This window comes from Triturus cristatus, chromosome 1_2 (genome assembly GCF_964204655.1).
Source record: "Triturus cristatus chromosome 1_2, aTriCri1.1, whole genome shotgun sequence".
Lineage (NCBI taxonomy): Eukaryota > Metazoa > Chordata > Amphibia > Caudata > Salamandridae > Triturus > Triturus cristatus.
The window spans coordinates 42087538-42231716 of NC_140580.1; the positions used below are offsets into that span (position 1 = coordinate 42087538).

Consider the following 144179-nt stretch of genomic DNA (forward strand, 5'->3'; position numbering starts at 1 on the left):
AGATCTCATTGGGGATAGAGTCGGGGCCAGCAGCCTTTCCTTTTTTTTAGGGAGTTTATTACTTGGATTATCTCTCCTATTTCTACTGGGGCATTGAGAAATTCTTTATCTTCTTGTCGAAGCAGTGGGAAGTCTAGGCCCCTCAAGTATTCCTCCATGCCTCCCATATCCAGGTTTTCCTCCCCCAGATATAGACTTTCATAAAAATGGAAAGGAATCCTCAATTTCTGATTCCTCTGTGACTATGAGCCCATTTTTGTGGGAACGTATATCTTTTATCATATTTCTCGTCTGGTCCGTTTTTGTTTTCCAGGCGAGAAGCTTGCCACACCCTTCCCCATATTCATGATGAGCCAATTTACTGGCCTCCCATTTCTTTTTTAATATAACTTCTAAATGATTATTCAATTTATACTTGACTGATTTTATGCTATTTACGATGTTCTCATTATCTTCGTCCATTTCAAGGATTTCATACAGTTTCTGTAGCTCCATTTCTAACTTTCCTGTTTCCTCTTTTTGCTTCTTAGATTGATTACAATTTATGCTTTATAATATCCCCCTCAAAAAAGCTTTGTATGTGGTCCCATACTGATTGAATTGCTGCAGAATCTAAGTTATTTTCAAAAAATTCTTTAGTATCTATTTTTAGTTTTCGAATAATAGATTGTTCCAACAATAATGTTCTATTTATAGTACACCTTCGGGATGATTGAGTCTTGCATATGGCTTCTTTTATAATAACTTCAGAATGATCTGACATATGTTGGGGGGCATGAGCTACTAAGACCGTATTTTGAAAAAAAGTCGTACTTACTAAAAAAAAATCAATCCTTGATCTATGGCCGCACTTTTTGTTATGAAAAGTGAACTTGCTGCCTTTCGTTTTAGATTTAACCAGCATCTCACTCCATATATCTATTAGATTTATATCCACTATTAACTGTCTTAAGGCTCTTCTCATTTTTACTGTGGTAGATACAGCTCTGGAAGAGGTCGAGTCTCTACCTGGATTTAAGACCAAGTTGAAGTCCCCTCCTAAAATTATATCATTATCGACTTCTAATAAATGGGGTATCAATGTGTATAGGGGGTTCGGATCATCCCAATTGGGGCCATAATAGCTTGCAAGCGACATTCCATAACCATTTATTTTTATTTTTGCCATCGCCCATCTACCTGCAGGATCCACAATACTTTCTTTCAGCACTGCCAATGCTGATTTTTTGATTAATATTGCGGAGCCTTTAGAAGTGTAAGGTTGGTTTGTGCATATACAATGTTCGATCCACCTATGGTGCTTTATAATTAGCTCCCATTCTTCCCTCAGTAGATGAGATTCTTGTATAAGAAAGACCTTACACTCGGACAATCTTAAAAATTCCAATATCTTATTTCTCCTTCTGGGTACCCTCAAACCGTTTACATTCCACGTCATTATTTCTAAATCAAATTTCCTCATCCTCGACATCACTCTATATTGAGTTTTTCAGTGTTATGATTAGGATAGAGATAAACTAAATGTTTTTTGGAGATTGCCACTTCAGCTGAGGACATTTTTTGTTTTCTTTCCCATATGCTCCCCACCCTGTGCAAATTAAAAATAAACAACATTTCCAGTTTATAGATGGGCTCCATCCCCCCACCCCACCCCATAGTGAAACCTCCCTTTTACCTACAAGAGGGATTCCTCTATTTTCAGGCTCAGCCTCGGCTCAAGACATACAATTATTTATTTTATTTCGCTGAGGAACTCTTAATTCGATTTATGAAGGCATTTGCTTCTTCGGGATCTTTGAAAATGTACTTCTTATTTTCCCACATAACCTTCAGAGATGCTGGGAACCGTAAAGCCGCTGTAACACCCATAGTTTTCAATTCCTGTAATGATTTCCCCAGCTCCCATTGTTTTTCCTGAGTAAAATGGGATATATCCGATCTGATTCGGAGGGACCAATCAGATCTCTTATAGTCTCCTGCTTTCAGACCTCCTGTCAGGATCTTCTCCTTTAAGGTATATGATTTGAAATTAACCAGGATCTTTCTGGGGTTTTTCTTCCCGATTTTTTTAAAGTAAGGGTCTCTATGGACTCTTTGTATATCTCCCTCCAAGATATTTTTATCTAAATCGGGATGAATATCGCATAAGATGTTAATAACAAATGATTTTATATCGCTACCTTCTACATCTTCCGGGACATTTAAGAGGCGAATGTTGTTCCTTCTTGCGGCATTTTCTAAAACTTCTAGTTTGTCTTTTAGAGCTCTATCTTCTCCTCTTAATGCTTGTATCTCATGGGTGTTTTTCTCGACTTGTTTCGTTAAATTTTCCACTACTCCCTCCACAGCTCCCACCCTATCAGAGATTGCGTTCAGTTTAATTTCAAAATTCTCACAAACTGCTTGTATTTTAAGTTGATTGTTTTCTGAAACCGCAAATTTTTCTCTGATTTCCGTGAATAAAGTTGTTAATAGCCCTTCTGTGAGGGAGGGCACCCCTCCAACATTTGCTGCATCTGTACCATTTATCGAATTTAAATCGTCCGGGGGGGTACTCACTTCCCCCGCAGGGTTGAGGAGGTCCTGTTTGGGCGGCATGGACGGTGGCACGTCAACAGTAGTGCTATTCTCCAGCTCTAAAAGCTCATATCTGTTTTCAAGTGCCAATGGCTCCATTCTTTCCTTATTATTTTTGTTATTTTTTTGGGGGATCTGTATGGTGGAGCCTTCAGCTGTAGGTAGTTTAGCTTCTCCTTTTTTTAAAGCTATATCAGTCTCTGGTTGATCTGTTTTGCCCCCGACAACGAGTTGCGCAGTCTGAGCTTTAAAGAAGGATCTTAGAGAGGGTGTAACTCTATTAGCTTTTGCTTTCCCAGAATTTTTCCTTTCTTTCTTGTCAGCCGTGCTGGAAGTTGGGGTTATTACTTTCTTAGAAGTTCTATCTATTTTAGCGCTTTGCTTTTTATCTATTGTTGCCGTGTTCATGGGAGCTGCGGGGTCTGGTTCAGGGGAAGCTCTCCTCCTCCCCCAAATCTCTCTACTTCTGAGGGTATACCTGTTAGGTTTAATGTTGTTACTATCTAGCTGTGGGCTCTGATTTACTTGGACCCCCGTTTCCCTATCAAAATGGAGTTTGGGCCCCCAGTATCTCCCCCTTCTCCTTACCGGAGTCATTGAAGTTCGCCATATGTCGGATTCAGCCTCCTCCTGTCCTTTTTTTCCCCCCGGCGTGATTGTATCTGGGAAATCCTGCAAGTGATCAAGTCTAGCGTTGCTCCCCCGATGCGAGGGGCTAGTGGGCTCCAAAAACAGCCTCGCCGATCTAATCCCAACTTTTGCTGCGACCCCTCTCCTCACCGCGAGCCCGGTGGCGGCTTCAAACCATCGCCGTCCACGCCCTCCACGAGCCTCCAGCTCCCCCCCCCCCCCACTGCCGCTGCCTTGTATCAGGCGCTAAGCGCCGAGCATTAGACCGAGGGAAAGAAAGACGCCAGCCAGTTGCGTCGAGGTTATTTTTTTTTTCCGCCTCCTAGACACCCTTGCTCCTGAGCGCCGTAGTACTGCAACTCCCAAATCCAAACGACCTCACTTGCTCATCGAGCCCCTAAAGGTTACTAGAGTGGAAAAAGATGCCCGTTTTGAAAAATACTTGCTGCCTTCCCGTTTTTAGCCGTTCTGTCCTCCTTCAGCGATTTAGCGATTTAGCATGTTGACGAGAGACGTGAGCCTGCGACTGCCTCTAACCAGCTGCCGCCATTTTCCCCCGTGTTGTTTTCAAGAGTATATTGTTACCTCCAATGTCTTTATTGCCCACCCTCTCAATATCTGACTCCACTTTGAGTTTTACTTCAGTTCTATTTTCTGTCTTGCAAATTCTCCCTTTTTTCTGCTGTGCTTTTCTTTGTCACTCACACTCATTTTCATCCATCCCTTGAACTCCAAAGTATCCTGTACAATACCTAATGTTATATTCTGTTGTGTTCTATTTATTGGAATGTTGCAGTCAGTACCTACCTACTTTAGCAAACCTCAACATTTGCAGAAAACCACCATTCTCAAAAGAAATTCAATGGATTTTGGTCTTTGTAAGTACTTTTTAATGGTGATTTGGGGTGATTCGGGGACGTGGAGGGACCTTGGGTTAGCTCTGGTAGTGGATATGCCCTTAGGCTTATTTCAAGTTTGGACGGTAATGGAAAAGTCACCTATTTCTGTAGAGGAGAATTGACTTGTGTTTCCATTACTGTACTATGTTTGTTTAAGGAAACACCATTTGTGGGTTCCACTGTAGATTCAGCACTTCCTACAATGCACACCAACTTTTAAATCAAGCAATAGACTACTGAACCGTCAGAGAACTAAGGAGATTATGAGGCACTAATCCACCTCTTCCTTATTCTCACTGATCAGGAAATGTCTAATATCCTCTTCTTCATCCACACTTTCTTTCATCATTTGCTAGTCACTCTTCTTCCCTTTGCCATCTCCTTTCTCTCCACTTTTATTTCCCATCCTTCACTCTCTCTCTATCCCAATCTAACATTCAGCCTTTATTTCCACCTAGTCTTTCCTCTCCCCCTCTGTCTGTTCCTCCTTCCCTCTCCCTGCCTCTCGTTTCCTTTTATCTCTCCTTCCCTTTCCCTTTCCCTTCCTTTTTCCTCTTTCCTCTCCCTTTACACCCCAGGATGAAGGGTGAATGAGTTGTTTTGTTTTTCAAGCGACACTGATGAAAAAGGTGATTTATTCTTATCCTTTTGTATTCAGATTTTTTTTTAAATTGCAAAGTTATTTAAAACTTTGGTGGTTCTTTGTGTTTTTTCTCTCATTCCATTGCACAATATTTGAATGACACGCCTAACCTCAATTGTAGAAAACTGGCAGCAGGTACCCGCGGCTTGTCTGTTTGATCGTTATGACCAGTTGTGGGGGACAAAAGCCTTCTCCCCACACCAAAGACTTGTTAATTGTGCTGCTTAAAAGGTGCATCTCCCACAAAGGCTCACTGGCACCTTCCAAGGCATTGGACGGAAAGAGGTGCACCACATTGCTCTATTGTTACTCTACAAATAACAATTAATGGGCCTAATATGTGGCTTGCCCAGACTACCTCTCACCTGAAGCTGCAGCTCCATTGGAAAAAAATCAGCCCAGGTATATGGAGTTGATGAAAAGAAATCGTCCCACAAGATGGCCTCTGCCACACGCCCCTCGGGCACTGGCCAATTGCCCGCCCTGCCAATCCAACCCTGGCTGGAGTGGAGCTCCCAGACCCTCTGTCGAAGCGTGCGAGGCGGACATACTCTGGGCCTTTTGACCGGCTAAACTGTTGACTCAGGAAACGTGGTCCTGAGAGCTGCAGCGAGCTGCAGCAAGCTGCAACCCTGGGAGGCATGAACCAAAGGACTGTCTGGAGGCTGATGTGCCAGAAGTGACGTGCTCTGTATTGGGCGGCAGGAGGTTCAGCAGTTGGCAGTTCAGACGCAGTGGTGAATGTGGCCCACTGCTCTTGCCCCCTGCCTGTATTATCTGTCGCTGGTGCTGGGTCTCCTCGTTTATTCTTGGATCTTATAATCCAATCCAGGAGACAACTCACTCGGGGGGGGGGGGTTGTGTCCTTGCTAGGTGGGGGATGGGGGGGATTGGAAACTGCACCTGCTCATGGTTTTTATTTGTACAGTAGTCCAGGTCGCCACCAGTGTGCGGATCCATCTTGCATCCCAGCCTTGACCCCCAATGGTTGGCTATAAATCTTGAAGTTGTTCTGGGGCTAGTGACGGTCCTTTACTGGAATGGGAATGATATCCTTGGATACATTAAGTGAGACGGGGAAATTCTGAAAGTGGCAAAATTCCAGAACCTAGGCATACTTTTTCTACAAGACATCCACCTTGTGGGCAACAAGTGCCAATTTTTGGCAAGAATGGACTTCCCGCAAGTCTACCATGCTGGGTTCACCAGCAAATCCCGAGGAGTGGCCATTCTCCTTCACTTCACATTGGCTTGCCTCTCGAGGCTTACCAGGTGTGGCATGACTCGCTTGGTAGATATATAACATAATAGTCATAATAGGTCTCAACCACAGAGTGCTGCTTTCAGAACTTTGCATATATGTCCTCCACCCCTGATGGTGACTTTTCTTGAAATTATAGGGACACTCTTGGAATGATTCTGGATCCCTTGGAAAGAGAATCTCTGGAGGGACTCATTACAGCAGATGAGCTCTTAGAGACCATCAGCCAGCTCATTGATGGGAAGGCCCGTGCCCAACGGGATCCTTTGAGTTACCCGCATTTGAACTGTTTACACCCATGACTTCAATACTGATGGAGACGGTGGAGCAGGGAGTACTGCCCACAGACATCTGTTTAGCCGAGATCATGGTCATACATCAACATGGACGGCCAATGGGGCGGTGCTTGTCCTATTGTCCGATTTCACTGTTGAATGTGAAGGTGAAGGTTCATGCTAAGGCACTGGTGAAGCACCTGACATCAATCATTGGCGAATTGGTGGCAAGAGATCAATCAGGCTTTATGCTGAAATGGGTAACCACACTCAACATTAGTTGGGTCTCAAACATACTCGTACTGGGGGACAAGCTTCATGCCCATCTGCGATCTTTCTGGCAGATTTTGGAAAAGCTTCTGACTCAGTGGGATGGGTTTACCTCAGCCTCCTACTGGAGCGGCTCAACTTTGGGTCATGGTTTTGCCACTGCGTAAGGCTTCTGTACACCGATTTAAAGAAACAGGTTAGGATTTGGAGGCCTATGTAGGTGATTTTCCAGAGTTGAGGGGCACCAGACAGAGGAGTCTGCTTTGTCCATTTCTCTTCATACTAGTGACAGAGACTCTGGCAGACTAGAACAGGGTTGCTACCCTGATTAGAGGGTTTGAGTGGGTGCTAGGTGCTGACAAAACCACATTATATGCTGACGATGTTCTTGTGTTTCTGAGTAACCTGCAATGGTCTGGTCTCAGCCTGATGCAGAGTTTTCAGCACGTTTTTCCATCCTGCATCTAAATGAGACTAAGTCGCCCTTGTTGCTCCTCAGTGACCAACCTTCAGAGATGACGTGAGCTCATAGCACCCAGCTGTCAGGGGGTTCACTACCTGCGTGCCCTCACTTCACACAAGACCCCAAAGAGCATGGCAGCACAATATCCACCCTCTAATTCGATTGCTGGCGATCAGTATGTTCTGGTACTTCCCCTTTCTCTCCTGGGCAGCTCAGCGATTTTTAAGATGGTCTCTCTACTCAGAGTGCTCTAGGACCTACAGAATTATCTTTACATACTCCCTAAGAGTCTCTTCATTAAAATCATCAGAGCCCTGAGGGGCTTTCTTTGGCAGGAGGGAGTAGTCAGATTTGCTTTACACAAATTCTGCAAATCCACTTATAACGGGGGCATAGCAACAGCCGATATAGGTTCTTATTGCAAAGTTGCCTACCTAGTGATTCTTAACAAATGGTGGATAACCAACCCTACCTTCACTCCAAATCGGGGGGCGATGCAGAGAGTTCAATTATTACACCTCCTCCATGGGGGGGTGACTATGTTTACTCTTCCCCCGGCCATGAAGGTGGTAATAAAGGCTTGGCATAATACGATGAAGTTGCTGGGTTTGTGGGAGAGACTTTCGGGGATGACTGCTCTACTTCTACTGACTCAACTCAAGGGACACCGACAATGGAATATGAGCAGGATAACCAAGCTAGGGGTTGTCAGGCAGGGAGCGATCTTGAAGTCCTTTGCCATGTTGCAGGTGGAGTTTGACCTCTACCATAGTTCATTTTTATGTACCCCCATTAGCTTCATGCCCTGATGCCTTCTGTGGGGGACTTTTCGGGCTGCTAGATTTCAATCAACTGAAGGCTAAAATACTGGTGGATGATCTCTGAGAGCATAAAATCTCTCAAATTATTAGGTCACTGGTGATTAACACACCTAATTATTTCCCCTAGGTATGGGATGCATGGGAGGATTACCTGGGGCCTCTAACAGATCATGACTGAAGAGAGTTAGGGGTGGCAGAACAATTCCAACTTATTCAGTTGCACTATCTTCACTGCACATGCTATATGAGATACAGTTATGGCGAGAGGGGTTGTGGCCTCTTCATGCTGCCTGCATTGTTTTGAGGACTGAAGGGTCCTGCTACCTATCGTGTCGATTAGTAGGGTCTGGGCCCCCTCCTGGGAGTGGGTTCTTTCAACAATAAGTGACGTCTTGGGCTGACGGCATATTCGGCAGGACCCAAGGATGGCCATTTTACACACACAGGTGAGTCTAGATCAGGGGTATTCACAAACTTTCTCTTGGGGGCCAAATTTACAGTGTGGTTTGTGGCCGAGGGCCGCACCTTGGGGGCGGAGTCATTGGGGGAGGGGGCAGGGCTAAAGCAACAAAAAATAAAACTGTGACCATGAGGTGGAACACAGGTCCCTGCAGCGGACGCCTTTGTCCACTGAGCCACCGGACCCGGCATACACATATCTCTCTCTCTCCCTCTCTCTATCTCCCTCCCTCCCTCCTCCATCTCCCTCCCTACTCCGTCTATCTCTATCTGTCTCTGTCTGTTTCTGTCTCTCCCTACTTCCCTCTGTCACCCTCTGGCCCCTTAGCCGACTCTCACACCCTGCTGTTCTCTTGTCATTCTTTGTCACCTCTCCCCCCCGCCCCCCCCTCCCTCCGCTTGTGTGGCAGCTGAGGCAGCTTCCCTTCTAGGGCACACACACAGCCCCACCCTAGTATTTCACAGGTCTTTAAGAGACCATTTGCATGATAACGAGGCTTTGTTGTATTTCACATCTTAGCGCCCCAGCAGCTCCACTCGGACTCTCGCTTGAATCCCCGGGCCCCCACAGAGCAGAGTCTGTGTTTGCTGACACTGTTGAAAAAAAAAAAAAACACTGGTACGATGTCTGAAAGGTCAGCGGGCCGCCAAGAAAGGCTTGCCGGGCCGCTGGCGGCCCGCGGGCCGTACTATGAGTACCCCTGGTCCAGATGGTAGCTCTCGTGGCTGCAAACAAGGATATTTCTCAAAATTAGAAATGTAAATCACACTCCTCGCTGGAGGGTTGGAGGAAGGGTATGGGTCACTGCATGAGGATGGAGTGCCCAATATATACAGCAAAGGGTTGCCCACACACATATTTGAGGATATGGATAGACTAGGCCTGATTTAGAGGGATTCTGAATGAACCCTGCCGGCACTCACCATGGAATTTGGACAAGGAAATGCAATCTTTTTCGGCCAACAGTGAATGGGTATCATGTATGTAACAAATGCAGAGGGGTGGGAAAGACACGGGAAAAGTGTTGACAGATGTGTGGCCGCAGATTGCATACTGATTGGGATGAGAACTATGTTTTGTCTATGTTTTAAGTCCTGGGGGAAACTCAATAAAATTTATTTATAAAAAAAAGGTCAAAAACATTCCACATATGATTAAATAAAGATTTTAATTGACTACATTTAATGAAACTGTTCAGTTACATCGCATGTCGAACATAGAGGTCTATGGGTGTAATGAAAAAAGAGAAGGAGAGCTCTTGCCAGAGCGGAAGAGACTGACTAAGAGGGGAATAGCAAGTGAGCTGGGTGAAAGTGAAAGATGGACTGCTTTACAGTTTATCAATTTTATTTTGTTAAATTTGCCCGCTACAACTTGATTTTCTCTCCTCTGCCAAAGCAATAGTGGTATATCTACCACATTTTGAGCTTTTCCACTTGGCAACAAACATTTCTTCACCAAAGTGCCTGCTTTTGCCATGGGAGAAGCCACTTAATGGAGAGATCATCTAGGTGACAATTAACCAATGATGGTTGCTGCTTGCAGAAGTTCCACCACCAAATGCTAGTCCTGAAATTGATCCTCAAAACATGGGTTCATTACTCACATGTCTGGTCTTCCTAACATGCTTGGGTGGGTGCTAGTGGCTCATGGACACCATGCTTACTTCCCCTAGCAGTCTTTCTACACCAGACTTGGTGGTGGACTACAGGTCCTAAATTAGCCATTTAAGTTGACTTAAACCTTTGTGGAGCCAGAGCCACCTCTTGTGGCGGATTTTTCTCAACTGTGAAACATTAAGCAGGGTTGTCCGACCTGAGGAGATCAGTATTAGTACTCCTGACACTCCCTTTTAAACCTGAAGTCTGAACTGATTATTAAGGCAGTGACAGGAAAGGAAGATAAAAGGGATTCAGATGAACCCTATTTACTTTCTGTATTCACCATTTGCATGTCTTTCCACTAGTCTCTCAGCAATAAACAGGAAGTTATTGTGGGAGTAATTGTGGTAGAATGGTAATCTTGATTTTAATAGTGGTCAAATAGTGTGTGATGTCACATTCTCCACCCCTGGCGTTTTGGTAAATCAAAGACTATGGTAAAGAAAAATAGGTGTAAAAAGGAGAGAGGAAAAAAGTGAGCTTCTATGTGAAAAACAGTCTTTCATAGTGCATAGGCAAAGAAATAGGGAGAGGATAAGGAACAGCAGTGACACAGTGGGCGAGACTACACAATAGTAGAAGATGCTCAATTAAAGAGATGATCAGGAGAGGGCAGTGATCCATTTTGTGCCTGAAGCAGATCTGCCGCGGTTGAGCTGGTGAGCGCTCTTCTGCTTTACAGTTTGCATCTCAGGATCATCTGGTCCTTGGTGAGTACCCACAACAAGCCCAGGTCCTGTGACAGGTGTTGGAACTTATGGCTCTTGTACTGAAGCTGTATCCAAGATGTTCCAATCGGGTTGCTTGCACTTATCCCATTCCTAAAAAATATTTGAGAGGAATTTTATTGCGGATTTACAGCTGACACAGATTCTGATTTAAAAACATTGAAAGCTGCGAGATAGCATCTTTATTATTTTACTTTTTGTAGAGGGTTGTTACCCATCAGTAAAATTGCTGCTTTAGTCCAGTGAAGAGAACTGACACACTAAATAACATTTTCATGGTACACCGTGAGTGCTGAAATATCTTAAGGCACTTGGACTTCAGTGCCCTTAAAATGCAGTGGAAGGTGGGTGCTGTCAGATACAAGCATCCTCTTGGTTGTGCAGGTTATCACACATTACAATTCATCCCATACTGCCATGTGAGCCAAAATACTGAGGGTTTGTCCTATCCCTGAATCACAAATTAATTTCTGTGAAGACTTAGAAAGTGTTCTTTTTAATTTTTCTTTTTTAATTGATGTTCAATTCCATAGGAGGAATAAAAGAAACAAACAGTCTAAAACATAACTGTTGTCGCACATAGTAATATGCGCCCCCCCCCCAACTCCCTATGGTCCTTGGAGTGTATACAAGCTTAATATTCTGTACAGCATATCTGCAGTATCTCAGTATTATCTCATCCATGTCCCATACCTACGGTTTTATTTTTTCATTATTTTATCATTGTTTTAGGTATCACATCACCCCTGAGCCGATAGTGTGGTTATATCTATCCTGCCCCCTAGGTGTATATAGTCTGTGTGTCTTTATCCAGTAGGTCGAGCCCATAATATTTCCTCCAGCTGTCCTATATCCTGTCGAACCTTCTTGGGCAGCCTCTACCCTTGTATGTGACCCTTTCTGCAGCCATGTATATGCCCATTCCTGCCTTCCAATCGTGTATTGTCAGTGGCTCGGGTACCCAAATGCCTTGCTATATCTCTTTTCGCTACCACCATTCCTAATGTGCTGAGTATGACCTTCAGTCTGTCAATGTCCACATCGCTAGGAATCCCTAACAGTATAAGTTTCGAATCCATAGTAATGGTTGCCTGTATTACTTTTCCGAGTTTTCCTACTGTCTCACACCAGTAGATCTGTATGACTGGGCAGTCCCATATTGTGTGGTAATAGTTTCCCCGATCTTGTCCCCATCTAAGGCAGTTCAGGTTGTTAGCCCTCCCAATCCTGTTTGGTCTGACCCGGTCGTAGTAGGCTCTGTGAAGAATTTTATATTGGATAAGGCGTAGTTGTGTTTTGATTGCCACCTCCCTAGGGTGTATCAAAGAGTCTCCCAATCCAAATATGCCATGTCCCCCAGATCCCCATGTGTTCCTAATTTTGCCTAGATTGTCCTGCATGTTGTTATTTAGGGTTTTGGATGCAACTGAGACTGCTTTAAGTATGACTTGTTCTTGTAGTAGCCTTCCCTCTAGTGGTGAACATTCCCGTAGGTTTGCCCCATTTATACCCTCCACTAGCCATGCGTGGGAATATTTGAGGAATTGGGGTGTTTGAAGTGTGAATTTGTTGCATAGAGAGGGGAAGGTTTTAAGGGTATCTTGGTCTATAATATCCCCTAATGTTGAGATCCCTATGTTGTCCCATTCCCTGAATCCCATTATTTTACCCATCTCCTTTAGCCAGTTTCCTTTCCCTAGTGGCGTTGCCTTAGTACGTTTGTGAGCCCATCCCATTGTTTTGGATGATCTCCCCCATGCCTTCAGAGTGGTTTTTGTGGCTGCGAGCAGCCCCCTGACTCCCTTCCCTCCATAAAAATAGTGGAGGAATGTGTGTGGGGTCATTGTTCCTCGTTCCAACCTACATGTTGGGTGATCGCCTGCTGTATCTATTCAATCATTAATAGGAGTGGGATGCTCAGCCCAGTAGTAGGCTTCCACATCTGGTAATGCCAGTCCTCCATTGTATTGGTTGCGCTGCAGTGTTCGTAGTGCAATCTGTGGGTGTTTCCCCAGCCACAAAAACAAGCGCAGTTCAGCATCTATCTCTCAAAATATTGTGCGTGGGATCGGGTGGCAGACGTTCTGTAGTGTGTAGAGGAATTGTGGTAGGGTTTTCATTTTAAACATCATCGCCTGGCCCATTATCATGAGCGGCAGGTTCTTCCATCTCTGGGCATCTTCGTTGAATATTGCATTGACGACATATGCTGCTCTCAGTGGTGAGAAATGTGCCCAGATATGTGAACCCAGTGGTCGCTACCTGTAGATCTCTCGGAAGCGGTGGCTATTCTCTCATTGGGCGTGGGCTATATATCTGTGATTTGTGCCAATTGACCTTATATCCCGCGTGTTGTTCATATGTGTCTATTGTCTAGAAGAGGGTGGAAATCATGGTGTCTGGACGTGTTATGAATAAGAGAACATTGTCCACATAGAGGGAGATTTTCTCTTCTACGGTATCACCCGGGCTCCCCCTAAATCCCTGCATCTCCAAGCATTGTCTGATCCGGCAGGCCAGGATCTCCATTATCAGTGCAAATAGTAGCGGGGATGGGGGCAGCCCTGCCTTGTCCCATGTGCAATGGGAAAATCTTGTGAAGTCATCCTGGGGGAGTTATATAATAGATACACCCATTTCCTCAACTTTGGTCCCAGCCCAAACTTGGTCAAAGCAGCCTCTAGAAAGGGTGAGTGCACAGCGTCAAACGCTTTCTCTGCATCTAGGGACAGAAGTATATGAAGTGTGTCTCGATCCCTGGCTGCCATCATCCATTTATGGGTTCTACGGATGTTCCATCTAGTCGCTTGGCCGGGCACAAATCCTGATTGATCACAGTGGACTAATGTTGTTATAACCCGGCATAGTCTTGTGGAAAGAATGTTCGCAGGTATTTTCACCTCAATATTGAGGAGGGAGATCGGGAGATAGGATTTGCATCTGTCTTTTGGTTTACCTGTGCTTAACCCTCTGGTAGCTTGGTACAAAAGCAGTCATGCTTAACTTAGAGTCAAAATATTTATGCAGCACTTAAAGAGTAACAAAGTGTAAACGCAACTCAAGAAAAATCACACTCTAATTTAGAGGAATAGAGTTAATTTTAATAAATCATTTACACCAAAACAAAAACAATCTAATCAGTAGAAACAGAGTTATGCATTTTTAAAGTTTAAAGTGAAAAATAGCACTTAAAAGATCAAAGTGCGAACCCCAGACATCTAATCTCTCAAGACCAGGGCAAAGTCAAAATTTATGGTCGACCGTAATGGTGAGCTGTTCGGCTACACGACATGGACTGGGCTCTGGGCTCTGTCTCTTCTTACGTTAGGACTTTCAAGAAAAATGTCTGAGAAGGGTAAGTTCAGCGGGACAAGGCATCAGGGGCTGTCTGAGAAGGGGGCACCATTGTTGGGAAGCTGCTGGATGAAGTTACAGTGAAGATTTTTACGTTTGGACTTAGCTACTTTTATAGAAGTGGAAAATCTCCAGCGGATTGAAGCTGCAAGCGCTCTACGTGGCTGGATACCTATTTTGTGAGAAGCGCTGAACAGGATTTTCTGCTGAGGAGAAGAATGTAGCAGGAGCTAATTCAGGCCAACCAGAAATGCACTTTGGGCGGATCTGCGAGCGAGTAGTCCTTTTCTTCTCTCAGTTGTCAGTGTATGTTTTGGCAGAAACTCCTAGGTTTCGGATGTGGGCTATCTGGGCACCTTCAGCACCACTTCCAAGGGTCCAGGACTGGAGGGAGCACCACTTGGAGTGACATGACTCACTTAGGCCTTGTCCAGGTGTGAGCTTAAGATCTTTGGAGCCTTTTCTGTCCCTGAGGCTTTGAAGAGGAGGCCAGCCAACTAGACCTTGGAGTCACTATGAAAGTCTTGAGTTCAAGCAGGAAAGCACATCTCAAGCCATCCTCTAAGCACACAGAGCATGCTTCAGGTGGCAGGGCAGCCCTCGTGGTGCAGCAGGGTAGCCCTCTGAAGTACACAGCAGGCCACAGGCAGCAGGACAGTCCTCTGAGGGTCCTTCCGCAGGTCCAGAAGTGAACTGAAGAGTGGGTCTGAGGGTCCTATTTTTATATTTATTGGTAGCTTTGAAGTGGAAGAAACATCTGGAGTTTTCCCCCTACTCAAGTGTCTGGAATTTTCTGCCTCCCTGACCTAGTCCAAGTGTGTCTGCAGTAACAGTAGGCTAATGTGAAATTATTTGTGTGTGAGCTGAGTGTCTTTAAAGTGCAAGTAGGGCTGTGACCAGCTCAGCCCCCCATCCTGCATTCGGTGGCCTATTCTGCCAACACCCCGTCCTTCTATTGCATGACTGTTTGAAAGGAATACACAAGGGCCAACTACACCGAAGGTAGGACAAGAGAATGCCAACTTCCTAAAAATGGCATTTTCAGAATTGTGACTTAAAATCTGACTTTACCATTAACATGATTTTAAATAACAACTTTCTAGGTACAACACATGACATTTCTACCTGCTCCCAAATAAAAGTTATCACTATTTAAGTGTGATACGGTAACCCAACATTATCCTATGGGAGAGGTAGGCCTCAAAGTAGTGAAAAATTAATTTGGGAGTTTTCTCCTACTAGGACATGTGAACCGTAAAAGTACATGTCCAGCTTTTTAATTACAATTCACCCTGGCCTTGTGGCTCTCTAGAGCTCACTTAGGAGTGACTTAAATATAATAAAAAGGGAGGCTTAGGCTTGGCAATGGGTTACTTTTGCCAAGTCGAATTAGAAGTTAAAAACTGCACATGTGCTGCAATGGCAGGCCTGAGACATGTTTTAAGAGGCTACTTAAGTAGGTGGCACAATGAGTGCTACAGGACCACTAGTAGCATTTACTTTACCAGCCCTCGGTATATGGTATATCACTTTACTAGGGACTAATTTGCCAATAAGTGTAAGCCAATTTTATCATGTTTTAGGGAAGAGCACTTTAGCACTGGTTAGCAGTGGTAACGTGCACAGAGTCCTAGGGTCACAAAAACAGATTCACGAAAAAAATAGGAGGGGAATAGGCAAAATGTTAGAGGGAAGACCACCCTAAGGCTGACATATCAAACACCCTGCTTTAGGGTAAGGCAACATCTTCAGCGACTAGGCTTGGGACTTGTTGGCTGCATGTGAAACCATGACCCAGTCTATAAATGCATGGCAACAAATATCACTGCCCAGCCATATAAGAACATCTACAGCAGGATTTGGTATCTTCAGAGTATTAACATTCCACATTCTCTGGAAGAATGTAAAATGTGGAGTGTTGGGGAACGTTTGTATGATGCCAACGAGATTGAAACTAGGCATGCTCTTAATGCCATCCAGAAATCTAAGGAAGGCTGAAGAGGCTGAACAAAACATTTAAACATTTAGTGTAGTGGGAAAAGTTGGAAAGTGGAAGGTATGAAATTGATTGAAGGTCACACCTCATAGTACCATGGATCGAGGAACACTAACTCCATGCTTTGTTCTGCATCAACTAATATTAGTAAGAATGTGGAAAATGGGAGTGAGAGTGAAGAGTGGGAGTAGTGGAAAAGTTGAAAGTGAGTAATGAATAATATGTGGATCATAAGAAAGCTGTTGGAAAATCAAATGCAGGTGTGGGACATTTAGTGAGAGTCAAAGCTCTAGCAGGTCTTCTAAGTTCCGCAAACCTATGACGATAGTAAAGATCTTTAGAAAGGCTGCTCAGATGGAAGATTCCCACATTTAGAATCTCAACAGAGTGGTAAAACACAAAGGTGGTGATCAAGAGGTTTTCTTGAGACAGTTCCACAATGAAATGACAAGCATAGAAGACACTACGGATTTGAGAAGACGTGAGAAATATAAAGATTTTGTCATTATAAGTGATAATTGTACATTTTTTAACCTAGTATGGGTTTTAATGTTTAAATCTGTGTGGTTGTGATTTTTACCATGTTATTTATTATTAGTTGTATTGTTCATTTCATGGTTGCCGAAAGGGAGGTGTGTGGTATTTTCAGCAGAAATGTAACAGACCACATTCTCTTGAAGAATGTATTGAAGTAAGTTTTATTAGTGTTAATTAATTAGAATCAAAACAATTAATTCTGAAATTTGTGGAGAATCAAATAGACTAGGCCTATTATGAATTTCAAAATGGAAAATCAATGGCAGATACTTGGTCTTATTTATGTTCATCCTTAACAAAAATTCCCAGCAACAGCCTCACCTAGGGGAATCCCCATTAAATCCACCTATAGCAGGTGGTACTCGCAGAAACTCTATTTACAAAAGAAGGTTCGCAACAAAGTAGTAAGGGCAGTATATAAGCAAACACATCCAATCTCCAGTCCTGACAGAAAGCATTCTTTGAAATTTTGAGGAAAACATACAAACAGGAGAACTGGACGGCCAAAAGGGCTTACCGTTAGGAAATATGGTCAAGACTACATTATGCTTGAAAAACAAACATTATTCAAGCCTTTTGGAGAACAATTAACGATTTGGAGAACAGTTGCAGGAGGGCAAATAGTGCAAATATTTCAGAATCAAGCTGGGGCATTTTAATCTCTGGTCTGAATGGGGCCTGCACTGAAAAACGCACAGAAAAATCTTTCCCGTAGAATGTAATAACCACCTCATGCGACATAAACTATCACCATATGGGGAGTGAAAGTTCTTATAAAGAAAGGCTATTAACTAATAGGCACAATAAATGAGGAAATTATAACAATTATAGAAGGAATTAGATCATATGTAGCACCCAGCCATAACGGTATCCCCAGTGCAGTTTTTAAAGCAACCCCTGAAGTGTGGGCAAGAGTACTGACTCTGTTATTCGGAGAAGTAGTAGCAACAAAAGTGGTTCTAGAATCATGGCAAGGGAGTATTTTACATCCTATATATAAGAATGGCACTCCAGATAATCCAGCTAACTATAGGTTTATAGCAGATGTGGAGACGAAGGCCTTTGCATATTGTCTGCTTAAGACCTCAAAGAATGGGGAACATCATCAAATATTATAATTATACCAGTACATCAATCAGGATTCTGGAGTGGACAGTTAACAATTACAAATCTACTATCCCTCACACTGATGGCGGAGAGGACAATATATAAAAAGCAGAAGTTATACATTTCCTTTGTCGATCTGAAAGCTGCTTTTGATTCTGTCCCTCGTAACTTGATATGGTGAAAGTTGGCAGCATGGGGAGTACCGCAGAAATGACTAGATATGATAATGCTCCTATATACAAACATTTGGGTCCAGGTAAAATTGGGGGACGGCAGTCATTTGACACGACGTTTTGAAACATCAATCAGTTTAAATCAAGGCTGCGTACTAGCACCATGTTTTTTTTATCTATTTAAGCTGATCTACCTCTCCAGCTGCAAAATATTAATGCTCATTCCCCTAATCTTTCAGGCTGTAACATAAAATACTTACAATATGCTAACAATAATACTAAGCCATACGCCGATAGTTTAACAATGGCTTATAACATCTTTTATTGTTTATCATTTTAAACCAATTACAAATGAATATAAAGAAAACCAAAAATCATGTCAATAGATAGATCTAAATCACGAACACGAGAGTGGAAAGTTAGTGGAACAGTTATTGAGTCGGTGAAGTCTTATAAGTATCTAGGAATTACATTTGATGATAGAGTGTCTTTTAAACGTCATTTTAATAATATAAAGGCAAAACAAGTTCACTTACATTCGCTTTTAGAACTCTGGGTGATAAGCTTATATTCCCCAGCTATGAACACTTAGTAAAGATTATGAAGGCAAAGCTAATTCCTTCTTTGGCCTATGGATCAGTAAGCTTTCGAGGCAAGGACTTCAAACTCTTGGATGAATTACAAATGAAAGCTTTTAAATCTACTTTTAAGGTTCCGAGAAACATCGGTCATGCAGAAACCTGAACGAAATTTGGCCGGACCAGCCAAAATGTGGCAAGACAATCTGCATTTAAAAAAAGTTTATATTCTTTGTTTTTATCCAATCATGGCACCCTTGCAATCTGTGTTGGCAAGAACTTACAAAATATGATTTTACAAATGTTTGGAGAATTTATTTGACAGAGAGCTTACATACTTTTAATCTTCAGCCTTTTGAATAACTGGATGTAAGTAAAGCCCTAATTAGGCATCGCCTAACACACATCAACAAATGTATTATCTTTTATGCAGTAGAAAGAGGCCTTAGCAGCAAAAAAGCATGCCTGGAACATTATTAATACATTTGTAAGTAAGTAAGTAAGTAATAGTTTATTAGCATAGTTAATTAAAACCATTGCAATTCATCCTTAAAAAGAAATAATAATAAAAAAACACTAATGTGTACACAATACATTATTCATCACTTAATAAAATTACATTCACGTAGTAACTGTATTTTTAATTCCTTTTAAAAAGTTCATAAGATTTTATATGTTGATAGAGTTAAAATAGTAAACGTATTGTTCTAAATGTCCTCTGTGTTTTATGGCAAGGGGACAAATTCCAGTATTTACTCTTCTTCCACCTTCCATAGTTGATACAATGTAAATAGGGATCTGCTTATTTTAAGAGCCTCTAAGAATATGACGGTCGGTCAATTTTCTGCATCTTTGTTTCTACCACCTTCAAAAACTTCACAAGGCTACAATTCAACTGCGGGTCACTAGGTGTAAAACAGGCAAGAACTGCCTGCCTTCGTGAGCGTATTCCACGGTGGTTGAAGTGGTGTTTCAGTAACCGTTTCCTTTCCTCCAACAGCTTCTCGCAGGAGCACAACAAATGTTCCATGTCTTCAGATGCCTTGCCACATAGGCGACAGAGGGAACCCCCATTAACCCTCAGCCACTGCGGAAAGTGGCGTGTGCATGGTAACACGCCTAGTCTGTATTTGAGGAACTTCAGTTTTATATGACGTGAGTAGCCGAGGTCAAGGTAACTCTGGTGGCCTTGTTTGGAGTAGGAGTTTAGGATGATTCACCCATGTGACCTCTTTGCAACACACGCTTTATCTTCAATCCATGAAAGATGTTTTATTGTTCTCTTTACTATTCTTTTGATCGTGGTGTGATTGGTAGGAGTATTCCACAGCTCCTGTAACCCTAGATTCACTAGGCTGCTTTTCAAGTATTTGGCAGCTGGCGATGACGGATACCGTTCTAATTCTGACCATAAGTAGCTGTTTAGGGTTCCTTCATTTGCCTTACGGACTTTATCCCAAGTCATTATATATGCACCTTGTCTTGCCAAAGACTGCTTCTGTCCTCCAAATTCCAGCCTGAGTTGGGCCGGAGAGGTTTGTTTTGGCAAGCTGAATATGGTTCTGTATGCTGATGCCACAGTTCTGTCTAGGGTCGCCGCATCCCTACCTCTCTGTACTTCGCTCCCATAAGTAATTGTGGGCAGCAGTTTAGCTCTTATAACTTGTGCCAGGGGCAAGAGGGAGGGACTGGTGAGCTTACCATTTAATTTTTTTAACGAAATAGATATCGCAATGCCTTTTCCTCTAATGCTTGCTTTCTGAGCGGTAAATTGGCCACCATTATCAATTTTGACTCCCAGGTATTTGTACACTGTTGTGTCTTCAATACGGTTGTTGTTCCAGAACCAGCCATAGCTGAATTTCCTTTTTTTATTAATTGACATAGTTTGTGTCTTCTGTAGATTTATTGTCAGTTGGTTATCATCAGAATACAACCGAGTGGCATCTAGGAGGTTTTGTAGCCCTATTTTTGTTTGACTAATTAACACTATGTCGTCCGCATATAGTAATGATGGTAATGTTTGGCCTCCTAGTTTCGGTGCATGGGAATTGCAGGTATTTAAAATCGGGGTTAAATCACTTAAGAATAGATTAAAAAGGGTTGGAGCCAAGACACATCCCTATTTTAAACCCTTATTAGTTGGGATGCGTCTGGACAGATGAGATCCATCACCCAACTTAACCTGTATCCAGGTGTCACTGTGCAGGTTGATAAGTAGATTCATTTGAGAAACTTGAGCTCCAACCCTATCTACGGGCTCATCTGCAACCGTATAAAAGGGACTTATTTCTTAAGTTAAGATGTGGCTGATATCCAACAAAGGACGGCACCCCTAAATGGATACAACAATGGTCAGCAAACAGTTGCAGACTTTGCAGTTTCTCTAATGGACACAACAATGGTCAGCAAACAGTTGCAGACTTTGCAGTTTCTCTAATGGACACAACAATGGTCAGCAAACAGTTGCAGACTTTGCAGTTTCTCTAAAGCATCTTTACTGCATACAGTGTGTGCCTGCCCTCGATTACTCCATGTACGGCAAGATTACTCCATGTACGGCAAACTTTGCTGAAACCATTATTCATAGAACATGGAGTGAGAACATGTCGTCAAGCCATAACTCTCTGTCAATTTGTTCGACTGGCCAATCTACTAAGTTTATCGTTCTAGCTGTTACCATGCTGAATTCTGATTTAAAATCTATATAAATTGACACGGAGTGTAGTAAAAATGTTTTAAGATTTTTTTTGCAAAGTAATAATACATACTATGGTCCTATGGGCAGTCATTTACTCATTCTAAGCGCAGGCTTAATAATTATGTGTAGACACTGAGACACTTTACAGCTCATTCGCACAATAGTACATACTGAGTACAGTTTAGTTAAACTGTCTTTTGGTACAATCCAATAACCACATGGTATGCTTATTGTGGTCATGGGTCTACCGCTGTGATAAAGGTGTGCATATGTGGTATTAATGTCCCAGTATGGTATGTAAGTAATAAAGCATTTTTTGTTTAGTTGCATAGTGAGTAACTGTTATGGAAATTCTAATGGCTCTAGTTAACTGACATATTTTAATTCCATATGATTAATGAACTGGGTTCTACACATGAGATCACTTTTATTTGTAATGATTTGTATTAATCAAACAATAAAGAATGTTACTTAATACAACTTAATAATATAAGATTCTGTATTAAAGCTAACCTAGTATCCCAAAGTGAGCATGGAAAATGCATGCAGCCTATTTGTATGACGTAGTTGGCTTTTATTTCAAAGTGGAACCCATTCTTCTGCTATGCAACAATTGTCATCCACACATTGGGGCAAACCTAGTAGCCAACACTCCTGAGTGTGACTGACAACACCTATGTAAAACACTGAGGGGGATATTCTCAAGGACTTATCGCCAAGTTAGTGACACTTTATCACAGCCAAAGTGGTGATAAATTTATCGAACCATTCACAAGCTGGTGCTAACAGCCGATAACACCAGTTTCCCTGCAATAGCCACCGCAAAAATTATCGCCACAGATGATACCGGCAACTAACGCTAATGATATGCAGAGTAGGCGTTCCCATGCAAAAAGACTCTAAAACTCCACTTTGCAACATTCTCAACGAGCAGCCAAATCGGAGATAAGAACACAAAACATGCGATAAGGCGCGTTAGCAGCAGGGATTTAACACCTGCTCCGACCTGGTGTTAAGTCGGACGACACCCTGCACCATAAAGGGAGCCCAGCCCACAGCCACACCTGAAGAACAACAGATGCCATGGAGCTACTCATCATGCAGCTCGGAGCCTTGAGAGGGCCACAACACCCGCCGCCACCACCCCCAGGCCCACCACCCCCTCACGGATTCCCCCGCCCTCCTCCTCCAGACTACCACAGAGGCAGCACAGACAAAGACAGCGGACCTTCAGAAAACGCACCAGCCTCACAGACTTAACACCAGAGGATGTCATTGCCCACTACAGGCACAAAAGGACAACCATCCTACGCATCCTGACCATCATTGCCCACAGGATGATGGTTCCAACACATCGGACAACCAACATCCCTCCGCAGACAAAGCTGCTGGCTCTGCTACACATGTTGGCCTCTGGGACCTTCCAACCAACAACTGCCAGAGTCGGAGGAGTCTCACAGCCAGCCCTATCCAAGTTCCACACACCTGTCTTTGATGCCATCATCAGCTTGGTACCCCAGTACCTTCACTTCCCACACACTGCGCAGGAACAGCTGGAAACCAAGCAAGGCTTCTACGCCATAGCTGCCTTCCCGCACGTGTTGGGGGCAATCAACTGCACACATGTACTCCTCATGCCTCCTGCCGCCACTGCACACAATCACCGCAACAGGAAGCACACGCATACCATCAATGTGCAGGCAATAGTGGACCACCGTGGACCCTTCACCAATGTCGTCGCCAACTACCCAGGCAGTGTGAATGATTCCTTCATCTTCCGACAGTCCATCTTCAACCAGCGCTTTGAGGCTGGCACCTATGGGAATGCATTGCTCGTTGGTAAGTACCAAATGAACACACCACACACCTCAACTCCACAATCATGCAACTCACAACTCAGGGAATGCACATGTTACAAACTCACACACAAATAGCCAAACAACATGCCCACCTACCAGACACAACAGCACAACTTACTGTGGTGACCTGGGAAAGCCATGTACACGAGCCATCAACGGCATGGCACCTCAGCCACACAATAGCAGAACGCGGGGAGCGGTAGGAACCATGCATGTAGGCTAGTGACCCATGAATGAGAATGTACACAATGCAAAGTGTGGCGTGGATGTGCTGGCCAGGCTGCAGTATGCAAACCACAGACATCCTCATGTCGACAAATACTGCTGGTGTTTGGAGTGTAGTGAACAGTGGACGCAACCATGTTACCCCAGGCAGTGGGGAAGAGCATGGAAAGTAGCTCATTACGTCCCCCTCTGTAAGCGTGAGCAGAGTGGGCTGGCCCGGCGTATGCCAGGCCAGCGTAGGGGTGTGAATAACAAGCCCGTAGCGCTGGGCAATGTTCTCTTCCGGAATGGCCAACGTGTCTGCCAGGGCGGCTCATCCCAGCCCGCCACAAGGCCGGCGCCATGAGCGGCGGTGCCTGTGACCCTGTGCGCCTGCTGCACCCCAGGCCGCAGGTCCCCAGACCCGTCTTGGCCGCCCCTGCGCAACCAGGCCACACCACTCACCTTCCGACACCGGCGTGTGTCAAAGAAGGCCCACCACGTTCCTGTGCATGCTCCAAGCCCGAGGCCCGTGACCTTAGCAGCCTCCTCAGACCATTGTTGTCCTCCCCAAGACAGGCCCGCAGCACTCCTTTCTCGTTGACGTACTCCACCGGCCTACACAGCGGTCAAGTAGGTCAAGCATTTGGAACTGAGTCTTGATTATACAATGGCTGAGTACACATATTAATGCAGAGCTTAAATCACTATACTCCCCTCGATGTGGTGCCACCAACTCTGTGCTTAGCATTCCAACCACACGTGTCTGTGGGCCCTTGCTGACTACGCCTTCGGCCTACATTGCGGTCCAGCACCACATGGTCACCTGTGTGCTGCCTACACTGCGGTCCCGCAGGCCTCACACCAATCCAGTCCGTACCAGGCAGGACACGGCATCATCGCAGGCTGCACAGCCGTTCAGCTCTGGTGCTTCTACCTCCGTCAACCACAAGTCATCTCCACATGCCATTCCAACGTCATGTGTTAAAGTTCCAGGAGGAGCTTGCTGAACAGCGGTTGGCCCGCGATGATCGCTGCCTCCAGCCTACACAGCAGTCAAGTAGGTCACACATTTGGAACTGAGTCTTGATTATGTAAACACTTTATGGCTGAGTTTATATCACTGTACTCCCTTTGATGTGGTGCCACCAACTCTGTGCATAGCATCCAAACAACACCTGTCTGTGGTCCCTTGCTGACTACTGCCCTCTACAGTCGAGTAGGTCACACATTTGGAACTGAGTCTTGATTTCTGTATGGCAGAGTTCATATCATTGTAGGCAAGGAGAGGAGTAAGAGGAATACGTGGTTCAGTCGGGAGGAAAAAAGGATCCTCGTTACAGAGGTGATCGAACACTACCAACAACTGCTCTGGTGCCACTAACTCCGTGCATCGCAAGCCAACGACACGTGGCTGTGGGCCCATTCGTACTGCTACCTCTGGCCTACACTGTGGTCAATTAAGTCAAACATTTGGATCTGAGCCTTGATTTATTCATGGCAGAGTATATATCATTGCACAGGTCTCATCACATACTGCACCCCCTTTCAGCCCTAATGCCACTGACTCTGTGCCCCGAAAATCATGGACACCCTCTGGTTGAACTTTGGTGGCATCTGAGTCTATGGCCTGGGGGTTGTCTTCATCATCATGTAGCTGATACTGACGTGGTGGTAAAAAGGAGTCTGTAGCATTCTCCTCCTCCATTTGCCTGTTTTGGCTTGCTTCTGCCCTCTGCATCATGTCCTGGAAGGACACCATCCACTGTCCCCCGAAACACTCCGCGACATTCACCTCTGACATCAACGAGGACCCGTTCAGCTCGAGTGGCCCTTCCTCAGTGCACCGCAAGTCATCGTCTCGTGGTGGTGTGCCTGTGCCGGCTGCAGTGCCTCCCTGGCCACTAACTCTGTGCAGCTCAAGTCATGGACCCTGTCTGACTGACTATTGGATGGCCTCTGTGTGGATGGCCTGCGGCTCCTCAACGCCATGTTTCTGTGGCCCTGTGCTGTAAGCTGCCTCCGGCCTCAACTGCGGTCCACCAGGGCTCACACATCAAATCGAGTCCTGACCTGCCCGGACGACGCATCACAGCAGGATGCACATGCCACCACCGCCAGGACCACCTCCAACCAACAACTGCCAGATTCGAAAGAGTCTTACAGCCAGACTATTCAAGTTGCTCACACATGTCTTGGATGCCATCATCAGCTTGGTACCCTGCTCAGCTCTTCAGGTGCCACCAACTCAGTGCACCACAACTCATGGACCCTTTCCAATAGATCTTTTTTTATGTGGATAGCTCACGCAACAATATCACCTCAGGCAGTGGGGAAGACCTGGGACGATGATGGGGAAGATGTGGCAGGTGTAACAGACCCTACTGCAGCTGCAGCAGAAATATCCCGAAAGGACACAATCTTGGACAATTTCTTCACTTGAGCCCAATCAGCTCTAGTGCCCCTACCTCAGTGCACTGTGACTCGCCGACCCTTCAAATGGAATATTGGGTGGCCTCTGTACTTGCTCTGGCTACCAACATGATGCTTTGCAGTTGTTTGTGTTATGTTGGTGTTTTCTGTTTCCGCTTTAGTGGTGAACACTGTTCAAGTTGTTGCCAGTCCCAACCACTCCCTGAGGGCTGGCTCACACTCATCCCACACCCATCCAGCAAAGGCGTCACTGGTCAGGTGACCCTGGTAATAAAGAGCGGCCGGGCGCATGTGCCCGTAGCCAGTTCATCTGACTATCAAAGAGTGTCCGTGTGCTCATTATGATGGCCCAGGCCCTACCACATTACATTGTGCGTTGTACAGCGGACGCAACCATGTCACCCCAGGTAGTGGGTAAGACCTTGTACATGTAGCTCTGTCATCCCCCCTCATACATAAGAGAAGTGGACTGGGCCGGCGTACGCAAGTCCAGTGTAGGGGTGTTAATGATTTTCCCGGGGCTCTGGGCGTGGTTTAGTACTGGAAATGTGCAAATGCGTGTGGCTATGTCGCAGTGTGTGTGTCCGTTGGTGAGTGTAAGTGGTCCCTGATGGGAATTAGACACCCACGTATGTAATCGAGTTTGGCTGCCAAGAGTTCAAACCCTACCCGCACCTGTTTCGCCACCTCCTTCTGGCAGTCTGACACCTGGCCGTGGAATGTGATGCGTGCTTCTGTGAGGTGCTGGGAGCCATCCGTGGTGGTGTGTGCTTCCTGCTGTGTGGTCTCTGTAGGGGGTGGGGTCTCCTGGATGCAGCTGGGCTGCCCTTCTCCTGAAGGTGGGTTGCCTAAGCTGTCCATGAGCTGTTGTAGGGCGTTGGAGTCGAAGGTGTGGAGGTCCTCTTCATCATCACTGATGAGATGTCTGGTCTGCTCTGCAGGAGGTGTTGATTGTCCCTCTTCTATGTGAAGGTGACATACATTTTAACATAGTGTTGACATGTTTGTTGACGCATTGTTCATGTTTACCTCGGGACTGCATGACAATGTACATTGTGACTGTTTGGGAGGAGCTGAGTATTTGATGTGGATCAGTGGGCATTTGAACTACATCACGGATGTGAGGTTGTACACGTACATTTTAATCTCACAGTTTCCTGCTATGCCAGATGTGATTGGCCCGTTTCCACGCACAGGCGGAACCAGTTGTGTACTCTCTTCTGTCGTGGGAGTGTTGCACTTTGTACCACATTGTCGTCAATGTTGATGTGCTGTTATTGCTATGTGTGTGTGCTGCATTGTGGGTGAGTCGCCCCTGCTGCTCAGATTTGGCTGCCCCTTATCCCTTTCAGGCAGTGTGCCTTTGACTTCTAGGCTTCGACAGTGCTGGGATGTTTCAGACTTGGGTATATTGGGCTCTTGGTCGAGTTGTGACTCTTCTGCATGGTTTGTCCGCAGAGGTTTTGCTGCGTCAGGGGTGGTTTGTGCACGTGGATGTGTCGGAGTGTGGCCTGCTCCTTTCTGGATGTGGTCCACACTCAGCCACCTCAGTGTCATGGCGTGCACAATGTCATGATGATTGGATTGCAGCCGTGCTAATCGTTGTTTAGTGTCACTTGCATTGTCGGTGTGGCTCACAAATACGATTCTTTGCTGGGTTTTGCACGTGTGCATGTGTTGGTTGTGATATTGGTGATGTGTGGGGTGGGACCTCTTTGGACATGTTGTGGACGGGTGCCTACTTGGTGTTTGTATGTGTGCTGCAGTGTGCCACGGGTATCAGGGACATGATCCAGAGTCATTGTGGGTGTGCAGTGTGCTCTGCTTAATTGTGCATGTGTGCCATTGAGCCTATTTCCCCCCATCCCCCCAGTCCCTGGTCGGTACTCACCCTGTTGATGTTGTGTCAGGTCATGTTGAGCAATGTCCGGTGCCACAACTCCTGGCGCCGTATCCCTACTGCTGACTGTGGCCACCATTTTCTCCATGTCATCCAGCTCCTGGTGTGCCGCTGGACCTCCAACCCCAATCTGCATTGGTGCTTTCATGTTGGCATCAAATTTCTTCTTGGTTTTGGACTTCACATCCTTCCCGCGCCTCTTGACCTCTTCCATTGTCTTCCTCAGTGCTGCAACTGCATTCACATAGTCTGCCATATTTGCGTCTTTGTTGCCAATGACACCTTGGAGGTGACGGACAGTTGCTGGTAGTGTTCTGTCACCTCTGTAACGGTGATCCTGTTTTCCTGCGGACTGAACCGTGTCTTTCTCATCCTCTTGGCCTTAACCGACCCCGATGTTCCTTGCTGGTCGTCTGTGGGTCTTGTGGGGTTTACGTTGTCCTCTGCACTCGGTCCGGGTACATCCATGGTACTACGCATTTTTTTTTCCAGCTTTTATGGTGCATTTTCCCGCATGATGCATGGGAATTGCAGGCCTGTCGCTGGTTATCACTGATTTTTCTATCGCGATTTGGGAGATTGACAATTTTTCGCGTTGGGTCTTTGCATTTTTGCAGCATTGCGTTAATTTTAACGCGGTCATTTGGCGCGTTATCTTGGGACTATTGCATGGTGCCACCGTGTTGAGAATACAATGTAAACACAGTGTTATTTTCCGGCGATAGACTGCGATGTGAAAAGTTGCGTTAAGCACGTTCTTGAGAATATCCCCCTATGTCTGACAACAGGTGGAAGAAGTAAAAAACATTTTGAAGCTTTCAGTGTCATCTACAATGAAAGGAGAGGCACTCTTTCCAGGGCTAGGCTAGTAAATAATTAATTTTCATACAATGTTTCACAAGGAGAGCCATACATGTAATCAAATAATCACCTCTAAATCTACAGTGTTGACTAGAGAGACGGAATCAGTATTGTGAGACTTGGAAACTGTAATATGTAGACCATGTCCCGGTCTGTCCGGTCTGCTCACAGAAATTTATTTTACAAACTGTTACTAAATATGTAAGTCTGAGAGCAACGCTTTAGCAGAGAAAGAGCGGAAAAATAGGTACTGTTTCTTAGCAAGAAGTTTTTACTTTGAGAGGCGCGTTTTGATAGCACGGAACAGGAAAGGCCAAAGAATATCTCTCATTACATCTGAGCCTCCAACTTAATGTATTTATTGACTACACTTCTCTTGTTACAATCATTTATGAGAATTTGAAAATGTGTAGAAAGGTGTGTGCCACAGGAACAGGATGCTTATTCCCTACAGAGCACCCACAAGGACCCTGGGAAGTCTCAGGGAGGAGTGTGGTAGCCATGAAAGTCTCAGGAGATCTGAGGTTTCCATGACGTTTATGTGCTGCTAAACTACTATATTGGGCATTTACTGGAAAAGATTCAAGAGCGGTTTGTACTAAAATCAGCACTGCCAATTAATGCTATAATGACCAGCACGTGCCACCTTTCTTGCAGTGTCTGCACTGGGACCGAGCATGGGTTTGCACTGCAGAGTACATACAGAAGTGAGGCCCGAGTACTTATGCAGTGAGCCCTAAAGCACTGCACTGCACTTACAGCTTTTAAAGGCACAAACTCAAGAGTAAACACTTGAAGTTGGAGCTTTTTGGGAAGACAAACTATCACAATAACAGATCTTTTAAGATGTTTCTTGTCATACCTGCGATATGCATCCCCCACGCTGTTCACACCGTACACAGAGCCATCACTGCCCACTTCAATCATGGAAAGCTTGCCTTTCACTTGCTGCCAACTGGAACCACTGCAGGAACTTGGTGTTACGGAAGATCGGTAATAGATGTCATCAACAGAGTTGACTCCCCAGCATCCAAGAGGGCCACAACTGTAGTACTTCAGCTTCCCTCCAATATGGGACCAGGGAAGAGTCGACCTATCATTGGTTGACACTGTTGCTTGGTTGTGAAGGCAAAAAATGTCATCATTCATGTTAGCACCAGAGATAAACTGGGCTCCACCTGCATCAATCTGCTTTAGAAGCCCTGGAAGTAAAATGAAGAACAAAATATGTGAGGACAACTGAAGCTTAGGTGGACGGACTCCCCCCCCCCCCAACTAAATATTGACTGCATCAATTGGAATGCATTTGAGGTGGGCGACAATATTAGACTATGGAGCTAGTGCAATGGCATACCCACTTCTCCGCCAGAGAAAGAATGGACTGGCTGACTTCCCTTCCCCTCCAACCTTTGAGGACATTTTCCTCCCCTCCAAAGTGTGCTTTTTTCCCCATTGGCCGGTATGTGTGTAGATTTGCTACACACTGCCCTGTAAACAGTTTGTGCAATGTGGGTTATGTTATGAAACTTCGTGTCCATCAAGACCAAATGGCATAAAAATCGCTATCAAGTAGGGCCTCAGATTTCTGGTGGGAATCTGCAAATAACATATCTCAAACCATTCAGATTCTTAGATTATTTTAGAAAATCGTATATTTACTGACATTTCCTCAGAAACAAAAGTTATAAATGCACAAATATACAAAGATCAGAGTCTGTTATTAGAATTTGCAGTGCAGATGTTTTCCATCACACAGGGGCGGCTCCTCCACTAGGGTGGAGGAGCATGGCCCCACTGCTTTCTCGCAGTGCGAGAAGCAGAAATATAAAATAATATTAACTATCATTTTATGTATCTACCTCTCGCACTGCGAGAAAGCTCAAGGGTTCAGTTAAGGGCAGGCGTGTAAGCTGGACAGAGGAGGTGTGGTGTGCCTACTCCTGAGTGAGCATGACTGGTTTGGTTGGCCTTCTGGGGCCGCCCAAACCAGTCATGCGCACTCTGCCCTTTCTCCATGCAGGCTGCCATGCAGGACCCAGCCAGCGGACAGGTACTTTTTTTTTTATTAATTATTAAATCTACCCTCACCCCGCAATACCCCCACCCACGATTAATGCTGGCCGAGACTGCATATTTCCAATGATTCTGAAAGAGTTACAGCAACCCCCACATGCCTTCACTACAAATGGCCACTTAATGCCGTTAATGTTAATTTCGGAGGTAAGAGAAAAACTAGCCCATTTCCTGGGCCCCTCATATGAGGGACCTAAAGGCCAGCCATATCCCCTCCGTTCACGTCAACTTTGGTGTATGGGCACCCAGTGGCTTGGACAGTTAATAAAAAGGGATCAACCCACCCCCCTCACCCAGCAATTTCATCAAGAGTGTCCCAGCCACTTTTGCATGAAAGGCATGCTCTTTGGCCAGGCCCTGTACTCTACCCTCCTGGAATGAGTTGGCACGGCGTTCAGCCGTGGCCAGCATTATCTGTCATATGTCAGACCCTGAGCAGCGAATTGGGTGAGGAGAGAGGATGAGTCATAGTTCCCTTACTGGTGCATTTCAGTGTTTTTTAAGCTTTGATTTACTGTCCCTTAAACTGAAGATATTTTTAGAGTAATGCCGACTTTTTTAACCAATGCTATTTGTCTTCTAATTACTTTACCATACACGTTACTTAGCAAAGTTTTTTCAGTGAAATTTTGGGGATTCCTAAAAATATATTTGATCATTTGGCTGCAAGATTTGTTCACTGGATGCGCTGAGTGGTCCTTCGACAGTGTGGAGTTTCACTGTGAACTTAAATGTTTCAATTATTGGCTCTGATATTGGATCTGCAAATATGGCATGGCCCAGAGAGTCCTCAGCGTCTCATGGCTGTTTGGATTCCACGGTGCCACATATATGGACCTAGGGCACCCACCGTAATTTTATTTTATTTTTTAAATGTAGGCTCTTCATTTTCTTGACTTCCCTTTGCCTCCATGCGTCCTTTCTGGAGTTGTGGATTGTTGTGGATTGTTCCCCTTGTCTCCTATCTTTTCCTTTCAGAATTTTTTCTACTGCTTTGATCTAGTCCGTTGATACTAGGATAAAAGAATTAAAGACAGCATCTGACTCTGTGGCATCTCCACCTAATTTCTGGAGTCAAATAATGCTCTCCATGAACCCTTATTTTCTATGCGAATTTTGTTACTTTGACACAAAATCCATGATTGTCCACAGATCTTTTTATAGCATATGTGCAGTTGCTGAAAAAGAAAAGTTCCCTTGTCCAATAAGATTTGCTTTTTTAGATTTTCAGGGTCTGTAAATAATGTGGAACTTAGCTATCAAGATATACATAAAATTAACCCAGCAACGTTCTGTACAGCAAATATTTCTAAAACTCCGCAACTGATTTACACGAAACCACAGAAAGGGTCTATGCCATGTAACTTTCTATCTTTATGTCAAATTTGGTGTAATTCTTTTTAGTAGTTGTGTCTGTAGCAAAGTCTTGTCGGACCTAAATTGGAAACCATTATTTTTCTGACCCATGATCCCTTTAATTTTAGGCCCTGATAGATCTGCACAATACTTGGCATACTTCTAAGCTGAAAGAACTTATTTTCTACAATTTCATGCGGATTTGTCAAACAGACGAAGTTACTAACCAAAACTTTCTGAATTCTTGCTAATTTTGACTCACTCTTGCAGATTTGCACGAAACGTGAAAACAAAACTTAGGGCAATGTCCCAATTTTCTGACAAATTTCATGCAGACTTATCAGTTAGTGTGAGGAATATTTCCAAAACAAAAATAACCTTTTCAAAAACCACCGCAAGATAACCATAAATACAAGTTTAAAAATGATAAATTCGAAAACTGATTGACAGCAGTTTTTTGTTACGGGTTAAATCTGTTTACTAGTTTTTTCGGGTATTTCTGTTATAAAAGGGTGATGGGGGCTCAGAGCTATATCTGGCTCATTAACTTGAGGTCTCTCCTCAGATCTGGATCCTCAGAAAATTTGACTGATGATAGTTTTAAAAATTAAACTTAACTGATTGGATGAGGGAACATTTTTCTCTTTTTACTACGGAGGATACGCAAATTCTGTCATTTTGATTGACTGACTGCAAGTAAAAATATTTATTGCCACATCCATTACCGGATGCCAGACACCGAACCTGCATTCTGAAAAAAGTGCCATGATGGACATGAGGGGCATAGTAGCATCTCCTCAGCCAAAGGAAGATGTTTTGGGGATTGATGCAGGCAAATCCTGCTCATAAAAATAAAATAAAAAAGTTTTCTCTTGCAATTCACAGATCCTGTAAACAATTTTTATTAAATTTGTGAATGCTGATTTTTAAGTCAATGTAGCCAAAGGGCATAAACATCTGGCTGGAGTGGAAAAGGTCTGGCACAGGGCCAGTTGCTGCCAACCCTCGTTACACAGCTTAAAGCTGCACAGTGGATTGGCCGCACCCTGTGGACAACCACTGCTGCGTAAATCAAAGGCAGTGTGCAGGTGTGGTTGGCCAAATCGAAGGTTGCCTGCAGGGACTGGTTACAGCCAAAGGCTACGAATAGGCGAGGTTGGCAGCAGGACAGGTTCAGAGGGCAGGATCTGTAGCAAACTCCACTGCACATGGCCTTTTACCATGCACAATGGTGTTTTAGCCACACACTGGGTATGCTGCAAGGTCTAGCCATAGGCCAAACCCTAAGGTCAATTCCATCACTTATGGCAAAACACCACGTGCCGCTGTAGTTGGCTGCTCAGTGGGTTGGCCAGGCCATGAGCCCATCTCCTGTTGTTCACTGCTGAAGGCCATCAACAGCAGTGGCTGAGTACACAGGTATTGAGTGTAGTCGCACATTGATAAGTGATGTCAACATTGCCACAGATGATGACATTTATCATGTCATCTTTGACAGGAGTGAGGTCATGAACGGTGTTAGACCTGGCACCATTGGCGTGGGTCTCCCTTCAATTTTTCGCTGTTGTCTCCTCTGTTTTTGCTGGTAATAGATGATCTGGGCGCTGTGCCACTGCCATTCAGTGCCACAGCGCGAATGCTCCCTGTGTAAATATGACATGTGAATTGGTATATCCATGATTGGCTTATTTGGTTTACCTTTTAGTCCCTAGTAGCGTGGCCTGTGTGTACCCAGGGCTGGTAAACCAAATGCTGCTGGTGGGTCTGCAGCGCTGGTTTGCGCCACCCACAGAAGCAGCTTATAAAGTGTGTCTCAGACGTGCCACTGCAGTGTCTGTGTGCAGTCTAGAACTGCCATCTTGGCTGTGAAGTGCCCCCACTTCCCAGCCACTGAACCTTCCCTTGGCATCATGTAAGCCACTCCTATGGTAGGGTGCATTGTATGTGTAAGGTAGGGCATGCTCTGATGTGTGTAGCATGTCCTAGTAGTGAATTACACCCAATTTCGTTTTTCACTACTGTAAGGCTCCATAGGCCAGAATGGGAGTTTTGACTATTACATTCTATAGTCCTAACTGACCCAAAGAACATGGTTGAAAAACGAATTTAGTATGCCTGAGCTCAGAATATTAAAATACATCTTTTAGTGAAGTTTATTTTTATATTCTGTGTTTGAAAATACCACTTTTAGAATGTAGGTATTTTCTTGCCTAAGCCTTCCAGTGTGCTCTGCTGTTATGTGTATTGGCTGTCTGGTTTTGGAGGGACAGGGCAGGCTGATTCAGACCTGGGTTGAATAGAGAGATCTGCATTGGAGTATGGGGAGGGGTAGCTCCTGGACTTGAATAGGGCTGTGCCTGGCAAGGTGAATGCTGGCTCCACCTCCCACTGTGCGTCTGATGGCAGACCCCCTCTTTCTGAAAGGAAGGATGCAGCCTGGTAAACAAAGTGCTCCAGGACTGGGCAGAACTGGGTCTGGCTGGGTTCAGTGACTTGTAGCTTCTGAGAACAAAGACTTTTGAGGTATAAATATCTGTGCTGAAACCCCTACAATTTGTATTGCTCCTGGACAACAGGAAGAACCTCTGTCCGTGTAACTGAAGGAATCTGCAGGAGAGGACTGTCCTTGTGCTTGTGTGCTGTTTCTTGGACTGGCCTGCAGTGGTTACTACTGGACTTGGAAGAAGAGGAAAAGGACTTTGAAGGAACTTTTTTTTTATCTTGTTACAGCAATCACCCAAGGGCTAGAAGAGAGCTAGCCTCCTGCTGGAGTCTCAGGCACATCAGACTCCACCACCAGCCTCCTGCTTCCTCCCAGCAAGGATTTTTATCTGCAGGTGAGGCTCCTGTGACTTCCAGGGCCTCTAGTTCTACTACAGAGAAGAGAGTGCTGAAAATCGTCGCTAACGCCCGTTTGCGAGCCAACGCAGCTGAAAAGCGTAAGGAAAATCATCGCGCTGCTGCCGCTAAGTGCTCGCTACCGAAGATCATCCCATCACACGTTTGCGGGCTGCCAACTGCTCGCTAACCCAAAGATTATCGCATTGCATGTTTGCGGGCCTCCAAGTGCTCGCTAACCAAAGATCATCGCATCGAGTTCATCGCTTCACGACATCGCAGCACGGACGCCGAGTGTCCGCCATTTTCATCGCATCGGGATCGCACACACAACAGGCTCGACGCATCATTCGCCCTTCGTGGCAAGGATTTCAATGCATCACCGGCTTAGCGTGGAGAAGTTTATCACTTTGTCCTGCACACAGATCAGCGCATCATCCTCCCTTGCGGCAAGGATTCAACGCATCGCTGGTCACGCGTGAGGAAATCATCGCTACAACTCCTTAGCGACATTTTGGTTGCTTTGCTACAGAATCCAGGGGGCAGATTTATATTTGACTTGCGCCTCATTTACGCCGCCGTTGCGTCACTTTTGTGACGCAGCAGCGGCGTAAATCCTGCGCCTTGGTGCGGGGTATTTACAACGTGACGCATCTGGGAGATGCGTCACGTTGTAAAGCCCTGCGCCACATGTAGGCGTTCCAGGGCAGGTGGGGGCGTTCCAGCGCAGGAACGCCTCCTAAAAGTGGCTGAGTGAAATCTACAAGATTTCACTCAGTCACTTTTGAGCCCATGCTGCGTCAAAACCCTGCGCCTGCTTGAAGCAGGCGTAAGGATTGACGCAGCATTGTGCAGATAGGGCCCCCCAGAGCATTGCTGGAGCTGCGTCGCGCTTGCGACGCAACTCCAGCAATGCGCCACTTTTACGGCACAGATGCGTGACGCATCTGTGCCGTTTTTGCCCCATGGTGCGCCGCATTATAAATGCGGCGCATCCATGGTGGCGGAGCTGGGGCGCAAAATAACTGGCGCATTCCTGCTGATATGCAGGGATGCGTCAGTTATTATAAATATGCCCCCAGGTATTTTGTGAGTAAAAGGGTCGCAGAGACCACTGCCTTGAACTGAACTCCTCTTTGCACACTTTGAACTATTTTTGCAGCATTTCAAGAGTAACCCTATTTTCCAGAATTGTGGCTTTTTACTGTTATTGGTCTTGTGTTAAGTCTATAGATAAAGATAACTATTTTTTATAACTATTTGTGTGGTGTCCCTTTGTAGTGTCCTTCACTGTGTTACTGTGTATGGCCATAAATGCTCTACACACTGCCTCTGAGATAAGCCTAGCTGCTCGTGCTACGTTACCACAGGGTTGAGCAGGGGTTATCCAAGGGTGTAGCCCGCTTACTCTGACTTGGGAAGAAGGGTCCCTACTTGGACAGTGGCCAGCCATTGCGAACTAGAGACCCCCATTTCCAACAAACGGTCATTGAGGACGTTAATATTTGCAGAGTAAGACACAAGTGGCCAATTTTCATACTTTCTTTATGTTTTGAAACCATAATTTTTTTAACTGTGGTTTTGAGTGGAAATGTATATTTTTGTCAACATGCGTTAATATTCGTACATAAACATTTACACAGACACATGTATATATATAATTTCTGATGGATACTTCTACCTGCAGATTCCTCACCTGTAGAATTTTCCAAGGCGCCAGACTGCTTCCTGAACTTCAAAGCTTTCACATCACCAGCAGGTGAGGCTGGCTTTGTGTCAACACCAGAAATGGTAGCAGATGACCTCACCGAAGCCATATAGCATCCACCCCAGCACAAAACATCAGTTCCCTTTTTTCCACGCCTTCCACGTGGATCAGGAGCTCGCTAATCAGAGCTGCAAGTTTCTTTCACAGAGAAAAATAATTGCAGTACAATGTCCAAGCATTCGAGTTGCAAGCCCTACAGGCACTGGGAGGGTACAGATATCAATTACTGAACCCCACTCAAATTGACCCTGGTGTCTTGGGTCAGATCATGACTTTTTTATGGCTCACACCAAAGTCGTTGTCAGTCCAGACCTTGCTCAAGGTACCTTATATAGTCTTCAGGTGCGTAGTCCAGGACATCTTTGACCAGTAGGGCACTCCTCAGGTGGACGTTTTGCCTCCTCATAAAACTGTCAGTGCCAGATGTTCTGTGCCCTCCAGTATCCATTGAGAGGAGCCTTGAGGGACGTGTTTCAGGTGAGGTGGAAGTTTCAGCTGCATTACATGGTCCCCCCATACCCTTGATCCCTTCTGAGGAAGATTCACAAAGACCCGGAGTAAGTTGTTCTCATTGCCCTGGATTGGCCAAGGACGGTGTTGTACGCAGACCTTCTGCGCTTCTCCATTTGTCTTCCACTCAAGCTGTCAGTCAGACCGGAGGCCTCCACCTCAATGTCTGGAGACTGAGTGTGTACATCTGAACCCCTCTCAGCTGACACCAGAGATGGTGGACGTCATATTGTTAGCGCAACGCCCCTTTACTAAGTCTGCTTACTCAGGAAGATGTAGTAACTTTGTTGATTGGTGCATGGACAGTCTAAGCTGCCCCAGATCTTGCAGTTAGCACTTTCCTTTGCCTAGCGGGGATGACACACAAGAAACCTCCCTTTGCTTTCAGAAGGAACAAAAACATCTGTGATTATGTGGTGAGTTCCTTCTTGAAAACTGAGAAGAATTCCGACATTCGCACACAACTGAATCTCCCTCCACTTGTAGGGCATTTTAAGTGTGGGCGTTGCAAGGCCTGTGAACTTAACACGGAAGGCAGGAACTTTGATCACTTGGGTCGTACATACACAGCATACCATCATACCAACTGCAACACTAAGGAGGTTATATATGCAATAAGGTGTCCCTGTAATAGGATCTAAGTAGGACAAACAAAGCAAAAGGTTGAGCAACGCATCTTGCAACATTGCATCCGGATTAGATGTTGAACACAAGGGGCGCCTCTGGTGGGTCACTTCCATGAAAAAAAACACTCAGTGGAAAGCCTAAGGTGGTGGGTCATTGAGAAAGTGACACAAGACCCGAAAGGAGGAGACATAGAGTCTAATCTCAACACCAGGGAGTGCAAGTGGATAAATGTCTTGGATTCAGTAAGTACTGGTTTAAACGAGGTTGAGGAAATGGATATCTGATACGTAACTGATTTTTGCCCTTAACCTGCCATGCATGACCTATTTACATTACCCCTTGGTTGTGCAACCTTTTATGTGAACTGCCACCACCATTAAAATGACATAACCGGGTCGCAGGTAATCGACTATGCCGTGGTTTTCTAACCATTTGATTCTGCAAGGGGTCATGTTTAGAGGGACATGCTCTTGAGATACACAACCCTGCTGTAGGTCCTGGCTCATGTGCCAGTTTGTAATCTTGTGAATGTATATGTTAAAGCATTCATAGGCCCAAGTCACTCCTTTTTTCATGACGCTCTGACATGTGTTTGTTTAACCTTCTTTATCAGTAAGGGGGAACAGATGTCAAGAAGGCCGACACGTTTTTTATTTACGTGCGCAAAATCCCTAATGTTCTTCTAAACCCGCACAACCACGAGCGGGTGTTGCGCATTTCTCTAGTGATTGTTTTGTTCCATTGGGGGCGTGAGTAGTCATTTGCCACATCGTTGACCCCTTACACTCTATATGATGGAACAGAGGTTGAGATGGCTACCATGTTTCTAGTCATGGGCGTCAGACCTCTTTTGGACAATGTGACATTGTCACGTGATGTAAGCACTGATCTATAGAATTACAAATTTCCAGCCGCAGCTCACATTATCACAAGCCTCTGCTAGACATGAGTCTATCAAGAAAATGTATTTCTTTCCTTTGGGGCTGCGGTAGTTACCATTCGCTTCACCGCACTGCTTCCAAACTCATTTGTATCCTGACGGGGCAACAGAGGTCAAGATGGCCGCCACATTAACATTCACGGACAGCAGACCTCACATGGCCATGTGACATCGTCACGTTGTTTCCCCGCAATCCATTTAAGCAGGGAACACCAGCCGCAGCTCACTTGACCGCAAGTTGGTGAGAGCCACTCGAGAATACAGGTAAGGAGACTATGACTCTTGTTGGAATGAGGGTAGGCGGGAGCATGTAGTTTTGCACCGCTGAGCGCTTACATCTTGAATTAATTTTATGTCCATATTGCCTCCAGTATTTAAGGAGGTTTGAGAAGCAAGCCCTGATGGACTTTGGCATCAATACATGACGATCTCATCGGAATGAATACTTTTGAACCCACCACCCCATGGAGGCCGACATACACATCCAGAGGGGTGAGTTTCTAAGGCCATACATTGAGGGGTCATCTTTGGGAGTCCATGTGTGAACTTGTTTTATTAAAGGGAGAGGAGTGCACTTAGTCTTTCCCTCTCATTACAGGTACAAAGCTAAAGTTTTAAAAGCTGGTTGATTGGTAAGTACATGTAACGGAGGCAGCATCTGCATAGAGTAGTAGCTATACACATGTAAGGATGCAGATAGTAACTGGCAATCTCAGAATTTTGCAGATGATCTTTGAATGAGAACTCCTTCCTGGCTCAGAGGAGTTAATAGATTTAATCTTGTGAATTCCCAACCACCAAGGGTGAGTACCCCAAGAGTATGGCGGCTCACACATTGTACATTTTTTATTCCACACCATACTAATAAGAATTTCATTATCCTTTGAATAGGCTGTCGCACTTCCTTCTTTTGTCCTGAAGAAGACCCTACTTGATTTATCTACAAACACATATATGTATATATATATATACAGGGTCGAAACGTTGACGTACAACCATCTCATGTCCTGGCTCACTATAGCAATTATTTTAAAAAACCTAGGACTAGCTAAAGGGAAAGACCTGAAAAGGATGGAGAATTTATGTTATTGTCTTGTTAATTGTTGAATTTGAAAGGTCACCTGTTGGACTTGGCCCTTTTTCCCTCATTTTTTTTCGTTTTTGTAGTGTTAAGGTGCAGGTGCTTACTTCTCCCAAGATGGCTGCCGCAGACCCCTGCTACTGCAGGGTGGTCGTTTTTCATAGTAGCACCCTAGCTGCCAGGAGCTGGCTGGGACCCACAACAATGTTGCGATACCAGCCCGCCTTTTTGTCCCATAGTTAGAGTGGGGAAGCTCCTGGAAGAAGCTGGAACCTTCTAGAAGGGAGGTGGGGTTTTACTTTTGCCGCCTTGGCTAGAGGTCACCTGACCTAGGGCTACTTAAGAGTGGGAGGGAAGCTTTTGTGGTGAGTTGGCCATTGGGGTGAAGCAGAGCTGGAAGAATCCACCAGGAGTGTAGGCGGTAGGGCCTAGCCAGGGACTTATGCCTCTGAGAGTGACAGGATTTAGATACTGCCTCTTAAGTGAGTGAGGTGCCCTGTGAATCCCACTGATCTTGCCCAGTAGTAGGAGGACCCAGAGACTCTCTGCCAGCCTGACTAGGAAGGACCTAGTCGCCCTCTCCATCCCTACCCCTGTAACAGAACCCCTTAAGGGCGCCAGATACATCTGCGCCAAAAGACTTCATCTGTCAACTGAGAACTGAAACCTAACTTTAGGAACTGAGACTGCATGACAAGAGCGAGCTGTAAGCCTTGAATGCCAGAACTGAGACTGCGTGTTCAAGCTAACCTATTGAACTAATTGCTAAACCGATTGCCAAGCCACTGGGGATCGACCAGGTACTAGCGCTGTGACCCCCGCGCTCCCTGCCCTGGTCTGGGACCCCCGGCAGCGTGCTCCGCTGAGCACTTTACCCCATCCTTAATTTGAGCCCCCCCCCCCTGCGACGACGAAGCCAGCGCGCTCACCGCCGCGGCCTGGAGGCCTGGAGGAGTGCCCTGCTGTGTCGCGAGGCCCAGGCGAAGTCCGGGGCCCCGTCGCTGCCGTCGCAGCCGTGTGAGGAGGTGCGCAAGGTCGGGGCCGAATTCCCCCAACGTCGTGAGGACGGACGCCTGCTGACGCCGAGACGGAGGTAAGCCCGGAGGCCGAGATCCCCCCTGGTGCGCCCCCTGCTGGTCTGGAAACCACACCGCACTTGGCCCGGGTTGTCCCCTCCGTGGGAGTCCCCTCCCCTGCCTGCGCGACGGAGAGACCCCGCCGAGGGATCCTGTCCGTGTCCTCCCTTTGGTAATACTGAGCGCGGTGCTCTGTGAACTGCACCGGAGCATAGGGACCCGCTCCTCAAGTCCGGTCACCCTCCCCGCTGGAAGCCGCCCAAAGAACTGACTGACATTACCCTCGTGTGGCGCTTCACGCCACCGACCCTGCTTCCCCAGCCGGAGAGACCGGGACTGCGAGTAACCCACTGTGTTATATGCTCTGCTCGACAGTAGTTACATGCCAAGGAATGCGAGTAGCGCACTGTGTTATATGCTCTGCTCGACAGTAGTTACATGCCAAGGAATGCGAGTAGCGCACTGTGTTATATGCTCTGCTCGACAGTAATTACCTGCCAAGGAATGCGAGTAGCGCACTGTGTTATATGCTCTGCTCGAAATTAATTACCTGCCCAGGAACGCGAGTAGCGCACTGTGTTATATACTCTGCTCGAAGGTAATGATATGCAACTGATTACGAGTAACGCGTTGTGATAACTGTTCTACGCAAACGTTTCCATATGCAACTGATTGCGCGTAGCGCTGTGTTTTATATGCCTTGCTTCACAGTACTAGGGGCCAGTGGTCACGAGGAGCGCTCAGTTCGACGGGCGCCATGTTGATGAACCCAATGTTCCCCCTTACAAGTAGTGCGCTGTGTTAGACGGCCTGTTCAGGGAAAGACTTTACATAAGCGCGCACAGCGCTAGAATCTCCCGCATTTAACCTGCGGGCGTGGGTACATGAACGAGGTTAGGCACTGCATAGATATCACCAAGAGTGTCGCATGTACTGAACGATGGTATTATGATTCATGTATTACCTTGTTATTTCCTGAACTGCAACTGACCAGCTATACTTGGATAAACTTGAAGTATTTGCATAATTTAAACGGTGTGGTGTCCCTTATTGTGTGTGACTCTAGTCCATGAGAAGCGTGTGGTGTATGGTTGCTTAACACATAGCCCTCTGATTGCCTGACCGGCTCGCGCCAAGTTACCGCCCTTAGGGCCTGGTGAACCCAGGTTCCTACATTGTTGGCGAGCGGTGGGATCCTTGGGACTTGTGACCATACAGCACCCTTCCGTGAGGCGAAGGGCGCCACAATTAAACGCCTGTTGTGTTCCAAAGCTCTAAAAACATTGATTGCTGCATTGTTAGTTCCACTGTCCAGGTTGAGAGTGCAAGAAGCCTGGTGAGCCGGTAACTGTTGCCTATACCCTAGGAATTTTCTCCTTAGTGTCTAGGTCCCCACCTGCCAGAATGGAATCCCGGTTAGCTGACCTCGAGGGGTACACAGTGAAGCAACTAAGGGAGTTCGCGCAGGAGTTGGGGGTGCCTGGGATGCGGAGGGCCAAAGTGCCGGAACTCCGTACCGCCATTAGGGCATGGGTAGAAGCCCACCCAGAAGGGAGAGGGGATGAGGGACAGGGGGCGCCAGATGCACCTCAGGAGGAGGGCGCCCAAGAAGTCCTAGACATTGTAAACATAGAGGAGTCTGAAAATGTGCCCCCAGGAAGACGTTATGGGGCCAGTAGTAGGACAGGGTCTAGTAGGAGCGCGTCTCCAAAGGAGTATGAGGACAGAAGGGAAGAGAGGCAGTTAAAATGGGAGCTAGCCAAACTGGAACAGGAAAGAGAAAGGGAAAGGGAGAATAAGAAATGGGCAATGGAGGAGAAGAGGATGGCGCACGAGCTTCGGATGAAGGAGTTGGAGCTGCGTGCCCTCCAGATGAGTGTGTCCAGTGAGGACACTGGTGGCAGCATACCGGAAGCTCCACAGGAGCTAGAAGTTTATTTACCCCAGGATGACATCACCAGGGTGTCTGAGGAGGCATTGGGGTGTGAACCTGAAGGGGGTGGTGCAGGGATCTCCCAACCCAGCGAGGTGGGAGAAGTGGCATATAGCCCAGCTAGGTCCCAGGGAGAGAGGGTTGTAGGGCCTCACGACCTATCTGTAGGAAGGCGTGAGACGGGGAGGTGTCCCGAGGTGCCCCAACCAAAGTCTCAGGGCCTGGAGAGTTCCGCAAGGGAGCCCCAGGTTGGGAGCCTAGGCTGTCCCGATGTGCCATCCAGTGCAGGGGAGCCCCTAGTGTCAGGAGGACCCAGGGCGACTGTAACCAGCGCGCCTGAGGTTCTGGGGTTGGCCCAGTTTCAGGGTTTAGATCCTGTGCTGGGGTGCCAGGCTCAGGGGTTGCCTGACCTGGCGGGTGGGACATCTATCAGCAGTGTCCCCCCAGGATTGACTTCCAGGGGTACCTTTCCCGGTGGGAGGGTGCGGAACTCTGGGAGGGGGTGCAGAGGGAGGAAGGTCTCGCCTCGGGCACCGACTCAGCCTAAGGGTTTAGACCCTAGGTTGAGAAATCAGTTGAAGGGTCAAGGCCCTAGACTGAGGAGGAAGTGGTGGTCTGAGGGTGCCTCGCAGGGTAGGGTGAGGAACCCCAGAAGGAGAGTTAGGGGGAGGAGAGCCTCGCCCCTGAAGGCTGGTCAGCCTAAGGGTGTGAACCCCAGGAGGAAGGACCAGCGGCAGTTTAGGACTGCAAGGAGGAGGACCGGAGTGGTCAACAGGCACTACAGGCCTGGGGCTACTGCCCCCCACTCCGCGAGATCACCCGGGCCAGAGACATCTGGACGGCCCAGGGGCCGGTCCTGGCCACAACTTGCTAGGGAGCCCCAGTGGGGTGGTTTCGTTGGTCCAGGGAGGTTTGTTAGGGAACCATCGGGTTCCAGAGCGGAGGAGAACCTGCGGGTGCTCCTGCCGTTGCGGGCCTGCGTCCACCTTTTCTCGCCCCAAGCAGGGAAGACCATCAAGGCATTGATCGGTCTACCCTGGCTTTCGGCTGGAAGGGGGTTATGTTGGACTTGGCCCTTTTTCCCTAATTTTTTTTCGTTTTTGTAGTGTTAAGGTGCAGGTGCTTACTTCTCCCAAGATGGCTGCCGCAGACCCCTGCTACTGCAGGGTGGTCGTTTTTCATAGTAGCACCCTAGCTGCCAGGAGCTGGCTGGGACCCACAACAATGTTGCGATACCAGCCCGCCTTTTTGTCCCATAGTTAGAGTGGGGAAGCTCCTGGAAGAAGCTGGAACCTTCTAGAAGGGAGGTGGGGTTTTACTTTTGCCGCCTTGGCTAGAGGTCACCTGACCTAGGGCTACTTAAGAGTGGGAGGGAAGCTTTTGTGGTGAGTTGGCCATTGGGGTGAAGCAGACTTGGAAGAATCCACCAGGAGTGTAGGCGGTAGGGCCTAGCCAGGGACTTATGCCTCTGAGAGTGACAGGATTTAGATACTGCCTCTTAAGTGAGTGAGGTGCCCTGTGAATCCCACTGATCTTGCCCAGTAGTAGGAGGACCCAGAGACTCTCTGCCAGCCTGACTAGGAAGGACCTAGTCGCCCTCTCCATCCCTACCCCTGTAACAGAACCCCTTAAGGGCGCCAGATACATCTGCGCCAAAAGACTTCATCTGTCAACTGAGAACTGAAACCTAACTTTAAGAACTGAGACTGCATGACAAGAGCGAGCTGTAAGCCTTGAATGCCAGAGCTGAGACTGCGTGTCCAAGCTAACCTATTGAACTAATTGCTAAACCGATTGCCAAGCCACTGGGGATCGACCAGGTACTAGCGCTGTGACCCCCGCGCTCCCTGCCCTGGTCTGGGACCCCCGGTAGCGTGCTCCGCTGAGCACTTTACCCCATCCTTAATTTGAGCCCCCCCCCTGCGACGACGAAGCCAGCGCGCTCACCGCCGCGGCCTGGAGGCCTGGAGGAGTGTCCTGCTGTGTCGCGAGGCCCAGGCGAAGTCCGGGGCCCCGTCGCTGCCGTCGCAGCCGTGTGAGGAGGTGCGCAAGGTCGGGGCCGAGTTCCCCCAACGTCGTGAGGACGGACGCCTGCTGACGCCGAGACGGAGGTAAGCCCGGAGGCCGAGATCCCCCCTGGTGCGCCCCCTGCTGGTCTGGAAACCACACCGCACTTGGCCCGGGTTGTCCCCTCCGTGGGAGTCCCCTCCCCTGCCTGCGCGACGGAGAGACCCCGCCGAGGGATCCTGTCCGTGTCCCCCCTTTGGTAATACTGAGCGCGGTGCTCTGTGAACTGCACCGGAGCATAGGGACCCGCTCCTCAAGTCCGGTCACCCTCCCCGCTGGAAGCCGCCCAAAGAACTGACTGACATTACCCTCGTGTGGCGCTTCACGCCACCGACCCTGCTTCCCCAGCCGGAGAGACCGGGACTGCGAGTAACCCACTGTGTTATATGCTCTGCTCGAAAGTAGATTACGTGCCAAGGAATGCGAGTAGCGCACTGTGTTATATGCTCTGCTCGAAAGTAAATTACGTGCCCAGGAATGCGAGTAGCGCACTGTGTTATATGCTCTGCTCGACAGTAGTTACATGCCAAGGAATGCGAGTAGCGCACTGTGTTATATGCTCTGCTCGACAGTAGTTACACGCCAAGGAATGCGAGTAGCGCACTGTGTTATATGCTCTGCTCGACAGTAATTACCTGCCAAGGAATGCGAGTAGCGCACTGTGTTATATGCTCTGCTCGAAATTAATTACCTGCCCAGGAACGCGAGTAGCGCACTGTGTTATATGCTCTGCTCGAAGGTAATGATATGCAACTGATTACGAGTAACGCGTTGTGATAACTGTTCTACGCAAACGTTTCCATATGCAACTGATTGCGCGTAGCGCTGTGTTTTATATGCCTTGCTTCACAGTACTAGGGGCCAGTGGTCACGAGGAGCGCTCAGTTCGACGGGCGCCATGTTGATGAACCCAATGTTCCCCCTTACAAGTAGTGCGCTGTGTTAGACGGCCTGTTCAGGGAAAGACTTTACATAAGCGCGCACAGCGCTAGAATCTCCTGCATTTAACCTGCGGGCGTGGGTACATGAACGAGGTTAGGCACTGCATAGATATCACCAAGAGTGTCGCATGTACTGAACGATGGTATTATGATTCATGTATTACCTTGTTATTTCCTGAACTGCAACTGACCAGCTATACTTGGATAAACTTGAAGTATTTGCATAATTTAAACGGTGTGGCGTCCCTTATTGTGTGTGACTCTAGTCCATGAGAAGCGTGTGGTGTATGGTTGCTTAACACATAGCCCTCTGATTGCCTGACCGGCTCGCGCCACGTTACCGCCCTTAGGGCCTGGTGAACCCAGGTTCCTACATCACCCATTTGTCCTAATATGTCATCACAGTCACCCATTGAATTGTCTGTGTGATTGTTATTGTGTTTTCTTTGTCAGACAGCCCCCATTGGTATTATCTGTTTGTATAAAATTGTTTACACGATTGGCGAGAAAAATAGAGAAACAAAACAAATAATTTAATAAATATATATATATTTTTTTTAAACTTACTGAGGTGTGGTACATTTATAAAAGTCTAGTACAAACTCTCTATTGATTGTGAAAGAAATAATCAGGTTCTGAACCAGTACCCCGTGGTACTTACCCAACGGAACCACTTGTAGCTTTATAGCAGGGATGAGCAGCAGACATTGTCAAGAGGAATTTGGCTGTGTTGTCGGCGTTCCCCTGACTTCAAAAACCGCTTAGTTGTTCAGGTCTCCAATTGTAATATGTTTTTTAAAGGGATTGACAAATCTGTATCCTCCAATCTCCTTTGATGTGACTTAATGGAACCTTAATTTAGTAATTTCTCATGGCGACTCCGCTTGAGCCCCTGCACGGTTTTTCCTTAAGGATGTTGACTCTAAAAACTGTGTGTTTGGTCATTATTATTTTGGCCAGACAGGTGAGTGCACTAGAAGCTCTTAGTTCTCGTCCAGCAATCACCTCCTTGCATCCAGAAAAGTTGGTATTTTGAACCAGTCTTCTTTCCAGCTAAAAATAGTTATTGCGTTCCATTTGAACCAGTCCATCACCCTCCCAACTGTTTATGCCCCTCTCCATCCCACTGAGGAGGCGCATTTGCCCAGTAGGATCCTAGGCGAGCTGTGAGCTTCTAACTAGTCGGCAGCAAGAAAACACAACTGGACGACCAGCTCTTCATGGAATACTTTTGTGGAAATAAAGGCAAAGTGGTGCAGAATACAGCCCTATCCCAGTGGATCATCCTCTGCATCAAGACTTGCTCCCCTTTGGCCAGAAAGAAATCTCTAGAAGGGATGAGGGACCATTCTACCTGGGCAGATCTATAACTTACACTCTTGCAAGAGGAATGCTAATTGCAGAAATATACAATACAGCTATGTGGACATCTACACACTTTCTCCAAATATTACTGCCTGGATTGGAAAGTGCGCAAGGACTACCACTTTAGCAGTTCTGTCTTACAGGACTGCCTTGTATAACCATCCACCAGCTCCTCCTAAAGTAGGTTATGGCTTCGTAATCTATTCTACAGGTGAGAAATCTGCAGATAGAAATAGCCATCAGAAGAAAAAGTTACTTAGCTGGGTAATGATATTTCTGGTGGATACAAATTAATCACCTGTAGAGTTATCCCATGTGCCAGACTGGATCCGGAGCATTCAAAGCTCTCAAGCACGGTATGCTTCTGCGCAACCTCCATGCTCCACTGTCTTGCCCGTGTGCTACCGTATTTTTAAATATAACGCACAAATTATGTCCAAGGGCATTTGAGCACTTTATGTGAGCAACAGTTACATTACACAAGATCACACTAATTTCTTAGAGAAGGGTAGATTAAGTGATGTGCCCAGGACCAAAGAATATTGAGCCCAAACCAGAACTTCTACCTGTTTCCAGGTCCAAAGTTGGTAGCACTGATCATAAAAGTCACGTCATTTACAGTGGCCTGAAGAACAAGCAGGTTAATTACGGGTGTAATGATACCCCTACAAAGTTTATTGGAACAGTAGGCATTGTGTAGAAAAGGGAGCCGAATGACTGATTAATCACTGCACAAGGAAGGAATCAGTCATTTAACACGAGATGCCACAAAATGCCCATCAGTGCTTTGGAGTGTCTATTTTTACTGATGAGATGGCACCGTGGACTTACACCAGAGTTACCATCAGAAATCACACTGATTCAAACCAAGTTGCTGTCAGCATTGAGAAATGCTCAAAGGATGACGTGCTAAGTTTTGTAAAGAAACTGAAAACCGCAAGGCACCAGAATGAAATGTAATAACTAACCAGGCAATCTAGATGCTCCCAAATACACAATGGATCATCGTGCTGAGATCATTACAAGTCGCGGATTTAATATCAACGGATCGACTGGAGTAGTGTTTCTAATTGTAGCCAAAGTATTTTACAGGGTATGGCACACAGGTGTACAAGCTCATTAAGATTGGTTGCCAGCGACCCAGTAAATCTGCTGGCTACCCCGCATAATGCGCCTTTCATGTTATGTTATGGTACGAGAGGAGTGTTCAACAGTACGTCCTATTCTTGCTTGAGGGCCTCAGGGAGGGATCAATTCTCAGCCCAGTTATCTTCAATCTATTCACATATGATAGTTCCAGACACTTAAAGAAGACAGACCTTTTTCTTTACACTGTTTCTGTAGCAGTCATCTCAGTCTTTTCAATGAAAAGGGAGTGGCTAAGAACCTAGAAACATTCCTCATCAGAATCTCTGGAAGGTATAGAGAATGGAGATGTTGTATTGATCTTACATTAAATTGGCTATTGTGGTTCATGTTTTGTTTATGTTTAGCTGAGAAACTGGCTCCATGGTTTCCTATTAAAATGTAGAATGTTTAGATTAATTCCTCTTTTGACTGCCTGGCTGAAAGCTGATGCTATCTGCTGAATGAAGAGCTGTCAACTTCCTTCTGAATTTTATTACTTTGCAACAATTGGTGACAAGTTGTAGAGGTGTATCTGTCATCATAGCGGCACATGAACAATACCATCTCTACTTATGGACTCATCTTCGATTTCCACGTGTGACTATGGTTGCCCGTGCATACTTTCAAGGAACCTTTTTGTGATAACAGTCGATGAACTAGTACAACTACTGGAGACTGGCTGACCTTTCATTTCCACCTTTGCCTATTTTGGGATCACTCAAGGACACAGAGTTACTGGCTTAAGTGCACTGTTTAATTGGCGAGTGAAGCATTTATAAGCGTGTCACCTTGCTCATGCTCGTGAGCACGGAGAGACCGGTTCAGGTGTACTACGTCCTGTGTCGAGTGCGCAGATGTGCTTTCTCATTGGATAATTGCTCAAGAGTACAGATCAAATGTATCACACGCTCTGACTGCTGGAAACTGCGATATATTTTATTGGATGTTGGTCGTCCAAGGAATAAACTGCAATTCTATTGCAAAAGTGATCTTATCTTCGTGTTCACTGGACAATATTTCCTGCTTCTTGTTTTAAAAAAAAATTGATTGGTTGTACGGGGAAATAAGTCCATTGGACATCATTTTACACTTGTTGTTGGGCTGTTGCTATTCCAACTCATTTACTTTAGCTTATTTTTTATCTGTGTGCTTGAAGGTTTTTTCCTCAATTTCTTTGGAGAGTGAAATATACATCATGCAGTTTGAGCGTTCTGTGAAAATTTTACAAAATAAGGGAGACCCTCCCCTTTCATGGGCAAGATGGAAGTTAAGATTTGTGACTTATATGAACGCAATCGAAAGGGAAAGTATGGGAGGATAGAGGAAAAAAAGCATTTTACTCAATTGTTTAGGGTGTGAGGGTTACAGTGGTTTGTATGCTTGAAGATGCTAAAATATTTTCAACATTAGTTTTAAGATCTGCCTAGCATCAGATTGAATTTACAGAAGACTCGAAACTTTTAACTGCATTTTTTTTACGCCGCATGGACTATTTCAATTCATAAGGATGCCATTTGGATTAGCTTCATTGGCTATGTTCCACATTTTGAACAACTTGTGAAATGTTTCCATGATGATATGTTGATATTTTCAAAGGATGAACTTTTGTAACATTTTAATTAAGTATGTAGAAGGCTTCAAAAACATGGCCTGACTCTCAAGAGCTCAATATGCAAATTGTTCCATAAATTCTGTGGATTATTTAGGCCATTATTTGTCTGGTAATGGAGTTGTGCCCATTAAATCTATTGTAGATGCTATCATCAATGCTTCTGCACCAGAAAATAGAGAACAACTCCTCTAATTCATTGGGATGTGTATTATAGTTAATTCATTAGGAATGTTTCCACCAAAATGAAACCTTTGGGGGAAATGACAAGGGAAATGTGGAATTTATTTGGTCTGAAAAACAGCAACTGGCATATCAGTGTTAAGAAAGATATTATGGAGGCACCTACATTGAAGCATTTATGTTTATGCAAAGAATGTATCATTACAAAAAATATATCATTACTGTGAACGCTAGCATGTATGGAGTTGGTTATGTTATCACAGAGGTGTGGTAAAGAAGAGTGGACCTTTGCATCCAGGACCTTAAAAGATACTCAGAGGAGGTATGCAGTGATTGAAAAAGAGTTGTTGGCATTCCTATGGGCTATTGAAAATGTCAGAAATTACATGCGGGGAAGTCTATCCACATTAAGGACGAATCACAAACCGCTGGTGAACATATTATCACCTGGTGGGGGTAGAACACCACTGCATGCATTTACAGATTAACTTCAAGACTACAAGAGTATTATTTTAAAGCAGAATTATTTCCTGGGAAGTGCAATGCGACGGCTGATTGGTAAGAAGGCTACCTTGCTGGTTGGAGGATATGAATGTAAGTTTGAGGGAAGTGGACATGATTGCTACTGTGAAAGATGTCATTGCTGTGACTTTTTTATGCCATCATAGAGGAAAGGAAAAGTGAGCATAGAGTGAAACAAGGGATACGTTATGGCAACAGGTAAGGAACTATGGGGCATATCAGCAACAACCGGCGATAATTATAGAGCTAGGATAATTATCGCAAGCTAGCGTGGATTTTTATCGCTGAGATAGCGTGCTATCAGCAACGCTTATCTCAAAAGCGATAAAAATCCTCACGCTAACTGCCTAACGTGAGATTATCGCTGGAAACCCAGCGATAATCTCACGCAATGTGGTGTTAGCTTGATGATAGGGACTCTCAAACTTAGTCATAATATCCACCTTCCATAGGATATCATGGATAAGTCAGTCCTGAAGCAGGCGTAAGGAAAGTAGCGATACCAGGGGTTATCGCTACTTTTCTTGCCGCTATGCTTCATAGCGTGGGGCTTGATGATATGAGAAATGTCGCTTAGCGACATTTCTCCTATCATGTCAGGTCAGGAACGCCCACTTTGCATCTCATTAGAGATGCTAAGCTGGGCGTTAGGAATTCCTACGCTAATGCAAGTTTTCACGCGTTAGCGTGAGCTTGCTAATTAGGCAATAAAATTATCGCCGCTTTTTGGCTGAAAACGGCCGCAAAAGCGGTGATAATTTTATCGCCTCGCCTTGCTGATATGCCCCTGTGTGTCATGGAATGTTGTCCTAAGGAGTTGATTTCTCTAGAGTGATTACCATTTTTGAAGGCTACAGGAGACTTGGATGTGGAAGGTGGATTATTATTCAAAGAAGGTAAGTGTGTTGCTCTAGTTGATATGCGAAAAGTAATTTTGTGTCTGGCTCATGAGGAGCACATTCATGTGTCGGCTATGAAGAGGCTTATCAGAACGTGTTTTTGGTGGCCAGGTATGGACAGGATGGCAGACTTGGTAGTAAAAAAAAAAAAAAAAAGGAAACCTGTTGCATGGCTGAAATTGCCTTGGATATTTTTGGTTCATTTTCTTCTTTACCTCAAAAAGCTAGTTTTGCTTGAGTGATGATAGATTATCACTCCAAGTCACCTGGAAGTAAAATATATTACGCAAAACACCACTCGAGTAGCAATTGAGATTTTTAAGGAGACTGTTGCTAGAGAAGGATGGCCTGATATTTTAATTACAGATGATGGAACTCATCTTAAGTCGAGAGAAATGGAAAGATTTCTCAAACAGTGTGGAATGCGGCAATGCACTACCACGTAACATGCACCTCACAGTAATGGATTAGTAGAGAGATTTAACCATGTTTTAAAGGACTATGTGGTAGAGGCACGTAAGAGTGATTGTTAATGGAGGAATGTGCTAAGGGAAAAATTGTGGATGTATCGCATTACACCTCATTTTGTTATGGAAGGGAGTCCATTCAAGTTACTTAAAGGAAGAGATCCCGTTTCCAAGTTGTGTCCATCTTGGTTCAGGAAAAGATGTGGTAATGGCAGACGTAGTATGATGTGGATAGTGTGAGCAGGAGAGTCAAAGAGAAGCAGAGGAAGACTAAAAAATGGTATGATGTCAAATGGAATGTTAAAGAACCAATGGGAGATTGGGTGAGGATTCTCAAACCTGGTATACAAAGGGGATCCCAAGAATGGGTAGGTGATGAAAGTCATTAGGGTTTACCAACAGCGTTGTTACACAAAATGGTAAAGTGTGGAACCTTAGAAGGGTTGTTAAATGCAAACATGTGGCAAATTTAGATAAAATGGAATGTGAGCAGAGTTGTGATGAAAGTGACAGATTTCTTGTAAAGGTTGACAAAATTGTACCAGAGGGAAACACTGTGAATGTTTCTGGTCATGAGGGCAATAAAGTGCACACTGGTGTTGAATCAACACAGCAGAGTGTTGGTGTAAATGAAGTTTAGAAAATAGGAAAAAGGATTTGAGCCTTTTTATCTATTGTTTAAATTGTTTTTAATTTTGCACTTGAGGTTTTATAGTACACCTTTCATATGTAAAATAGTACTTTTTCTATGTCTTGCTGTCAAACATGTCTATGCACTTCGAAAAAGGCTTTTTCCTAAATGCGTGAGTGCGTTAATCTTGGAAAAATAAAGACTTAGTTGAACTCGCTACCGGGAGTGCCCATTGTTCTTACGGTCAGCTGGCCGAAGTTTGGGCCATATCTATATTAAGTGCATATGCTCTTACCACGCATGTCTTTTAAAAAAAAAGTATTTTGTAGATAACTATAAAGCTGTTTTATATATATATTTTAAAATTAAAAGGCTTTATACTTACCTGCTAAATACTTTTTCATTGTAAAGGCATGCGTGATGAAGGCATGCGTTGTAAAGGCATGCGTAGTAAAGGCATGCGATGTAAAGACACGGTTGTTGTAATGACCGCATCGTTAAGGAATGTTTTGTAATGCCATGTGTGGTTCGCTTCATACAATTGTAACATTTTAGTAAGCAAAGTATCTTTAGTGAAGTGTGATTATCCATAGTGGGCGTATTGTCCCTACGTAAAATTTAGAGCGTCACATATGAATCCAAAAACATTTGATAAAAACAAAGACATGTTGGCATAAGGTGAGGGTTGCACAATATATAGTGAAAATAAAATACTCAAGAAAATATGTTGCAAAGAAGGTCACAGCATACGTGGATTGAGAGACGTGTGTCAGGGTTCAAGCCGTGCGCCTACCTAAAAACTACATTTCCCAGGTTCCCCGGGGTTTAAACTACCGTTCCCAGCAGCCTTTGCTGCGGGACCCGGATATAGGAAGGCAAGGCGGTGGTGAAGACGTTCGCGATTTTGGGAGCTTAATGGGAGCGGCTGCTCTCGTTTGTTTCGGAGCCTCTACGAGGCGACTTCGTCCAAAGATCGGGGCCGACTGAAGACAACAGACCAGGTATCGTTTTTCAGCCCGTCGGTCGACATTAGCGCTTGATGCAAGCAGCGTCAGGAAGCCAGTTAACTGTCAGGGGACCTGCCATAGAGGTCTGGCAGTGGACGGCAGCTCGTGAGAGCAGATTATTTGTCCGTGGCCCTCAGGAGGCATTTGAGTGGCGGATACAAGTGGCGGAGTGTTAGGGGAAGGCGTTCCTCTGCATTGCCGTCACGAATTACAGAATACCTTGGGGATTACAGGTGCCAAAGCGGACGGCGGTAGTTGATCACTACGCCCTACCGTGTTTGGAGGAATCCAAGTTTGGAGGGAGATTATTGTCATACAACCGGAGTATATGCTGTAATATACCCCGAGACCGTTCTTTTTTCGTTTGCTCATCAGGGATTGGTGAACCCGCAACAAGGGGTCTATGGTCCAAGCACATTATCCTGATTACATCCATTTTTGGGGTCCTGGTTTTCAGTTGGCAAGGGTATGTTAAGTAGAGCTCTACAGTATACTAGGGAGAAGGAGAGCGATATCCACGCTGCCAACTAACGGGGTTCTTTGTGTTCTACAGGGAGAGGGAGGATCAGGAGTGATTCGTTGAAGTGCAGACCTTACGATGAGTACCTTCAGGTGAACAGTCATTTACTTTAGCGAGACCTTATTGAGAGTAGAATGTGATCAAGGTACTAACCTGTGTGTCTTGTTTTTTCAGCATCCTTTCCCTGCTGACCCTTCCCTTTCCCTTCCTAAGGTTTTTTCCCCGGATAGGGGTTTTTTCCCCCGCCGTATCCTTCGAACACCCTGTGTCTTTATATACTCCAGGGTGTTCGGAAGGTCCGGAGGTGGAGCTTATTGATGCGTCTGGATTCCGCAGAACAAAAACCTGACAACGTGGGTATGTTAGTGATTCTTTTAACTCCAGAACATCCATGTCTGTGTTTGCTGGAAATGTTGTTGAGAAATCTGATGAAGTTCTTGTACTTCTTGAGGTGTTCACTTACAGACTTGGTCACGTCACAGATTTTGAACACAGAGTCATACTGTTCAATTTAATGTAAAACAAAAGAATTACTCAGAGAAATTTCATGTATATGAGGTTATCAAAAGGGTAATCTCGGTGAAGTGTGTTGGAACTATGGCTATAGACTAGACAAAAATCAGAAGGATCCGCTGAGCAAAAATATTTTTATGGATTTTGCCACCATTACACAACAGTCATGCAATATTTGCCGAGCTAAGTAGATCCAAGTATTTCATGTATAGTCCCTTAAAGTCAGCTTCTCCTAGATAATGTCATGGTATGACTGTAGGGAAAGTCCTATGGATCTCTTCAGGTTCCTGCTGATGTGCCTTTCCCAAAGCGGCCCTTTTTTTCCCTTGCAAGACCTGTCCATAATAGCACTTTAAGAATGCAAAGGTAGCCTCTGCCTTGCAGACCCCTGTTTCTACCTTTACTTGTAGCTGCAAGGATTCATAGAGCAAATCCTGCCTCATGATTCTTGCAGAGGCTGGATTTCTGTAAGCACTTACAACCAGACAGTCTGTGTGTGCCTGATCAATAACTGCCCAATAAAATATTTGGTCTGATATGTTTCCGTAAATATCCTCATGCAGTACGCCCTTCTCTACACTTTTAATATGGGAACTCCCTCTACTTAGGCAGCCCCAAATAAGTGACAAGATGACTTCAGGTAGTCCAGAATGCCACCGTGCGGGTTCTCCACAAAATTCCTAAGCACTAATCAGCTGCACCAGCGTTAGAAGCCTTGCACTGGTTACCAATTCATTGTGCCATTCATAAGAAAGGTTGGCAGTTAATTCAGCATCTGTAGACTCCTTATACTCTGAGAAGGGTCTCAAACTACTGCAGGTGCCAAGGATCAAGAGAGAAAGATGCGCAGGATGTTCCTTTGCATATCTGGCAATCAAGCTCTGGAACGCTTTTCCAGCATATATTAGACCTGACCAGTCAGAGCTTACCTCAGAAAGCCCTTTGAAAACCTTCCTATTGTTATATTCCATATAGGTACCATAATATAAGCCCAGGATACTTCATTACCCTTCACCTATACTGTTCCATACATTACACTTATAACGGTTTATAAAGACTGACCTTTTACCTAGATACAACCCTGCATTCAGAACGCGGGTTTTCCCTAGTTCGAAATCTCATACATTATGCATGAGGATTCTTGGAAGCACAGCAGGACTACCATCTCCTGTATAACATCTATGTATAAAGTTTATGCCCAACGTCATCCTTAGACCGACACAGTAATACAGCAAGGTAGGCCCCCTGGGGAGGCCTATGGGTATATATGCATCACATCTTGTTAAGATAGGGAGAGGAGACCAGGACTTCCCGGCAGACACACTGACCAGAGACGCTGAGGTTCCTGCACGCAGACACTCCAGCTCGCAGTGGTCTAACAGTCCCTCGCGGGGTGTGCAACTCAAGACCAGGACGGGGTCACACAGTCTCTCGCTTCAGGTAATGGGGTTGACTCTATCCTAGAGGGATTCTTGGCTTAAACACCTACACACATGCTAGGTACACTTAGGTACATCTAGTTAGGGAAACATCGAAGGAGTATGCATCTTTTTATTATCATGTATTTTATAGACGTATGTATTCATGATTACTGCAAGATGGTACAGCTATACCATCCATTTACTTTCATAGTACTGCTAATCATTTATATTTTTTACTGCCTAATGGTATTTGCAGCTCTAATATTTGACACCAGAATGACAACTGTTCAATAAATACTTATGCCCAGCCTGTTTATTCTGTGTACGTCACTAAGACAGACTAAATAAGCACGAGTGACTGAGCATAGAGTAGTATGGCTTTTCCAAGGTCCTGAGGGATCAGGGTTGTCATGTTCGATAGTTGCCAAGAACTACTCTCTCCTTGGTAAGAGGAGTTTCCAGTGGCACTGTGAGCTAGCTGATACAAAAGGCCAACATACCCGGTGGGGGTGTTCAGAATCAGTCCGACACCAATCCTACAGTGTATGCTGTCCGACCGCGTAGATCCTGTATAGGTTTTATAGGAACTACACAACACTATTCTAGTTTTTTTCAGGGCATGCAAGCGGTACTATTTGTTAATGCTTGTTACCAGCGCTGGGTAGGCCTGTTGGGTACCATGCGCTCTATAAATTTCGAATAATAGAATAGATTGCAGATTTTGTGCAGCGTTCTTTCTGCCGACAGACACTTCACCATTTTCACTGTAGCTCATAGTTAAATAGTGCTGTGGTTGTAGGTGGAGTAATGCCTGTAGGGGAGCAGGGCTATGGTGGGGGGCACTCCCCGCTAAAAAATATGACAGCAAGAGGCAATCACAGTGGGGCAAACACCAGTATTAAGTTCGTACTAGTGAGTGGAAGCAGTCAGCTGTCAGTCAGGAAGGCTTGGGGCCTTTCAGCCAGTGGGTTGGGGCTGCTCCTAGACTGGACACTTTAAGAAATTGAAGGGCTGAGTGCACTGACCCAATTAAACATTCAGGTGCAGACACCTGGTGGATTTCCTGGTGTCTCGCTAAGCCCCACGGGCCATGACTGGCAGTAGGAGGAGCCTGACTACTCCCTTTGAGGTAGCTGCAGTTTGAGTACAACCAGTGAGCAAGGGTGGGCAGAAGAGACTTTTGTAAGTACCCTCCCAAAGTCCTACTGGTAAGAGGAAGCACAAGTTATAGACCACCCCTTATGTGCCTCACTTGGGTGTTGCTAATGGAACCTGTGCCACCGTGACATCGATTCCATTATTTGCAGAAGGCATGCCCCCATTGTAAATGTGAGAAAGGCTCCTCTGGTACTCCGGAGTGCTTTGACAACATCAGAAAAATCTGGGTGTAAGGACCTCTTCCTTACAGCAAGAACGTTCAGTATGTTTCAATGCCAAGTACTCTGCCTGCAAAGAGCAGGTGTACCAGAAAAAGTAGGAACAGGGGGAGACTCCAGTGTTCATACGTGATCTGGTTGATTGGTGGTGCCTGCAGAAGAATCATTGGATCGTGCTTCAAGTGGGAACGTTTTTGTAGTTTCAATGTTTTTGAGAAGGTCAGGAGCAATGGAGACTGTGTAACGTACAGATTGGAGATCTTGTGCCACACTTGAAGGGGGGCTGAAGATAACAGAAAAAAAGCCTTTTAAAGTCACTGTGGCCAGGGAAGAGGCAAGACAGAACCCTGCTGGACCCAAAGGCTGGATGGGTCTACACTAATCTGACTCCAACCACTGCAGGGTGGTTCCACATGGCTAGTCTGTTTCATGTCAGTCTCTGCTAATCAATCAAGGCTAGTGATGGAGCGGGGTTCAGTAGAGTGCAGAGACTACTCACTCCAGACAAGACAGTAAGTGAGTGGTGCACGCATTGTCAGTCACTACTGTAGGGATATCAATCAGGGAAAGTAAAAGGGGTAGGTACCACTGCATATCTTAGTCCTGGGAAGGGGTTATAGAACAGAATTAAAATGTATTGTTGCTCAAACAAGGGGCTTGTATCAGGAACTACACACTGTGCTGGCCATATTCTCTTATTTCTGGTCAGTTCTCACAGCCTTCCATATTCTCACTCGAGAAGCACTTTGCATAAAAGCTTAGGACCTTACCGTTTTCTGCATAAAAGGTTGAGACCTTACCTTATCAGACTGTTCTGCTCCCCTTCGTGTAAGAAAGCGCGTCGAGGCTTTGCAGTTTATGGGGATTCGCGAGACAGCCACTCATCTTAATTTATGAATTCATTCAACAGCAGTAACCTTGTCTTACACCTACCATCAGTCTGGACCCAGTGTCCGCCCACTAGTTTGTAGATGTTGTTGTTTTTGTTCACGCCCCAGACTCCAGCAGCCCCCACTGTGACGTGCTTGAGAGCACCGGGGATCTGAGTCCAGCCGCTTCTGTAGAGGGTATAAATGTTGTCGTTTGCATTCACTCCGAACACCTGCCCGTTGCCGGCATCGATTTGTTTGAGAGCTCCGGGCACCTGCTGGCAGTTCAGTTGAACAGTCTGACCTAGAAGTGAGAGTTCAAGAGACAAAAGTTTTGGACCAGGTTAATGATGGTGATTTTATTGCAACATCTGTGTAAGTCATTTATTAATGTTCTTTTTTTGTGAAGGATCTTTGATTCAGTTTAATGTTCATGGAAATTTCAAGGATGACAACTCTAAGTACACCACTGCCAGTTTGCCCAGTGGTGTGACTCCATTGGCTCCAGGGAGAGGTGGTCCTATGTTTATGGTAACCTGCACTAGTTTGCAAGGAGGCCATTATGGTTTGGTCAGGAAAGCCAGTGTGGATAAAATAGGGTCTGCGCAGCAAGGAGTCAGTTTTGTAGTGTCTCTGGGTAGTGTCCATCTCTCTCTCTCTCTACCGCCTGATTAAACTGACGTGCACTAGTTTATTTTACACTTACACGCAGAGACGTCCCTTCCTCAGAAAGCACGTTGGCCGAGAAGAAATGTTGGCAACCTCGCTAACTGCTGCTGGTGGATAAAACATGGCATGGTCAGCAAAAAAAATGATGGGTTTAGGCTCAGATCTCTGTACTGGGGTGAATGAATGACATTGTTCTGCATTCTATCCATCAATTGTTCTTTTTCAATTGTCACCCCGAGTGGAACAGGTATGCCCAGATGTGGGTCCCGTGCTCTCCATGCCACTGGAGTCAAACTATCCTGGCTGATGAGGGCTGAAAGCCGGAAAACGGTCCTAAGATGCTTGTTTCCAGTCCACGGAGGACCTGGACAGGCAGCTCGGGCTGGACTGTTCCCATGAGGCACAGGGTCAAGACTGATTTGCATATGGCTGGGTCCAAACTGGAATGGCATGGTGAGCAAAAAAAACGATGGAGTTAGGCCCAGATCTCTGTACTGGGGTGAATGTATGACATTGTTCTGCATTCTGTCCATCAATTGATCTTTTTGCATTGGTGAATAAAACGAGGCAGCAGATGTAGTGCTACTGGAAGTTGGGCAACATCATATGTATGCTGCGCAAGGGGGGAAACCTGGTACACACCTGCGAGCGTAAGTATGGTGGATGCGTCTGGCTTAGGGCCAGACTATTGCATGCCTACCCAGTGAGATGTGCATGGGCAAGTTTAAGACCACCACCACAACCAGTGTGTGGGCGTGGACAGTCCTCAGCTCATTACATCAGGACAGTGACTTACCTCTGGACACAAACATTTCCACTCCTCCCCCAACTCACCTGAATCACCTTAACTCTGCCGCACAGGTGCCAAGTTGTTCGTAGGTGACAGGGGAGCTGTTGGAGCATTTTGGCAGAGGGTTGAGCGGGAGATGGAGGTGAAGGAAGGGGATTGGTGGGGTGTGAAAACAATTGCTCAGCTGATACGTAAAAAAAGCTTTTAAAAGCAACATAAATGTCATCACTGGAACCAAGTTTGAGGGACGCTGCTCTCTGCATAACCTGAAGACAGGTGCCCTGGGCATGTGTCCAGCTCGCCCTTGCTAGAGGGCAACCCCCTTGCACCTACTTTCTCCTAGTTATGTTTGACAATCTGTCTTTGGAAAAAAGAGGACCTCTAAGAGAATGAAGGGGACAGTGGTCATACTTAATCATACCTTCCTTGTTTCACATGTCCCCGCGTAACTAGTTAATCCAGTCCCTTTTTTATTTAGAATTCTGGGACTTGCAGTCTTATTTGTCCCAGTATAAACCCAGGACTACAAGTCCCACAATTCTAGGACAAAAAGGGAATTGGACTAACTAGTCAGGCTTGGAACTGCGAAACTTGGCAGTGAGACTGTATGCTTATTCTTGTTACTGTAAAATTTTCCAAATGCATCCTTCATTCAGAACAATTACGTTTTCCAAGCCATGCTCTTCCAGTTCGGACTTTTGCTTTGCATTATGGGACTAGTAGTCCTCTTTATACTATTATAAATTCAGGACTACAAGTCCCTGACCGTGAAGAAAAAACATGACTGGATGAGCTACTCACTCAAACTTGGGAGCTTTGCTGTTAATTACTTTTCAGTATAACCCGTAAATGTTGGATTTCTCCAGAAACGCCTAACAAGTGGTAATAATAGACCATTCTGACACTTAATTGGGAATGCGATAGCACAAATCCATCTGCAGCTCTTAATGGTGAAGGTTTTAAAGTTTTGTGGATAAACAATGGAGGGACCTGGATTTTGGGAAGCTTTCATTCATAACATGATGGTCTGATACAAAAACTACAAGACAACTGTTACAATAAATATCTCCTCTTCCTACTGCCCATTCACACATTGGTGTGGACAATTGTGTTTGTACTCACCTTTCTGAATTACATTAGCACCTATATTATATGCAGTTCGTCAAAACAAATTTACCAAAGGTAGGTATGTTTTAACGATGTGTAATCGAATTTGCAGTAGCAAACCATTGATCAGATACCTAAACCCAAGTTCTTGTGACACTTGTGCTACGCAGCCTCGGGGTAGGTGGGATCAATCGGTGACTTAAAGTTAGGATTAAAATGTGATACTACGGTAAATGTCTATGCTGCAAATAGAGATAAACAATAAAAAACATAAAACTACTAGTGGAGTGCAACATTTCATTCAAAGTCCTTGATGAAATCTGGAGAAAATATGGTCCTAAACTATAAGGTGTCCTTAACGTAAGCCCCCTGGATGAATCTAGAACACCCATTCTAGGCGGGATTTCTGGACCAACATCACATTTCCTAACAGAGGACTTTTAGATAAACCAGCATAGAGGCAAACTACTGTATGAGATCTTTGAATGTACACATATCCACATATACGTCTGTTGCCCTGTTCTTGTGTAGTAGCACACTCACACATCCCACTTCCAAAAAACAAGGACCAATGAACAATGTTTGATATTCTCCATGGACTGTGTTAAAAACTAAAGGCAATTTTGGAAGGATTTGGATAATGCTCTTTGTATAAAATAGTGTGTCATCATATACTTTGCAATGAGAAGTAATACAATCTGCTCTAAATTCCAATTCTAGAGTAGATACTGGAATAACAAAGCTGATTCTTAATACAGGGGGTCCTAAAATAGATAACCAGTCTAAAGACGTCACGTAGGAAACCAATGAAAGCCCAAATTTGAATGACTATAGGTCTCAAGTGCTTATTACAGCACTTTTGAAAAATGCATATGACTTAGAAGCATTAGACACTAGAGATGTGTCAAGAATGTGAACATGCAGACATTCAATATCTTGCTAATGATGAAGCTGTGTGCTGCATTCTAAATCACCAGTTCTCGACTATCTTACTGAAAAGCAAAAATAATTATTACACTAGCAGTGACCACTAAAAGAACTGAATGGCCATTATTTCTCAGCTTGTATTACTTTTACTATTTATCAAGGCTGTTCCTTTATATGTGTTTCCTTGCATATATTATCTTGCTATTTGATGTTTGTACTCAATGTTAATAAGACAAAACCTTTAGTAAGAGGATTTCAATACAAAATGCTGATTAGTTTTTTCAGGTCTCAATCGTAGTATATTTGTGCTCTTCTCCTTCAGGTTGAGCTTGTTTCCCATCATATTCTGATCTTCTAAGAAATCTCTCTCCAGTAGCGCCTGGAAGCATACAAGGGAACTGTGTCCCCCTTCCAGCCACATCATCCTGCACCTCACCCCATTCATTCTGCATGTGGTTCCCATCAGGACTTAGCGACATTTCACCCACTAACCCCCACTGGGGAGGGTTGGACAACTACCTGCATCTTGTGTCGGAAGAGACTCAGTTCCAGGGTGGGCCTCACACACAAGCTGTAGTTAGTTGTCTCCGGATGTAAGGTTGACTTCTGATTTCTCAAATTCCAGAACACTTCACCTGATGGTGCCAGGGAGGTCCATCTGGTGGATACCATCCACACTGGTTTGGAATCTTGGCTTCAAATGTACATACATCGTAAAAAGGTGTAGCCACGTATGCTTTTGTGATGAACATATGCACCTTAGGCCTAGCCTCAAAAGTTAATGGAAGTGCCCCTCAATGCTGGTACATGTGCCTCAGCACACAAGACTGGGTAAATCATGAAGGGACAACCCAGGGTTGGTGCTATATAGAAAGGCCCTCCTGGAACTGGGGAAGAGGGATGGGCTAAATCAGAGGGAATCAGAGGAAAGAGCATATACGGTGAACTCCCTGAAAGATTAGGCAGTAGGCCAGGGTAAAAAAGAACAGGGACAGCAAGAAGAATGGGAAAGGGAGGCTCTCAACGGCTAAGTCAGTATGAATCAAAAAGGAGGGAAAGCCAGAGCAAAAAAGTATGGGTCAACAAAGGGGTGGCGGGATATAGTAAGGCCCTCATGGAGTTAGGGGCATACGGCTAGGGGCAGTGAGAACGTGGTCAAAAGAATATTCAGTTCTGGCCGGGAGAGCAAAAAAGTATGGGTAAACAAAGGGGTGGCAAGATATAGTAAGGCCCTCATAGAGTTAGGGGCATACAGCTAGGGGCAGTGAGAAGGTGGACGAAAGTATATTTAGTGCTGGCCGGGATGTTGTCATGTTGGGATGCTGACCTGTGGTTGCCTCCTGAGACCCTGGCAGCCAAAAAATGCCAGGTCTTCAAAACTTCGCTCAAGAGAGTGATAGGGTAGGGGTCAGCAGGAACTAAATCAGAAAAAGAAGGCAATGGGAGAATAAATGGGAAGCCACTACATAGAATGGACCAAGGATAGTGTCTGGAAAGGTATGTGGAAGGGAGGAAGGAAGCACTTACAAAGTCCTTGTATTCTCCTTTAAACACTGGCTAATTTCAGCTGTATAGAAAACCTTAAGGGCTGGAACAACGACAGCATATGTGCTGGATACAGCCAGGATCCCAGGAAATATGGAGCAGTCGTCTGTGACACGCAGAAGGCATTGTCCTACGGGCACATGTCCTTAGTCAATGAATAACTCTTACCAAATGCCTAGTGCACCTTTGGCATTTTTAAGGGCTGTGGCGTCACGGGTCACTAAGACTCTTGCAAGCCTGTCACTTGCCTAAGATTTTTGCAACTATGTGGTCATGGAAAAAAACCCAGACCTTCTGTTGTAATTGAAGGTTCCTGGACAAAATACTGTGGTAACTCTCATGGACAAGTTCCAGAACCCGTTCTACCATTGTTTTAGGGATAACCAACCAAGATCCTCTTGTTGTTAAGCCATTTAAATGATGTGTAAGCTCACCTTGAAACATTCTGATTCCTTAATGCTACATGAGTGGTTCAACCACCAGATCACTCCATTGTTGCATGTGGATGAGCTCAGGGGCAATCTCTTGTGTGAAATCATTTACATCAGCCTTATGAGGTCAGCTACCAATATTGCCACAGACTGTCTTGCTGGATCAGCCAGCACAAACATTAATTCTTCTCTATTCAAGGACTCAGATGTGGTACTTGCAAGTAGAACACTCGATAAATCAGCCATTTTCTGGCAATGCAGAAATGGTAGCCCTAAAGTTACAAGCCCCATCGCTCTATGCAGACTGGTATTTTGGCTTTGGGCCTGACAAAGTTAGAGAGGAGGGTTTGATGGTCACTGAGGACAGTAAGTGCTTCACAAAATAAAAACAGATACAAATGGTTACAACCCTATACAACTGTTGGGTTTCTCTTAAGATTGTGACTAAATTGGTTCAGGTTTTTGTCACACTGTCACTGACAACTAATTCTGTCAACAATGCAGGATCGAAATATGCCATGTCATTGGCATCTGAAATGTATACTTGGATCTCATACCATGGATTTTGTTTTGTTCCTTTGTGAGGTCTCTCATTGGGGGTACAGATGAGCACAGATTTTCACATTTACTTGGGCTTACTAAAATGTCTCACCAAACAATAACTGTAGTGATGAAATGTCCATTAGTGCAAGTGAAAAAGTGCCAGCCTGTAGTCTTCCAGATTGGGCGCATGCCTTCTCATAAGGCAGTGCAGCTGTAGATATCAGTGCTGGTCTTGAAAATATGCATTTGGCCGAACTGAGCATGGCGTTAGCTTCAGCAAACACCAAACTCCATTATCATTGTCGCCTTGAGTATCTCCTTGGTCTTCCCAAATGTGAGAAGGTCATAGCTGAAATTCATGCACTTGGGAATGCCCTGTAGTAGTGTCCTCATTTCCTCTAAACAGATCTCACCTGCTGCCAAATCATCAAAATCGAGAGGTTTATCCATGAAAAGGCCCTTGCAAGAAGCAAAGGCCATGTGGTATTGTGATAACTTCTCCTGATCCAGCTGATGATAGCCCACTTTAAGGTCACTTTTTTAGCAGAAAACTTCATTATGCTGGTAACTCATGTCTTGAAATATTAGGTGCCAAATGTGGCAGTCTTTGAATGGCCATGAACGGTTGGTTGTCTCCCATCCATACAGCTTCGCATTTGACCACCTGACTGACCCATGATGAGGAAAGGACAAATTGGTGAACCCCAATAGGGGGGGGGGGGGGGGAAGAAGAGGTGGCAGGCTCAAAGATGACTTGTTACAGTAAACTCTCAATCTCTGCCTAAAAAAGGGAATTTTCTAAAAGTGTTGAGCCGCCGGTAGAATGGTTTCATCGATGTAAAGCTTAATCTATGTGTGTTTTTTAACTTGCAGGTGCCTTCAATTTAGGAAACCATTCCTCAATATATTGTTCAGCAGATGCTGTCACTCTTGCAATGAGGCTACAAAGTACTTGGATCAGGTCCATTTTTATAGCATAGCTTTATTGATTAAAGAGACACAAACATATTCTTTGAAAAGGAGTAGCGTTTGAGATCTAGGCATAGATTTACACATTAGAGGGCAGAAGTTACTAGTGTTGAGTTAACTTTTCAAACTTGATAGTCATGTTAAAGGTAACCCCAGTTTCTATGTATGTAAGTAGAATTTGTAGAACGCAAACATTCGAAAAGAAATGGAGCACCATAGAGCATTGGCACAGTTACAGGTAGAGTGATTGGAGTGGTAACTGGTTTCTCAGAGTATCATCTAAATATCAACTTGAAAAATATCATGTGACCATAATATTGAGATCAAAATATCATGACTACAAAAATATTCAGGAAAAAAGCATAGAAGATAAGTATATCAAGTTTATTGTTTTACAATAATAGCAACGTTTAAAATATTGTTTACTGTATCATTTGTACTATGTTTTATTGAATTATGTTTTCATTTCATTATATTTTTGTGAAACCAATTTGTAATTATTTTTTTTAATATACTATACTAAAGTATAGTTTAATGAGTTGTGTTATTGGGGCTCTGGGTTGGTAGTTTTTCTAATGATATATTCATGAGTTTTAATTGATTAATATGTTGATTATGTTAGTTATGTACATGTTTACATGTTTTCAATATGTTTTTATTGCATGATACATTTAGATTTGGGGCTATGGAGTTTATTGGAAGATCAGAAAGATAGTTTTATTTTTGAAGTGGATATCAATTATTGTTAATTGTTTACTATTTTGTATTTTCTTTTTTGTTATTATTGTTCTTTTAATTGTATATATATTTATTTATATTTTGGGGGTTTATTGGGTGGGTAGTCTTCAAATTAATCGTACATCAAACATTTCTACTAATTATATTAATTTATCAATTATTTTTCATTTTTTGATACATTAAATTCAAATTAATTCAAGCGTTAAATATGTAACATTTTCAAATTGTGCACTAAGTTTTTGGTTCTTCATTATTGTGACAATTTATTTTAGTTGTCTACGCTTTATGTGGCAGTGTTCATGAAAAAATGCAGTGTTTTTTAATTGAAAAGTAGGTCTTTTAGACAATTTTAAATAGCTACTTAACAGCTTTGATTAAGTGATCTAAACCTCTTCAGTTTATGCTGTTTCTCTGATGTCAGTAGGACTAGAGTTAAAAAAGTCAATGTGAGCCCCTCACCACAAACACATATCTGCACTTTCCATAATGTTTGTTAGACTGGAGTTAGATTGGTAAATCTAACCCCAACCCTACAATGTATGTAGTTTCCCTAGTTGCTTTTAGTGCATTATATTTAGGGCTCCCGGTTTTATGGTATTTATTTTTTTGCCATTTCCGTCTGTATTTATCCGTATTTATTTTTGGGGTATTTTTTCTGTATTTAGCCACATTTATTTTTGCCACACGCAAAAGACGACGCTACAGCTAGTGTTTTTCCACTTTTATGTAAATTGAAAACACGCAAAAATAAAATGCCTTTCTACACTTTATGTTGCAGGCATTGAGTAAACCGCTCCTCCGCACCAGGGCCTGGTGGCAGCAGGCACAATGGGCCGGTGTCCGCTTTCTCAAGGCCCCTGCTTTGTTCAGTGTTTATCAGAGCACCCGGGGAGCTTAGCTGCGATAAGCCCCAGGAGTTAAAAAGTTCTTGGGGCCAGCTCGCACTTCTTTTTGGAACTGCACGGGATGCTACAGCCCCTCCCCGACCGCGCACAGGCTGTGGACAGCCTATTGTCATTCTGACTGCAGATGATTATCCCATTTAGAATGACAATGGGCTGTCTGCCTTTAACGTAACATGCACTGTAAGTAAGTGTCTTTGAGGCGAGTGACTAGATTGTAGCACACCTCGGGCTTAACGTGCGCCCGAGGTGTGCTTCCTCACTGCTGATTAGCACATGCCAGAAGGCGACCTCATCCATGCACAGTTTTACTAGTATTTTTCCGTTTCTAAATATAAATACAGACAAAGGAAAAATAGTTTTCCGTCTGTATTTATATGTAGAAATCCGTAAAAACAGAAAACCGGGAGCACTAATTATATTCAATGGCACTTGTAATACAGCAGATGGGATATCAGTGACGTTTGTGACAGAGTAACCTATCTTCCAAACTCTAAAGCAAGCCCCAAATCTGCCCCCCGCCCGATATGTAAGACCTGTTACTAATATTTGTTAGATTTGAGAAAGTATGGTAAATTTACCTTTCCTCCTTCCCCCTATCGCCCTCAATGTATGCATGTTCCCCAATATTTGTTAGACTGGTAGACTGGAGTCACAAAAATAAATCTGACCTCTCTGGCACATAATGCATGCATTCTCCCTACTGGTTGCAGGTTTGTAATTTGTGTATTCAAATTGTTGCTTTATAAGCTTATGTATTGTAAGGTTTGGATTGGAGTTAGTTTACTACATGTTAGTTCAGCCTGAATTATACAATTTATAAGTTTTATTTGGAATGCTAAGATATTTAGAATATATTTAATTTAAAAGTATATATTTTGACATTTATTTCACTATTGCTATTTAACTATGTTGTTGCATTTTAATTACTTTATTTGTTTATGTTTCACTAGTTCTAAAATATATTAAATGTTCTTACTTATTTTTAAAAGCAGTGAACCCTTCCCAATGTTGGTCCAGTTCTGGACAGTCCCACAGCATATGGGGGAGGTCAGGATCCAGCCATTACAACGTGGCTGGTGGAGACAGCTCCACAATAAATTTACTATGCATACATTGTTTTAGATAGGCTCTATTTAGCATATAAAATTGTACTCTTTTAAATCTAGCATTTCCCAAAATTGTATACGAATATGTCAGTATCCGAGTCCGCTCTGAGTGGTGAAGTAGTCTTTGAATGTCCAATTCCCATTTTGTGTAAAGATCTCGCTGTGTCTTTATATGCCAATATTCGTACAGCACACTTTTGCCAAAATTTAAGAAAATGTCCTTTAGGAATATCATATTCTTGTATGAGTGACTTGAAGTCAAGTATATATATATGTATATATATATATATATATAAATATATTACCTACTGGCGGTCGCCAGTAGGTAGTTATAGTTAGGACCCTGTTTCCATAGGAAATCCGCAACATTCTATTTGGAATAACTTTGGCGCCGGTCGACGAATCCTCGCGAAATTTTCAAAATAGGTGGGGCGCTACGCTCCGCTCCTACCCTGAAAGTCTCGGGGGGATTCGTCAAGCAGGGGCCGAGAAAAAAGGGGGGTCCCAAAACGCGTTTTCCCCGTGCATTTTTCCATAGGACCTTTAGACACAGCTACAGCCCGAACGGCTGAACAGAATTACTTGAAATTTGGCAGAGAGGTAGCCATAAGGTCAAGGAAGTGCCTTTTGCAGGTCTGGTGTAAATCTGTTCTGTATTTCCTGAGAAAATAGCATTTAAAAGCATATATATATGTGGGCGGAGCCTAACCACACATCTCATCCTGAGATCTGATTGGCTGTCAGCACTTCATCCAAGAAGTGTTGGCAGCCATCTTGGGACCAATATACATGATAGCACCTCATTAAAAAGCATTGCAGTTAATAGAAGGTTTTAAGACTTTAGTTACATTATAAATCATTTGTTGATGGTACCATACTCATTTTAGGAATTGTGGTATGTTCTAAGGTGATTTCACCATGTGAAAAAGCCTTCTGCTGGGATATCATGATTGAGAGAAAAATATTTTCTCATGCTTTTACCACAGAGGTTTGGAAGGTGATCTATAGGCTAAACTGAGAGCTTATTTTCTGTAAATTCACATTATATTTCTCAGTCATGTGAGAATGAAGTCTGACATTCTCAGTAAAACATGTACATCCAACAAGGGCAGAGACTGTCAGTTGATTCCTTTGTGTTCTACTGCAGCTTCCCAGAGTGTTCCAAAGAACTACTAGAGCGCTAACAGTCCTACTTATGATAAACGTATGGCACACCTGAAGCCATCTTGCTTGGATGAAAGTGGTAACTCTTAAAACATTTAATTTAAAAAGGAACAAAATGAGGGGGTTCATTTTTCCATAAAAAGTATGATTAGTGCTGCAGAAAGAAAAATTAGGGCACATTTTGAGTGACTTCTCAAATCCTCTTCTATTTCATTAAAAAATTCTGACATGCAGACTGAAACATGCACTTTCAATACCAGCAGCAGTTTTCCCTGGTGAGCAGTAGCTTTACTACAGTGATCTAATGAGCAAAAAGAGTGCTAACATTCTGAATTTATGGCAAATGTGTGACACATCTGAATGCCTTCTTGATGGAATCAAAGTAAAAAACTGAAAGTATTTCCTACTGAGGAGACTGCAGTAAATAAGGAAATTAGGAAACTTCATAACAAATAAGTCTCCCAAGATGGCCACCAGAGACAAAAGAGCCCAAATGTAGCCCAAATATCACCCAGATGTAGCCCAAGTATAGCCCAATGACAGAATGTCCCAGAATGTTCTTAAAAACAACTAGAGCGCTTACTGTCTTCATTATGACAAAAGTATGGCACACCTGAAGCCATCTTGATTGGAATAAACTGGTAACACTTAAAACATTTAATTTAAAAAGGAACACAATGAGGAGGTTCATTTTGCCATAGAAATTATGATTAATGCTGAAGAAAGAAAATGAGGGCACATTTTGAGTGACTTCTCAAATCCTCTTCTATTTCATTAAAACATTCTGACATGCAGACTGAAACATGCACTTTTAATACCAGGAGCAGACTTCCATGGTGCAGTAGTTTTACTACAGTGATCTAATGAGCAACTAGAGTGCTAACATTCAGAATTTATGGCAAATGTGTGACATATCTGGATACCTTCATGATGGAATCAAAGTAAAAAACTGAAAGCATTTCCTACTGAGGAGACTGCAGTACATGAGGAAATTAGGAAACTTCATAACAAATAAATCTCCCAAGATGGCCACCGGAGACAAAAGAGCCCAAATGTAGCCCAAAATCACCCAGATGTAGCCCAAATATAGCCCAATGACAGAAGTGTGCAAAACACTTATTATTTTGTGTTTTTGCAGTGTTATATAGTGCAGACTTGTCAGGTATTGGAGTGCTTTACATGAGCATTGGTTACATCACACAAGAACAAATTCATTTTGGTTGTAGACATGGGGAGACTAAGTGATTTGACCAGAATCACAGAATGTCGAGCTGAAGCAGAAACTTCAACCTGGTTCCCCAGTTGCAAAGTCTGCAGTTCTGGAAGTAACACCACATCCTCTCCCCTAAGTGCAACATTTAATCAAGTGGTCAACTGGATAAAAAAACATAAAGATAACAAATAATTTAAAAGTGCTTTGTCGCTATTTGAAAACTCAGAAAATATGTCCTTATTTTAGTCTTTTAGAGCACTAACCATAATTTTGATGCCAATGAGACCCTCTCATATATGTAATTTCTAAAGGAAATGCTCTAGGTATTACAGTTTTGATTACATCAAGATGATGTCAGGCGTTCCACACTTTTGTAATAAATATAGAATGTTAGCAATCTAGTTGTTCATTAGGATACTGTTGAGAGGCAGAGGCCAGGGGCACGGACTCTGAAAATTGAAGGCAGGTAGGAGGGTGCAAAGGCAACAATTTAACCACACTGAGCAGGCAGGAAGGGCCGTGGAAGCACAACAGACTATGGAGGGCAGTGGAAAGGGGGGCAGGGGCAACAAACCAACAATACAGGACTTGCAAGAGAGGCTGTTGGAGGGAAGATCTATTACGGGTCAAGGAAGCTAGGGGCGGTCCCCAGATCCCCGGGAGCCACCACAGAACTGAGCAGGAGAGTGAGTCAGGGACAAAAGGGGCACCTTAATTTGAGCCGGGGTGCCTAGGAACGCTTGCTCCAAAAATGAAGAAAACAGACATATGAGACATGGAATTGGAGGCAGAATACAATGGCAGTTTAATGAGAAGATGCAACTTCAAAGAAACCGCAGAATAGAGACATAAAGTACAAAATACAGAATCCAGATAATCATACAGCTGTCATAATATTCTCTGTATCTCAATTAATGTACTGACAGAGAGAGAGAGAAAACACATCTATAAATGCATCATGAGAAACAAGTTACACCAAGGAAAATGTTACCTAGGAACACTCACGTTTACTCTTAGAGCAAGCATTCCTGCAATTACAATACAAAATCTTTTAAATGCAAAAGTAAAGAGAACAATGGTTAAACATAACATGACATTTCATATAGGTAAAATAGAATAAGATACTTCAAGCAAAGCAGAGCAAGACATTTTAAGCAAAGGAAGACAAGAGCTCCCAGCTCTTGTGGAAAACCTGCACTGCCTGTTAACCTACATACAGACGGCGAGGTAGTCCGTCGATATCTGTGGGTGCTCCCTTTTTATATCATTTTGTGGGCTCCTTTGCACGCTACATCTACCTACGTATGCTACCCAAAAGCTTCGTCTGCAGATTTTACCAGACATTTCGTCATTTACCCACTTAATGCTGACAATGGACTGGGTGAAAAGGTCAGTCTCTCAGGCCAATCGCTTATCGTAAGTTCCATAGAGCAAGCAGAAAATAATGGGTATTGTACGGGAATTCAATATATTCATGTATAAAATCTCCTCAGTTCTCCTAACTTGACGCTCTGCGGTTGCCACTTCCTTAAAAGCGGGAAACCTGCCCAGGAAGCAAGTACCAGTCCAGGATGCAGCCTACTGTATGTCGACAGCTTCAGGGGGATGTTGAACTTTGATACCGAGCACGGAGCACTCGGGTAGGGTGGGGGCTACTAGTTTGGATCAGAAGGCCTCGCAGACCTGCCTTCAGACTGCTATACACTAAAATTGCAGAGCTATGGTCAATTTAACAAAGAGACCTACATATTGAACAGAAGGGCCTACACAGGGGTTTTATGCTGGCTGAGTGGTAAGGATGTCTCAGGATAATTATATAGCAACACAGGACCCGCTGGTCAATTTAATACGGCCTACAAATGCAGCTGGCAGGGCAAGGACAAGGGTCTCATACTTCAGGTGTGGACAGAACGGGCCAGGGGCCCCCTGTGATACAAAATCTACCCTCCTTCAAGGCTGTGGCAATGTAATAGACCATTGTGGGCAGAAGGAAGAGGCAATGGTAGTACAACCATACATGCCAACAGACCCGATTCAGCCAGGAAACGTCCAATGTTTTTAAGCTCAAATGGGCTTTATTTGATCTGTCTCCTGTCTACAATATCCTCTTTTTCAATGTAACTCAAAGGGGAAAATCAATACCCCAGTTTTTTTTCAAAATCTCCCTCTTACCAAGTTCAAAATGTTCGCAAGTATGGTACATTGGATCATGGAAGGAAATGGGATAGGGACATGGACTTGGATAACAGAGGACAGGAGGGACATGGAGAGGTGCACCAAACTGACCCTGCAGGGCAGGCATCAGGGTTTGCAGCAGCACAATACACCACACAGGGCATGCAGGACGGGAGTGCAGCACAACAATCCATAGAAAGCAAGAGGGAGGGGACAGGACCATGCACATGGACAACAGAGAACAGAGGGGCAAGAGGCAATGGTAGCTAGCTGACCATAATGGACAGACAGGAGAGAAAGCTGCAGCATAACAGACCATAAAGGGCAGTAGGGACGGATCAGGGGCATTACAATGGAACAGACAAGCCAGGAGGGAGGGAGTAGGGCTGGGGGCAAGGGGGCAGGGCAGGAGCAGCAAGATAGCCATGGAGGTCAGGCAGGATGGGCACTAGAAGCAAGACACACCATGAAGAGCAACAGTGAGACTGTGATGGCATACACACAGACCATGGAGGGAAGGTGGGAGGGGGTCAGGGGCAGCTAACTGACCACACAGGGAAGGTGGGAGGGGCCATGGCAGCACAGAAGACCATGCATGGCAAGTGGGAGGGTTAGTGGCAGCACAATGGCTATGATGGGCAAGAAGGAGGGTGGAGGGGCATGCACAAAGGACGATGGAGGATAGAAGGGAGGGGCAGGACCTGTGCACAGACAAGAAAGTTCAGGGGAAGGGACCTCACAACAGACCACACGGGGCAGGCAGGAGGAGCAGTTGCAGCACAACAGACCAGGGAGGGCAGAAGGGTGTGGCAGTACAATGGACCATGTAGGACAGGAGGAAGAGGATAGGGGCATGGCATGTGGACAGGCAGGGTAGAGGTGGCAGGGACAGGTTACAGTCATCTGACAATGCTAGGCAGGTGGGAGGGGAGTGGCAGCTCAACAGAACACTCGGAGTAGATAGGAGTGGCAGGTCCATGGGACATGGTGGGCAAAAAGGATGGAGCAGGGGCATGCACAAAGGCATCGGAGGGCAGGGGGAAGGAGAATAGGGGCAGCAAGCTAAGCACAGAGTTTAAGCAGGAGGTCAATGATGGGGCATAGAATTGGGCAATGGAGGGCAGGAGGAGTGGACTGGTACATCATACTAAATTGAGGGCAGTGGCAGCACATCAGACCATGCATGGCAGGAGGGAGGAGGCTAGTCCATGGATTCACACAACAGAGGATAGGGAGGAAGGGGATGGGGCAGCAAGCTAACTGTTCAGAGAAGGCGGGTATTAGGAACTTTATTGTTTTTAAAACATTGTGTCTGTGCGAACTACTTAAAATATGAACAAGTATGCAGCATAATCTCACTTTTATTCAGGAAGAAGAGGACGTTTGTGACTGTGACTCCGGGCTCACTTGGCAGAAACACCCCCTGACCCTCCACCCCCTATCGCAAAATGTAATGCCCGTGAAAAGGGTAGGTGAACACAGTGTTATATAGAACATAGTCCTGAGAGCACGATTGAAAATGAAAACTAGATATAGTGTATGGTATAAACTATGCACCAAAAAGTGTGATATAAGATGAACCGGGCGTGAAATATAATATGCAATACATTGTGCGCAATGACAGATTCATTGGAGAGCGCGAGATAGCACAGGCACTAGCGTGTGCTATGCGATATGCGCCTTGGAGTGTAATATGCACAGGGCAGTGTTGTGTAACCTAACTAGTCTCTAAAGTTGTAATATAAAATATGTGCTGGGGAGTGTAACGTTGCATATGCACTGTGACAAAGATATGGATCCCAGATTGTAATATGTATGGCATAGCACTGTGCGTTATAACATAGGCATCGAGAAAGGCACGTTAGATGGGGCAATATAACCCGTGCAAAGACAAGTGTGGCATGACATATTCACGGGGTGGTGTTACAGTGCACATGGGCTAGAGAGTGTCATAGCATATGCACTAGCTAGTGGAATACAACACAGAGGTGTGTGGCACTCGGCAGGCAATGGTGGGTGTAACACAGCATTGGGCTCTGTCAGGAGCACGCTGTGACTCTCAAGTGATGTTCGTCCCCTTTCCAGAGAGTAAAATAAAAAGTATTACACATCCGGCAGTGGATGTGTGTTTTATTAACCGTGAGGGGGGTTTCTTGCATAGTTTTGGTTGAATTTTTGTCGAATCCCCTTTGAATGGCTTGGTGTGCATGTGTATTAAATGTGCCCGTCAATAGCTACCCATGTTTGTATAAATAAACGACAAGGGTGTCTACCAGGATTAGGCACGGTAGGGCATCAGACATGTCAGAGCTTCACTAGTGGTGTAAATACATTCCACGTGGATTCATTGCATGCATAGTCGCCTTTTAATGAATATCACGCAAATCGTCATGGTGATAGGTAGGTACGGTTTGTCCAGCATGTCCTAGGTGTGTCTATAAATATATATTTTTTAAAAATAATAAAAAACAGTGGCCGGCCCTGGGGATTGGGGTCAAAAAAATATAATTAGGAGACTGGCCCTGGGGGATGGGGTCATCAGGGCCAATACATTAGAATAAGAAGGGGAACCAAACAGCCCCCCTTCTTAAAAAACTAAAATAAATAAAAGACTGGCATCGTGCCGGAGGCCATGCCCCCTCCGTGCAGCACTCTGCAAACGCGCCCCCAACAGGCATCTCCAGTATGCGCCAGGGAGCTGCGCTGCAGCCAGGTGTTCTGAGGCCAAGCCCCTTTTTACACCTCTCTGCAACGCAGCTCTGTGGCGCTTACTGGAGGTACCTAGTGGTCTAGTTTGACCCTAGGGACCCTTAGGATTCAAGGGGACTTAATCTCTCAACTTAGAACAGCCACAGGGCGCGTTTACACAGTGGTGAAGGGAGGGGACGGGGCCTGAGGTGACGTGTGCAAACATGCACTATGGCACGTTTTAAATTGGGGATATAATTTCCCTTCAATACTGAGGGCCCCTGGGGGCTAACTAGCCCACCAAGTGCTTCCAGTAAGCGCCACTGAGCTGCATTGCAGAGAGGTGGTCCAGGCCGTGCCACTTTTTACACCTCTCTGCAACGCAGCTCTGTGGCACTTACTGGAGGTACCTAGTGGGCTAGTTGGACCCTAGGGACCCTCAGGATTCAAATGAACTTAATCTCCCAACTAAAAATGGAAACAGGGCGTGTTTACACAGTGGTGAATGGAGGGGACGGGGCCTGAGTTAACGTGTGCAAAAACGCCCTGTGGCCTGTTTTAAGAGGTAGTTTTAATCCCCATGCCCTATTATATACTAGGGGCTTACAGAGGAGGTCATGCTAATCACAGGGGGACCCCAACGCATAATGTTCCCTAGTGTATGTAGGTGTTTTCACTGTATTCTAAGTGTCTTTTAACATAGCACTGGCTCTAGGACTGGTTAGTCAGACTCAGTTACCACCAGTATCCGTCTGAAAAAGTTGAGGGTACAGGATGATTTTGCAACAAGGCTTCTTTCTGCTCTTCTTTTTGTTCTTTCTGCACGTTATCCTTCTTCCTGCACTTATCTTCGTATTTGAGGACTTCTGTTGCTTCTTTCTGCACTTCTTTTGTTTCTTTCTGTGCATTTTTTCTTCTTTCTTCACATGTCCTATCTCTGTAGGCATAGTTAGAAATTAGCATTTAAAAAACCTTTGAAATTCACAGAAAAAACCATAGGTTTCAGGCACGTTATAGTTAGGAATTAGCATTTAAAAAACCTCAGAAATTCACTGAAAAAACCATAGGTTTCAGGGGTGTTATAGTTAGCTGGACTTTTCACTTGTACAAAACCATTGAAATTCCCCCGTTATAGTTAGTTCAGCTAACTATAACTCGCGCGCCCGCAATGCACTGCTGATGACGTCACATATTACATCACTCATGACATGGTCAGTGACATCACTGATGACATCACTGATGACATCTCAAATGACATCACTGATGACATCACTGATGACATCATCCTTGTGATAGAGTGGCAGACCTCCTCTCACCCTAATATAACCTTTGATACACACATTCAAAAATAGAGACTAAAATTTTCAAAACAATGGACATACCAATACCAGTTACAACAACCTCTTCAGTAATTCTAAGATCCACATACACATCCACTCATTCACCAACAGTCCTATACAGTCACTCATACATGTACTCACTCATCATATGTACTCATACACCTATACATCCTGTTACACAATGCCACTCATCCATAGAGTTACTCACACACATAGTCACTCATGCTAATAAAGAATCAAACATACATTTACTTGCATATACAGTTATACACACACCACCATACTTACTTCTACGGAAACTTACACATACTTAGTCTTTTAAACAATCACTTAAAGAAACACATACTTATTCATACAGGAACTCTTTCAATCTCTCACTCTCACATATACTCACATATATACACCAATAGTCACATATACTAGTTTAAAACATATGTAGTTACTCATAAAGACACTATTGAGACAGTCATTCACTCACTAACACACCCATACACACACTCATCCACCCATACAGTCCTGCACACATGCTGTGTTCAACCCATACAAACAGTGAGTCACTCATTCATGCACCTATGCACTACGTAATACCCCCCACCGAACCGTGCAGACACTCAGACTGATACTCAAAAAACCAACTAATAACCTATATAGACACCCATGTAGCTACTCACCAACCCATGCAGCCACTTATACACAAAGTGAGAGACTGATACAGATATTTACATATTTAAACATTACTCACTAAGCCATGTATTCACTATGATACACTTAATCAGTCAGTTGCACAATCAATTTTTCAAAAACAAATCATCCATTTAGACACTTATATACCCATTTATTCTTCCATCGACCTTGAGATATACATATATAAAACATATTTAATTTTCAGAAAAACACACATTCACTGGATGATGTCATCAGTGATGTCATTTGAGATGTCATCAGTGATGTCATGAGTGATGTCACTGACCATGTCATGAGTGATGTAATATGTGACGTCATCAGCAGTGCATTGCGGGCGCGCGAGTTATAGTTAGCTGAACTAACTATAACGGGGGAATTTCAATGGTTTTGTACAAGTGAAAAGTCCAGCTAACTATAACACCCCTGAAACCTATGGTTTTTTCAGTGAATTTCTGAGGTTTTTTAAATGCTAATTCCTAACTATAACGTGCCTGAAACCTATGGTTTTTTCTGTGATATATATATATATATATATATATATATATATATATATATATATATATATATATATATATATATATATAGACTGCTATTTGAAGGCTCCACAGAGCAACCTATCTGAAATAAAACACAAATATGAAAAGGATCTGGCGAGATGGTGAGGTCTTGGTCTAATTAGTCAACTAGAGTATTCCTTTTTAAAGTTAGAAAATCCAGTATTGCCGACACTATACTTAACACCTAAGATTCACAAGCACAAAGAGAAACCTCCGGGGCGGCCTATTATTTCTGCCGTAGATAGTTTATTTGAACCAACCCCCAGATACCTTGATTCCTTTTTACAAACACATGTAAGTGCGTTACCTGTGTTTATTCAGGACTCAAGAGACTTTTTGAATCAAATTGCAAATGTAAAATGGGAAGATTCTTACCTTTTAATAACACTAGATGTTGTAAGTCTATACACAAGAATTTCCCATGAAAATGGTCTACGGGCAATTAGGCACTTTCTGAACATGAGACCAATCAATTTATATCAACACACCAACATGTTGATTGAGATGTGTAGATTGTGTCTTAATAATAATCATTTTTTGTTCGGAGGTGATACCTACAAGCAACTGCAAGGTACGGCGATGGGCACCTACTTCGCCCCCAGCTATGCTAATTTGCATATGGGCTGGTGGGAGGAGCAGGTGCTCAGAGTCGATCATGACAGGGAATGGAAGGACCATGTTATAAAGTGGATCAGATTTATCGATGATCTCTTTATTTTATGGAATGGGTCCAAAGAGTCAGCACAATTGTTTATAGACAGCATTAATGTAAATAAACTTCATTTAAAATTCACTGAACACATTAGTGCGACAAGTGTTACATACTTAGATCTGGAAGTATACATTGCACAAGGAGCTATTCAAACACGCACATACAGGAAGCCTACCACAGGCAATACAATTTTGCATGCGGCAAGCTTCCATCCACCAAGATTAAAAATGAGCATCCCGTATGCAGAAAATTTAAGAATGAAGAGAAATTGCAGTAAATGTTGATGCTCTGAATCAAGCTCAAGTTGCTCTAACTGACAGATTCCTACAAAGAGGATATAGGTATGAAACACTGAAACAGGCTAAAACCAAGGTAGATCTTATTAAGAGAGATGTACTGTTGAGACCTGAAGTAGAGAAGGTCAGAGAAAAGAAAAAACATACTCAGGACCAAATACGGATGATTACTGGGTACAGTGCCTACCAGGCTAAGGTGAGAGATAGCCTGTGTAGGCACTGGTACCTAGTTAAACAGGACCCGGCATTACAAGGGAAAGTGTCACGGAGACCAATGTTGACTTTTAATAGAGCCAAATCAATGAGGAATGACTTATTTAAGACTAACCCGGAAGCCAAGAAAGGAGGTGGTTGGCTAAAAGTCAGCCCTGGCTTCCACAAATGTTTTAAGTGTAATGCTTGTAGGTATAGTAAAAATGAACAACAGGTTATCTCTCTTTTACTTAGTAGCCCGTGGAAAATAAGGAATCCACTCAATTGTAAAAGTGAATTTGTTGTTTATATTTTAAGATGTTCCTGCCCCAAAATGTACATTGCCAGTACAATTCATATGGTCCATGTACGTAGTTTACAGCATTTAAGGGCAATTAAAAATAACGACAAAAACTATGTGGTAGCACGTCACATTAATGAAGTGCACAAAGGTAATGCCAATGAGCTGGTCTATTTTGCGATTGATCAGGTCCCTAAAAATCAGAGAGGAGAGGACAGAGAAAAGAAATTGTGCATGCTAGAGTCTAAATATATACTTATGTTCAACACCAAGGATCCATTTGGATTAAACGCTGAAGAAGATTTACATGTACACTTGGTATAAACTGATATTCCATTATAAGTGATTTTAATGAATTTTGTTTTTAACTATCAGAGGAAGGAAGACAACTGTATTCTTTGTATTTAAGCTTTGGAGTCTGTGTCCAGTTAAGTTATATGTCCAATATACTATTGAGACTAAGTTAGGGAAGTAAAGGACTTAAATATCTTCAATAAGTGGATTAGGTAAATAAGAGTACTGTAGAACATTTGCACTTTATTTTTAAATATGTTGCTTATCATATTAAGAGTACTGTGAAGCACTTGCACTTTATTTACTCTATGATTGCGATATTTGCACATGAAAATGTGAGCAATATAAAGCATTTGCACTTTATTAGTAATATGTTGAACGTTGTACTTTATGCGATATGTGCACCTTAAACTACTATTTAATTTTATAGAAACTGTTTTATAAAATTGTCCTGTACTAACTTCTTTTAAATGGGTTTATTGGCAGATAAACCGAGATATTATGTGAAGGAAATTACTTGATATCAATGTGGATTGAATGACAAGATATGACAAGAAAATTCTTGTGTGACTTTTTATAAATCTTTTTGTGTGAGGAGTATAACACAAAAAAACAATATTGTTAGACCATAGCAAACACAAAAAATAAATGAACGCACTGGGTGGGAAGACACAACTAAAGAAATGTAAATATGAATATGTTCCAATGATATGTTATAAAAGGAGAACAATTGGGATTTTATAATGTTTTTTACCTTTGCATGATTAGTAATGCATCTTTGGTTGATTTTAAGTTAGTGATTTGAGATATTAATCAAATCTTAAAAAACACTCCCATAACGTAAAAAGAAAAAGAAACAGAGAAAGAATGTTAAGTAGTAGCTATCTGGTCTCTTTTAAGTTGTTTCAATATATATAGAATTGACAGTCTTTCTTCCTTATCTATTTCCAAGTGATCATGTGACTAAAGAACCTCTGTTTAAAAAAATTTGATTTTATGCGATTGCCCATGTGAACAAGGCAGGTGTGCCGAAACGCGTCAAGCTAAAGGACAAATAAACCTTGAAGCTGGAGCAATTTTGGAGTTATTAAAGAAAAAAGATTTATATATATCTAGGGATGCAAATTCTTCGCGGATCTGACAGATCTCTTCGTGAGATCTGATTGGTTACCAACACTTCAACCAGGAAGTATTGGCAGCTATCTTGAGATGCGGACTTGCCCGAATTCAAGAACAAATGACCAAAAGAAACCATAAGGGAGCCGGGTAGGTATACCCTGACCCCCTGGGCCACGAATTTGCAGAGGATCCACAGGAATTCATTTTTTTTTTTAAAAACATGCGCTGTTACCGGTGCATGTTTTTTTGTCCCCCGGGTGGACTGATTTCGGCCCCGGAAAAGCCACCCCCACGGGCCCAGCTGAAATTGGAAATGGGGAGGCCTGGTTGTGCGCAGAAAATGGAGGGGGTTGCGCGGCCCCCTCCCAGAGCCAAAAATGGCCCTGGGGCCCCCGTCCCCAGAGCCAGCTCCTGCTAGGTCCCGGGTTGCCCACCAGTGCGGGCAGGGACACCTGTGTAAGCTCTTGCTTTGCTGGACCAATCTTAAAGATCCTGCCAAACGAGCATAAACATTAAGTCCACTCCCAGTGGGCGGTCACATGAAAAATGTTCCCACCTGCTGGGAGTGGACTTTGCATCTGGTTTCCCTGTCCACTGGGAAGCGGGCATGGAAACAGATGAAAGAATTGCTCCTATCCAGAGGGAGCAGCATTTTTAGCTGCTCCCTGTAGGCAGGAGCAATGTCGGCTCCCGCTGGAGGCGGGGGGCTGGCTGGGGCCACGGGGTATTGGGGCTCCCATCATTACCTCCAACAATGGTAAAGTGGGTGCTCTGGGTGGGCTCCAGGGCAACCACCTTTTATTGTACGTGCCCCGCTGATGGGGTCTCTAGGGCCTAAATCGCCCCAGGGAGTGGGACCATGAAATCCACTCCCGCTTCACTAATTTCAGCTGAGGGTACCTGGTGCCAAAATCAAGGGGGAAGGGGGCTGCGCAGCCCTCTCTCCCATTTTCATTTAGCCAGGACTCAGGGGATGCGATCCTCAGGGCCAATAATGGCCCAGGGTAGGGGCTGCAAGCCCCCTCCCACTGCACAATGTGCCGGGCCCAGGGAGATAGGATCCCCGGGACTAAAATTCACTTGGGTAGGGGGCCCCCGGCCCCCACCCCTATTAATAATTATATTGGCCCCAGGGATTGGGTCACCGGGCCAATATTGGCCTGGGAGGGGTGGCTGCGTGCCCCCCTTCTCTTTCTTAACATGGCCGGGCCCTGGGAGATGGGGTCCCTGGGGCCAGCAATTGGGATTTTAAATAAAGAAAAGGGGTCTGGGTAGGAATACCCTGGCCCCCTAGATGTGGTGATGGGGTCCCAGAGGGACCCCGCCATAGCAAAACAACATTTATTTTTACATTGTTGGTGGTAGTCTAATAAATGGGTATGTGAGGGGCTGTGTGGGAGTGGGAGTGGGTTTGTGAGGTTCTATGGGGTGAGAGGGTCTGTTAGTGGTTCTGTGGATGATGTCATCAGTGATGCCATTAGTGATGTCATCAGTGATGTGACTGACCATGTCATGAGTGATGAAATATGTGAGTGCATTGCGGGGGCTTAAGCTATAGGTAGCTCAGCCAACTATAACTGCTGAATTTCACTGGTTTTGTACAAATGAAATCTGAGACTAACTATAATGTCCCTGACACCTTTGTTTTTTTTAAGTGAATATTTAGATATGATCAATTATTTTTTTTTAAATAATAATTTAACATTTTACTCAAAATAAGGCTAATTGTAATAAATGCACATAAATGCTGGTATAAAGTAGGTATAAAGTAGGTATTTTGGACCACTCGATTTTGGTACTCGACATTGTTGTACTTATTATGCATTGTATGCATGTATACTTTAAATTTTGCTTGTCAATATTTTCACAACAATTTATTTGTACCAAAATATTTTTGTAATCAATATTCTGTCATGTAACTGTTCTTTAAAAGGTGCGCCTTCACCTCTTTCCTAAATTGGAATGGGCTTTAAGAAAGGGAATCTCCACAATCAATATCTGAATTTCCATGAGTATTATTATTATTATCTGTAAGGATGAGAAGTGAGGCACTGTTCATCACAGTATTGTATTTGTGACAATGAACAATTATAGTCAATTCATTGTTTGGACAATAACAGTTGTGATGATTTCAAGGCTTAAGAAATCTCTTTCCCTATGTTTACCACAGTGCAGACAAATGCCTGCATCTAGAGGGATACGACATGAGGTGGGGTTTCTTAGGTGTGTTACAGTGATTTGTAATGAGTAAAGTGTAAGTACAAAAATGGTGACTGTCAACATCCTTGGTATTTCGATTCATCATTTTGGAGTAGGCACACAAAAAGAATATGTTATGATGTATATTTGCAATTTACACATGCAGATTGTGTGAAATTGTGGATTAATTTATTATGGATAGAAATATTGCAAGTGCCCTTACAAGATAGAACCTCCACTATAAAATGTTTTTGGTATAATAGGCAGTTGTTTAGTTTTGTAACCATAAACACCTGAGTATAGCGGCAATAGTCCCTGATGATCTTGCATGTAAAGTCACATTTAGGAGATCAGGATCACGTCCTAACATAAAACTAGTCCACTGCTGACCTATGCACATGGGTGAGTAGTGGTGTTAGGTTGATGCACCTATGAAGTGGAGTCACCTAGCAGCAAGTTGACCATACGCTCTGAGAGATGCAGCGGCCATTTTACAAATAGACGACAGAGACAAAATGGGCGAACAGTAGGTTACAGGTTTGAAAGGACACTGTGCATGAGGAAAGGAGAGAACTTTATTGGCCATACTAGGAATTGCACTTCTTGTGTCTCTATAGATACTGTTAAGTATCTGGTGAGGCAACGCTATGGGGAAGTTGGAATATAATTCAAATTAAACGACTCATGTAACTGAATTTTGATAATACAAAGAGAAAGGGAAGGAAAAGGCGGAGGTCCCTTAAACCCTAGGGGTAAGTTGTGTTTATCAATAATTCTGTGAAAAACTGCTAAATTGCTACAAATCTGTGTATGCATTTTATGTCTCTGTTTTTCTTTTTGAGGCAAGCTTCTTATTCTGGACCACATCTTTATCAGTATATAAAGAAAGGTGTGTTGTAGGTTCTACTTCAAATTCTAAAGGTGTTTGAAGTAGGCATAAATATAATGCTTAGCTCAACTGATTATACCTTTTTGACACTAAGTCAGGGGTGAATGAGGGCGCACTATAATATACATTAAAAACATTGAATCACAAATGATAGAGAGTGGCCCCCCAGATTGTTATCAGTGCACAACAGCGACTGGCCTACACTTTTGAATGTAATCAAAAAGGTGTTGAGGCGTTAAACATTTATATTCCTATGCCACCATGTTGTTGGTAGCAGACATAACCTTTAAGAACTCTGGGCAGCCTGGAAGAATAAACTGTTGGCTGAGGTTTGGTTTCCTCACAGTCCTATACAAGGAACTTTGAGATATCTTGGGTTCTATCATCTTTTTAGGTCGAGCCTAGGTAGCATACATGTGTTGTCTTCCAGACATACTGTATTCAGTCTGAAGGGTTAAAGCCCGCCCATTGCCTTTTTCTTCATCCCTTCCATTGTCAATCAAAAATGCTAGCTTGCTGTTCGTTAATCCTTCATCTTTGTCCCGCTCTTTTGTTTTTTGTTTACTCCCACAGTGCACTGCCCAATTACTGATCTCTACACATTTGTCTTTATGTGTTTGTTTTGGGAACTCTTTTTTAATAGTTTCCTGCTTGTGTCTTGCTTCGGCACTTAATCTCCCCATGTGGTGCCATCACCAAACCTCCACCTCCCACCCGTCGCTGCTTGCCACGCTTAAACCCTCCTCCCCATCCTGCTTTAACAATTTTTTCTCAGTGAGCGCTCATTTTTACAACCTTGGCCTCCTTTATCTTTTCTCTGTCAGATTCGAATTGGTTATGTTTTATAGCTAAACGTGAACGTTCATTTTCTCTTTTCTTTCATCACAGTTTTTTCTCTAATGCATTTGAGAGTAATATCCCCATTTAAGAGACCGGTGGTTATGCCCATCATGAGTCATTTTGCTCTCTTTGTTTTGTATGTATATGTCGTGCTAGATGCCCCGCCTTTAAAGGGTGTCTTAGTACACTACTAACTTAGTGTTGGTTCAGCGGGCTTCCTCTCATTTACGGAGGCCTTTGGAGTGCATTCTATGTGGCAGGTCCTCTATTTAAAAATATGATGTGGATATTTGAAAACTATAAATATATTAATTTCTCTTGTGTTGTAGATCTCTTTCCCTTTAAAGAGAGTTAGTTCTCCTCCCCTTTTTGGGGCATGTATGCATTCACTCCCCTTTAAGGGATGTTGTGATTCTTCACCCCTTTAAGGGATGTTTGTGTGACATCAGCACGAGGGCGTCAAGACTAGCTTGAGAGCCCAGAACCGGAGACATGCCGTCCAATCGGCCCTTCCAACAGAGGCGCATCTTCTGTGAGAGGCCTTAGTGGATTTTCGGTCCAGGACAGCTCCTTCTGCCTAGATTGCTTGTCTTGCACACTATGTCAGCAGTCCCCAGCCTGCATACTGCACTGTCTGCATATCACCTATTTTTCCTTTACAACATGGCAGTGATTTGTGTACAAAGAAGCCTGCATGGTGCGGCTGGAGGTCTCTTGACCCTAATCTCACCTGCTGTCTGGCATTGCTTGCTCTTTACTGGTGTGACGACGTCAGAAAAGGTTCTGGTGGGTTATTTCTTATTTGACCGGCTCTTTCACACAATGCCTCCTAACTTCCGTGTGTGGGTAACTAGTGGCATTTTGCGCAGCAGCATTGTATTAGGCAGTCTCTCGCTTTTACCTACAAAGCGTTTCACAAGTGTCCAGCTGCACTAAAAGGCCTTCCTTTTAACCCTCCCCGTTGTTATGATTTTTCCAACTCTTTCCCCAACCAGGGAAACATTGCTGGTGCGTAACTTAGTGCTTTACTACTAATGTTTTGGAGTCCAGGTCATCGCAAATATTCTTCTGTGGTGTGTTACTTCCTGTTGACTTACTCCCGCATTTCCAGGGATCAGGTTACACCATTTGCAAATTGCATGTGTGAACGACAACCTAGTCTGTAATCCTTTTGTCTGAAATACCCACTTCTTCCCTTTCATGAATTGCACCAGTACATCTCGAGAGAAGCCAGTGTTCTGAAAAGGGCGGGGGAGTGCGTGCTTTGCAGGCACAGCAGGAAAACACCCGACACACACATCAGTAGTTGGCAGGTCCTGCTTGTAAACAGGTAAACTATTTTATTCTGCTTGAATTACACCCTAGATGCATGCTGGGTGTGTCTTTGTGCTGGACGATGTCTCTGTGTCTAGCACTTGTACACCATAATATCTCTACTCATCGGAGTGAAAGTGTCATCCCTGCAGTTGGTTGTGAACTCCGTGCCTTTGGTCTTCAGGGACAAAACCAGGGATAGGGTCAGTGCTAACTTTGTAAAAGAAAGAGTGCCTGTGCGTGGAACGCTGCTCAGAAGCCCGCAGCATGAGCTATTAAACGTTGGTGCACCTCATACCAAGGTAAGAAACAGGAAATGTAATAAACAATTACGTAGCCATTGCGAGACCTATTGGCCCCGCCGTCAGCTGCTGGGTGGTCATTGCTTCTCTGAACACCTGCCTTACTTTCAGGTAAATAAGGTTTCTTTGGGAAGAGCAACCAGTCCCTCTCTCTCACTCTCTCTCATGCACTTTTCCCACCTTTCTCATGTAGTTGACTTCAGGTCTTCAAACACACCTTCTTCCCGTGCCTTTTCAAGAGTTCCGGCCCTCAATCCCACGTTCTCCTCCTAATCTTGTTGTATCCTCTGCGTACACAGGTGCACCTTATTTATGCATCTGTCGCATGCTCTCCCCTTCTTTCTCACACACTCTTTTTGCTCCTCTGTCTAGAGTTCATTCAGCACTTTTACACAAACTACCTGTCCCTCTCTGTCATCCTATCTATTCTGTGCATCTCTCACCTCTATCTAGCCACCATGCCACATAATTCCACTACACAAATCCACTCCACACCACACCACACCACACAATTGCACCCCACACAATTCCACAACTAACAATTCCAATCCAAACCATATAATTCCATTCCACACCACATACATCCACTCCAATCCAAACCAAAACACATGGGTAAAATACATTGTCATTTACAACACCAAGAGTTCTAACTCTCACAAATGCGAGACCTATTGGAATTGCCAATGTTTGTTTTATGTATTATGATAGGCAGACGCTATGTCGACAGGTGTTTATGAAATTAGAAACCCTATCTTGATAGTAGAAAAAATAGTAAGCAGTCTAAATTGGGTACAGACTCTTTTTTTATGGAATATTCTATACTATATAGGAATTACAGCAGCCCTGATCACTCTTGGTGGTAATATATGACCGTCTCTATGATCTGACAATCTAGTTGTTGGCTGGACAACAGGGAAAATATTTGCGCTGAAGGATCCCACAGCTGCACCGATGCATACCTGGCACCGCTCTCACATGCAAATATGGTGGGGGAACCATGGATTTGACAGGGTGGAAGAACCGGGCGGGTGGTTTTCCTGCTGTGCTCAACCTAAATGACCTCTCTAGATACACTGGAGAATTTAGAAATGATAGACACACAATGAGCTAAGAGGAGATAGGCAGAAAAGAGGGCCTTCACGAGCCTGAAACACTGGGGGCTCTGCACATAGTCAAGGGGTCTTAATAGAGGCAGACACTCTGTGGGGTGCTGAGGACTAGATACATGTTGGGGCTCAGGGAAGACCGACCCAGATTGTCACACAAGATGTTTTAGGAGAGCACAGCTCCATAGTTATTCAAATTCTCAGGTGTGAGGACTAATTAGCACACTGGTGACATTGAAAGTTTTACAACTCCTACTCAAGTAGATGCATAAAGAACAATGCACTGAATGGATAATGTGTACACGTTTCCAGGTGGAAATTCTATTATCACAAATCGTGGAGCATACATGTGCTAGCTTTCGTGCTGGTATGTGCAGAGTAGCAGCTGTTGCTGGAGGCCTTCCTCTGTGTTGGGAGATCTTTCTGCATCATTTTCATCTGTCAGGAGCGGCTCTGCATTAACCTGGGTCTAATGAAAGCCACATTTGGAGTTCTGGTTCTAGTCCCCAACAGGTATCAGTCATTTGTGTGTGAGTCGGTGCGCTACCAGATCCCCTAGATGTGTAAGGCTCACTCGTGGTGAGTGAGGCTTGAGGTCTGGAAAACACACACGCACATAAAATGTTAAGCGGTTAGATATTGATAACTTGTCACAGGGCAGGACTGGACCTGGCGGGCACCGGGCATTTCCCCGGTAGGCCGAAAGGGTGGAGGCCGGTTATGAACAGGTATTGGAGGATCTGGCAGAGATGAATACAAGGTGGTCGTATACATGGGAAGACTTTGAGGAGGTACAATTCTTGGAGCTAAGGAGACAGGACAGGTATACAAGATTGCGATAGAGAGAAACGCAGGAGCCCTACGGGGTGGCGAGGAATGGAAATGCTGTGGACCGACAAAAAGGCAAGAAGGCTCTCGTGAAGTGGACATATGGGGGGGTTTGAGACAGAGGGGCACCCAAGAGTACTTGGGGGAGACCCTCATTAGATAAGGGAAGATGCAAATGGAGGGAGATGTGGGTTGGTGGACATTCAGGAGCCGGTTCCGACACAGGTACGAGGAGGGAAATAGGCCCATGAACCGCTTAGTTGAGAAACAAAGGTAAAACTAAGAGTGTTTGGGGGAAATGTGCATGTGGGACTTGCTAGTGAAGATAAAGGCGAGAGAGGTTCCTTCTGAGAGGCAGACACGCTGCTCTTAGCGAGATAGACTCCAGGGTGGCTGAGGAGAGAGACTAACACAGTATTAGCGAGACAGGCATAGGTGGGTCTGGGAAAGGAAGTTTCAGGAGAGCTGAGACAAGAGAGAGAAGCCGAGGAGAGCTTTTGCGAGACGGTCACACTCTAGGCAGTGAAGAAAGAGGTGAAATGGGAACGAAGCACTTTGAATGTGTGGTTTTCTGTTCTCTTTTTGCGGTAAGGCCAGTGTGCTGATATTCTCTGTTCTGAGGATGACCCGTATCTCTCGCCAACTTATGTTTATACTCTGTGCTCTGCACTTTTACTTACCTTTACATCTCTTAAGACCACTTGGGCACTATCTTAAAATCTGCCTGTCATGCCAGCGCGATCAATGCTTGATCAGCGTTTATAGCTTGTTCTTTCGCACTGTTCAGGCGCTCCGAAGCCAGGCTGGGTGGAGTTAGCGCTGTACAAGACAACAAGTAAATACAGATATACATTGACCAGTGTCCGTCTTACCCGAGCAGAGCCCCAGCAGGGGCAGAAACAGCAGGACGCCGGAGGGGCTCATCTTCAGCTATCTGTGAGTTCTTCCCTCACTGCAGAGACCGCTAATAGCAGAGACGCCGGCGCGCGGACTTAAATACTCAACACGGGAAGAGGAAGGTGTTTGAAATGTGATAATGTTTACTTTGAGGAGTCTAACATCAAAGGAAGAACGGCCTACTCCGTTTAGGGCGGGGTGGGGTCGTGGGTTTCGATGAAGCCTTGAATCCTGGCCAAAAGCTCCAGGAACATCGTAATAAATCCGTGTAAAACAAATATCCCCCCCGCGTGCGGTTGGGTAACACCCGAGGAAGTAGTATGTTTGCGCAACAAATGAATACGAGTCAGCGCCGAGCCTCAGTACAGGGGCAGGTGAACTTTGCCTCAGGTGAGTACAGGAATACAGCCAACTAAGGGGCATATTTACAACGAGGCGATAAAAAATTATCGCCGCTTTAGCGGCCGTTTTCGGCCGAAAAGCGACGATAATTTTATCACCTAATTCGCAAGGCCACGCTAACGCGTGAAACCTTGCTTTAGCGTGGGGATTTCTGACGCCCAGCTTTGCATCTCTAATGAGATGCAAAGTGGGCGTTCCTGACCTGACATGATAGGAGAAATGTCGCAAAGCGACATTTCTCCTATCATCAAGCCCCACGGCATGAAGCATAGCGTCAGGAAAAGTAGCGATAACCCCTGTTATCGCTACTTTCCTTACGCCTGCTTCAGGACTGACTTAGCCATGATATCCTATGGAAGGTGGATATCATGGCTAAGTTTGTGAGTCCCTATCAACAAGCTAACGTGAGGATAATCTCACGTTAGCCAGTTAGCGCTAGGATTTTTATCGCCGATGAGATAAGCGTTGCTAATAGCACGCTATCTCAGCGATAAAAAACGGCACTAGCCGGCGATAATTATCCGAGCGCTAAGTGCGCTCAGCGATAATTATCGCCGGTTGTTGTTGATATACCCCTGAGGGAGGCCAAGTAATTAGTTTGAAATCACAAACAGAAACAACGCAAAAGAAAAAGAACAAAGAACAGCGAGGCGGTTAGAGTGTGTTGGTGGCAGAAAGAGGCAGGAGGTGAAATTAAGATTGTAGAGACTTGCTATTCAGCAATCCCATGGATCCGTGGCGGCGCCGGACTTTCGTGACAAATGTGGTCCCAGCACTTGTTCCTTTACAAAGTAAGCACTGGCATTGCTTTGGGTCACAAAATCCCATCGGGCAATAAGGATGACCCCAAGCCAAAATGGGGTAAAAGGCCGCTTTATTGGGCAGCTGGGCAAATCAATACATCATTGGATACAAATCAGGCCTCACTAATACATATTCCAAACTATCACCCCCTGCCCCTAATCAATTTTCCCAACAACCAACTTCCCCAATGTTGTTCGGCCTAATCCTCCTCCCCAAACCCCTATCTACATCTCCTGCCTACCCCTTGCCTCCAACCTCGCTCCCTTGCTTCCGGAGCTATTCCTAATGTCCCCAACCCTTCCTGCCTGTCTTGATCTCCTCCAACTCTGCCACCTGTCCAAGCGACAACCACCAAAATTCCACATATATAATATAAGAAATTTCTACTCATACAAAGGGAAAATCACAAACCCTCTACCTCAACGCCCTCAGGAGCAAGTGCGCGACGGTTATTTTGCGCTCTTGGTGCTGGCACCGCTGGCACTGGCCAATCGGAATGCGCGCCACCTGTCCAGGGCATACCAATCGCCCGAAGCTGCGATTGCCACCCCCAGGAGCCCTCATTGGCTTCGTAAAACGTTGGTGAGTAATTTGCAGACGCCTTTTGTGCATCCAATGTTAGCGCATCAATGGTTTCTGGTCCAGTCCCGCCAGTGAAAACATCAGGCGGCACATTAGCACTGTGCGTAGTGTACGCACATCATGCGCGTCACTTGTGTACTGTTATGGATGCTCAATTGGAAAACATCAGGTGGCAGCACTGTGCGTAGTGTACGCGCGTCACTTGTGTACTGTTATTGACGCTCAATTGGAAAACATCAAATTACACACGGCACACCTGGACCCTTATCTTTACGTTTACAGAAGATTTGGTGTGAATGATTTACGTTGCCACCTCCATTCACTAAGCCAAACCTGGAAAGTGTGTGAAACTCATTGTGCTCCTCTGTCTCTTCACGTTGGGGGTATGCATTTATTTTTAGCTCGCACGGGTTACTAATTCGATCCAGAGAGTGTCTACCATCCCTCCCTTTTTCTCCGATGCAGAAGTCACCTGTATCATCTTGTCAGCGTAGTTTAAAATACACCGTTTCGCTAGTGCAAAGGCAATTTTGGAATCAGGATAAAGCACATTTTTCTGTGAAAATACTTTGCTAGAGTTGTCAAGTAAAAAAACGTAATTCTGCTGACAATGTAACCATAAAAGCATAGCATTTCATAAAAATAAGTTCTACATTCAATAAAACCAGCATGTGTACAGTTAAAAATATTGTGTGTCAATTGTCCAGCTCCAATATATTCTTACCTTTTCCATAATTTTTCCTGATTTTCACCGCAGAACGAATAAAACTAGTTGGGGCGACACAAATAAAAGCTGTTGAATTAAAAACATGGCCACTGTATAAATTCTGATATTTGAAGTGAGAATTAAAGGGACTAGGGGACCGCTTTAGGGGGGGGGCTCTACAGTGTACAAAAAAGCATTGTATGTAAAGGGCTTTGTCAAGAGACATCATACGGGCAGGTGGAAAAATACAGAAACCAGGAGCCACAAACAGGAAATAAATTAAGCCACGCACTGTGCCTAATGTAAAATCTGAGCTTGACATTGCTCATGAATATTAAATTAGGCTCAATTCCTGATGATGTTAACACAGCAGAATGGTGTAATACAGTTGGCTTAACATTTCCTTTCTCTGTAATTATGCTATCCTAATGATTGAGTAACATATGCGTCATATACACTTCTTATATATACTCCACTCCCAGGAGGCATCAATACATTCTGGATTTTCGAAGGATTTAGGCGCATCCCAAGGCGTTCAGGGACCTCTTAATGTATGACTGGATTCAAGCTAGCCTGGCTGATGAAGGGTGTTACCCAGAAACCGGTCCCAGGATGCTTGTTTCCAGTCATATGGCTGGGTCCAAACTGGAATGGCATGATGAACAAAAAAACAATGGATTTAGGCCCAGATCTCTGTACTGGGGTGAATGTATGACATTGTTCTGCATTCTGTCCATCAATTGTTCTTTTTACATTTGTCACCCCGAGTGGGACGGGTGTGCCCAGACGTGGGTCCCGTGCTCTCCATCCCACTTGAGTCAAGCTATCCTGGCTGATGAGGGCTGTAAGCCCGAAACCGGTCCTGGGATGCTTGTTTCCAGTCCAGGGAGGACCTGGCCTGGCAGTTCGGGCTGGACTGTTCCCATTGGGCACAGGGTCAACACTGATTTGCATATTGCTGGGGCCAAACTGGAATGACATGGTGAGCAAAAAAAGATGGATTTAGGCCCAGATCTCTGTACTGGGGTGAATGTATGACATTGTTCTGCATTCTGTCCTTCAATTGTTCTTTTTGCATTTGTCACCCGAGTGGAACGGGTATGCCCAGACGTGGGTTTCGTGCTCTCCATGCCACTGGAGCCAAGCTATCCTGGCTGATGAGGGCTGAAAGCCCAAAACTAGTCCTAGGATGCTTGTTTCCAGTCCAGGGAGGACCTGGCCTGGCAGTTCGGGCTGGACTGTTCCCATTGGGCACAGGGTCAAGACTGATTTGCATATGGCTGGGTCCAAACTGGAATGGCATGGTGAGCAAAACAACGATGGATTTAGGCCCAGATCTCTGCACTGGGGTGAATGTATGACATTGTTCTGCATTCTGTCCATCAATTGTTCTTTTTGCATTTGACAGCCAAGGAATACCTTTCATAATGTCCAGAAGCATGCAATCCTTGACAAATGCTCTGGAGGAACCTGTTTCTGATTTACCGCAGATTAAAAGCCACAATATTATGAGTTGGAGTTTTATTAGATCATCAATGTAGCGCAAAGAAGACTTGGAATGACACACAGCAGTAGGGCAAACTTTTGGGACTGACAGGAGTTTGTGTAAAAAAAGTATTTTCGGCCTTCTGAGAGGATCCGGATGAAAAGAACCCCAAACTGCGGCTCCAGTATGACCAATCGAGATACAATTGCTCTTGCAAATTTCTAACATTGTCTCAATTGGCTTCTCACCCACATTAGAGGCAAATCTATGCATGGCCTCTGTTGATCTTGTAAATGATTGCTCTCTCATGGTGAGTAAATGTTTACAATCTAAAGAGGACGCAAATGGAAGACCTTAACATGAAAAGTGCTTTTTCTACTCTCTAAAACTTTATTTCTGATAAAAATGAGTTCTGACCTTAGTGGTTTAGGTCTAGATCCCTCATAAAAGTGGTGAACTCATCCAACAGAATTCAGACATTTGCTGTTCTGTATAAGAGATTTGTGTCCCCCGCATACAGTAATACTGGTAAGGGCCATTTCCCTAATTAAGGCATATCCTTCCATTTGTTAATCAGATGCTTCTCCCGCCCGTTGAAGTGAACAGTAAACAAGAAGGGTGTCAGGATGTATCCCTGTCTTACTCGCTTGTCAAAGTAATTCTCTCAGTGCACTCCCCATTAAACCCGAATTAATCCTGGGAGTCCTGTCATGATGTAAATGGCACAACAAAAAAAGTAACTTTTTCCACCTCCATAGATTCCATAAGTAACCAGAGCTTGGAACAGTTCACAGTATCACAAGCGCTGCATAGATCCATGAACCTCATGTGTGGATCACCTCTTAGCTTGGTGTATTTTACAGTTACTAAGGATAGGTTTGGACCTTACTCAACCATGCCCAGGTACGGGCACAAACCATATTGAATGTGTGAAAAACATGTATCACCCTCCGCTCAAATCTCTAGTCCCGACAGTAATACTCTGACCAATAGCTTTATGGTTGAACAATGATATGGGTTGATAGCCTCGGTCCATGTTTGGGGTATAGTACTGTTTGAATTAAATGTATCAACGGGGCCCATAGGGAAATATGCTTGAAAAGATCAACCTGTTCCCCGTCTATGTCTTTTCCTGAAAGACTGTTCTTAATTGCAGCACTTACTTCATCCACCTGAACAGAATGAGTGAAATGTAGGGACCCACAGGGTCACGAATGCTGTCTCCCATTAATAAATCAAGTGGGGATTTAAAATTACCTGGGTTACATTTGCAAAGTATTCAACCCACTTGTCTACAGGAATTAAGTTCTCCACAATTAAATGTCACTAAAAAGAGGAGTTCACCACCCTCTATAATAGCCCACTATCTCTTATTTTACCGGCTGCTACCAGATCTTCCCACGCTTTTTCTTTGATTTCATTCTTTCCTTCTGTGATTTCCTTTTGATATGTTTTCCTACATTCCTGAATGCCTTCCCTTGATAGAGGGACTTTTTTGAGAGCTGAGAGCAGCATAAAGCTTTCTTAGTAGTTAACAAAGACCTACTAGTATCACAGAGAGAGCCAAGGCAATTTAAACTGGCTTGTGGTTCTGGTTCATATGCCAGACATTCCCAACATGATGCACAGGTAGTGGTGAAGAGATCGTACAACAATGTTGGGTCGATTTTACTCAATTTCAACATTTGAACTTTATTTCTAGAATAATTAAGGATCATACCTTTCCTGCAATTACTATTACTCCAATGTTCAAAGTGATCAATAGTGGGTTATGGTCACTCATACATTTCGAAATTATAGGGGAATTAGTCATCAGGTTTGCGAGGCAAGATGAAAATAAGATAAAATCTATGGTGCGACCTAAGCTGTGCCACGCTGTGGGTTCTGTTGGTGAAAATTCATCAGGTGCGGCTAAGAACTAAATTATGTTTTATTATTAAATTGTTTACTGACTCGCCAAACAAATCATGCCTAAATGGGATTTCACCTCCCTGCCATGTCAGTGAACCTACATATCTCTTTGTGGGGAAACTTACATAGATGCGTGTTAAAATCTCCAAATCAAAGAATTGCTGGAAGCATGTGACAATTCCTAATGTGTCTATCAATTTCACAATCTAATTCCTCGACCACATATGAACAACATTGATCACAAATGTTATGATAAAAATGTATCAACAATATGTTTACATGACCCCCTGCTTTCAGGGTCATAGTATGATAATAAGGGGAATGCTTGCAAAATAGCATCACAAAATATCCATATTCTAATGTACGCTGACGATGTGGTCTTTTTTGACCTCACACCTATTGGCCTTTAGCGTAACATGGACGCTCTCTCTAGGTATACTGAAACTAACTTTCTAAAAGTAAACATCTCTAAAACAAAAGTGGTAACGTTTAGGGGAAGTAAACATTACAGTCTCTTTGGATGGAAGCTAGGTGGGAGACCAGTCGAGGCTGTAAGGACGTATACCTACCTGGGGAGAGTCTTTTCTCAGACACTAGAAACCATTTCTCATTTTCAGCATATGGAACTTAAGGCCGCAACCCATATAAGCGCATTAAAGATATTTTACTCATCCTTGGGAAAGAGGCATTTTCATTCCCTCCTCGAAATTTATTGCGTTAAGATTCCTCTTATTTTATCTTACGCATTAGAGTATATTTCTATAAAAAAAAGTGATCTATCTTAAATTTGAATGAAGGGAAACTCCTACGTAAGATTACCACAATGAGCCAAGCTACACCGGTTCAAGTACTAGGTTTAGAATTAATGGTACTTAGCGCCTGTAGCAAGGTAGGATCCTTCTGCAAGGTTACCCCCATTTTTTTCCTGGTGTTAAGCTGTGTTTTGACTAGTCTGACTGGGATCCTGCTAATCAGGACCCCAGTTTATATGCTTTCTCCCTAAATTGTTGTGGTCAGTACATAGGTACATCCCAGATTGGATACCGGGGAACCCTTATCAGTCCCTAGTATATGGTACTCAGGTATCTCCCTAAATTGTTGTATTCAGTACATAGGTACATCCCATATTGGATACTGGGGTACCCTTATCATCCCTAGTATATGGTACTAAGGTACCCAGGGCATAGGTACCCCAGAGGTCTCCCATGGGCTGAAGCATGTATTATGCCACCCATGAGAGACCATTCAAAATGGAACTACAGGCCTGCCATTGCAACCTGTGTAAGTTGGTGCTTGCAGAAAAATTCTGTCTGCCATGTGGAATACCGCAAGGTTCTGCTTTATTTCCAACCTTGTTCAACATCTATGTTACCCCTCTGGCCAAACTAATCAGAGAACACGGTTTCAGGCTGATCTCATACGCTGACGACACCCAGATACTTATATTCATCTCGAGGAGGGTTGAAGTCACAGTTGTTGTTTCCATAGCTGTCTGAAGTGTATCATGGGTTGGATGAATTCAAATTTCCTCAAGCTTAACACAGATAAAACTGAGATTGGGCAGGGTCCAACTATATGAAATCAAACATGGTGGCCAACTGAGGCAGGTAACTGCCCCATTCCACCTACTAAAGCAAGAAACCTGGGAGTAATGTTCAACTACCAGTTAAACCTTGCAGGACAGTTCAATCACCTGACTTCCTCATGCTTCTTTCCCACCCCACACTGCACACACTCTCAGTGGGGTCCCTATCTACTCACCTTGGGTGGTTCCTTGGGGTCCCAGCAATTCTACGTCCTCTCAAAATTGTCTTGACTCGAGTCGTGGTTCTTATACCACTTTCTTAGTAAATGGTTTGGTCACCCCCCCTCCCCCGGCCACTGTGTATTTCGTGCTATTTACTGTGTTTCGGTGCTAAAGAATTCTGTGTAATGTGTTTATCTCTGTGTTGGAGATACTTGAACATTCTAGAGAGTATTATATAATAAATACATAATTTTATAAATACTTGGTGTGGTTCTTTTCACTTAATCTATACTATAAGATTGCATTCTGGTAAAACAAGCTGCTTTACACTCGTTCTGGACTAAACCTGAAGGCTGCTCTCCACAGCTACCACTTAGAGAGCTTTCTAAGGTTGTCTGAAACCCCTTAAATCACCATAAGGGTTGTCTGGACTGGCGCAAGGTGCCAACTTACATTAGTGGACATCATATACCAGGCCATCCTCTCACAGCACCTATACAAGAGCTTTGGCAAATATAATCAGATGGGCATATAACTTACTTAATGTGACAGAAGACTCCTTGAGAGCTCTCTTTAAGCACAAAACTTTTAAGCTTGGCGCAAGACAGTGCAATTTTAATGAATATCTCGAGATAGCTTATGAGCCCTTTCTTTTTTTTTTTTTATATTTTTTTATTGCCTTTTTTCCCCCCTTTATACAGGGCATAGTCACCATAAAATACATAAAGCAGAGTACTACATAAGTTCAATTTGACAAACTAAAACAGTTCTATAATAATTTGGGCTAGACAAACAATTATTCTAAGCAAATTTTTGCATTAACATCATTGAAAATATGAGAAGAGAGGAAATCAGAAAAAGCTAAACAATAGTTCAAATAATATTATACCATCAATTTCTAATTTTCCTTCCACCTAATAATAGGGTCCCAGATTTGTAGTCCCAGCTTTCTTCCCCTTTTACCCTTCCTAGCGTATATCTCTTTCTCCAGATTATAAACTGAAAGTAGTCTCGCCAACCATTGATAGAACGTAGGTGGGTATCGTTCCAGCCAGGCCGAGGCAAGGCAGATTCGTAAAACAGCCATAGCTACAAACAAGAAGAAAGATGTTGAATCCCCTACGCCATCGATATCTATCCCCAGCAGTATTGTCAATGGGGTAAAATTAATCTTACTACCCAATAATCTCTCTAAGAATGCTTCTATGGGCTTATGTAGCAGGGAAAGATGTGGACAGGTAGCAAAGACATGTATTATGTCTGCCTCGGAGCTATCACACCTGGGACAAGTAATTCCTGTCGTCCCTCCCCACTGTGCTATCCTAGCTGGTGTGAAATATAATGAGTAGATCGTTTTGTAATGCTGAGCCTGAAGTGCCGCTGAGCATAGTACTTTCTGTGCTAATTCAAGTGACATTAAGAAGCACTCCCGGCCCACTCAGAGTTTTTCTGCCCACTTATTTTGATATTTGAGAAGATCGTCTTCTTTATTCGTCATCAATTCAGCATAGATTCTTTTGATTGTACAACTCCCCCTGCCCCGGATAATTTCCAAAATTACATTATTCCCAAACGCAGCAGAACCACCCTTCTTAGTTTTTAGAAAGCTCCTAACTTGTAAGTATTTAAAAAAACTTCTAGTGTCCACCCCATAAGCCGTTTGTATATCAGAGAACTGGCGTATTCCATTTAGGTCCATTAGGTCCCCTACCTTCGTAATGCCTCGACGCCCCCATTCTATGAAAACTGAATCTGAGAAGATGTCCTGTGGAAGCGTATAGTTCTTGTGTAGTTGAGTATATGCATTGAATCTGCCTAAACCATATCTTTTCTTGAAAGATATCCATATCTTATGAGCAGCTATCAGTGTTTTAAATGTTGTTCTCTTGTAGTAACTAGGATCAGTATATTTCAAAGATACATTCTCCGCCTCTTCTCCTAGAAGTATCGAGTAGATGGATACAGAGCCCAAGGCGTCATCTGCCTCCGTGCCGCCACCACCTAAAAGTCCGGACATATACTGCAAGGCTGCTGCCCAATAATACATTTTTAGGTCAGGGACAGCCCATCCTCCCCTCTCTCTGGGGAGCACCATGTACAGCAAAGCCCTTCTTGTCTTACCTTGTGCCCATAGGAACCTATTTAGGATCTGCCCTATTATATTGAACCATTTTACTTCAAACATAAGTGGAATTGATCTGAAAAGATAAAGAAATTTTGGCAAAAAAATCATTTTGACTATATTTGTACGTCCTACTATAGAGAGATGGAGATTATGCAATCTGTCCATGTCCTTTTTTACTTTCTTTATTATTGGTTCTATATTCCTCTCCACTACCTTATTCAGGTCTGCCGAAATACTAACCCCTAAATAAACTCCGGACTCCACTACTCTAGAATCCAGACAATCTGCTCTGTTATTTTTAATTATCTGTGTCTTAGGCCCATTCAGGGCATAACCTGATATCTGTCCAAAACATAGGGCTTCTCTCTCCACTTCTCTTATAGCCTCAGTGGGTGCCGGTGTGAAAATTGCCACATCATCGGCGTAAGCCAGAATTTTACAGTCTGCACCCTTAGTTTTTATAGGAGGGATCCTGTTGTTCGCCTCTAATTTGCGTAAAAAGGGGTCTATATACAACGCAAACAGAAGTGGCGAACATGGGCAGCCCTGTCTTGTACCCCGTTTAATCTGTAAGGATCTTGTATAGACCGCATTCACCCGAATTCGAGCTGATGGAGCTAAGTATAAGGCCTGAATAGCTTTTATAAATCCCTCGCTACACCCTGTCCATCTCAGTGTTAACCAGAGATACTCCCAGGAGACCCGATCAAATGCTTTTTCAGCATCCAGTAGCATAGCTGCCATCGGGTCTCCTGTCACCTCTGCAGCGTCAAATAAGGTAATAGCTCTGCGGATATGCTGTGTTGTACCTCTTCCTGGTATAAATCCGTGTTGAGTAACTTATGAGCTCTTTCAATGCTCCATTTTTCTTTTACAATCCTGGTGACGTGTATATTTGAAGTTTTCTCTGAAAAAAACGATACCAAGATTGAGGTTTGAACTCGATATGGCATACTGTTCTCAGCTTTCACACTATAGGTTCTTCATAATCAATCTAGAGTTCAAATTTAGTCAAAAATATCTGAGATTCACACTAGAACACAGTGTCAGACGATGCATATTTATGCTTTGCATAGGAATCCTGCCGTTAAAGCCTATACCAAACATTTGGGCGATACAACTGATAAGTCAGGATCTTGTGATCTATGTAGAGGAGGTGCTCAAGACATTGGGCACGTTTTATACCTCTACCCAAATAAAGTCTTGGTCAAAGCTCAACGCCGTTTTATAAAACCTATATGTTTTAGATATGATCTACTTAGAACTAATGATCTGGTTGATCTACTTACTTCCAAATGAATTTGTATACTACAACCTGTTTAAATGTTTTAAAGCCCTTTACCATTGTTTTAAAGAAGTCAAGTTCATGAATTGGTATATTTATTGGAAATAATATGTACATTGTTTTATATTGTCGATCTTTGAGGAGGTCTACATCAATAAAAATAATTATTGATTGATTGATAACAAGGGGTATTGCTTACAGGCCGCTCGATGAGATCAGAGAGGTTTAGAGAGCTCAGGAAATCCAGACACACACAGCTCTTAGCTCATTTGATTGCATAGCGGGACTACACACATTATGCTAACCATTAATATGAAAAATTCTCTCTGGCCCACGATTCTTGACTGCATATGATGTCAAAGTTATTAATACAAGGCATCCAATCTTGGTTTTTCCTTTTGGATCGAATTCCTTCTATGTTTCAAGATAGCAGATATTTTGTGAGTTACTCTCCCTATGTTCTCCTCTATATATATACTGAATACTTGTCTTGGTTGACCTTACAAACTAATGACTTCTTTGTTTCCACCTCAACCCATTCTTTCTGTATTAGGGACTTGACCTTTGTAACTCCACCTAGTGAGAGCCAGTCAATTTGATCTAAACCCTGAAGTGGCTCCAATACATTATTGCTGGTAACACTATAAGGTCCAGAGGAGTCACACTGTTCTGGGGCACTCATTCTCAAAGTTGGCTGTGTCTTACTATGATTGTATGCTGATTTATAAAAAATAACTTAAGGGCATGGCCGTGATCCATCTATCAGTTGGTCCCAAAGTTGCATTCCACACGATAGTTTCTCTGTCATTTTTGGGATTATTTAAATGTATGACCACATAGTCCCCCAGGCTGCTTTTGGGGCCATTGCCAATCCATGCAATCCTTCTAACCATAATTATATAATAACATATAATGCACCAGAATTCTTCCTAAGCAAATGAGCCACTTTATTCCATAAGTCGTGCCAATCTTCTTGTTGTGATTCCTAAGACCACCACATTTCCCAGAATAATAACATATGGGGTGCAAGCAGGTGGCATTTATGATTAGACTACACTACTCCTCTGAGGGGCTGTGCATAAAGGAGATGAATGGCTGGGCATGGTACTGAGAGCAATTCGATTCATGCTGCGATTGTCTGCAATTTGCTTCACACTTCCCCCATTTTTGCCCCTTGACTGAGCTCTTGTGCGACCCAAAAATTCGAAGAGAAATCTTTGTTGAACACCCTGTCCCACATTATGTATTACACTGCTGAAACACATTGTACTTGTATTTAGGGGGACCTATGTATTTTTGTGCCTATTGATGCTGGAATATTTTAACAATTTATGTTCTAAACCTTTTGATTTATCAAGAACGGAAGTACAAAAACCCTCATTAAGCCCTCTAATTTAGACAGAGAGTTAGAAAAATAACTAGATATGTTTCTCTTCAGATCTTTTAAGTACTTGGATTATTCTGTCAGTGGACATGCTGTTAAAACCTTGGAAAAACTCAAGGCCTGGCTATTAACAATATTATCTAGTTCGGCATTTTTCTGTCACTTTCCTTACGTCACTCTGGATTGCACCTTTTTCCCCCCATTTTGCCAGAGGAGAATTTTTTGATACTGTGACTGCATCAACAGATAAGGAATAATTAAGATCACACTGGTTTGAAATTGAGTGAACCCCTTGATTGTTACTGGACTTAAGAATCTGTTTTCTTGAGTGTCTTTTGTTTATGTTTTTTGGGCACCGAGCTGCCTGATGCTATAGAAATTGCATTAGTTTCTACTGGGTTGTGTGTCAGTTCTTGATGTAAGCTGAGAGTCTCTCCTCAACATGCCCAGCTTTGAAGTTAGTAGCTCCCATGGCACTAGTGAGATATGTGGCAATAGATGTTGCTGTCACCCCAGCCTTATCCATCCCCGTCTTTAAGTCATTCACTTCCTGTTACCCAGGAAGGAAGTTTGTTTTCTTACTCAATCCGAACTGGACAGAACTGATAGGCTAAGAACGACAGCACGGCCCGTCCCATCCTCTTCCGGCAGCAGCCGGGCCTGCTCTGGGTCCAGTCTTCAGGCAGGCCTGGGCAGGGGGAGATGGGGCTCCTCTATTGAGGCTAAGAACCCGCCCCCGCATCCAGGCACAGTGAGGGGGGACCCTGCAAGACCTCTGAGCAATGGAATCTTCCATTGCAGTGACGCTACAGTCATGTTTGAAAAGAAACGCCAATCATCCCTTTTTCGTTATTTGCAATGGTTTAGATGTATCTGCCTTGCTATTGAGCAGCTGAAGACTTAGGGTGTATTCCTAAACTGTCTGGGTTGTTGCAAAATGTTCTGTTTATTCCTTGTTGGAGAACTACTTACAGGTGGTTTGTTCATCAGTGGGATAACAAGACGCCCTGCAGTGCCCAGGCAGTACTTTTTTCAATATTTGACTAGCTTAATGTGCGTCTGTGAAGATTCTTCCGGTTCTAAAACAGTGTTTACTGATTCATAGAGCCATTAGTCCTTGGATGTTAATCCATCTTTTGTTTGTTGCTATGTTTTCTTTTCTACTTTAAATCTTTTCCATGGATATTGATGGGATCAAGCCATTCTGTAAATCTGATCAGCTCTCTGTCTCCTTTGCAAAGCCTCCGAGGTCAACCCATCCTCAAGACAAGCATAGCTAGGTGGAAAGCTGAATGTATGCAGGCGTGCGCTCTCAAAGCCCATGCACAGCATACACAGGGAGGAGTCCCACCACAACCGCGACACCGAAGATTACTGTGAACGGCTTGCAAGTGACCGATTCCACACTGGATGTCAGCAGTATGCTAAGCATTTATGATCCACAGCAGTAAATGCACCATAGGAACTAGAAATCCAAATGGACTGCCGCCCCTATACGGGCTGTTGAGTCATGATGCTCAGGAAGTGCTTCTGGTAATGATTATCATCATCATCAAAATAACTTTATTCGATTCTTGTGAATCATAAAAGTTTGCATACAAGATATATTTCAAAATACAGTTAAAAACATTTATAAAAAATGAACATATTCTCTCCAGTAATTATTAATATACCAGCAAAACTCGATCAGTTTTAAAATTTTCCACTCTTCAACAACACCATTTATACATTTAATTGATTCTTAAAAGGACCTACAATAAATATAAAATTTCGATTCCTTTCACAGTTCATAGCGTTTTCGGATTGAAAGTGCTATTCTAATAAAACTAAGCACTGCACTGTTACAGATTGCATCCATAGATAATGATCTCAAATGGTCAAAGCCCTCCATATAGGAACAAGGTGGAATAGCTTTCAATAAGGGCTTTATAAAGCGCGCTCTAGGTACTGTATACAATGAACAAAACAATATAAAGTGCATTGTGCTCTGTTTGGCCATGTTATTGAATGGACAGGGGGCTAGTCTCTCACACCAACCAACCGGTTTAGGATAGGCCGCTAAAAAGAGAAATGTGCCCAGTCTTAGTCTAGTCATCAGAAAATGTGATTGTACGTGCAAAGTAAAAGACAGGTAAAATTGCTGATGATTTAGCATCCCACCATCCAACATTCCCCGATCCTGGTTAGACATATTTCAATACGGTATGCATTTTTAATAACCATTTTCCAGTTGTTCTGAATAATTTCCGGGTTATTATAATATTCTTCTAGTCCAATTTTACGGAAGGTGTTCCTGACATATGATAGCCAAGGGAGTGACATTGCATTGTCCATGTTCATACAATCCCTCAGTATACTCCTAGAGAATATTAGGTCTTCTGAGGACCAGATTTTCCCCCATAGGATGAGTGGGCCAATATGTATCCTGTCTTTCACATATTCCGGGCCCACCTCAGAATGGCAAAATAATGTAGGTGAGCTACCGGGAATCATTAATAATCGTTTAAAAAAAGTATTCTCTAAAATCTGAATCTGGTAGCTCTTATGATAACCCTATATTCCAGCCCCAAAGGTAGCTACAGATAAACATTTTGATTAATATAAAGTTATCATCTCTGCTACTGGCTTGTGTCCCAATTTGCAGGCAATACAGAAAAGCCCCTCTATTAGTCTGCTAGTCTGTTGGGCCCTTACCCTTACCATAACGAGGTCATCCCAGTTTAATTTATTGCCAAAAACATTACCAAGTGAGTAAAACTGGGCAACTTCTCGATAATTTTTCCCTCTACCATAAATTTCTTGGTTTTAGTTTTCTTTGGACCGCAGACCATGACGAATGATTTGCTAAAATTTACTTCGAGGTCCAGGGCTAACATAAAATCAGTGAAGGCGGTCAGAGCTTATTGTAGGCTATTGGCCTTCAAGGTCATTAAGACTGTATCATCAGCATACGATAGCAAGGGGACTGCTTTGCCATTTATTTTTAGAAAATCCAGTTGCAGTTTAATCAGGAATGCCTCTAAACCATTTGTATATATAAGAAATAGAAAGGGGGCCAGGATACAACCCTGGCGAACCCCCTCCGTGGAGGCAATCGGCCTGGTCTTCTCTCGTCCTGGTCCAAAACGAACCGCTACAGAAGTAGACTCATGCAACCTACGTAGGAGGGTGATTAGGGGTTCTTCAAAACCCATTTCCCCCATCAACGACCATAGCTGTCCCTACTAACAGTGTCAAAAGCACTGGACAAGTCCATGAAGGCCAGGTGAATCAAAACCCCCCTGGCCCTCAAGTACTTGCCCATAATCAGGGACAAATTAAGACACTGTTCAGTTGTCCCCATCCCCTTTCTAAACCCATATTGGGTGTTGGCTATGAAACCAGAGGCATCTGCCCACGACTCCAATCGTGCAAAAATCACTCTCCCCATGACTTTACAAGTGGCATCTATTAAGGAAATTGGCCTGAAGCATGTGGGGTCATTCCGGTTTCCTTTTTTAAAAATTGGTACTACCACTGCTTCCTTCCATGATGATGGAATGTGGCCAAATATTACCGCTTTAAAAACATTAAGTAGTAGAGGTGTCCATAATTGAGGATTACTTTTAAGTAAGTCTAGGGGAACCCCACCTGGTCCTGGTGCTTTTAGAGATATGCCCTTGGCTATCGCATCTTCAAACTCACTTAGGGAAAGGGATAGACTTAATTCATTGGCAGATTGTGGATCAATAAATGTCTCATCCCTTTGTTCTTGTATTGGTATGCCCCAGGGATTGAACATTTTTAAAAAATGGGCTTCCCAAGCTTCCCCTGTTATGGTCGAATCCATGCTCCTAGCATCAGTAGAGAAGAGCGGGTGGTTTATAACCACCCAAAAACTCTTAGAGTCCTTAAGGGAGCTGGCTCTCTCTAGGTCTTCCCAGGCTGTTCTTCTTAATTTGTTTTTTTCTAGAATTAATAACTTTTTTATAAATCTTTCTCGCTGTCTTTACCTGGACATTATTCCGAGGAACCGCTTGCAGGGCTTTCCTGAGATCTCTTTGCGCCTTGGAACACTCAGTGTTAAACCATCTAATTTCAGGTAAATTCCGCTTCCTAATTGGCCACATTTGCACAAATTGATTCGAAAGATTTTATTACCATGTCTGAGGGGAAGTCAAAGGTTAGGCAGGTCATAAAATTACTTTGATTTTCTTTTAGAATGGTCTCCTCAAACTGTGTTGAGTCTACCGAGCTCCAATTCAGCCTTTCCCCTTGATTACGGTTGTGCTTAGCGGGCGTTCATCCCCTCTGACTTTCTGTGCTGTGACATACATTGATAAGGTAAGAGGGTTATGATCTCTAGCGGGGTGTGGTTCAACAGCAAAGCTATCTACAAACCATGTGTGTTTACTGGATATTAGCATAAAATCAATTATACTCGCACTCCCCCCCCCCCGACAGGTTGGAAACTGCGCAGAGGGATTACTTACCACGGTATTCATCATACAAAGATCACTTACCAAAATGATGGTATTCAGTGCGTCGCCCTGTGGTGTATGTTTAAAATGCGACACATATTGGTTTTCTATTTCAACTATCCCGCACACTTTGTGTGAGCTGTACGGACAAATGGTGCAGTTGAAGTCCCCCACCCAGAGTAAACACAAAGGTTGATGATTCAAGGCCACATTATCGATCTACTCTTTTAGTGTGTTAATGACCTCATTAATATTAGGGTCAAAGATATTGTTGTACCAATTAATTAATAAAATTGTTACGTCAGTTAAATTAAAAATTTAAATAAGCTGGTACTAGTCGGAGTCTATTAAACTCTCTATCCTAATTGAATCATACAACAGTGAAATCAAAGTCACTAAACCTCCCTTGGCCCTCCCTGCTGGTGATGGATTTGCGTGTTTATTTAGCGAACGATATCCATCAATAGTGATATCGACCCAACTCCAGGTTTCTTGGAGACAGATAATATGAAAAGTTTTCATGTATTGCAACCAGACCTCATCTGTTAGTTTTGAGGAGATGCCCGCAATATTCCATGATATAAACCTGAAAGGACATATAGTGATATTCTGAACCCCAGGTACTTCATGGACAATATCATTGTCATGAGGACTCCAAGCCAAAGGCTCTTCACAAACAATATTATCAACAATTAAATCATCTATTTCGATATTAGTATCCATCATTGTATCACCTGCATTCGCTGTGTGCAGATGCTGGTGAGAGTAAGAACTGGTATCTTGACAATTTATAGGTGATGTAGCCACTATACTACCTGAATCCATTATAACATTCTCTGGAACAGTGACAGAAATAACGGTTTCCTCTGGATTATTCCTGGCTGTGGTTAGTCAGTCTATGTTTGCAAGGTCACTCAAAGCCTCATAGCGGTTGGGATGAAACCAGGGAGGAGGTGGAAAGTGTGATTGTGCCCCTACAGGTCTACCTTCTTCAACAATATGCCAACTAGCTCTTAATGGTCAATAGCAAAATCCCAAAGGCAGGACAGACATCCCCTCCATGCTTTCAAAGCAGTTCTCCACCCTATTTAATATGGTCCTAACTAAGCCTGGAGATCTAAAGTTAAGACGATGCAATCTCCCTGAAATGATTTATTAGACTTCCCCACCCATCCTATACTGCGGGCCATTTTAAATTCTGCAAATAGCAACCTATTGCTAATGCCTGTTCTATCACTCAGGAAGTGAAGGGATTTATTCCTCGGGGTTGACCAGTGCTCCATAGCTCCAGTTGCTGATGTTGGAACATTGGCTAATACCACAATATATGGTATTGCTTCTGGGGGTAAGTGTAAGTTAGAGCATGAGGGACCAGTAGATCTTTGACCACAGGATTGCCTATTTGGGGCTCCTGTGTTTCGGGGTCCTTCCACAGAAAAATTGCTAGGCTTGACTGTCCGGTTGTTTCTTGAGTTATGTACCATCTGATCGTGCCTAGATGTTGACCCTTCTGGCCGATGTTGTATATCAATACCACTTGTGGATTGGTGTGCAGCCCTTGAACGGGAGGAATCAACCTGGCTCAAAAATCTAGGGACAGGTTCAGAATGCTGTACATCTCCATCCCTGGCAACACCCCCAGCCACAATCGTTTCACCGGCTATAAAAGATACAGAAGTATTAGGTAAGGATTTTATCAGACAGTTTATCCGTCCCTCAATTTCAGTTAGCTTTTTTAAAATAGGGCCTAAGTGGGCTAAAATCACGTGTTCTAATCTTTTCATAAAAGAGTCTTCCAGCTCTTGGGTGATTGGAGCTTCTATATGTACCACAGCATCCAGTGTTTGTCCTTGGTAACCCTCTTGGTTGCCACCTGTCTCAACAAATTTGCTCCTAGGGCCCAAAAGCTTGGAAGAGGAAAGGGTTTGCTTGTTTGGTTTGTTTTGCTTATTCGGAGCATACCCCTTCCTTTTTTGGGGGGGAGGTGCAAGACTGTTCCCATGATTGATTTTCACTTTTTGTCCTCGTGAGACCACGTTTGGCCTCAACGAAGTGCCAGATTTATCACCTTCACCTGGCCCATACGGATTATCAAAGTCCGGAGTCCGTATGGCCTCTGCTTATGGTATAACCAGATTAGATTGTGACACATGGGTTGCAGGGGTTACAGGGGAGACAGATGAAACCAATGTCACAGGGACTGTTCGTTGTTGAAGATTTTGCGGGTCTAGGGGCAACCTACGCTCGGTCAGCTGAATTTCATGTATAAGAGCCGACTCAGCCCCTAACAGGAAAGCGTCCAATATCCCCACTACGCCTTGGCCATTTCCGGGTTTGGATCTGTTCATCATGTAAGCCTGAATAGCCTTATCGACACAATAGAGTATATTAGTATATCAGATTTGGGCACAGAAAAGTTGATGTCACAGTACCTTGTAGGAGAATATTAGAGCCAGTTGTTAATAGTGTGGCCCAGCCCAGCCTCGACCGGCCACGGCTTGGCCCGGTCTCGCCCGCGTGCGTCCCGCGCTGCGGGAGCCCTGCGATCTTACCGGCGCTTGTGGCAACATAGGCGATGTAGGCGGCGTGCATGCCGCTAGGGCTGCTGAGGCTTGTGGTCCCAGGTTGGCCTCCTCACTCACGGCCGGGACCGGGACCCGTGATATCCCCAATTGACTCGGTTGGCAGTGGCGGCAGCAGCAGACACCCGCAGCACCAGTGGTAGGCAAAACTGATGGAGGGTCCAGTAGCAGAGTACCAGATGTGGTGAATTGAGCGCCACAGCCCTCGGTCTACTCCAGGGCAACCACACCCGGTGAGTGGAGGGTGAATGAGGGGGCGGGGCAGGGGCCTCAACTAGACCCAACTCGTGTCCCCCATCGTGATGACACAGGCCCCGCCCTCACCACTGAAGGACCAGGGTACCGTGCTGCGAGCTGCCAAGCACCAGCTCCAGGCTCTGGGTTCTGCTTGCCCCCATGAGTGCTGTGCTTCACGGATCCCGCACCAAGCGAAACCGGGCCCGTGGCACCAGGCACAAAGCTGAAGCCAGAGGGGCGAAGGGCGACCGAAGCCGGAGAGAGCGGCAGGCAGCAGCTCAGCGGGTGCGCAGGAGAAGTGAGAGGCGAGTTGCGGGCTTGCATGTTGCAGACTTCGCGGCCACCGAGAGCCACACGGTCCTGGTAATGATTAGTCAAACAAGATTAGTTTAGGATCCCAAACCCTTTTTTTCAATGAATAATACAACAGCACTAAGAAACAGGAGAATCTAGTGCATAAAATATCAAACGTAACCACACAGAGTGCAAAATGGAATACAGCAGGTCTTAGGCCGTGAACACAGCAAGAACCCTTTCTAATATGGTTAGCAAGTTCTTAACATCTCAAGACCTGTAAGCTAGTTTCTAGGCGCTATGCTAAATTTAAGATGAGGCAGTAAATAGCTGGCCTGTCCGAGATTCTTAAGATAGATTACACAGCATCCTTATTTTTGTTAAGATAATAGCAACTCATTTATACTAGATCACAGCTTTGCCTGGGACTTACCAACAGTGTTAAGCTGAAGGACACTTCTCTGCACTTTTCCCGGCATTGCCTCCGACTGAGGCTGATTGGTGCTGCAAACAGTGTGACCTCTGGCTTGAGCCTAGTGCGAAGTCCCTTCACCATATGCTTAGATACTGGAGTTTTTATAAGTATCTGATATGCGATTTTCTCTTATGTTTGTTAAATAAACCAACACTTGCCAACACTAAAGTATCAACAAGACTAAACAAACATGGCAACAAATGTAACCTCTTGATTCACATTGATTATAAGTTCCTATAACTATGAACAATAAAAACATGCCTGCTAATACAACTAAGCGTTGATAATATGGCAGTGTCTGTAACTGAAGAAAATAAAATGCCAGCCTATATTGTAAGCAGCCATGATGCCAATATTTCTGTGCATGTTTAGAAACTTCACACTTTCTAAAGAGATGAGAGAATCTGTGTGAGAAGTTGGCCTGGTATATGCTGTCCACTAGTTATAGTGGGCACCTTGCACCAGTCCAAACAACCCCTTATTGATGATAGGTTAAAGACAACCTTATTTGAAAGCTATCCTAGTGGTAGCTATGGAGAGCAGCCTTCAGGCTAAGTCTTGAAGGAGTGTAAAGCAGCTTGTTTTACCAGTCTATAATCTCTTGAATGGCTAAATGAAAGGAGAACCACACCAGGTATATATATAAAATATATGTATTTATTACTAAACACTCTCTACTAACCTCTTTATGAGATTAGAGAGCAAGGCACACAATATTAATACACTAGAACAACAGTAAATAGCACAATACACAGTGGGCCCCAGGGGAAGACCAAACTATATATTAAGAAAGTGGTATAACAACCACGACTTGACTAGACACAGCCCACTAGTCTCTTTATGAGGCTAGGGGTCAAAACACATATGTTACACTTCAAATATCACAGTAAATTAGCACAATATACGATAGGCTCTAGGGGCGAACCAAACCATATATTAAGAAAGTGGTATAAGAACCACAACTTGACTAGACACAAACATTGGTAATTTGATTATATATATGTATCGAGATATGTGTATTACATTGTACAAATATGTATAATAACTATGGTTTTTAAAATATATAGATAGTCTTTAGGTCTGTGTAACAAATGTATATATTACTGAAGGTCAAATATATATATATATATATCATATTCTAAGCTTAACATGTTTATAGGTCACTGAATTGTTTTCATTTAAGGTATTTGATTCAATGCTTATTTATCTATCAAATATGTAAATATTATCATAGCTATTTTACCTACAAGTGCTTCACTACTGAAATATTGAGAAAAAGATCAAATTAAAATAACAAAAGTTATAAAAATACACAAATAAATTAGCTTCAAATACAGCAACACTTGAAAGTCTGGGTTTATACAACACAACTTAAATCTCAATATATTATACTCCTGATACCTTTCTATGCAGTCATGTATCTATATATTTATTACTATACTCCCACTGTAGAAGAACAACCTTGACTTACTCCAATGCACTACTTTGTCTCACCCTATATCTCTCTCAATATATCCTCAACCTCCACTCTCTAACTCATCCCAAACCTCTTTCCACTACTATGATTTCCAAAATAACCCTTTCTAGACTTCTCTATTCCACCTTGGCTCACCCCAAACCACATTTTACTATTGTGATCTCCCAAGCAACCCTTTTCTAAATTCTTCCCTCCTCTATCCCTCCTTTGACTCATCTCAATCCGCATTTTACTACTATATTATGTTTAAAAATGTATACAGTGCACGAATACCAGATGGTGTCTTGCGCTAGCAAACCAGAAGAGAAAGCCAGATCACTATTCAAGGAACAGCCGGGTCTGGATGGCCTTCCTGAACAGTGTTAAGGAGGAAAGATTTCTGACGGTAAGAGGGAGGGAGTTCCAGAGCTTTGCAGCTCCTACCGAAAGCTTCTGCCCCCCCAGTTTGATTTAAAGACTCTTTGAGTGCGGATCAACTTAGCCCCTTGAGATCTGAGGCATCTGTTTGGTGAGTACCAATGTACTGACCGCCTCAGGAAGTGAGGACCGGTCCCGTGAAGTGCCTTGTATGTAATGCACAAGGTTTTGAATTTGATACGACTCGGAATTGGCAGCCAGTGCAAACTCTGGAGGTGTGTGCCCACGGACTGGAATTTAGGAATCCCCAGGAGAATTCTTGCAGCGGCATTTTGGATCATCTGGAGCCTTCTTACTTGTTTTATGAGAATACCAAGATAAAATCCATTACAGTAATCGAGCCTGGATAGGATTAAAGATGTGACTACCGTTTTCTTGCTTTCTATAGGAATCATAGGCAGGATTATCTCGATTGCTTTAAGGATGAAAAAACTGGATGTAGTAACTGTCCTAACTTGGGCTTCAAGGTCCAGTTTTTGGTCTATCATTACACCTACACTTTTTCCTTTGGGGACTGGGATGGGAGCTGTTCCCAAATCATCTGGCCACCAGCTCAGAGACCAGGAAGGGGAGAAGTTGTGGAACAAAATCACCTCAGTTTACCCGGAATTGAGCTTAAGATAATGCAAGCTCATCCGTGCGCTGACTGCTGTCATGCACTCCCGAAATCTTTGTACTGGAGGTTGGGTATTTTTACTGATGGATACAACAATTTGGGTATCATCTTCATAGGATGTTATTTCCTTCCCAAAGGATCTAAATACTAGTGCCAGCTCAGAGACATATACATTAAAAAGTGTGGGACTCAGGGAGGAACCCTGTGGGACACCTCATGGGAGTGTAAAGGACGGAGAGGTGAAGTTACCCAGGGCGACTGATTGCCTCCTATCAGTAAGAAAGGAGGAAACCAATGCCAATGCAATGAGACTGTGATCTCCCTAATCCCTTTCTAGAGGCTCTTCCCTCTTCCATGTCTCCTTTTACTCATTTCAAACCTCATCTTAATATAATAATCTCTCAAATAACACTTTCTAGACTCTTCCCTCTTCTCTCCCTCCATTATCCTATTCAATCCAACTAACAGACTTGCATGTCCACCACTCAAATTAACTCCTATTTCCCTGTACTAATTCACCACTAATCCTTTTTGAGTTCCAGAGTAGCATGCTACTTACCAAAAAGTGCTCCGACGCCTCATCAGGGGTAGTAAGCGCTATATAAATACAATTGCAATTACAATTGTATCCGAGGGTGTGTGTGCATTGAAAATGCTCCATTATGTCATCTTTCTATAGTAAGTCAGAGTTTTGGGTCTACATGATGTAATGTCAGTTAGTGCTGCACTCTTATACTCTGGCACCAAATCAGTTTGCAAATAAAATCCGAACTGTAGTTCCATTTGGGCCACTTTGTGACTCTCTCCTGAATATGAACTCGATTGATGGAGCATCTGAGAGATACGTGATGAGGGTTTGAAGGGGCAGGCGGGCCTTGTAGCAGTCTAAGAGCTGCAAATCTATTTGCATAGAGGAGATGACCCCACCTCTGCTATGGTTTAAGGAGGACTTAGGGGGCGGCAACCATAGATCTGTCTGAATCTGGGTGCTGCACCATGTCCTGGACTTCCCTCCTCCTCGTGCTCAATGCCCACTGTGCCTGTAAGAACTGAATATATTTACTTTAATCAGTTCATAAAGCAGGTCACAATAAATGGTTTTGTCTAATGTAATCATATGTCCTTTGTATTTTAATGCAGGTTCCAGGCAGACACGCATCTTAATAATCAAAAGGAGAGTACTACATGTTTATTAAAATGCGTCCCCCCGAAATCTGACAGGAGGTCTAGTTGCCAATAGGATTAGCCTATCAATAAAAACATGGTCCATGCTGTAGTTAATGCACACAGTGAGTATGTCATGACGCTTTAGCAATATTATTAGCCAATACTACAGCGTGGTAGATGAGGTTTCCCATTATCAACTGCCACTTCATTACGTTTTTTTAGGTGACCAAACTCCCTTCAGGAGCCAACAGGAGTACGACAACCACTGTTTCTCAATGGCAGACACCCCTTCTGCCCAGTCATATACTATACTCAAGGTAACCAACATGTGGGCAGAGGCAAAGCCCCTCTCTCAGGTGTTCTTCTTAAAGCCCTATTTCGTTTCATCACATAAGGTCAGGTGACTGTTGCAATGTGAATAGCAAGAACAAGGGTATGTCGTTCCTAATGGTGGCAGGATGGTGGGATGTTTGGGGGGAAGGGTGATATTCCAGGTGTCATAAGAAGAAGAGAAGGGAGAGTAGCTCCTTTAAGAGCAAGGGCCCTCACACAACCCAAGAGGTGTCATGCTTCATCATCGGGCATCTCCTCGTTGGGCCGGCGCTGCAATGTCCAATGGGCCCTGCGAGGGGGATCCTTGCCGGAGGTCTTTTCTTTTTGCTAATGTGAGATGGAAGGGGCATATGTGTTGGAAGTAGTATGAGTAGAGGAGGAAAAGAGTGTTGTGAAAAAATAAAAATAGCTACAGGAACCCCACAGGGTACTTTGATTTGGCTGGGTCCTTGTGCTATAGTAAAAACAAGAGACTGTAAGGTCTTAGCTGGAGAAGGAAATTTTTAGCAGCTCAAGTTCGTGTATGTGGGGTGAAAGGAGGCAACATGTGCCATGCCTTTTGTAGTCCAATGGATCTCATCATTTCGTCAGGACCAGGGGATCCTTGTCTACTCATGTAGGGACGGTGTAGGTGTGTATCTGTAAAGTACCGTACCCTATAATTTACATCTATGGTGTTGTATAATATATACAACTATACAATGTACCTTCTGGATCACCTGGAGGGGGGACAAACATCGACATGGTTAAGTAACCAAGGCATCAGTGATTATCATGGCCGAGGTATACGATATTTGGTTGGAGAACGGTGCAGAGCACTCTAAAAACAGTAATTATTCAACTGTGTGGTTAAACAAGTACTGGTGGTTATAAAATCAAGATCATCCATTTACAAAGACAACAAGTATAGATCCATAGAAGTATGAAAAAGTACATTCGTTAGTTCTTCATGCAATCGGTATTAATAAGGGAATAGCAGTACCAGTATGTTAGAGTGATACACAATACGAGGCTCCACCATGAGGGCAGTGGTGGTGTGCCATCGTGGGTGAACCACAGGGGTTGCCAGGCAAAGGCATCTAAGCTACATGGTGACTTACCTAATAAGGGGGTCTACTTGCCCCTGTCATAACAGCTGGAGCGCTCTCACATTGGTGAAGTCTGAGAACCTAAAATGAAACATGCAATTAGGAGCCAGAAAGTAGGTGGAATCAGGAGGTGCCATTGATTACTTTTTGCTCTATTATTTAGTGGGCAGTGGGATAGCTGGTAACAAGAATTGGCAGGTCCAGTTCCCATGTAGCGGTGATTAGGCGGGTAGGGGACCCTTGGTGAGGGCCATGATCGAGACAAGCTCCTTGGTAGCAGCCCACGGGAGCTTAAACAACGATAACAACGCCGGGTCTCAAGAAGTACTTTAGAGACGCACCCTCAGCGGATGGGGATTACAAGCCATGGGACCCGGTAAGGTACTCAAAACCGAGAGGGTGTGGGGTAGCCCAAACTCTGTCGCACCACATACTCACGCATCAGCATGGCAGCAAACTATTGCGGACCCTCGTGGTGCCTACAGGGGAGTACACGAAAATACTCAAATCAATTGGTGCTCCGGGAGTTAGGAGACCTACCCTGCGTGCAGCCATCACAGAATGTGCTGGAATCCCAAGTCAATGGAATAGTTAACTACGGTGAAAAGGGCACGCTAGTAACAACTAGAGTGAGGACGCGGTGAGGCATAGGCCAACACATGGGCACCAAATTGTAATCCTTGACACAAAAGTCATCTTGGAGTGGTGTCAAACGGGGTCCGCTGAAACCAAGCAAATTCATAATAGAAGAGGCCGAGTGTGGCTGTAAATCGAATAGGAAATATGTTAAACAAAACATGTTTTGGTCATGCAGGATCTAGATAGGGGCTAACAGTTTCTCAATCGGGCCTATGTTGCGTGCTTCACCTTCCTGGATGGTCTGGTAGAGTGTGGTCCCTAAGGGGATGTCCGGCTACCCTTCTTCTTTTGGCACCTGGAATATCACCCTTCCCCCGTCCTGCCACCGTTAAGAACGGAATACCCTTGTTCTTGCTATTGACACTTTTGGGCACGTATGCTGGACCTGTTAAGCCCCAGTCCTTGTGATTCATGTTGCAATGTGAAGCCAGACCCAAAAAGTATATCTCTAAATCTCAGAAACTCTGAAACACATCCATTAACTATGGTGCTTTCAATAAAGCGCATCACAGTGCTATAGAAGTATCTTAACTTTTTCAGACTACCTCATGGATTTACATCATGGGTTGCCATGAAATAACTCATTAGCAGAAGCAGTGCCGTGGTTTCATAACACTCTCAGTTTTATTCAAAGTCATATTGTTTTCATTTGTTTTCTTTCATGGATTTATTGACAATAATCTTTCACAGTGCCTATTTCACCAAATGTGCTTTTGACTCCCATTGAAATCTTAGTAAGTGAATGACAGTGCCTACATGGAGCTAGGTGGTGCACAGTTGTCCTGTCAGAATATGTATCCTTTCTTGTAGAGAGTGTATTCATGCAACATTATAGTCTTCCTAAATTAATATGGACTTTCCTATGGTTTATTTACTCCGTACATGTTTAGTGGACTCTGTTAAATGTGTCCTTGCAAGGATACTAAACTGATGTATACTTGTGTCTCAATTTAATCATTAATGTATAGTCATTAGATTCCATATGTATGTTTTCCAATAATTGTCAATGTCTATAAAGCCCACACCTACAGGAATGGCCAGTGCTCAAACTATATATGGTGAGCAGCATGGAGGTACCATTTTCTTTTCGTCTGTGGAACAAAACAGGAGTAGGTAGCAGGGAAAGCTGACTGGAACCAAGATACACAATGCCTGCCTTACTTAAGAGGAATCTGCCCCATGTAATCGAAATATGACCTATAGCTTAAGAGTAGACCATACTCAAGTGATCTGAACATGAGACAGGAGATCTGAACAGGAAGAGCTGACGATGGGCTTCAAGAGCGAAAGAACAGACCAGCTAGATGAGTTCACATAGTACCTGAAGTGGCAGTACCTGAGGGCATCCTGATGGCTTGGCAGCACAGTTAAAAGCCTCAAAGGCCCTTGCCTAGCACACCTGCATTACTTCTAACCCTCCAAATGATTTGAGACCCCCTGCTTTCCTCTCTATTGCTCAGTCATTGCTTAATCACAATTGCAGCAGTTCTACGCAGTTTACTAGAAAAAACATCATGGAAACAATCATAGTTACTCACATTAGCCTTGTGAAAAAACACAGGACTTCATCAAGGCTGCAAACGTTTGTAGGGCAGCATGATCACGGGCAGACCAATGGCCTGCTCATCTATGCAAGAATATCCTCATTAATATCACTGCATCTAATCCAGCCAGAGGTATCAACAACTCTTTGGATAAAGGTGTCTTCTCAAAAGAACTCCCTAAAAAGCCAAGCATTTGCAATGCAATAGGTCTCACATTTGGGAGAATTAGAGCTATTGGCATTGTATTTTGGTTTGGAGTGTAGTGGATGCATGTGGTGTGGAGTGGAATTATGTGAGTTATATTGGAATTGTTAATTGTGGAATTGTGTGGTGTGGAGTATATTTGTGTAGTGGAATTATGTGGCACGGTGAATAGATGGGGTGAGAGCTGCACAGAATAGTTAGGAGAGGGTGCTGTGGTAAGAGTACCAGAGGGCACCATGTCACCTAGAAACAGCGCTCCAGCTTTGGGTGGCCCTTTCTTTTACTATTCATCGTTCTTGGAATAGAGCAACTGGAGTGGACTAGGACTACACTTCCCAGAGGGCTCTAGGTTGCTAATGAAACTCCAGCATTGAGGAGAGAAAGAGTATTTGGGGACCTGAATGAAGTCTTTTGCTGAAATTATGTTGAAAAGAGGAGAAGGGGATAGTAGGAAGCAGGGCTTGAAGAACACAGGTTAAAAGAGCGCTGTCAGCCTAGAGGGCAAGGTTGAGTGAACATGCAGCAAATGAGGGCAGGGACAGAGGAAGACAGCTGGGTGTAAAGTGGAGGAGGTGAGGGTGCACAGAAGGAATGCACTGAACAGTTTACAAACATCAGAGGGTAGAGAGTTTTAAACAGGACAGAGAACAGAGTAAATGAGGGTGCCGAGCGGAAGAAGGGGGCTGGAGGTGAAGTGAAGAAGAGGAAGGCTGAGAGGACTCCCTCACCTCGCTGGTGAAGTAAGTACTGTGACATGTGAGAGAAAAAAGGAAAAAATGCTACTTTAAGATGAGCCAACATGTAATGGAGAACACTATGTGTGACTGGGGTAGTGTTACATATCAATTACACTCAAAGAACCAAACTGTAATGTAAATAAAACATTCTCATATGTGTCTCCAAGCGTGAGGGAATGAAAATGAACCATGGTGTCAGAATATAAACGCACACAAAATAAAGTCCTGGTCATTGCCTGTACTCAGTGTAGCTCACTGGTTAGAGGAGGCATACCCTGAAGCAGAGGTCAGACCCGGGACCAGGGTTCAATTCCCGACGCGGCAGGGTCCGGAGCCCAATTGTCCACGGACTCGATAATTCTCGCTCCGGTGCCCACTCTAAGCACGAGTTCACACTATGCAGCTCTGGGCAACAAGCTTGCTTAATCTCCACAACGGCCCCCCCGCGGCGGGATGCCTGGCTTTCACCTTGGGGATACCCAGTACGGGTTATCTCACAGGGAAAAACCAAGACGGGTTCCCAATGCAAGCGCCAAGATGCCCAAGGGTAAGTTGAGCGCTATATAAGAACTAGGGGTGGGCGGAATTTGCGGAATTAACCTTCGCAAATTATCGCGAGAATGTTTAAAATTATCGCAAACAAGCAGAAATATCGCGAAGATGCGGAAGTTTTTTTCCGGCATGTTCGCGCGATTTTCTGCATGGTTGCGGGTCGCCAACTTACCCATGTGGCTGCTTGCGGGCGCGGCCATCTTGTTTTGAGTTGTTCTCGCGGTGCATGATCGCGAGAAGAAAGACGTGATCGCGCGACGCATGACGTCACTGCGGGCGCGAACTGTCGCGAGACAGCGCAAATGGCTAAAAACAATACAACATCTCATGGAGAACGCGACCGGATCAAGAAAACTTGTCGGCGAACGCAGGGATTCAGGTAAGGCGATCGCGCACGCGCGAGAATGTATCATTTTACAGCGCGAGCAAGAAACAAATTATCGCCAAGCTGCGGAAACCGGAATTTTTGACATTTTCGCGCTCTCCGCGGAACGCAAAAATGTCAAATTATCGCAATTTCCGCGAACGGAACGAAATTTTTGCCCAGGCCTAATAAGAACACATAATAATAATAATAAATGTATTAAATGCCAAATGTGCTAGAAACGACAGAGCTTAGCTCTGGTAATATTATTCAAGAAGTAAAACCGTAAGACAGAAATAAGTTGAATAGCAAGAATTAGGAGAGCTGGTAATCTCATTTGGTGCACTCTGTACAATGGAAACCACGTATTTAGTGAAAAGTCATCGTATCACTTGTGCAGAGAAGATTTATCAAGATTGGTAAGTAAACAAGGAGTGGCAATGTTAGAAAAGTTGGAGATGTAATTTAGCGAATAATGAAGTACATTTCATTTTAATATTGCCATTGAGAAGCAATTAGGCTTGTTTTTTAAATGCCACGGCCGCAATGAAAGTGAATAATAACCGCGTTTCACGGCATGGAGTTTATATAGCTCCCAGGGCTCTGAGGCTCATTACCTTCTCTGACATGGCCCGCAACCGAAGCCCAGCCATCAGAGCGCCGCCAGGCAGGGAAAACAGCAAGGGACTGGTGGCAGTACTGCAAAGAGGACGAATAAGAAACGTCCCGTGGCAGCTGCCTGCGTCTCTGCAGCCAGCACAGGCAGAGAAATAGAAAGAGAACAGGGTCTGTACCAGATTTTGTGCCAATATCGGCAAACACTCACCCTCCCCCATACAGCATTCTACTAGAGCAACAACCAGACAAGACACCTTCTTTGTGGAGAAAACTGCTGCAGGTTTATTAGCATTACAAATATCAACATTGGTGGGTTATCTTACGGGCGATCCCAAGGCAGGCAGCCCCTCGCCGCCTGCCACCTGATGAGCCAAATGACACCGTGGCCCTGCCAAACGGTGTTTGCCGTATTTTTGGGGTGGGGAGACCCCTCCCACCGGTGGGCCAATAGCCCACCCTTTGCTCACGCCCCATAAGGGGGCAGAGCCTGCCAGGCTACCCCCGGTTGCTCAGGTCCACAACCGCCCGTAGGACTAACGGGGAGCCGTCGCTCCTCCAGGGTCCAGCGCGAGGACCTCCCTGTGGATATTTGGCCTTTGCACCCTTGTTGTGCTCCTGCAGAGGGTACCCGTATGTACCTTACAGCCTCTGGATCGCACTATAACTCCGCCACAGCTCTGGGTGTGGCCACTGTCACCCCAGAGCCCCCACCAAGATAGCCTTCCTTACTTAGACCCCGCTATCTCTAAGGCCTCCCCCAGGTCAAGTAGGAACAGGTCCATACCCACTCTGGACAGGTGTACCCCATCTTCATCAAAACATCCTGTGCCTTAGTGTACAGTAACCCATGACGGATGAAGCCAAACCTCCTTTGCTCAGTGAATTTCCTCATGGCGCTGTTAACCTTCCTGCGACAGACCTCCATGGCTTCCCTTCATTGTGCGCCCTGCCACACTCGCCGGGGCGTAAAGCAGTGCCCTTCTCCTCAGAGATGCCAGATCATTCCCTCCCAGGTGTATGACCAGCACATTAGGAGGAGGAATCCCCCCTCCCCCAAGACTCTGCTGTAGCTATTTCAGCAAGCAGGTCCAGCGCATGCCCGGGTATCCTAGCCAAATAATGTCTACTCTGGTCAGTGAATTTACGCATGGCGCGGTTAACTCTTTTGCGTGAGGCTTCTTGACCTCCCTTGACTGGGCTCCTTGCTTCACTAAGCAAGTGGTTATCCTTGACCCCTATAACTCACATGTCCCTCAATAGTTGCTATCTTACGCATGGAGGACTTCATATCTTACAACAGTGCCTTCCTACCCAGGGAAGAAAACTCATTGCCTCTTAAGTGTATGTCCCACTGATAGGAGGAGAGACCCACCCACCCCCGGGTCATATGCCCACCCCTTGATCCTGGCAAAATAAAACAATGCTGGGTTGCTTAACACCCTTAATTGAGCACTGCACACCTTCATTCAGCTGATACACAGGCCTCTCCCCGGTCCAGCAAACAAATCCAAGGCCACTTTTAGCAGGTGAAGCCCCATCTTCTTCAAAACACCCTGTTGCCTAGGCAACCAAATGCCTAACGCACATGCCCCCACTTGTTGCCTAACTTACACCTGGAGGACTTCATCACTTGCAACAGATCCCTCTTCCCCAAGAGAGACAAGTGAGTACACAGGGCCAGCGTTCTTGGCTAGTGGAGCCCTGTGGAAAGTCATATGCATAACTTGCCTGCCCTTTCTTTTCCTATTGCCCGCACGTCCATACCGTCTGCAAGCGATCACCATGCAATTGTCCCCACCCTGGTGTGAGTGACCCAATGCCGAATTTCTGCTATTGTAACTCGGAAGCAGATAAGAGGATGGTGAGAACGGGAGAACAGTTAGCGACAAATCCCCTTCCCCCCCAGTAAGACTGTGGACTTTTATGGAGTTGTGTAGCCGTCCCGGTGTAGCCACCCTGGAGTGGAATACCCAGCCCCCGGATTTGGATGTTGCTGGGAGCAGGAGAGGACATGTAGGAGCTCTAATACACCTTCTCAACCAGAGTGCTCCAACAAATGTACCCCACACCCCGAGGACCCTACCTTCCTCTACGGGTAACCATTCCTACCCATCTGGCTGGGCCAGCAATGGGGCAGGCAGTCTATAACCAGGAGGAAGCGTCCTGTGGTACCCACTGCTGGCCGAGTCTAATCGCCCTCAAGCCCAGCGCGTACTGCCACATCCTCGCGCTTGTGGAGAAGGGGTCCGGCCATCTTGGGTGAGGGAGGGGTAGCACTGCAGCTGCTCGACGCCTCCCGCCCTCCCAGAGTACTTAATCAGGCGAGTAGCACTGCGCGCTGACTTCGCATTTGTCTCTCCCCTGAGGCGGAAGCCGGGGGCATTATTCTGTTGTGTGCTTATTTTTAAAATACACTGTTCACTTTTAAAATTTGATTACTGCACTTGTTTAGTGTTAAGCTACCTGCACGTATTCTCGCCCTCAAGCCCAGCGCGTACTGCCACATCCTCGCGCTTGTGGAGAAGGGGTCCGGCCATCTTGGGTGAGGGAGGGGTAGCGCTGCAGCTGCTCGACGCCTCACGCCCTCCTCACACCGGATATAAGGGTATGAACATCCGTCCGCGCAGCGGGCGAGCGCAGCGGGCACGCCGGCAGCGCGCCGAAGGCAAGCCTGTCTGCGCCCGTCCGCGCCTGGCCCGCGCCCAGGGCCATGACCCCTGCTCCGGTCTCCTCACATCTTAAGCTAGTCTACTCACATTCGGCTTTGATGAGGCTTCGACCAATCTCCCCCTCTCAATGTACTAAACACGACTTCCTACAGATAACGATGGCTGCCAACTTGATCTGCCCCCATTGCAACACTATGACCCGTATCAACAACTCAAAGGCGCTCTTTAATGTGCAATGTGATGTAAACGAAGTGGTTATCCTTATGGCACTCATTAATGCGCGCTCTCTGGGCAAACGCAGCCAAGAAATAGCGGACCTTATTATTGACAATAACTTAGATGCCCTGTATATTACGGAAACTTGGACGGATGATTCTTCGGCACCTGATTTTGTAATGGCTGTCCCTCCCGGCTACAAAGCCTATCGACAGGATAGGGTTGGCAAAAAGGGAGGGGGTTTAGCTATTATAATAAGAGATCGGTTTGAGGTCCGAACAGCATTCATTCCTGCCACCTCATGTGAAGCCATGCACTTTAACATAAAGTTCACAGCCCTCTTCAACTTCAAGGGAGTGCTCTTATATCGTCCCCCCGGGACCAAAGCAGGTTTCCTCACTAACCTTAGCGCAATTACCGAATCGATAGCCACCGAAGAGTCTACCACAATGATGGGTGATATGAACTTTCACCTAGAACAAGTGAATGATAGGGACACCGCCGCCCTTATATCAGACCTAGAAATAATGGGCCTCAGACAACTGGTCACCCACTCCACCCACCAGGCAGGACACACGCTGGATGGTATCTTTTCCAACGTAGAGGGCCTGCACATATTAAATATTCTGCCCATGTCTTGGACGAATCATTTTGCCATATTCAGCGGTCTGACAATAAAGGAACCACAGAGGAAGAAGGTTACACCTACTAAGCCACGCGCCTTCAAAGTATGGAAGAGTCTAGATCAAAATGAACTTAAAACACTACTGGACAAAACTCGTCCAATCCTATCCGATGATCCCACTATCGCCACCTGTCAATTCCATGATTGGCTTGGTGATGCCACAAATTTCCTGGCACCCACCAAGCGCCATTCTAGGAATAGAAGTACACCGACCGCTCCGTGGTATACTGAAGAACTAAGAGTTCAAAACACAATTAAGTAGGAATAGGGAAAGGCAATGGCGCAGAAGCTATGACGCCGAAAGTAAGATCATATACAAAGAATCACTGGCCACTTACAAATCCATGATTGTCGCAGCCAAAAAAATATTTTTTTCGGAGCAAATTGAAAACGCTAAAAATTCCAGCAGACAACTATATAACATAACTAAAACCCTGACTGGTAATGCACCAGACCTAAATCCTCCTCCGTCACAATCACTCTGTGACGCGTTGTCTAAATTCTTTTTCTCCAAGGTTAACGACATATACCAAGCCTTTACTTCCAAAATCAACATCATTAAAGCCTCCCCCTCTCATACCTTCTTAAGAAATACCTTGTCCAGTTTTAGGGCTCTCTCTACTGACCAAATAACAATCATTCTGAAATCTATTAAATCGGGTTCGGCTTTGGACCCCTGACCTTCCTCAGTTTTTTCTATGGCTATGGATACTATTGTTCCGGTCAGTACACATGTCTGCAATACAATATTGACCTCCGGGAGCTATCCTGACTGCCTCAAAAATACGCTGGTTAAACCCCTGCTAAAGAAACCTAGTCTAGACAAGGAGGAACTTAAGAACTATAGGCCCATAGCTAGTCTTCCTTTTCTAGCTAAAGTGGCGGAAAAAGCTATGAACCAGCAGCTTTCAGAGCATATAGAGAAACATCAGCTCCTGGACGACACACAGTATGGCTTCCGTAAATACCATGGTATGGAATCCGCCCTCATCAAGGCAGCTGACGACATCAGAATCAACCGCGACCAGGGTGGGACAGCATTACTTGTGCTGCTGGATCTCTCGGCAGCATTCGACACGGTCGACCATAAGATCCTGGTGGACCGTGTCGGGAGGATGGGCATTTACCATATGGCGAGAGATTTGCTCTCCTCCTTCCTGGCCGACAGAACCCAGGTGGTTACACTTGGGCCATACCAATCAACCAAGCTGTCACTCCCGTGTGGGGTTCCTCAAGGCTCCTCCCGGAGTCCGACACTATTTAATATCTATGTGTCGGACCTTGCAGGTATAATCAAAGCATTTGGGATGAGCCTAACCTCATATGCAGATGACACACAACTGGTGCTGGCCATCAAAGGTGAAGGGATGGAAGTGGCAGAGCGCTTTCAAAATGCTATGAGGGCGATCGAAGAGTGGATGGCAGGTAACTGCCTGAAGCTTAACTCCGACAAAACGGAGGTGGTCATCTTTGGATCCCTCTCTCCAACCTGGCCTGTCCCTTGGTGGCCTCCAGCCTTCGGCACTCCACCTGGCCCGACCCCCAAGGTGAGGAATCTGGGAGTCATTTTCGATGACCATCTCGATTTCATGGCACATGCAAATAAAGTAGCAGCCACAGCCCACTACAAACTGAAAATGATAAGGAAAATTATTCCATTCCTTCCAGATGCTGCGGCCAAAACACTGGTCAGCTCCTTGGTCCTCTCATCCCTGGATTACTGTAATGCACTTTTCTTAAACGCCCAAACCAGAGTTACAAAAAAATTACAAACAATACAGAATGCGGCAGCCCGTCTCCTGTCTAGAACACCTAAGTTTGCACCCATTTCCGACACTATCAGGACATACCATTGGTTGACGATCAAAAACAGGATCAAGTTCAAATCCCTCTGCATAGTTTATAAGGTACTCCACGATCAAGGTCCACGCCATCTCAAGGACCAGCTTAAACTCTATAGACCGGCCAGACAACTTAGATCTACTACGCTCAACCAACTAGTGGTCCCACGTTCTAAAACAGTTTTCTGGGGTGATCGCCGCTTTTCAGTTGCGGCTCCCAAGCTTTGGAATACGCTGCCACAACAAATTAGAACTAGTCCTTCATTCTCTCAGTTTCGGACGAATCTGAAAACCTGGCTGTTTAACCAGTAAATTTGTCCTGGTCCCTCCACTGCTGGGGAGAGTCAGCCACTCAGTTAAGCGCCGAGACGCCCATGGGTATTCGTTCGCGCTCAGTAAATGTCAGAAATAAATAAATAAATAAATAATTCTACGCGCCGCAAGCCCCTACTGCGCCTGCACCCCTAGATAGGACCTTGACCTTACTTCCTGTAAGTTTATAGGGGACCAATTATGTGACCGGTCAATAACTTTGTTGCCGTCTTGAGTGTGGTCTGTTGTCTTTCCATTTACTTGCTGGTACCAAATACTGCCTGACACTTACCATGCTCTACTGAAGATCTACCATGCCCTCTGGCGTACCTCCAGGCCTGCCCCATGCAAGATCCATTTGTGGCAGCAGACAAACCCCGAAGGCTGGTATCCTCTCACACTGCACCCAAACACTTTCCCCCGTCAGATGCTAGACACGTAAAGCGCTGTTCCTGGAATTTTCACCCTGTATATAACTCACTGAGCCTATTCTCCGGCCACTCCCCTGGGTGGCATACAGACGGGAGACCGTTGCAATATGTTCCCACATGGTACAGCCCCATCATATTAGATGTCTGCTTCCTAACCGGCCAAGCTGGGCTGGCTATGTGGGACGGGGATGATAGTAACTGAAGCCACTTTTACCCTGGCCTCGGGCCTGTCATAATGTATACCAGGCCTCAGTCAGTGGGCGGTAAGAACAGGCGGACAGTCTGAACAGAATCCCATCCCAGTCTAACTCTGGACTATGACCGGTGCACCCATCCTGGTGGGATTACCAAGCACCCAGCATAGAAGAATTGCTGGAGTGCCGGAGAGGAAAAAGGGGTAGCTGCCCTACACCTTGTCAGCAGGAGTCCTCCCCCCAGTGTACCTCACACCTTGAGGCCCTGTCCCCCTATAAGGGCCAACATTCCTACACCCCCTTGCTGGACCAGCTATGGGCAATCAGTCGTATAACAAACTGAAGTGTTCCGTGGGACCCCTGGTGTGCTGAGGGACCTTCCCGTTACCTGGCCTCTAAGTTTGCACCTCCCCCCAGTTGTTGATTCCGCTGTATCGAAACAATGTTGTGGCATAGTCCAGTACCCCTGGGGAATAATCATTTGTGGCGCGCCAAGTCTGTCAGTGCCCTGCCCCCTTGTAGCACGAATCAACTTCCAGAAATCGCAGGCAGATCCCATGCAAGAAACTTAATAGTGACACCGAAGATCAGTGCACTCTCCAAATGCCATAGGAGCGAACTCACCAGCCAACTTATTCCTAGCTTAAACAACAAATATCCCCCAAAACCTTGCACCAAGACCAGCTCCTATCTTACCAAATCTTTCCTCTCCTTGCCACATGGTGAGGTAAGCTTGCCCACAGGGTTGGCATCTGCTATGCCAAACATAACATGGGAGTGTTTAAACACCCTGTCCCCGACGGATAGCCCAGCACTGATCAACAGTTTATTGCACCCCACTCGATGGTCTTCGAGGGCCACAATAAAGGTCCTACCCCTAATTGACATGTCCTAACCACCATGTCTACCCAAAGGTGAGAAAGATGACCCCATACTCACTGGGCCCTGCCCTAGCCAACCCGTTTTCATCTGCCAGACGTAGCAGCAGTGTCCAATACCGAGAGAGGGCAGCAAGCATCACTCCCGGTGGCCCAAGGGTCTTGATGGCGGAGCCGCGAAGATCCACTCAATGCACTAAATACAAACCCTACTTCTACTGCGTTGTCCCCTAAGTCAACCAGCACCAGGTCTGTATGCCTTGTCTGCAAAGTCGACCCCACCGCACCAGTTGGCCCTCCTCATGTGGGAGGACACTTCAGGTTGCGCCAACTTTGTTCCAGCCCTGCTGCAAATCCTGGTAAACACACAACTGTTACCAATCAATTGTGCAAGTGTGACAATTCAGACTATTCCAGGCCCCCAGTGCTATGAGAATGGCATGGGCAGCAGGCAAAGGTATTATTGTGTATAAAGAATTAAAATTGCCCGTTGTTGTGGTCCTCTCTAAATAGAGAGACAGCGGAGAGGGTGGCGACTGTCCCCCTCGCCGTCGTCCATAATAGTGATGATGCCGAGCCTCGGGAACCACACGGTCCACTTTAGCACCGGGAAACTTTCATACCCGCCTTGATATACAGAAGAATCCTTGTTGGCCAAATGATCCCCAGACCTCATTCCTTCCACTTGGAGGTCTTCCCATTCCCTACCTTCTGTAGCATAGTAAAATGCAACTGGACCCATAGGTGTTGGTGCGCTACGCCGAGGCAAAAGATCGCACTGTCTGTCTAGGGATGCAAAGTCTCCAGTGAACGACCATCCGCCCGCGCCGTGTCTAGGGCTCACGGAGAGACCTTGCTGCAAGAAACACTACAGGGGACACAACAGACCCAACCCAGCCACTCTCATTGCAGACAACACCCACTGCCACCGAAGTACCAGCCTCGCCGTCGATGGGAGATCCATGCCCCCCAGCTCCCACTAATTGGCCCCATGCAAAAGTACTGCATTTGTGATGCGAGGTGGGCGGCCAAACTGCCTGTAACTAAACTATATAATTATCGTGTGTTTTACTTTATTGGCGGTGTAAGCTCCAAATCAGCCAGAGATATTGGTGCCTTACATAGCACCATGTCTGTTAATTAGCCAAGCACATATTCATATTTTGTGTCACAGGTTGCTCCGCCCTCGCCAGGCTTGAACCTGCACTTGCAGCTCGAGGAGACGTGCAACCCCGGAACAGGCTCACCCAAGGCCACAGTCAACAGTGTCCGCTCTGCAAGCGTGCGATGTCAAAGTGTGTGTTATGTACCAGCCCGTGTTTTGGTGAGATGACAAAAGGGGGCGTGGCCACTGTAAATAAGGGCGTGGCATAATACACACACATTAAGAATTTGTCCTAGACTAGCGAGCCGCCCGATTTGTTAGTGTCTGTTTCCTTCATTGCTTCCGGATATATGATATAACAAGTAACATGTCTACAGCAGGTCATGACTGTTGGCTTTGTCAATGGTCGCCAGTTGCATAATGTAAATAAGTAGTACTCGCGATACAAGTCCGGACTGGGGCTTTGTCCTTGTAATGACGCCACCGCAATTTGCGCCACACCTTGCCACTGCCAGCGCCTGACCATCCTTAACTCCTGACCATCACACTGCACAAGTGTGACAATAAGACAGGTCGAGCCCCCCAAGCTTTAAGAATTGTTAGGCTGGCAGGTATTAGTTGTTTTGAACATGTGTTGGATTATAAACAACTAATTTTCTGCTCATTTTAAATGAGCAGCTGTCCTAAATGCCGGTGCCCGTTAGCATGTCAATGTGCATGTCCACATGCCTAAACCTGCGCCCGACCCATTGTTGGGTCATCTAACACGGTCCAGAATGCGACAGCTTTTCCCTCACTATCGCGATTCCACTAGGCTGCCCCTGGGCGGACCTGAGTCCCCTCCCCAGGTGGCCTGCACCCTGCGTACCATTTAAAACCCACATAATCTTTTGGTATGCCTGCACGCCTCCCCATAATGTGAGCCCTGGCCATTCCTGCTCCTGTTCCCTGTAATGCCCTCTTTGTGTGGTGCGCAAATCTTGTTCCCGTGTGTCCTGTTTTGAAAAACACGTTGAACTCATTCCAGGCATTCCTGTCTCCTGGGACCCTGTTTCCCTGTCCGGAGTGCACTGTGTGCCCCTTAACCATGTACCTGATCTTTGGCCTAGCGCAGGCTTAGTGTCTGGGCGTCGTCATCTATCCAGTCACCAATAAGTGCTGGAAGGGAAAACCAACAAGCATTAGCACAGACGCCCCCCGCCTGTTAATTAAACCAGAACTGATGATGGCCATCCCCTGGCCTCCTTACTAATGTTGCACCCACGCTGCCCCCAGAAGCGCCACGCTCAAGGCCTAGCTGGATGCACTTCCGAGAGGGGCGCGCAGTATGCTGAGCTGCAGCGCCAGCATCCTGCCCCAAATGAATCTTGACTGTCCAGGGCGGAGGTACCATAGGCAATGTCCCCGCCGTGTGCCTTTGCAAAGGTGGCCAGTAATGCACACCGGATGGCAGGTGTTGGGCGAGTCACTGCCCTCGAAGTCTAATAACGTCACTGAGGTGCTGCGCCCAGCCCATCCTGCCTCCCATGGCTCCCAACGTTCCCAGCACCGCCGTAGCCCACCGTTCCACACAAATGCCCTCGGCTTAAACTGGAGCCTTCGCAGGACGGGGAGCGCAGTCTTCCTCCAGATTAGCAGCACTCAGGCGGCCCCGGGATTGTGTTTCGTACAGTAGTGGTACGTGATTTTGCGTGGCGCTGCAGGGACTTGAACTGGGATGCCCAGCTCTTGAGTCAGCAGCTCTGCCCGCTAGGCCATATGCTCTCCAAGGAATATGAACTTCGCAAGCAAGTCCAAGTACGTGAATCACTGCAACACAGCCTGCTTCCTAAGGGGCCAGTTACGTAGCATATAATGCAAGTCATCGACTGCTTCGGATTGCTACCCTCGACGCCGTGCCCACTCCCAACAAATAAGTTCTGTGCATGCTTGTCCAAGCTCGCGGCTGTCTTACCAACCGGCAGTTGTGGCCCGTGTGTCTGAACCCGACCCGCCAGCTCCGGACCCCCTTCCCAGCCTGGGATGGCGGACAAGCTCCCTGATGCACTCGCTACCTTAACATTTATGTAAGGCTGCCCGGGGGGGGGTTGCGCAGCGGCCCGCCCCTTGGAGGGCGGCCGCCTTAGTGCCACAGGAAGGCACAGGGGTGGGAGGTCTGTGGTGTTGGGGCCCTAGGCCCTCATGCTAGATAATAACGGACACAGCACACTCGGTTAGGTAGTGGGTTAACTGGCCACGAGCACGTGCGCTCGGCCCTTTTATTAGCCTAGTCACCTGACCCAGTGACGTAGGTGGTGGGTGGGTGTGTAGTGGTATACAGACATAGGAACACTAGAACGTGTCCATGCTAGGACACTACATTCCTCCCAATTTTTAATAACAAAAACCCGGAGTCAAATGTCCAACCTAGGGGAGAAAGAAAATATATATACAGAGGTAATACAGTGACCAAACTTCTGCAGAGTCGCTCACGCTTCAGCAGCCTGGAGTCACAGACGATGTTCTTCGTGTCGCGGACGATGTTCTTCCTGTCGCGGGTGATCACCAGTTCACTGTGGCACCAGTCATGGGTGCTCGATGGAGTTAGTCTGTTTGACGGCTCTACCTTGAAGTTGTTATCACAGTCTTTTCTTCGCTTTACTTTCTTGGCGACAAACGCAGCTGTTGAGTTCTTTTGGTTCAGCGCTAGATATCGCCGTTTATCTTTTCGTCCAGTCCTTTTCTTTATCTGTGGCGTGTGTTCTGTTTTGCAGAAAGACGGGTTATTCGCAAGACACCCCTCTCACCAGGATGCCCCTCTCACAGGTGTTCCCCTGCCACGGGATATCCTTGAGGCCCTCTTCCTCAGATCTGGCCTGGGTTAAGTGTCCTGTATCGTGTTACTCCCATGCCGATAAGTACGGGTGCGGAGGAGACGACAGGTCTCACCTCAGATTCCGCAGTCAGACCTGGAGGGTGGCTGTTGGCTCCTGTCTTTAGCACACGAAGTCTTCATCCTCCTGAGACCTTTGCTGAAGGGCGGCTGATGACCATCTCTCGTCGCGGGGATACTCTCTCTCACCGGCATCCCTGAGGCCTTTGCCCCTGAGTCACCACGGCTGGCATTGACCAGTGTCCGTGTGACCCCAAAGGTGGGTATTTCGAACGGTCCGGCCTGCTCACCTCTGCAGATCCCAGGTGTGCTGAAAGCATCATCAAACAGATGGTCTTTTCTCCGTGCCACGGGTGTTCTTCAGGACTTGCGCACTGTGTTCTGACGCTTGTCACCTTTCTTGTCTTTTAGGTGTGAGTAGTCTTGCCACACTCTTCTCTCCGTCCTCTATTTCTTTCTCCGTGAGGATGTCATGTCATTCTGACTTCTTCTCCTTCTTGCAGTGGCAACCGTGCCACTCAGATCTTTCTTTCCCCTTTTTCTATTAGTGGCAGACGTGCCACTCCGATGTCTTCTCTCTTTTCTTGTAGTGGCAAACGGGCCACTCAGATATCTTCTTCCCTTCACGACCCACTCTTGACCATTTCTGTTCTCCTCTTGGTCTGGCCAGGCTTCTCCCCATGCAGCGCGCGCACTCTGCACGTGTTCCCCCTGGTCTTGTCCTCGTCCGAGAACACTCTCTTCATCTTCCTCAGCATTCCGAGTTGGGGTCGTGACCTTCTCTTCACCTTCTGCTTTTCACCAGTTACTTTGGTTGAAGTTCATGGGGCCATACTCCTGGTCCGCTTCGTTCTTCTCCTGTTCACCAGTTACTTCGGTTCTTCTTGAGCTTCTTGGACCACTTGACGGTCCGCGCTGCCGATCACTGGCAGGATATCTTCGGTCTTGTCGTCAGACCTCTTGCTTTGTAGCTTCATTGACCCGTGCGTTGGTCACCTCCTTTTGCAACTCCTGGCGAGTCGGCTTCTGTGGTGCGACCATTTGGCTGGTCGGCTTGACCGTTGTGGTGCGACCGTTTGGAAGGTCGGCTTGGCCTTTGTGGTGCGACCATTTGGCTGGTCGGCTTGACCTTTGTGGTGCGACCGTTTGGCAGGTCGGCTTGGCCTTTGTGGTGCGACCATTTGGCTGGTCGGCTTCACGAGGTGCATCACGTCGTGTGACTACTTGTGTCCGCTGCCTTGTCAGGCGCTGGTGCGTGCTATTCTTCGTACCGTCGTGGTACATCTTCAGTGTAGCGTTGCTCCTTGTACCATGATCACTTGATGTGGTGGCTTCTTGGCGCCACTGGGTGTGGCTCAACATCCTTGCCCGCCAGTGTCGGATACTTGCTGCGCCCATCGTCTTCAGTGGGTTCCTCTCCTGTAGGCGCTGCAGTGTACTGTCCGCGTCCGGGGTACATCTGCGCTGAGTCCGTTTGTTCTCTCGAGGGTTCGCTCCACTTGATGCGGCGACAGCGCAGTCCTCGCTGGGGTGGATGCGGCTCGACACCATTTCCTTTTCTTCCTCCTTGTCGCTGCGGGATGGCGCTGCATCCCTGTGGCACACTGTCTCTTCACCCTTGCAGTTCTGTCGCATTCCTGCGCTTCTGGCACATTCCTGTGCGCCTCCGTCGCATTCCCGTGCGCTCACCATCGCGCCTCCGTCAGACCTTGCGGTACGTGCCTTACTGCCTCTTCTTCTTTGCGCTGCGATCCGTCGGTCTCCTGTGGCTGCTGGACTTCCTTGGCTTGCTGCATGCTTGTTTGTTTCTTGGTGTCTGCAATACCACCAGTGGCCACTGGGTGGCAGTGTTGCTTTTCCCATGCAGCAGCAACCTTCTGTGCTGCCAGAACTCTATCCCTTGTTTTCCTTTTCTCCAGGCTTCACTCGTGAGTCGGAGGGCTGGAGGGGAGCTGGAGCCAGGCAGAGCAGTGGAGTCCAGGACACGTGGCAGCAGGTAAGTCTTTTGTTCTTAAGTTTATTGAGAGGCAGGGGGCACAGGCATTGTCAGGAAGCTACTCTAGAGTTAAAGGCATTGTTCAGTGTTTGTGCAGGAGTTGTAATCTGCTCCAGGGTCATGCCGGGTTTCACTTTTGGCGGCGTTGGCCGCTTGCCGCTCTTGTAGGCGCAGCTGGGGGTCCCACGAGGTGGGGGCATGCTCCGGATGGCCAGCGGGCCATTCTTTACTTTTCCCTTCGCCCTCCGTGCTCCCGGCAGCTTCTTGCGGCAGGGAGGGGGGGTGTGTCGGCACGCTTGTCGTCCTGCGGGGTAGGCACCCGCTGGTAGTACCTTTATTTCCTTCTGCTGTCCTTGCGTCGCCCCGTTTGATTATTTAGCGCGAGCGGCGCTGGCCGCATGCAGTTCTGGGCCTCTCTCCCTCCCGCGGCAGCCTCGCACACTTCTCCTTCTGCGCGGGCGGGGGGGGGGGTTTGGTGCTGATTACCGGCAACGCACGCAGTGCAGGCTTCCAGGCCGGGGCGGGGGAGTGGTGCTGCCGCTACGCTGGCGGTGTGTTTAGTCGCGGGGGACGAGGTCCCTGTGTAGTGCTGCGGGTGGGCTCCGCCTTAGCTGCACGTTATGTCCGCCCCACGCGGGGGCTGGGTTGTTGGTTGCTACTCCGCCCAACCGCTGCGGATCCATTTCCCCGCACCGTCGTACTCGCTCTCCGGGCTCACCTTCTGCCCGGTTGGGCGTCCTCTAATGCGGGTGGGCTCCGCTTGACACAGGCTCCGGTGAGGGGGTCTTGGCCGACGCGGGTGGGCTCCGCTCGGTCCACTCTTCAAACCGGGCACCGCGGCAGGCTAGACAGGCTCGGGGTGGGCACCCGACTTTCTCCGGCTAAATCTCGGCGTCGCGGCCGGTGCGGGTGGGCTCCGCACGGCTCGCACTTCTCCTTCTGGGCGCTTCTAGGCACAGCGGCAGGTCGGGGTGGGCACCCGACTGCCACGCTTCCGCCCTGGGGCACAGCGTCCGCCTACTGGTCTTCGTGGCGGTGCGGGGTGGGCTCCCGGTCACCGCTTATGCCCGGGGCTCTTCACACGCCCGGCGGCATTCGGGCGCCGTCCGTGCCTGCTGGGGGTGCACACCTGGTAGCTCTCTTCCCCCTTCAACACAGCTGGGCGCTGCTGCACGCTGTGGCTGACAACCCTCGTCGCCATTGTGGCGTTGGGGCCCTAGGCCCTCATGCTAGATAATAACGGACACAGCACACTCGGTTAGGTAGTGGGTTAACTGGCCACGAGCACGTGCGCTCGGCCCTTTTATTAGCCTAGTCACCTGACCCAGTGACGTAGGTGGTGGGTGGGTGTGTAGTGGTATACAGACATAGGAACACTAGAACGTGTCCATGCTAGGACACTACAGAGGTCGAGTCCCTGGGCTAGTCCGGGGGAGACCCCAACAGATAGCTGTTTCCGGCGAGGGCGGGCAGGAGACAGGGGAACTTATACTGTCTCCGCCCCCTCCTCGTCCTCTTGTCCGCTCGTTCGCCTTGCCCGAGGTCGCAGTTCGATAGCTCGCCGTCGCGGATTTGCTTTTCGCCGTGCGCCCAGCCTCCTTCAGCTTAGTTCGGTGAGTGCCGGTGACCTTCCTCTCGCCCCGGCCCTGTCCCTGGGCAGTACCAGGAGACGGGGCCCTGTGGTCGGAGTACCACGGGTGGGGGGAAGGGCCGCTCGCGGAGCTACGCTCAAGGGTTGGCTGTGGTGCGTGGTTGTTGGGGGAGCAAGGGGCCTGCTTGGTGGGGACGCTGATCGTGTCTCCTGCTGACGGTGTGCTCACTAGGAATTTGAGGATTCAATGTTATAAATTGCAATAACAATGGAGGCCTCTTTTGAAAATTAGGGACAGCTGACCTCTTACACCAGACGCAGGTTGTTTTGTATTTGGCACACAATCTCTGCAGCAGGCATACTTGCCCTAGCCCTCTGCCGCATCACTAGGCGCGCCGGCGGCCGGCTGGCCTGCACGACTCTCCCCTTTTAGTTGCTGCTCTCGTACCCAGGGGGCGGCAGGGCGACCCGGCCCGACTTTAGGGGCAGGGGGGGTCGGCTCCCGGTCTTCGCGTGCGCGCAGGGAGGGGATGTGGCGTAAGGGCCTAGCGAGTCCGTCCTTGTAGCTGGGCTTCCGGTTCGGGCAGGAGCACCGGGGTCGAGTCTCGGTTCAGGCAACACCGACAATCGCGCATTGGGTATGAGGCTGTGGCGTTGTTAGGTAAAGGCTTCGGGCCTCGGGGTCTGCGGTGGTAGGGGCATGTCCAAGGAAGGCAAAGTCACCGCATCCCCTGGCCACGCGACGGACTGCACGTGGAACGGTGCCTCATCGAGCAAGGGGAATCGGGTTCGCGTCCCGTCCCTGATCACCCATCCCGCGAGGTGGGGGTTAATCCGTTTGGGGGGGATACGCTTTCGTGACGCGGCAGGCCACTCGCGGGCGTGTGCACGTGTCCCGCGTGGCTCGTGCGGGGGAACCAGTACCCGGAGCTGCGCCTCCCTGGTGCACCGTTTGCGCTGACCCACGCTGCCGCCCCCCCACACACACACAACAGCGTCGCTCCGGTGGGCCTCCGTGCAGGCGGCATGGCAGTGAATGGCTCCAGGGTCTGTGCCTTGGAGTCGCATACACACGTGGCGATCGGGCCGCATCCGCTCCCACGCGGGACGGTGCTGGGTCGGCGGGCCGGCTATTTCCTCCCCGGTTGGGTCCCGGATGCCGCGCACCGACTACTGTGCCAACCAGACCTGGTTTCTACACTACATTGGTGCAGAAGTTATCGCGCCCCCCCTTCGATGAGGGCTCCGCAGGGGGGGGGCCTGGGGTCGCATGTTTCGGCGGAGGGGCTGCCAGCTGAGATTGGGCGGGGAGTAGGCCTCGGTATGGTGCCATCCGAGCGGCTTGTGTGGCCGACCTCTCTGGGGGCATCGGTCGCACCCCCAGCGGGGAGTGCGCCGCCACGCAGGTTTGGGGAGAGAGGGTGGTCCGCAGGCCCCACGGCCACCTCGTTGCAGCACGTGCGTTCAAGCCTTGAGGTCGCGCCCCCACTCCTGGGACAATTTATCACTTTATCTCCTGGTGTCTGAGTGTGCCAGTACACGCGGCGCTCACGTGCCACATCACGTCGGAATATTCATAGTAGACATGGAAAGGCGGGGGCATACGCCAGATGTTCGCCCTCCCCCTCCCCCCAATGCGGGGGACAGCGCGATAGGGGGTTGGCAGGGAACCATGCCCGATTGGGAGAGGCGGCTGAGCAGCGGGTGGGGAGGTGAGGGGGCAGCCCCAAAAATGTTTTAAGGGCCCCCCCCCCTGAGTTTCACCACGATGCGGGACAACATGGGAAGGCATGCTAAAGAATATATACCTCTCCATTCTTTCTCTCAGATCGTGCCCGGTGTCCGTCAGGCCGGCGGGACCCGCTCGCTACTGAACAGGAGTGTAAGTTGGCTCAGGGGAACTGTGAGGGACACGGAGAGCAAGCCCACGGCCTTTAAGCACAGGAGCTAGCTGGCCAGTGGGCGCGGGATCTAATATTATTGTCTTGTTTATTTTATTCAGAAATTGGATACCTCCAGGTCCGGATCAGACAGTCACACGCACGATATCTCTAGATAGGTATGACCCAGTCGAGGGGTGGATAGCGAGGGCACACCGGCGCTCTTCTCGACCCCACAGCAAAGTTTGCTCGACATATTAATTATCGTCATATTGGTCACGGGCACAGGAAGCCCTGGACAGGAGAGACCAAGAGTGAGGGCTGCCCTGCCGGGCGCACGCTCTCCTGTACTCCGTGTGTGTATAGACCGAGGCTACAATCCTGCATCAGTTGTAATTAGGACGTCAGCCCGCATGAAAGAGATTGTTTTTGTTGTTGTTACATTGCAGGATATGGTTTAACTTTTTTGAAGACTTTTTAGATAGCACCATCTTATTATGGAGAGGAGCACAGTCGAGTAGACTGCCTCAAGTCTTCAGTTTTGACCAGGCACCAGTTATGAACTTTGCTTCATGGGTGTGAAATGATTCTCATCCGGCAAGGAAATATATGGAAAGGGCTTTTAGGGGACAACATAATCTGATTGGCACAAATTAGAATTAACTTTGAGGAGGAAGGTAGGGGTCATGTTTATCATTGCCTTGTTTTGTGTGAAATATGATACATAGCTCAATGAAACATAGGGGCTGCATCACACTAATTTTGTACTGAAGTAGTAGCAACTCAGCACAAACGGCGAACTGCAGCTATATGCAGGGGCTTTGAGTTGGAAGGCATTCGTTTAAATAGCTCATTGTGGGAGAGGAAAAATTTGTACAAACTTCCTTAAAAACCTTACTACTGGGACAGTGAAGAAAGAAGTAGGGAAGGAACTTTGTCAATACGCAGCAAGAGCTGCATAAAGCTAAAAGTTGAACTTAATTAAATACAAAACATGGCCTCGTACTGTCTCGTTTGGGGCCTTTAGTGAATCAATTGACCTCCTGGCAAACTTGATGCACAGCTTTCTGTACTTGCACGTGGAAGATGGCCGGATGCTCTTGGGATTTAGACGTCTACTATTATGTCTTAACCAATTTTCATTAATGAAGGAACTGTTTAAGTCTCCGGTGCCTCTATTCTAAATTATTGTGCTGATGGTTACGACTATCTGATGTAATGCACACTGTATATATCCTGTACTAATGTATCAGTTACCTTCATTTTCACTTCACCGTCACATGTAGCACCTTATTATTGGTTGGAATTGTCACGCAATGGCGTTGACTTAACGTATTTGGTATCTCAATATGTTTTAAATAGACCTGGGGAAGCAATGATTTGCCTGACTCTGCCTGGGCTCACCAGTTTTGACTTCGGCTCTCACTGTTGGTACTGCACATCCTTCATCGGGATGGACACGGGGCCCGTAGGTACCATGGGCATTTTGATTCAAATAATATTTACACTGAAAGGGCATGGGAGTGTAAAACTTTAGGAAGTTTGGCTAGTAGTGTGGTTGACCCGGCCGTACCATGCCTGAACGGAGGCACTTTCAAGAGGACATGCCTGTTAGCCTCATTGATGAATGCATAGTGAAGTGAACTCTAAGTTGACAGCAAGAGTTATAGGAAAGGAAAGGTTTTAACGTCTCACCTGTAAGGGGCCTACAGTCTGAGGTACATGGATGTTTAGGTAATGCGTTTATCTACAGATCAGTATCTGTTACAACAGCGTAACGGTGTCAGCGACATAGCCTACAGTCCTGGCTGGCCACAGCTCCGGGGTAATAGGATGAGTAACCACAGGTATCAAGAGAGGGAGCTCCTAGCGACAGCCTGACATCTCGCACAGCACAACAGCAATTTACGGGCTATATCCATTGGTATGCACGGGCAGGAGGTTGTTTGACCTCACAGTCACAAGGTCAGAGCTCAGCAGGCACACGCAGTTATTTTCTTACTGTGGTCGATAAATGAGTTCCAGTAATTTGGGTTTTGACACACACCTGTAAGCTGCTTTTGTCTGAAATTTAACAGCAAAAGGTTGGCGGGTTGGGTCCTTTTTGTGTGTGATAACAAGGGTCCACCTGACGTAAATTCCGAAATCAGGGAAATTAACTAAATGTAAATATCACAGTTGGGGAAGTAGACAATAGTCATGGACCACCATACTACATGTGATAGACTTGCATGCTACCGCAACCAGTAGCATTAAAAAAAAAAAAAAAAAAAAAACCTTTGCGCTCACATACAGATTTATAAATACAATGTATTTCCCTATGCGCATTAGAGTAACGCTATGAATGGTGATCTTGCAGGCTTCCACGGAACGGGACAACTGTCAGGCGTCTGTAGCTGCGCAGGGCTCCCTCGGTTATGTCGAGGTCTTTTATATTAACCGAGCACTCATGGGACACTTCACCACTATGGTCGGGAGCAGGGGGAGGTGTCACTTTGCATCCAGCATCTAGGTCAAGCAAAGAGTTACGCCCAGTGTTGAGTGAGTGTTAAGGTTACCTGGTCGTTCATTGGGGCTCCTTAGGGTAGGACAACCTAGCGGCAAGGAACAGCTAGAGTGGTTTACGTGTGCTCAGCGATCAAAAAAAAAAAAAAGAGCTTCGCGGGCCTTGGCTCACACGGAAGTGGGCTAAGATCAGTCACACCACTGGTGTCGTGGCCTGCTCTGATGCCTGGCACTGGGGTCCCAGGTTCTGCTGAAGGGCTAGGCCTTCAGATGCTGAAAGGATGTCCGTTGTTATTTACTCGATTGTTAAACGATTGGTTATTTCCTGGGTCATCCGCGGGTGTAGAGCTTTAGGCGCTGGTTGTCTTTCCATCGGGTCGGTTTGATGCGGGATGGTGGTTTTTGGGGCAGGTCACAGGCTGCTTCCTCTCGCTGTGTTTGTTCTTCTAGGTGTGGTCGGGTCAAGTGACGGAGGAGAGCAATCATCGCGTGGTATATCTGGGCATGATAGAACGCCAGGCAAGATTGTAGCGTAGGCAGATAGTGGCACTTATCAGGGAAGGAATGTTGGTCGCAATGGCATGCCGCCATGCAAGGGGACCATGTACCTAGGTCACGTACATCAGGCAGTGACAGGTGAACAGGGACCATGCGTACTAGAATATCAGGAGTGGTTCCCACCACGGTCGGGCAGATGGGAAGCTGTCATCTTGATGCTCAATGGATACCCTTACTCCATCACACCTATTGTAAGCTGAGGATGCCTGTTGACGCTGTTAGACCTGCTATCAGTTAGTACACTCACTGTTGTGCCTTGGCTTGGTTTGTCTCGCATCAGGGCCAGTTGGGGTTACTGGCGAATTTTTTGCTCTACGGCTGAAGCGGGCGCTTCTAGAACAGGGCAAGATTGGTTAGGCCAGGCAGCATGACAAAGGTCTTTTCGGCACTGGGAATGGTGCAGGCTGCGAAGTAGAGCCATTGCAGAACTTAGATTTGTCTACATTCGGCTAGGGAATGTTTAGCAGCAGGAAGGTATTGAACCATGGGGAGCAATTGGTTTTGGGTTCGTGCGCAACAGGAGCAAGGGAATTGCTTTCTGTTCCATCAGGGTACGGGGACCGTCTATACCACCAGATACTGTAAAGCTGCCATTTTCGATCTGGGCTGGGGTGTCAATGTCATCCAACTTTGCAGCCAGACTCTGAGCAGGCAAAGGCATACTTGCGATGGTGCAACGGGCACTCAGCAGTAGAGTTAGATGTGTCATCATACCCCGATATAACGTCAGAGATGAAACATAGGTTGTGGCTACACACGACCAGGCACTCTAGGGCAGCGGGGGTGTGCCAGTGCCAAGAGGGTGCGGGTTGCCTGGGTAGGGCTGCTGGCTTGAAGGGAGCACTACTCGGATCGCCACAAGGGCACGTTTTGTTTCATAGAAGGCTGAATTGATACTTTTATGGCATGGTGCCAGTTGCTCTAGTTATGCGCATGTTGCTTGGCAGTGTCAGAAACATTCAGAACGCAATGCTGGTGGTTAGCCTGTTGTCATGCTGTTCAGAGGTATTTTAGCTCAGGCATGGCCATGCATGGGTTATAGGCCGGTGGCCTGCCCTGGGATTCGTGTTAACAGGCAGGTGAAGCAGCAGAACTTGGAGGGGCTTGGGTTTGACCTCTGGATACTAGGGCGGAGCCTGGTTGCTCACTTAGTAGCCCGCCCTTGAGTTCGACGAAACAGGTACCTTTGATGCGAGTATCAGTACCGGGTAACTTCTCCCGCCCTCCAGCACTGGCTGGCAGCTATGCAGGTTGTGGAAGTGGCTTATGGTCCATACGATTGAGGGAAACAACGGGGCAACACTTTAAGCTACAAATCTGCAGGAGAACAATTGGCGTTGTTCTCCTCTGTGGTCACTCTGTCCTGTCCCTCCCTGGTATACTAGCAGAATTTTGGGAGGGCAAGGCTTTACATTTGGTGGTGACTGATGGAATACGATGGGCGTACTCCAACGGAGTGAAGGAGGAAGTAAGGCAGGCTTGTCAACTCTTACCTCCTCCCGCATGGGCACTGCCAGGCAGGAGTGACTTGGCAAAGAGATTGTTATTTAGCCATGCAAAGGCAACCTTGGACCATCGCCCATTTTAGGTTTAAGGTCATTCCAGTTAAATCCACGGGGGAGTTAGAAAGGATGGGGGAACCTGTCCTGATTGTGCCCGCTGGCCGCCGGCCCGGTGGGGCGTAGACTTGTTTTGGCTGGACCTGGGAGAAGCCCGGTATCAGTATGCTGTAGGTATGAAGGCCTATCGGGAGCCATGCGCAGTTGCGCAGAGCAAAGAGGTCTTGGCTTCATCAGGCATGGTCATGAACACGCCAAGTCCACAGGGTGCCTGGAGGGAGATGGGGTGCACCTCTCTAGTTTAGGCATGGACCTTTTCCTACTGGACCTAGGGGAAGCTTGGGCTGCAGCAGGTTGTAAGTAAACAGGTCTACCTTGGTGGGGGGCCCTGGTAGTGACGGTGGCCACTCCCAAGGCTGTGGAGGAGTTACAGGGCGATCCAGGGTCTGCACATACCAAGGGGTACAGCATGCAGCAGCACCGCGGGGTGCTAAGCCAGGATACCCAGGGATGTTTAGCGGGTCCCCTGGAAGAACGACGGCGCCCTGTTAACCGAAAGGCGGTTGTGGGTCTGAGCAACCGGGGGCTGCCATGTATGCTCCGCCCACCCATCACGGGGGGCGTGTGAAGCATGTGGACTGGTGGTCCACGGATGGGAGGGGTGGACCCTCCCAATATTTGGTATACACCAGTTGGCGTTGCCATGGTGACTCTCTAGGCTTATCAGACGGGCAGGCGGCATAGGGCTGGCCTGCCCTGGGATCGCCCGTAAGATAACCCACCTTGTTTGCATATTGGTTATGCTAATAAACCTGCAGCAATATTTCTCCACTTACATTACAGTGTCGTGTGTTTTATTTATGTACTTATGTGCTTTGTGATAACTGTTGCCGATATTGGCACTATGTAAGGCTGCCCGGGGGGGGGTTGCGCAGCGGCCCGCCCCTTGGAGGGCGGCCGCCTTAGTGCCACAGGAAGGCACAGGGGTGGGAGGTCGAGTCCCTGGGCTAGTCCGGGGGAGACCCCAACAGATAGCTGTTTCCGGCGAGGGCGGGCAGGAGACAGGGGAACTTATACTGTCTCCGCCCCCTCCTCGTCCGCTCGTTCGCCTTGCCCGCCCCTCCGCTTACCCGGCGTCCGGAGGGACAAAAGGGGGGGGCAGGTTTTTTCTAACAATTTTACTTTGTGTTGCAGGAGGAGTTACAGGGCGATCCAGGGTCTGCACATACCAAGGGGTACAGCATGCAGCAGCACCGCGGGGTGCTAAGCCAGGATACCCAGGGATGTTTAGCGGGTCCCCTGGAAGAACGACGGCGCCCCGTTAACCGAAAGGCGGTTGTGGGTCTGAGCAACCGGGGGCTGCCATGTATGCTCCGCCCACCCATCACGGGGGGGCGTGTGAAGCATGTGGACTGGTGGTCCACGGATGGGAGGGGTGGACCCTCCCAATATTTGGTATACACCAGTTGGCGTTGCCATGGTGACTCTCTAGGCTTATCAGACGGGCAGGCGGCATAGGGCTGGCCTGCCCTGGGATCGCCCGTAAGATAACCCACCTTGTTTGCATATTGGTTATGCTAATAAACCTGCAGCAATATTTCTCCACTTACATTACAGTGTCGTGTGTTTTATTTATGTACTTATGTGCTTTGTGATAACTGTTGCCGATATTGGCACTAAGGCCCCTGCCTCCGTCCCGGGGCCGACAATATGCAGCTTCGTGCCCGCATGTGTGGGAGGAGGGGAGGGCCACGACAGGAGCCCTCGAAAACTTCCGAGATTGAGAGGCGAGGCTTCCATCATTCCCCCGCAGCAGGGGCAACGTGAGTACTCAGGGCTCAGTACATTACTCGGATGTCCACAGCAGCAGGTGCGTGAATCCAGCAACCCATCTGCCCGCTGCAAGCCCCCACTTGAGCCCGCGTATGGGGATTCACCAGCCTGGGGAGTCAGGCACTTAAGGGAGGAGGCCGCAACTCACCTGGGAGACAGCGACCCAGGGCCTGTTCCCACGATTCCGGACCTGAATCACCCCCGAGAACCTACGTGCCCCACACAGGACAGGCCCTAAACCCGTTCGGTGTCCACTCCCCGCCTGAGCAGCATTCAGCTGAGGGTGAGCACCTCGGCCTCGCCCAACGCCACCAGCGACCCTGGAGAGAAGCAACTCCCCACATGCCGCAACGGTCCTGGGGTGGTTGCATGGCAGAAGCCCGGCAGAGTTGCGTGACCCCCTTCTTCTCACAATCACAACTGGGCTTATCCTATCCCTGTAGCCTGTCGTGTAGGCCAGACCGCACGGACAGGGCCCAGTAGGCCCCGACTGCCCCCCCCCCCGCACGGGTGGGGAGAGGTAATTGACACACTACCCCCACGTTGGAGTGCACGGTCGCTGATCGACAGCAGGCACCGCCCAACTCCGACCCCCTGAATCAGCTCGGGGCAGTGGGGGGGCGGGGGCCGGGGGAGACCCTGTGTACAACCCAAGGGAGCCGACGAGACCCGCCCCCCCTTATGGCGGCTCGCAGGCATACCCGGGCCGCCCTGCCCTGTGTGCAATCCCGCTGGGGAGACCAGGCAAGGGGGGGATCCGAACAAATGCACTCACCGTGCAAAAAATACTGGCAGCTCCCAAGGGGCACATCCAAACGGCATCAGGGTAGTGGGCAAAGAGGGCGCCCAGGAGGGCGGGGAGAGGTATATGTACCTCACCCCTGTGTAATGTCGCGATAACTGGCGTGACGCGTAACGGTGTAGACGTCAGTCTACGCGTACGTGTCCAAGGCAATAAATATGACGTCATCAGTGCACGTAGGCAGAACGGCCACGGCACGAGACACGGAGCAAACACATACTCGTGTCCCGAGTGGTTATTGCTACGTGTGGGGCCCAGGGTGCTAGGTAGCGCACCGCGATAGTCCACACACACACGACACCACAAAGTGGCGACGAGGGTGGGCGTGCCCTCGCTGTTGCCCCGCGTCCCGTTGGTGTGGCGGCCGTTGAGCGTCCATCGCTCGCGGTGCTCGTGCCCCTGCGGTGACGCGCCCCTGGTGCCTCGGTGCGTCCTCCTGACCCGGGGTGAAGAGGAGAGTGAGCGCTCCTGCCTGTCGGCGAGGTCGCGAGGGGGTCAACTACCGCCTCAGCACCTTCAGCGCTGCAGTCCACGTGCGCCCTGCCTCGTCTGGCGGCCCGTGGCGCGCAGAGTGGTTCTGTAGCCCCCTGCCTTCCAGCTGACACCAACGCCTGGAACTGCGCGGCTGTTGGGAGCGCCGGAACAGGTGCGGAGACCTTATCTTCAGCTCCTCTGTGCCAGTAAGTGGGTCGCCTGACCCGGATCGTGTGCTGCCTGGGGAGAGGTCACGAGGGACCTGTCTAACAAGTCCTGACGCCCTGAAGGCCCTTACAGTCCTGCCACATCCAGGGGAACACCGGGGGAAAGGTCACGCCCTGCCTGGGAGGAAGGCCCCGCTACCCACGTGGGTGAGGAAAGAACAGATATCCAGAGCCATCATAGCCAAGGGTAGAAGGAAGTCTCGCCTGGCGTACGCAACCCACGCGCAACATGGCAAACATTCCGCCAATTGAGCCGTTCTCTGTAGAAGGGTCCCCATCAGCGGTGGCTGCCCGATGGAGAGACTGGGAGGATAGAGTGCGCATTTTCTTTGAGGCCACGAAGGTCCAGAGGGATCAGAAATGC

The 144179-nt window shown here is 45.8% G+C and overlaps 1 protein-coding gene across 1 annotated transcript; it reads right to left on the reverse strand.

The window, feature by feature from the left end:
- Positions 1 to 9448: 9448 nt before the first annotated feature.
- Positions 9449 to 89023, reverse strand: LOC146866712 (fish-egg lectin-like). Its single transcript, XM_085600649.1, has 4 exons — positions 88927 to 89023; positions 58176 to 58415; positions 29254 to 29593; positions 9449 to 10781 (listed from the first exon to the last, which is right to left on the reverse strand). The coding sequence occupies exons 1-4, from the start codon at positions 88976 to 88978 to the stop codon at positions 10637 to 10639; spliced, it is 777 nt and encodes a 258-aa protein (XP_085456775.1). The 5' UTR covers positions 88979 to 89023; the 3' UTR covers positions 9449 to 10636.
- Positions 89024 to 144179: the final 55156 nt, after the last annotated feature.

Bases quoted from the DNA above. Each gene is read 5' to 3' on its own strand.
- LOC146866712 (XM_085600649.1), bottom strand. From the start codon at position 88,978: ATGAGCCCCTCCGGCGTCCTGCTGTTTCTGCCCCTGCTGGGGCTCTGC. The intron at 29,594-58,175 runs GTAGGTGTAAGA...TTTTACTTCCAG, and splicing joins ACACTGGGTCCAGACTGATG to GGCTTCTAAAGCAGATTGAT. The intron at 10,782-29,253 runs GTATGACAAGAA...AATATTTTTTAG, and splicing joins GTGGGGGATGCATATCGCAG to GAATGGGATAAGTGCAAGCA.